At 48.8% G+C, this 144,179-nt stretch overlaps 1 protein-coding gene across 1 annotated transcript; it reads left to right on the top strand.

Moving 5' to 3' along the window:
• Positions 1-68,531: 68,531 nt before the first annotated feature.
• Positions 68,532-138,646, top strand: ATP1B3 (ATPase Na+/K+ transporting subunit beta 3). The gene is made up of 7 exons (XM_075340968.1): positions 68,532-68,785; positions 112,191-112,319; positions 119,876-119,980; positions 123,513-123,703; positions 126,150-126,200; positions 134,635-134,718; positions 137,759-138,646. Exons 1-7 carry the CDS (start codon positions 68,677-68,679, stop codon positions 137,927-137,929), a joined length of 840 nt encoding a protein of 279 aa, XP_075197083.1. The 5' UTR covers positions 68,532-68,676; the 3' UTR covers positions 137,930-138,646.
• The last annotated feature ends 5,533 nt before the right edge of the window (positions 138,647-144,179 follow it).

Genomic DNA, 144,179 nt, shown 5'->3' with positions numbered 1-144,179 from the left:
TGCCTGAAATACTTCTTAATACTTTAGGGGAACCAAACAGAATTCTGGTGGTTTGAGGGGTTGAATAATAAATGACCCTCTGAATAAACTTTTCACAATTTAAAAAAAAAAAAAGAAATAACATTCTTTTTTGCTGCAGTGCATTTCACACTTCCAGGCTGATCTACAGTCCAAATGTCACAATGCCAAGTTAATTCCGAATGTGTAAACCTGCTAAATCTGCAGGGGGTTGAATACTACTTGTAGGCACTGTATATATAACAAAAATCATACATTAACTACACAATATGTAAATTCTAGAATACCCGATGCGTTAGAATCGGGCCACCTTCTAGTACTCTATATAAGAGCCCAGGCCGAGCTGTATAACGTAAAAAACACGTTTATAATACTCACCTAGGCGGTGGTCTGGTCCGATGGGTGTCACTGCTCTCGGTCCAGTGCCTCCTCCATCTTGTGCCATAGCCTTCCTCCTGCCCAGCCACGTGTGCATGATGTGTCCTGCGTCATTCACATAAAGGCCGTCATTGCACTCCTGCGCATCCTCACTTTGATGAGAGGAGATAGAGATGCCCCCATTGCTTGCCATGCTGTAACATCCCAGAGAATGTTGGGGTTAATCTCTTGCTGATTGAGGGAGCAGGTATTAACAATCTACTTTAGGCCTCCTTCAAACGTCCGTGAAAATGATGCACGTTTTTCACGGACGTGTCAAAGGTGTGTATTGCCTTCCATGTGCCGTGTTTATGGCACACGTGTGTTCCCCGTGTGTTATCCGTGATAAGACACGGAGAACGGGAACTTTCTACTCACCTGTCCCTGGAGTTGCTCTCCGTGGTGCTTATCTACGGTCTCAGGTCCTGCCGACTCCCCGCTGCTGCAGCTTCCGGCCCACATTGGAGTGAATATGCGATGAGCATAATGAGCGGAGGTTGGAAGCAAGTGACAGCAACAGCAGAGACAGGAGCGCTGGAGAAAGTGAGTATAGAAATTCTTTTTGCTTCACAGGCACGTGTGTCTTCTCTGGTGTGTGTCACACTGATCACATCCGTGCGGTCCGTGTGACACCCGTGATGTCGGAGAAAAACGGACATGTCTACGTGTGGAGCACATGGGCACCCATTGATTTTAATGGGTCTACGTGTGCCCGTGTCTCCGGCACGTGAGAAAATGGACCAAACACGTACCGGACACATGAACGTGTGAAGGAGGCCTTTAACAGTGCATAGGGGAAGGCTCCTGCTAATGTGATGCCCTGGCAAAACCAGGTAGTCACACATTAGGCCCCCGTATAACACCATCCCTCACCTAGGTTACATACAGCCGACCTGAAACCCTAGTCACTCCCCTCAGGGCAAGACAGGCACACCAGTGGGCGGGACCAGGTGGTTAGGTAATGCCCACCTAGGGGTCTAGACAGCCTGAGGCGGGCAACAAACGGTTGAAGTTGAAGTGGAAGTAAAAGCTCGAGTAGACCGTGGAGTTGAGAGGAATGGAGGCAGGGGCTAGGTGTAGCTCCATCGGAGGAGAAGCTCAAGTTGAACTGTGCCAGGGTTGGAGCCCTGGTACCTTGGCTAGGTGGCAGACGGTGGTCCCCGTCGGCAGGCGACGGGAAGACCGCAGCCGGAGATCCGAGGTGGACCGGGACAGGGTTGGAGCCCGCTGGTACCGACACCAGAGACCCGACCTGGAAAACGTGCACAGAAGGGGTACTCGGACCCTGAATCCAGGACTGGAACCAATGGCCTAGCTAATCAACCGATTGAGGGCAGAATTTTAGGTCCTGTCCAAATCAAAGTACCAAAAGCAGACAACCACCCACAGAGAAGGATAGGGCAACCGCCAGGGCCCATAGATCCCACGGGTTAGCGTCAGCGGGCACGGCTCCTCAGGTACACAAAAAAGCCGGGAGCAGACTCCCGTGTTCCATACCGGGAAGTCTAGACAAACAACAGAACTAGTGCAGAGGAAAAGACGGCGACCACCAGCCCGGGTGGGGGACCAGAGTACAACCGGGTGCGGCAGCCGGCCACCAGCACCTTGGTTTACCAAAAGACTCGTGTGATTCATTTAATTGTGAGTAACCAAACACTCTCTGGTACGCCTGGGCGCGCAAGCCCCTGCCATCGCCATACCCTGCACAGAGACACTGGGCCCCGGGGCAACCATCCCTACCAACAGAGGGGTTAACATCCAGCTGCCACTACATCTCCCCCTGGTGTCCCACAACAGCAGCGGTGGTGTCCCACTTCACCACACACCATGGGTGGCGTCACGAACTGAATACGGCCAAGCCCGTACAACTACGTCCCCCTTTTCATTTGGCGTGTCCGCGTGACCCCCGGGTCCGGAGGATCCCTCGAGCCACACAGCGGGTCCGGATCCGAGCAGCCCGGCTGCTACAGGAGTGGGGGCAGCACACTGCAGTAACACAAAATCATGAGGAGGAGGATGTAGATGATATCATGAGACAAAGGAAATTGCTGTTACATTAAAAAAAAATGTGTACAGTATATTCATTTTCTGTGTTTAGTGTCTCATTAAGTGTCAGAGAAAGCTTTGTGCAAGCGTATGAACCTGGGCCCTGATGCAACTGGTACCCCCTACCCCAGTCTCAGTCAACTATACAGGTATCTACGGTACTATTTAAGCACAGCAAGTCCTGTATTTTATTTATCTTCAGGAATATTTTCTCTCTCTCTCTCTCTCTCTCTTATATATTTTCTTTTCTATATATATATATATATATATATATATATATATGCCAGTATACACTCATACATCACCTTTATAAATGCAATATGTCACGCTCCCCGGGTCCCCTGCGCTGCCCCCCGGCTCACCTGTCACGCTTCCCGGCTCCCCTGCCTCGCTTCCCGGTTCCTCGGTCCGGTCACCGCCGCTCCCCGCTCTCCAGCATCCATTGCCGGCGCGTCCCCGGCGTCCTGGTCCCCGCTCCCGGCGCCCGTCGGCTTCTCAGCCCCAGCCCGGCCCTGCTGCTTCCTCCTCTCAGCTTCCTGCCCTGGCTTCTGGCACTCGGGCCGCGCGCATGCGCATTAGGGCGCGCGCGCGGTCATTGACCCTTTCTTAAAGGGCCAGCGTCCATTAACAGGAAATGATGCAAACAGGTACAGGGTATAAAGGGGTTTAATGTCCAAGTGGGCGGGGCCTGATCTTCGTGTTTCTCAAGCTAGGAGTCAGGTCTCCTTGTGTTCCTGAGATACTCACCTCTCTCTCTTCCTAGAGCCGAGCCTGCCTCGCCATCCGGTCCTGCCGAATCCCGAACCCCGAACTCTGCCTATCTGCCATCCTGACAGTCCGTACCATCTCGGATCCCTGCGGTGACCCGTCATCTCGCTCCAAAGGTTCCGGACCCCGCCTGACATCTTCTCGGCTTCCGAACCTGAGCTCCGTCACCCGGACCACCATCAGTGACTCCGTGGTCCCAGGGACTTCTCCGTTATACTCTTGTGCACGGACTGTTCTGCTGCCTATAGTGCTCCAGCTACCGGACCCCTTACCATCATCAAGGAGTTCGGCCCAGTGGATCCACCTCCTGGGTCTGCCCGTCCACCTGGCCCTAACAGTAAGATCAGGCCATGGATCCCGCTGCAGCACTAGCAGCCGTACAGGAGGAACTCCAACGCCAGCGTGAGACTCAGACCCGCATGCTGCAATTCATGTCTTCTGTGGACGCCCGCCTGAACACGCTACAAGCGGCAGTTACGTCTTCAGCATCCCGGGCTTCCACTAGTCAATCCACGGCTCCAGCTCCCGTGGCGACTTCTTCGGATGCTTCCAGACTTCGTTTAGCCTCACCACCCCGGTACGCCGGAGACCCCAAGACCTGCAGGGGATTCATAAACCAATGCTCCCTCCACTTCACGCAGCTGCCGAATTTGTTTGCCTCCGACCAAGCCAAGGTCGCCTTCATCATGTCCCACCTAGAGGGTGAGGCACTGGCGTGGATGAACCCCTTGTGGGAGAAGAGGGATCCTGTGACCACGAACATCCAGGAGTTCCTGCAGGCATTCCGTGGCACCTTTGACGAGCCCGGACGCGCCTCCGCGTCTGCTTCATCCCTCCTCCGGTTACGTCAGGGGTCTCTGACGGTGGGTCAATACGCAATCCGGTTTCGCACCTTGGCTTCGGAACTCGGGTGGAACAACGAGGCCCTAACCGCCGCCTTCTGGGAAGGACTCTCGGGGCGAATTAAAGATGAGCTGGCGAGTCGCGACGTACCGTCCACCCTGGATGCCCTGATTACCCTAGCGACTCGAGTGGACATTCGCTTTCAGGAGCGATCCAAGGAAGTGTCCCGTGAGAGACGTCCGGTACGGCATTCCCCTCCTCCGCAGAAGCCCTCCGTACTGCAGTCAACCGCATCTGGGGCCCCCGTCCACGAGCCCATGCAGATCGACCGAGTGCGGCAGTCTGAACAACGTCGAGCCGAGCGGCTCGCCAAGGGCCTCTGCTTTTACTGCGGAGAAGGCACACACCTGCTACGCTCCTGTCCAGAGAGGCCGGGAAACTCCAAAGCCTAGGGTTGGTAGGAGAGGCCACCCTAGGTGCTGGGACTCTCTCAGACCCGGTTACGTGGACTGTACAAGTGACAACGGGAGAGACGCGGTTCACGGCTGAGGCGTACCTCGATTCTGGGGCCGCAGGCAATTTCATCCAGCAGGCCACGGTGGACAAGTTCCAGGTGCAGGTTACTCCACTCGACAAGCCCCTCGTGATTGCCTCTGTGGATGGGAGACCCCTCTCTGACACCATCTCCTGGATTACCAGGCCGGTCGAACTGCGTATCGGTGCCCTGCACACCGAGAACATCGCTTTCTACGTCCTTCCACACATGTCCCATCAAATATTGCTGGGACTTCCCTGGTTACGGACACACGAACCAGCAGTCAGCTGGGGCACTGGTGAAATCACCCGATGGGGCTCTTCGTGCCATGATAAATGTCTGAAGACCATACAACCCATCCGACGACCGCCGGTTCCAGAGAACCTACCGGGACTGCCCTCGGCCTATTGGTCCTTCGCGGACGTCTTTGATAAGAAGGAATCTGAGGTTCTTCCGCCACATCGTCCTTATGATTGTGCCATCGACCTGCTCCCGGGAACAACACCACCTCGAGAACGGATATATCCATTGTCTCCAGCCGAAACAAGGGCCATGTCTACTTACATCACAGAGAGCCTGGCAAGGGGATTCATTCGGAGATCCTCCTCTCCTGCTGGAGCAGGCTTCTTCTTCGTGAAGAAGAAAGAAGGCGACTTACGCCCATGTATAGACTACCGGGGATTGAACCAAATCACTGTGAAAAACAAGTACCCTCTGCCGCTCATCCCCGAATTGTTTGACCGGCTTAGAGGAGCTCGTGTGTTCACCAAGCTGGATCTTCGGGGTGCCTACAATCTAGTCCGCATCCGCTCTGGGGACGAGTGGAAGACCGCGTTCAATACTCGCGATGGGCACTATGAATACTGCGTGATGCCCTTCGGTCTGTGTAACGCACCAGCAGTCTTTCAAGAATTGGTGAACGACGTTTTCCGGGACCTTCTCTACGTCTGTGTGGTGGTGTATCTGGATGATATCCTTGTCTTCTCTCCGGACCTCCAGACCCACAGAGAGAACGTGCAGCTGGTTCTGCAAAGACTGAGAGAGAATCGTCTGTACGCCAAGTACGAGAAGTGTGTCTTTGAGCAGTCTTCTCTCCCCTTTCTGGGTTACATCATCTCCGATACCGGACTGCAGATGGATCCAAAGAAGGTCTCATCCATTCTCAACTGGCCTCCCCCTTCGGGACTGAAGGCAATCCAACGCTTCCTGGGGTTCGCCAACTACTACCGCCAGTTCATCCCTCACTTCTCTGCTCTGACTGCTCCTCTCTCCGCCTTGACCAAGAAGGAGGCTAATCCAAAGGACTGGTCACCTGCGGCCGACGCCGCGTTTGGCTCTCTGAAGCGGGCATTTGCCTCCTCTCCTGTGCTCCACCGTCCGGAGTTAAACCGCCAGTTCACCTTGGAGGTGGATGCCTCCTCTTCGGGAGCCGGAGCAGTGCTCATGCAGAAGTCCTCCTCCGGGAAGATGGTGACTTGCGGTTTCTTCTCCAAGAGCTTCTCAGCGCCTGAACGCAACTACACCATCGGTGACCGAGAGTTATTGCCAGTCAAACTGGCTCTGGAGGAATGGCGCTACCTTCTGGAAGGAGCAGTGTACCCCGTGATTATTTCACGGACCACAAGAATCTGGAATACCTGCGGTCCGCTCAGCGACTGAACCCACGGCAAGCCAGGTGGTCCTTATTCTTTGCCAGGTTTGACTTCCAGCTCCATTTCCGACCCGCGGACAAGAATGTACGCGCAGATGCCTTGTCCAGGTCATTCATGCCCATGGAGCAGGAGGAGGAGACTACCCAACCCATCATCTGTCCTAGCAAAATCATTCCGGTGGCCCCTGTCGCCCTGGCCCAGATACCGCCCGGGAAGACCTATGTCTCTGAGACTGACAGGCAAAAAGTGTTACACTGGGGACATGCCTCGAAAACAGCCGGTCATGCTGGTCAGAAGAGAACATGGGGTGCGATTGTACGTCATTACTGGTGGCCATCCCTTCGCACGGACGTCGCTGCTTTTGTCTCTGCCTGCTCCTCTTGTGCCAGGAACAAGACGCCCAAACACCTGCCATATGGCCGTCTTCTGCCTCTGCCGATACCCTCAGTTCCGTGGCAACACATAGCGATGGACTTTATTACGGACTTGCCATTGTCCTCCGGACACACAGTCATATGGGTCGTGGTGGATCGGTTCTCTAAAATGGCCCATTTCGTCCCTATGGCTGGATTGCCCTCTGCCCAGGAACTCGCGGGCGCTTATATACATCACATCTTCCGCTTGCATGGCTTTCCATCACACATCGTATCCGACAGAGGAACTCAGTTCACCTCCCGCTTCTGGAGGGCTCTATGCAAACATCTGGGAGTGACTCTGGACTTTTCTTCTGCCTACCATCCTCAGTCTAATGGCCAAGTGGAAAGGGTCAATCAAATCTTGACCTCCTTCTTACGTCACTACGTCAACGCCCATCACGACGACTGGTCCACGCTTCTTCCTTGGGCTGAATTCTCCCATAACCACCACATCAGTGAGTCGTCCTCCAGCTCTCCCTTCCATGTCGTTTACGGACTTCAGCCCTCCGTCCCATTGCCTGTATCCCCTTCTTCGGACGTCCCTGCTGCTGATACTGTAGCCCGTAACTTTGCAACCATTTGGGACTCTGTCAAGGCGTCCCTTGGGCGTGCTTCCCTGCGGATGAAGAGACACGCAGACAAGAGACGTCTGGACCCTCCGTGTTTCTCTCCTGGAGATCTAGTCTGGCTTGCTTCCAAGTACGTCCGATTGAAGATACCATCCTACAAGCTGGGTCCTCGCTACATCGGACCATTTAAAGTCCTCAACAAGATCAATGAGGTCTCCTACAAGCTACAGCTCCCGGCCACGATGAGGATACCCAACTCATTCCACGTCTCCCTGCTCAAGCCGGTTGTCCTTGGTCCCTTCTCCGCTGCTGCCAGTTCGGCTCCTCCTCCTATTGCCGATGACGACATCTATGCGGTAAGAGATATCGTGGCCATGAAAACCGTATGGGGTCGACAGTTCTTCCTAGTGGACTGGGAAGGGTATAGTCCTGAGGATAGGTCCTGGGAGCCCCGGGAGAATGTGGGTACTCCGCTGATCCGTGCCTTCCTGTCCCGGTTGCAGGGAGGGGGGCGTGGGGGGGGGGGTACTGTCACGCTCCCCGGGTCCCCTGCGCTGCCCCCCGGCTCACCTGTCACGCTTCCCGGCTCCCCTGCCTCGCTTCCCGGTTCCTCGGTCCGGTCACCGCCGCTCCCCGCTCTCCAGCATCCATTGCCGGCGCGTCCCCGGCGTCCTGGTCCCCGCTCCCGGCGCCCATCGGCTTCTCAGCCCCAGCCCGGCCCTGCTGCTTCCTCCTCTCAGCTTCCTGCCCTGGCTTCTGGCACTCGGGCCGCGCGCATGCGCATTAGGGCGCGCGTTCGGTCATTGACCCTTTCTTAAAGGGCCAGCGTCCATTAACAGGAAATGATGCAAACAGGTACAGGGTATAAAGGGGTTTAATGTCCAAGTGGGCGGGGCCTGATCTTCGTGTTTCTCAAGCTAGGAGTCAGGTCTCCTTGTGCTCCTGAGATACTCACCTCTCTCTCTTCCTAGAGCCGAGCCTGCCTCGCCATCCGGTCCTGCCGAATCCCGAACCCCGAACTCTGCCTATCTGCCATCCTGACAGTCCGTACCATCTCGGATCCCTGCGGTGACCCGTCATCTCGCTCCAAAGGTTCCGGACCCCGCCTGACATCTTCTCGGCTTCCGAACCTGAGCTCCGTCACCCGGACCACCATCAGTGACTCCGTGGTCCCAGGGACTTCTCCGTTATACTCTTGTGCACGGACTGTTCTGCTGCCTATAGTGCTCCAGCTACCGGACCCCTTACCATCATCAAGGAGTTCGGCCCAGTGGATCCACCTCCTGGGTCTGCCCGTCCACCTGGCCCTAACATAATATTTGTGACATTTGTCCATGCTGTTGTCGGAGCTTGTAAAGAGTTGTCAGCCAAGAGGTACACTATAATGCCATGGACCCAGCTTAATAGCTTGGAAAAAAAAACCATCCATATGTTAGAAAGAATGCTGGAAGATTTTTTCATCTACATAACAATAAAAATTCTGCATTTAGATGCCAAAATATGACCAGTGCCCAGACGGGTTAATTGGATGGGTCAGCTTCATAATTGGAATTAGTAAATAGGACACCAGGATCCTGGAATTAAAATATTACTATTCCGAAGCATGTTGGAACATATTACACATTGTAAATTTACAACCTTTGAAGGCCAGGGAATGTTTGTGTGGGGCACGAAGACTCAATAGTTGCCACTTTAGCCGTGAAGCATTGAGGTCCTGAGATGTTAGATTGTTAACCCCACTGACGACAGTGACTGAAGAGATTAATCCCAAGCAACATCAAACATACAACGCCAATGTAGCCCTGTGCATGGTATCCAGGGTGCCAAAGACATACAGTCCCTGACAGAAGTTCTGTCACTTATCCATGTTATGTAAATAAAAGCTTATAGCCTGACTTTAAATTCATCCATTGGTTTCATAAATTACTCTTTTGAAAGCTGAAACCCTCCCAAATTTGGTTTAGGTTATGAAAATAAAGTTGTTGAAAAGCTGAAATATTGATCAATTAATGAACACAGAAAGGTCAGATTTTGGCAAGACAAAAGTTTTGTCGCCCACAGAAAGTAATGTGAAATTCAAACAAATAATTAACTTCTAATACAAAGATATGTTGCATAACATTGGTGAATGAAGATGTGGTGCTATTAGAGCCATATTTAATATTTTGTGTGACTTCCATGAGCTTTAAAGACTGCATCCATGTGGTTCAACAATGATTCATACAATTTATTGATGAAGTCATCAGGAATAGCAAAAAAAGCAGTCTTACATGCCTCCCAGAATTCATCTAGATTCTTTAGTTTTGTCTTCCAAGCTTCCTCTTTCATCCTACCCCAAACATGCTCAATGATGTTCATGTCTGGTGACTGGGCTGGCCAGTCCTTGAGCACCTTGATCTTCTTTGCCAGGAGGAACTTTGTTGTAGAGATGGATGTATGAGATGGAGCACCATCCTGCTGCAGAATTTGACCCCTTTTATGATGGAGAATGTAAGAGGTAGCTAATACTTCTTGATATTTTACGCTATTGATATTGCCTGCCACCTTGCAAATGCTTCGCATACCCCCATACTGAATGTAACCCCAGATCATGATCTTTCCACCACCAAACTTAACTGTTTTCTGGATCCATACAGGTTCCAGTAGGTCTCCTGCAGTATTTGTGGTGGCTGTGGTGTAATTCAACTGAAGATTCATCAGAGAAATCCACCTTCTGCCACTTTTCCAGCATCCATCTGTTTAGCAGGCTGTAGGACTTGGCAAAAGCCACACGTTTTTTTAATTGCCTTTTGTTTAGTGCTGGCTTCTGGACACTGATTCGACCATAAAGGCCATTTCAAGACAGAATCCTACAAACTGTTCTAGTTGACACAGGGACTTGAGGTGACCAGGCCTGTTGGAGCTCTGCTGCAGTGGAAGAGGGGCTGGCTTTGGATTTTCTAACCAACAAACGTTCCTTCTGAGCAGTTGTCTTGCGGGGTCTGCCGGACCTGGGCTTGTCAAAAACATCTCCAGTCTCTTCAAATCTTTTTCTTAATTCTTTGTACTTGACGCTGTGACACATTAAAGGTGCCAGCCACCTCTGCAGTGGATCTGGTCTTCAGCCTCTTGATAACCAAGGCTTTGGTCGCAGGGTGGATTTTTGGCATGTTGTCAGAGGTCAAGTTGCAGTTCAACTGAAGGTCTGGGGTGCTGGGTTTCTTTTTATACACCCTCTAATTAACTGATCATTTAGTGAGCACAGCTGAGGATGTAAACTAGGATTGGGTGCATTATATGACTAGGCGACAAAACTTTTGTCTTGCCAAAATCTGACCTTTCTGTGTTCATTAAATGATCAATATTTTAGCTTTGCAGCAACTTTATTTTCATAACCTAAACCAAATTTGGGAGGGTTTCAGCTTTCAAAAGAGTAATTTATGAAACCAATGGATGAATTTAAAGTCAGGTTATAAGCTTTTATTTACATAACATGGATAAGCGACAGAACTTCTGTTAGGGACTGTATTGCAATCAGTGTGGGTCACAGTTACTACTACTATTACTACTACTAATTACTATTTAAAAGGTAACTATACTATAAAGTAATTTTTCAGAATAAGCACTCATGTTTTTGTTCAAGAGGAATAACTATTCTGGCCATTATATGTCTTGTATGCTGTAATTGTGACGCCCTGGGCAAGCCAGGGGTCACAGGTCATAACACCACCACACCCTACACCCCAGTTAGGAACACCAAGGCTAACCTAAAATCCTTGTTGCCTTCCTCCAGGGGCTGATGTCCACACCAGGGGGTGGGCCAGGCGGTAGGCTCCGCCCACCGAGGAGTTCACAGCCCTGGAGGCGGGAGAACCAGGCAGATGAGTTTAGGAGGAGGAAGTAGAAGGAGGTGAAGTGGAGAGTTAGAGTGACAGAAAAGTGACAGTTTGTAAAGGCTTAAGCTGGTCCGGGTGTGTGCCCCGGACTGAGAGACAGCAAGGTCAGCAGACTGCGGTGACTGTCTGCAGGGGTGACCGCTTGGAGGTTGCTGGAAGGACCGCGGACGGGTGGTGGCCCGGCGGTACCGGAGCGGTATACGAAGAGCAGTCAGGACCATTGGCAGGGGCCTTTCGGATCCCGGCAAGGCTAGGAGTCGCCGTGAATTTGCCAAATCCGTTAGTGAAGGGGACCTCTGGGTCTCCCAACAAGCAAGTCCCGATTGAAGGCAACAGTCCAACCATTACAGAGAAACACCGCCACCGCCAGGGCACCAGTTTCTCAGGGCCAGCGCCTGCGGGCAAAGTAGGGCTCCTCCGGCCCATATCCAAGCCGGGGAGCGGGTTACCGGTGGGAACCCATCGCAACCATCATCATCTTAGGTGCAGGAAAAAGGGACCGTCACCGTCAACTACTGGGGAAAGCAAGTGCAGCCGTCCGTGGAAACCGTCTTTCCAGTCGTGTGTTTTACCGAGAACTGTGTCATCGTCTCAGGCTGAGTGAGTACCACGGTGCCGCAAGGCACAGCGCTGCCCCCCGCGTCCCTGCACCCCACCAAGCCCTGCCTCACCCACCTCATCACTGGGCCCCGGGACAACTACCCCCTACCCACGGAGGGGAGGACTAACATCTAGCTGCTCCATACCATCACTCCAGGGATTCCCATACAGAGCAGCGGTGGTGTCAACAAATCACCACAACCGTGGGTGGCGTCACGGACAATAAACTATCCCAAATCCCAATCCCCTTTCACTCACGGGCGAGGAGCGCCGCTCGAGTCCCCGGGATCCGGCCCATCGCTCGAGCCACCGAGCAGCAGCAGCAGCAGGCCGCAGCAGCCGCAGCGGCAGCCGGACCCGAGCAGTGGGAGAGCGCGGCGTCCCCTCCTCCGCGGGATCCGGCCCATCGCTCGAGCCACCGAGCAGCAGCAGCAGCCGCAGCGGCAGCCGGACACGAGCAGTGGGAAAGCGCGGCGTCCCCTCCTCCGCCCGCGACATAATTGTAACCAGTTTTTCCTTCTGCAGGTCCTATCTCTTCTTTACAATTAACTTTGAGCTGATGGGAGAAGATTAGCTACTATGATGTCTCCCATACACAGCACATACAGAAGGAACCATTCCTGTTCTTTATTCCTCAGATACCACATAAACAGAAGTAGCAGCAGTATGGAGGACATTGTATAACAGTACTTAGTTATGTAAATAGGAATCCCGCTTTGGGTGAGCTAAAATACTTGTTAGAAAGCTCAGAAGGATTGTTTTCGCTCTCTGCTCCTCATGCCTTCTTCCCTCCACTTTTAATAGAGTGTAGTAGGAGGTGTAACCTAACACATCACTGTGCTGACCATTAGTTGAGCTGTTTTGGTGGGGGTGGTTAGGAGTGTATGTGATCACAACCCATTTTCAGCTACTATTCAGGACAATGGATCAGATAATGGAATACGGGTTAAAAAAAAAATGCAATTACAATTTTTTTTTTGCATACATTGCCCAAATTGAGTGAGCTACATCTCTAAATTTCAGTTGTCTCTGAGTTAGTGGACAAAGAGTACAGTCTATGATGCCTCCCATACACAGAACACACACAGATAGAGATATTGGTACACTTGTTTTTTGGTACAACACACAGACTGAAGAAGCAATACCATGTTTATTCCAAAAATAAAACCTCTCAATACACTGTAATAGGAGCTGTATCCTGATACCGTACTTCATTCAGTATGCTTGGTTTGACAAAGAGATTTTTGCAGCTTTCTAGAGCGAATTATGAGTTCTGGAAAAGAGGCTCTTAGGTGGAGAGAAAAGGAGAGTTCTCTGATAACATGTATTACAACATTTCTGAAATTGGACTGTACTACTGATTTATGCAAAGCTTGCTGAAAATGATTGAACCGTATGGGTCACGATATTCCAATGCAATGGTGGCTGCATGTTTTGGCAAAGTCAAGATATACAAACCACTGAACCACAGACGAGCTCTAGGGAAAATGCACTCACATATTGCCAGCCATGTTAAAAACAAGACCTGTAGATTTTTATACAAGAACATTGAGACTATTTTACATCACTTTAATCTAAATGCCGGGAAATAAATGTAGTGCGGAGAGATGCCGCTGTAAAGTCCCATTCTCAGTTCATAACATAACGCACTAGTAAGCAGGCTTCTGAGAGCTTGGACCTGCATTATAAATGAAATAAAAGCTTTCTCGGAAAGTAAATCACATGCAGACAAGGGATTTATCTTGTGAAGGTTCAGTGGAGGCTGTTTGCAGTGAAGCAGATGGCCTTAAATTGCTACAAACTGCGGCTGCAGGATATCACATTTGGCAGGGAGGATTGCTGGTGATTGTGATATGTGTCTCTGCTTAATTATGACACCAAAAACCTGAACCAAGAAAAGGTAAATGCTCAAGTATTTACTTCAGATTTTACACTCGACTTGGCATGTGGAAAATCCGCAGCATAATACAGTACCAGTACCAGCTAAGCATTAATGTGACTAGAGGCCGATGGGCCCAGATACAAAATGTGGACATTTGGATCTGGGTGCCCATGTACCGCCCCTAGCAGCGGTCGAACCGCTCGGATCCGGGTGTCGCTACTCGTGGCTCGAGAGTCTCCGGACCCGTGGGCTCGGGGTCACTCTTAATTGTAGAAGGGGGGTTATTTACAGGGGATTAGATAGTTCGTGACGCCACCCGTGGTGTGCAGTGATAGGGAGTACCGCCGCTGCCGATGGGAGTACCGGGGCTGATGGAACGGGGGCAGCTAGATGGTGTTTTCCCTCCACGGGTAGGGAAGACCCCGGGACTCTGGATGATGGGATGGATTGCAGGGGGAGCGCAGGCTTGCTGGTTGCAGGGGCTGATCAGGTACTCACTCAGAAGGAAAGCAGATGCTGACAACATTTTAAACCAAGTCTCTGGGTGCCGCTGCCCTTTTCGGGGAGCTCGTCCGGGTCCCGTTCCCCTGCAACACTGCAGCTGTCCGGGCCCCGCTCCCTGCTATGGGTAGCAGAGGAGCTTGCTCTCAGGGGCTCACGCTTGGGATTTCAGTGGGCTGCTTTGCTTGGAAAGTCCTATCCCCCTCGTTGCGCTAGTGCCCCCGATCTCTGAGCTTCGTGGGGACAGTCCATAAAGGCCCTAGCCTCCTCAGGTTAATTGCCAGGTTGCTTGAAGCCTCTCCCCGACCTAGGGTGCAGTACCCCGACGTGCATTCGGCCCCAGCCCAGTTATTGTACTGCAGCTGCTGACCGTCCTCCTAGACTCAGCCAGGCACCCAGTCCTAATATCCTGCAACCGGGTCTCCGACTCCTCCGGGTACAGACCACCGTCTGCAACCAAATCTACTTCTCCCCTGGGAGCTCCAACTCCCAGCTTCCTCGAGCTCCTCACTGTTCAAGGGTTACCACTCAACTGACTTGTCACCCCCCCACCTCCCTGTCTGACCCCTAGGTGGGTGGCCCTATTCCAGCTTAGCAGCCCACTGGTGTGCCTGACAGGGTGTGGTGTGAGGTGTGATTAGGCTTTGTCCATGCTGATAGAGGCAGTACTGCAAGGTGGGACCCAGAACCATGGGGGGTTGGGTCCTGCACTGGGAGATAAAGAGCGTGCAGTACCCTGTGACGATCTGACTAGTCCAGGGGTGTCACACCCACCTGCATGTTTATAAGATGTATGATGCATAGTAGCAGTCCAGATACTATGAAGACATACGTGTTCATCCCACAATGTAATAATGCCCACCATCCTGTAATAATAACCAGATCCAGGCCCTTTCCTGTAATACTGTCCACCATCCTGGCCCCTTCCAGTAATAATGTCCCCCATACTGGCCCCTTCCAGTAATAATGTCCCCATCGTGAGCCCCTTTTAGTACTAATTTTCCCCATCCTGGACCCCTTCCTAGTATAATGTATCCCTTTTCTGGTGTAATGTCTCCCATCCTGCAATAATTCTCTCAAATCCTGGACTCCAAAAATACATTTCAGCTGAATGTGTGACGCATATCCAGCTGAAATACCTGTTGGTTTTAGCAGGCCCCCCTTCAGCACGGGCCTGTTAACGGTTGCAACCCCTGCGACTGCAATTGTTTCTACAACTGTTTTTGCTTTTATTTCTGATAGTTTTTAAACTCATGTAAAGTTGCTTCCAAAAGTTGATTTCCAAAAATATCACTTGCACGGTTTGGAAGTTTCCTGTGCACACATTGACTTGTGGTGTGGATTTTAAAGGTGTTGTCCACTACTAGAGTAACCTTTTCTCATTCTACACGTTTGCTCTCTTTAAAATAAACTCGCATATACTCAACTCTCATGCTGCTCAGTACACGTCATGAGCAAACTCTTGATTGAAGTAGTATTTAGGGGTGCCTTAAGGTAACAGTGGTTACAATTTGAGCCTGGAAATATACAGTCATATGAAAAAGTTTGGGCACCCTTATTAATGTTACCCTTTTTTCTTTATAACAATTTGGGTTTTTGCAACAGCTATTTCAGTTTCATATATCTAATAACTGATGGTCTGAGTAATATTTCTGGATTGAAATGAGGTTTATTGTAATAACAGAAAATGTGCAATCCGCATTTAAACAAAATTTGACCGGTGCAAAAGTATGGGCACCTCAACATAAAAGTGACATTAATATTTTGTAGATCCTCCTTTTGCAAAAATATCAGCCTCTAGTCGCTTCCTGTAGCTTTTAATGAGTTCCTGGATCCTGGATGAAGGTATATTTGACCATTCCTGTTTACAAAACAATTCCAGTTCAGCTAAGTTTGATGGTCGCCGAGCATGGACAGCACGCTTCAAATCATCCCACAGATGTTCAATGATATTCAGGTCTGGGGACTGGGATGGCCATTCCAGAACATTGTAATTGTTCCTCTGCATGAATGCCTGAGTAGATTTGGAGCGGTGTTTTGGATCATTGTCTTGCTGAAATATCCATCCCCTGCGTAACTTCAACTTCGTCACTGATTCTTGCACATTATTGTCAAGAATCTGCTGATACTGAGGTGAATCCATGTGACCCTCAACTTTAACAAGATTCCCGGTGCCGGCATTGGCCACACAGCCCCAAAGCATGATGGAACCTCCACCAAATTTTACTGTGGGTAGCAAGTGCTTTTCTTGGAATGTCATGTTTTTTTGCCTCCATGCATAACGCCTTTTTGTATGACCAAACAACTCAATCTTTGTTTCATCAGTCCACAGGACCTTCTTCCAAAATGTAACTGGCTTGTCCAAATGTGCTTTTGCATACCTCAGGCGACTCTGTTTGTGGCGTGCTTGCAGAAACGGTTTCTTTCGCATCACTCTCCCATACAGCTTCTCCTTGTGCAAAGTGCGCTGCATTGTTGATCAATGCATATTGACACCATCTGCAGCAAGATGATGCTGCAGGTCTTTGGAGGTGGTCTGTGGATTGTCCTTGACTGTTCTCACCATTCTTCTTCACTGCCTTTCTGATATTTTTCTTGGCCTGCCACTTCTGGGCTTACCAAGAACTGTACCTGTGTTCTTCCATTTCCTTACTATGTTCCTCATAGTGGAAACTGACAGTTTAAATCTCTGAGGCAACTTTTTGTATCCTTCCCCTGAACAACTATGTTGAATAATCTTTGTTTTCAGATCATTTGAGAGTTGTTTTGAGGAGCCCATGATGCCACTCTTCATAGGAGATTCAAATAGGAGAACAACTTGCAAGTGGCCACCTTAAATACCTTTTCTCATGATTGGATACACCTGCCTATGAAGTTCAAAGCTCTATGAGGTTACAAAACCAATTTAGTGCTTTAGTAAGTCAGTAAAGGTACCGTCACACTAAGCAACATCGCTAGCAACATCGCTGCTGAGGCACAACTTGCTAGCGGTTTTGCTGTGTGTGACATCCAGCAACAACCTGGCCCCTGCTGTGAGGTCGTTGGTTGTTGCTGAATGTCTTGGACCGTTTTTTAGTTGTTGCTCTCCCGCTGTGAAGCACAGATCGCTGTGTGTGACAGCGACAGAGCAACAACTAAATGTGCAGGCAGCAGGAGCCGGCTTCTGCGGACGCTGGTAACCACGGTAAACATCGGGTAACCAAGAAGCCCTTACCTTGGTTACCCGATATTTACCTTCGTTACCAGCGTCCGCCGCTCTCACTCTGCCAGTCCCGGCTCCCTGCTCTCTGCACACGTAGCTGGAGTACACATCGGGTAATTAACCCAATGTGTACTGTGGCTAGGAGTACAGGGAACAGGGAGCTGGCACTGGCAGTGTGAGAGCGGCGGACGCTGGTAACGAAGGTAAATATCGGGTAACCAAGGGAAGGGCTTCTTGGTTACCCGATGTTTACCGTGGTTACCAGCGTCCGCAGATGCCGGCTCTCTGCTGCCTGCACACGTAGCAGAGTACACATCGGGTAATTAACCCGATGTGTACTGTGGCTAGGTGTGCACGGAGCCAGCGCTAAGCGGTGTGCGCTGGTAACCAAGGTAAATGTCGGGTTGGTTACCCGATATTTACCTTAGTTACCAAGCGCAGCATGCTTCCACGTGTAGCGACGCTCCAGCGATCCCTGCCAGGTCAGGTTGCTGGTGGGATCGCTGGAGCGTCGCTAAGTGTGACATCTCACCAGCGACCTCCTAGCAACTTACCAGCGATCCCTATCAGGTTGTATCATTGTTGGGATCGCTGGTAAGTTGTTTAGTGTGACTGGGCCTTAAAAGTAGTTAGGAATATTCAAATCAAGAAATTGATAAGGGGTGCCCATACTTTTGCACCGGTCAAATTTTGTTTAAATACAGATTGCACATTTTCTGTTAGTACCATAAACCTCATTTCAATCCAGAAATATTACTCAGTCCATCAGTTATTAGATATATGAAACTGAAATAGCTGTTGCAAAAACCCAAATAGTTATAAAGAAAAAAGGTTAACATTAATGGGGGTGCCCAAACTTTTTCATATGACTGTAAATGTAAAATGAAAAATAAAAATTAAAAAGGTACTTTTGAATAATAAAATGAGTATTGCAATAGCACTAAAAAGGAGGAATGTGGAAAAACCATGAATTTTACCATATAGTGGACTGGAAAATTGCAAAAAAATTCCAAGTGCGGAAAAATTGAAAAAAAGTGTGATTGCATGTTTGTTTTTGGGGTATTTTATTCAGCATGTTCACTATATGGTAAAACTGATGTGTTGGTGTGATGCCTCAGGTCGGAGCGAGTTCATAGACAGCAAACATTAATATGTTTACTGTTATCTAGGGGGTTAATACATTTCAGAAGTTTGTCCAAAAAAAGTGGCACACTTTTTGCGCCATTTCAAAAACCTGTAGCGTTCTCATTTTTTGGGATCTGGGGCTGGGTAATGGATTATTTTTTGCATCTCAAGTTGGCGTTTTTAATGGTACCATTTTTTCCACAGATGCTACGGTTTCATCGCCTGTTATTGCTTTTTACACAAAATTTGTGGCGACTAAAAAACTTAATTTTGGTTTTTGGAATTTTTTTGCCGCTACACTGTTTACCAATTAAGTTAATTGATTTTATATTTTGATAGATCGAGCATTTCTGAACGCAGTGATACCAAATATGTGTATATTTTTTATTTTTTTTTACCCTTTAACTTTCAATGAGGCGAATGGGCAGTGATTTGAACTTTTTTATTTTTTTTTATTTTTTTTAAGTTTTTAAAACTTTTTTTTAACTCTTTTTTTTATTTTACTAGTCCCCCTAGAAGACTATAAGGATCAGCTGCCTAATCACTTGTTCCTTTCTGGAGATCAAAGCTGCACAGCTCAGATCTGCAGAAAAGCTGCTTTAGGGCTCATGCGCACGTAACTGCTGAATATTCTGCAGCGATTTGACAGCACATGTGTGCTTCAAATCGCTGCAGAAACACTGCATAATGGATGCAGTTTTTTTTTTGTATAAAAAAGCCGTTTTCATGCGCTATGGCTGCTGCTCCCACCAAAGACAGAGTGGGAGCTGCATCCAAAGCGCACAAATTAATTGACATGCTCATTTTATGAACGCACGGATTTGGGACAAAATTTTAGCACCCAAATCGCTGCGTTCATAAAAGCAACATGCGCACGTCTCATGCACAATCTTCATAGATTGTGCTGGGGACGCAGGACGCATGCATTTATGCTGCAGTGCAATACGCAGCGTAAATGCATGCAATTACGCAACATGCGCATGAGCCCTTACTCTCACACACGGCGGTCTGCCGGGTGTAAGAGGAAGTGACTCATGATAGCTACAGGAGTCATCACATGACCCTGTGCTACCATGGCAACCATCGGCTCCACGTGATCTCGTCACGTGACTTCCGAAGGTACCAGGTAAGTGAATTCTTACCGCAGCTGACATGTACACAGCGCTGTGACATTTTGACAGCGCAGTGTAAGGGGTTAACAGGCACGAGTGGAACGAAGATCCACTCATGCCTGATAGCCGCACATGTCAGCTGTTCAAATCAGCTGACGTGTGTGACTGACAACCGGTTGCCCACAGCAGTCGGCAGTGAGTATACCGACATAAGGCAGGACATACCCAGTACGTCCAATGTCAGTAAGAGGTTAAGTTTGCACAAATGTATAAAGTAATTTGAAAGCATTGAATAAATTTGTACACAATGAGTTACAATAACCTGATCTACATCAACGTTTTCATAGTAAATAGTTTATGAAAATGTCATGAAATAACAAAATTACAAAAAATTCCGTAATCATGTTTTATAATCTTACTTGAGTGAGGCCCACAGTACTGTCAGAAGTGCTTCGGGCATCTGCTTTAGCATTTGTGAGCGGTCATTTTATTCCGTTGCAAAAACTAGCAGTAGTCTCCCGTTAGCCCAGTATAACACACAGTGCAACACATATAAGGTGCCCAGCTTTTATCTTGATCTCCAATTTGACAGTTAAAGTAAGGCTGCTTTCACATTTGCATTGTTTTGCATCAGTCACAATCTGTCGCCTTGAGGAATAACGGTATCCTGCAAAATATTTTGCAGGATTCCGTTTTTTCCCCATAGACTTGTATTAAGGACGTATTGTGACTGATGACCTTGCGTTGCATCCGCCACGTGGTGGATCAGTCATGAAATGTAACTTTTTTTGAGCGGCAAAAAAACGCACTGCGCAGGATTCCGTTGCAATTTGTCATGAGCTATAATGGTTGTCTATGGTGCTGGATTCTGATGTAATCCATCACAAGACACAATCCAGTGCTGGATTCCATCATGCTCTACTGAGCATGCCCAGCATGTTTGGCACACCCATTGGGCTGTCCCAAACACAAACGGATCACGACGGATCCGTCAAAAAACGGAAGCACAGCAGATGTAACGGAAGCGACGGATCAGTTTTTTCACAGGATTCCTGTGAACGGAACCCTATGAAATAACACATCCGTCGCGTCAGTTGACATCTAAAAAACGATCGATCCATTGTTGCGTCGCAACGACTGACCTGCCGGATTTAAAACAATGGAAGTGTGAATGTAGCCTAATACTTGTAAGCAAGACACACTCGCTTTTTGAGACTCTTGCACAGATCATGAGTAGTGTATTTGCCACATATGTAGCAGAAATTGTTCGGATTGTTATCCATCTTTAGATTATAAACTGTTATAACTATAACAGATACGATCTCTTTTACAAACTCTGTCCAGCTTGCCTTATATACTTACTGCTGACATCAGCTGATAGACCTGTTTGAGCGAGTCCGGACAGGTGCAGCCACGTCCGCAAGAATATTTACAATATAATTTAATGCATTAATATTATAATGAGTGAATATAGGCTTATGCATCACTTAAAATCTAGATGTGCCAGGCAAATTCGGAGTTCATAGTTGGAATCAGCGCATTAAACTTAAAGTAAATCACAATTTTTTCTCTCAGTAGCAAAATCATTGTTGCGCAGTGTTATTTGCCGCGAGTAATTGAAGGCTAAAAACATACATGAAAATGAGATTTGTAAATCAAAACAGCCCCATTAGCATTACCACACCTTAGAAAAAAGCTGCTTGCACTGAACAAGCATGCAAGTTTATTTCAGATGATTATAGACAGGGCAAAGGCAAAGGGAATCTGTAAGGGCTGCTTCTCACTTGCGAGTTTCTCACAGTAGAGCAATGCGAGAAAATCTCGCATTGGAATCGGACACATGTTAGTGAATGATTCAGCTCTCATCTGCGATTTTTTTCTCAGTCCAAATCGGACCGAGAAAAAAATCGCAGCATGCTGCTTTTTTGCGAGTTTCTACTGCGAGTTTCTCCAATGCAAGTCTATGGGAGCGTGTAAAAAATCGGATGTCACGGGACGGCATTCACACCATCTTAGTGACATCCGATTTTCTAAATACATTTCTCGCATGTTTCCTAAAACACTGGAAACGAGCGATGTCTCCCAATGTCTGTCAATCACTATTCCCTGTCAGTCGGTCTCTCCCTCTCGGTCTCTATTCTCTCTCTGTCGGTCCGTCACTATCTCTGTCCCTCTCTGACAGTCTGTCGGTCAGTTTCCCCCCCTCTCTCATACTCACCGTTCCCCGATCCCCGGCGCTGCACGGCTTTCTCACTGCTCCGGCGGCTTTTACTATTTTGAAAAAGCCGGCCGCTTATTAAACAATCTCGTATTCCCTGCTTTCCCTGCCCACAGGCGCCTATGATTGGTTGCAGTGAGACACGCCCCCACGCTGAGTGACAGGTGTCACACTGCACCCAATCACAGCAGCCGGTGGGCGTGTCTATACTGTGCATTGAAATAAATAAATAAATAATTAAAAAAAATGGCGTGCGGTCCCCCCCAATTTTAATACCAGCCAGATAAAGCCATACGGCTGAAGGCTGGTATTCTCAGGATGGGGAGCTCCACGTTATGGGGAGCCCCCCACCCTAACAATATCAGCCAACAGCCGCCCAGAATTGCCGCATACATTATATGCGACAGTTCTGGGACTGTACCCGGCTCTTCCCGATTTACCCTGGTGCGTTGGCAAATCGGGGTAATAAGGAGTTATTGGCAGCCCATAGCTGCCAATAAGTCCTAGATTAATCATGTCAGGCGTCTATGAGACACCCTCCATGATTAATCTGTAAGTTACAGTAAATAAACACACACACATGAAAAAATCCTTTATTAGAAATAAAAAACACAAACACATTCCCTCATTACCAATTTAATAAGCCCGAAAAAGCCCTCCATATCCGGCGTACTCCATGGACCTCCAGCGTCGCTTCCAGCATGAAGGTGACAGGAGCTGCAGAAGACACCGCCGCTCCGGTCACCTCCAAGCAGCAACTGAGGTGAGTAGCGCGATCAGCTGAGGTGTCACTGAGGTTACCCGCTGTGACAGTGCTAGTAAAATCTCAGAAATAGCATCGCACTTGCGTTGCACTCGCACCTAACGTGAACTAAAATCAGCCGAGTTTTTTTCAGCCCAGTCGGACCGATTTTACTCGCATAGATGTGTTTCCACCCTAAGCAAGTTTTTTGCTACCTCATCTAAGAGCAGCACAATATAGGCAAAGTGATTCTGAATCCAAAGATGTATCACTTAGATTAGTGGCTGCAGCCGTTCTGACACAATTAAATACTTTTGTCTTTATATGTAGCAGAGCTCTAGAGTTGCCCCTGCCCACACCAGGCTTTCAGTGTACATTTCCATAGGCAGGAGCTTCTATTCACACAGGGGGGTGAAGTCAGACTACAGCTCAGACCCACTAATGATAAAGCTAAGAGGCTTAAACTTAAGCTGGTGTCACACACAGCGACAACGACAACGACGTCGCTGCTACGTCACCATTTTCTGTGACGTTGCAGCGACGTCCCGTCGCTGTCGCTGTGTGTGACATCCAGCAACGACCTGGCCCCTGCTGTGAGGTCGCCGGTCGTTGCTGAATGTCCAGCTTCATTTTTTCGTCGTCACTCTCCCGCTGTGACACACACATCGCTGTGTGTGACAGCGAGAGAGCGACGAAATGAAGCGAGCAGGAGCCGGCACTGGCAGCTGCGGTAAGCTGTAACCAGCGTAAACATCGGGTAACCAAGGGAAGTCCTTTCCCTGGTTACCCGATGTTTACGCTGGTTACCAGCCTCCGCTCTTGCTGCCAGTGCCGGCTCCTGCACTGTGACATGTAGCTGCAGTACGCATCGGGTAATTAACCCGATGTATACTGTAGCAAGGAGAGCAAGGAGCCAGCGCTAAGCAGTGCGCGCGGCTCCCTGCTCTCTGCACTGTGACATGTAGCTGCAGCACACATCGGGTTAATTAACTGTACCTAGGAGAGCAAGGAGCCAGCGCTAAGCGCGGCTCCCTGCTCTCTGAACATGTAACACAGCGACGTTATGATCGCTGCTTTTGCTGTGTTTGACAGCTAAGCAGCGATCATAACAGCGACTTACAAGGTCGCTGTTACGTCACCAAAAATGGTGACGTAACAGCGACGTCGTTGTCGCTGTCGTTTAGTGTGAACCCAGCTTAACGTGCCAGGCAAACAAAAACACACTTAGAGATAAGTGATGCAGGGCTGTAAACTGCATGTTAACTCTTACAGCATGCTTATTTCAGATTACATAGCAAAAACCTCCTGACAGAGTCCCTTTGAGACAGAAAAAAAACTATTTATATTCATTGGCTGATAAACATATAGCAGCGATCAGTTGACAAAAAAAGCAAAACCTCTATTTATCAGCACTGGTGGACGCAGACAGAAGAACAATGTACAACAATGAACAATGTGTAAGAACAATATATGGGCCCTTTGCAGCCTAATAGTTCATCATAATGCACAATATTTAATCATTGCTTTAGAGGTGGAAATAGGCCCCCTTACTTCTTGGGCCCCTGTACAGTTGTACCAATGGTATGTCCGCCCCTATGTAAACCTTCGTCAGATTGGTAGGGATCCGACATCTGGCACCCCCTTCCAATTATTATTATTATTATTATTATAGCGCCATTTATAACATGGCACTTTTCAAGTGAAAGAGGGTATACGTACAACAATCAATAACAGTACATAACAGACTGGTATAGGAGGAGAGAGGACCCTGCCCGCGAGGGCTCAAAGTCTACAGGGAATGGGTGATGGTACAATAGGAGAGGACAGAGCTGGTTGCGCAGTGGTGTACTGGACTGAGGGCTATTGTAGGTTGTAGGCTTGTTGGAAGAGATGGGTCTTGAGGTTCCTCTTGAAGCTTTCCACGGTAGGGGAGAGTCTGATATGCTGAGGTAGAGCGTTCCAGAGTATGGGGGAGGCACGGGAGAAATCTTGTATGCGATTGTGGGAAGAGGAGATAAGAGAGGAGTAGAGAAGGAGATCTTGTGAGGATCTGAGGTTGCGTGCAGGTAGGTACCGGGAGACTAGGTCACAGATGTAAGGAGGAGACAGGTTGTGGATGGCTTTGTATGTCACAGTTAATGTTTTGAACTGGAGTCGTTGGGCAATGGGAAGCAAGTGAAGGGATTGGCAGAGTGGCGAGGCTGGGGAATAGCGAGGGGAGAGGTGGATTAAGCAGGCCGCAGAGATTAAGATAGATTGGAGGGGTGCAAGAGTGTTTGGAAGGGAGGCCAGAAAGCAGGAGGTTGCAGTAGTCGAGGCGGGAGATGATGAGGGAATGCACTAATATTTTTGCTGATTCTTGGTTAAGGAAAATACGGATCCAGGAGACATTTTTAAGTTGTAGTCTGCATAAGGTGAAGAGGGCTTGGATGTGTAGCTTGAAGGATAGAGCAGAGTCGAGGGTTACTCCAAGGGAAAGGGCTTGTGAGACTGGGGAGAGTGAGCAGCCATCAAGTTTGATGGAAAGGCTTGTTGGAGGAGATGAGTGAGGTTGAGAAAGACAATGAATTCTGTTTTGTCTATGTTAAGTTATAAGAATCGAGCAGAGAAGAAGGATGAGAAAGCAGACAGACAATGTGGAATTTTGGTTAGTAGAGAGGTAATGTCAGGTCCAGAGAGGTAGATCTGTGTGTCATCAGCATAGAGATGATACTGAAAGCCGTGGGACTCTATGAGCTGTCCCAGGCCGACAGTGTAGATGGAGAACAGCAGGGGTCCATGAACTGAACCTTGGGGGACACCGACAGATAGGGGGCGAGATGAGGAAGTGGTGTGAGAATGGGAGATACTGAAAGTTTGGTCGGTGAGGTATGAAGAGATCCAAGATAGGGCCAAGTCTGTGATGCCCAGAGATGAGAGAATCTGTAGTAGGAGGGAGTGGTCTACTTCCAATTAGCTGTTATTAGCACTAGTGGTGGTGGGATGTAATCAATGTATAAAGCTGATGCAACACAGCTCCGTACACAGTGAAATGACCATTCCCAAGTCCTACAGTTCAGCATCCGACCCCCACTAATCTGATATTAATGATCTTTCCTAAGGATAGATAATTAATATCACGCTCCTGGAAAACTCCTTTAAGATTGGTATCTTATATCTATGATGAATTGTAGTCGTTAAGGCGTGGTATTGTAGGGGAAGATAAAAATAGTCAGGGCCAACTTAGTGACAGGTTCTCTGTAACCTCTCCTCTCATGGATGTGCTCTGTTATCTTGTTTAATTGATTATTTGAAAGATCAATCTTGTCTTTAATCTGCAAACCAGTGCATTTACCCATAACGGAGTTACCAAAAGCAGATTTGTGCTGCACCATTGCACTTGGCCTTTGCAATTCGTAAACTGCTCCGTACAGATAATTCATCTATTGATTCGGATGTCCCCACTAGTGCCAGACTGACTGCTAAACCAGAACATTATCCAAAGAGGTCACATAAGGTCATATATATGGGGCGATCATAGACCCTATGTGAATCATTTCAAGTGTCTGTAATGATAATGTTAATAGGTAAATGAAGATAAATTATTATTATTTCTTTAATCTTCTGGTTACCAGTAATAATATATCAGTATAATTAACAGTTCCCCTTGTGTTATTCTTTCTCATTTTATATATATATATATATATATATATATATATATATCTATATATACACATACTGTACACACACACACATATATAGATATATATATATACATATACAGTATATCTATCTATCTATCTATCTATCTAATTGCCTTATTCTGTCTCTGTCTGTCTGTCTGTCTGTCTTGCTCCAAAATGACGTAATTATAGTGACAACCGTCACCACAGCGAGTGCGCTAAAGAGCCTGCGACCAACAGCTCAGCTAAAGGCCCCGTCACATGCTACGATTTATCTGACAATCTCAGTAGCGATGTGACACACCCAGATTGTAGTTACGATTTGCCGAGATCGCACATAGGTCGTTTAGTAGCGGTCACATGTACATATCTCCCAAACGACGCAACATCGTTTAGCGATATATTGTTTGACCAAGGCGGTCGTGTGGATGTTGTTCGTCGTTGGCAGGGTGTCAAACGTACCAAAATGTCTGCTGCGTTCCAAACGACGAACAATATTTTGAAACTGAATGACGTGTCAACGATTTTCAACCTATTTGCGATCGTTCTGCGTCGCACGTAGGTGTCACACGCAACAACATCACTAACGATGACGGAAGTGAGTCACGGAAACCGTGACCCCGACAACATATCGTCAGATAAATCGGAGCGTGTAACAGGGCCTTAAGGCTCCCTTCACACGTAACTAGGGTACACATCGGGTTACTAAGCAAAGCGCTTTGCTTAGTTACCCGATATTTACCCTGGCTACGTGTGCAAGGAGCCAGCGCTAAGTGGTGTACGCTGGTAACCAAGGTAAATATCAGGTAACCAAGCAAAGCGCTTTGCTTAGTTAACCGATATTTACCCTGGCTATGTGTGCAGGGAGCCTAACTAAACAGGCCGAACTACGGGCGCCGACAGGACAACGGCCGACACTTCCCCGCTCAGCTCGGCCCCCCCCCCGCACTCCGCGTGTATACACTGAAAACACACATACACACACGCACATGGATAGTCACCTGTCCCCAGCCATGCAGCCCCCGGCACTGACGTCCTCAGCGCTATGCACCCACTCGGCTCCACCCACCCCGCACTCCGCCCCCCACACACATTAGGCTGCTTTCACACTTCCGCTGGGAGGCATCCGTCACAGTGCTTTATGTGACACATATGACGGATGCGTTGCAAATAGTGTGCTAATAAAGTAACGGATTCCTGTAAAAGAACGTTTTGCAGGGTTTTTTGCATTTTTTTTTAGTTTTTTTTTTAATGTTTCGCCGGGAAAAGGAGATTTGCGGTCGGGAGGAGAGAGAGCGAGGTAACCGCAAATCCCCTGAGTGACCACAGTGAGCCGCGACAGCGGATGCAACGCACAGACTCTTGCGTTACAGTGCGTCGTCAATACAAGTCTATGGAGAATAGCGCAGTGCGTGTGTGGTGATGATGGGGGTTGTAGTGCCTGCGTGTGTACGAGGATGATGAGTGCCGGAGTGCCTACGTGTGCGGTGATGATGGGAGTTGTAGTGCCTGCGTGTGTGTGAGGATGAGTGCCGTAGTGCCTGCGTGTGCGGTGATGATGGGGGTTGTAGTGCCTGCGTGTGCGGTGATGATGGGGGTTGTAGTGCCTGCGTGTGTGTGAGGATGATAAGTGCCGTAGTGCCTGCGTGTGCGGTGATGATGGGGGTTGTAGTGCCTGCGTGTGTGCGAGGATGAGTGCCGTAGTGCCTGCATGTGCGGTGATGATGGGGGTTGTAGTGCCTGCGTGTGTGCGAGGATGAGTGCCGTAGTGCCTGCGTGTGCGGTGATGATGGGGGTTGTAGTGCCTGCGTGTGCGGTGATGATGGGGGTTGTAGTGCCTGCGTGTGAGCGGTGATGAGTGCGATACTGCCGGTGTTTGCCCGCCCATCCATTCATCCGCCCATCCATCTACCCATCCATCCGCCCATCCATCCGCCCATCTATCCATCCGCCCATCCATCCATCCGTCCATCCGCCCATCCATCCATCCATCCATCCGCCCATCCATCCATCTGCCCATCCATCCATCCATCCATCCGCCCATCCATCCATCCGCCCATCCATCCATCCATCCACTCATCCATCCATCCATCCGCCCATTCATCCAACCATCCGCCCATCCATCCATCCATCCGCCCATCCATCCTTCCATCCATCCATCCATCCATCCATCCATCCATCCGCCCATCCATCCATCCTTGCAGCTGAACAATCTGCTTCTAGATTCTCTACTGCAGTATAGAGGTCAAGATTACCAAATCTTCCATTGCTTTTCATGAGAGGCAGTGGCTCCCGCCTAAGGAGAGTTAGTTCATGACGAGTTCAAGTCCCGTTCGTCCCGGTAAAAAAGTTGAATTTATTTTTAATTTTAAATTATAATTATTATTTATTTATAATTGTAATTTAATTTAATTATGCACTGAGGGGAGGAGCCGGACATCAGCTGTGAGCTACGGGACACACCTCTAAAATCAGAGCAGTTCATGGAATGAGACTGCATTGCTCTCTTCTCTCTCTCTTCTCCCTCTTCTCTCTCTCTCTTTCTCTCTCTTTTTCTCTCCTTCTCTCACCCTCTCTCTCCCTCTCTCTCTCTCTTCTCTCTTTCTCTTCTCTCTGTCTCTCTCCCTCTCTCTTCTCTTTCCTCTCTCTCTCCTCTCTCTCTTCCCTCTCTCTCCTCTCTCTTTTCTCTCTCTCTCTCTTTCTCCCTCTTCTCTCTCACCTGGCGATGATCAGCTGATGCGGTCACCTGACAGGATCAGCTGACACTATAAGTCGAGCGGTGAGGCCGGCTTTTTACCTCCCGGTCGGCTAAACTATCAGCTGATGCTGTCGGATAGGAGTCTGCACAGAAGTGTGTAGTTTGTTGGGGGTTTTTTTGCACTGATGCATCAGATTGTATAAAAGCCGTTTATACAATCAGCTGCTGTGTCATGTGATTCAGGCCCTTGAACCGGACACATCATCTGATTGCTTTGCCTTCCAGCAAAGCGATCAGATGGTATTGGATCCGGATTGGACGGCGCGGGACCCTTGACCCAGGATTATTGCGGAGGGGGGTTCTTTATTTCAATAAAGATGGAGTCACTAATTGTGTTGTGTTTCATTTCTAATAAAAATATTTTTCTGTGTTGTTTTTTTTTATCTGTACTAGAAATTCATGGTGGCCATGTCTAATATTTGCGTGACACCATGAATTTCTGGCTTAGGGCCAGTTGATAATATACAGCTAGCCCTAACCCCATTATTACCCAGCGAGCCACCCATCACCAGGGCAGCTGGAAGAGTTGGATACAGCACCAGAAGATGGTGCTTCTATGAAAGCGCCATTTTCTGGGGCGGCTGGGAACTGCAATTCGCAGCAGGGGTTTGGGCACCCTGCGCTGCGGATTCCAATCCCCAGGTGCCTAGTTGTACCTGGCTGGACACAAAAATTGGGCGAAGCCCACGTCATTTTTTTTTTCTAATTATTTCATGAAATTCATGAAATAATTAAAAAAAAAAAGGGCTTCCCTATATTTTTGGTTCCCAGCCGGGTACAAATAGGCAGTTGGGGGTTGGGGGCAGCCCGTAGCTGCCTGCTGTACCTGGCTAGCATACAAAAACATGGCGAAGCCCATGTAATTTTTTTGGGGGGGCAAAAAACTCCTGCTTACAGTCCTGGATGGAGTATGCTCAGCCTTGTAATTCTGCAGCTGCTGTCTGTCTGTATGAAGGAGAGCAGACAGCAGCTGCAGAACTACAAGGTCAAATCGAAAGTGACGCACATCCGGCGTCGGTAACAACGTCGAAACGTGTAAAGCCTAGGAGAGAAGATGAACGAGTATGAAACAGCCAAAAATCGCTGATTTGTGTCACGTCGTTCATTTTCATAATGTTGGTGCGTCCGCAGGTACGATGTTGTTTGTCGTTCATGCAGCTCCACACATCACTGTGTGTGAAGCCGCAGGACCGACAAACATCTCCTTACCTGTGCCCGCCGTCCACCGGCAATGCGGAAGGGAGAAGGTGGGCGGGATGTTTACATCCCGCTCATCTCCGCCCCTCCGCTTCTATTGGCCGCCTACCGTGTGACGTCACTGTGACGCCGCGTGATGCCGCATGACCCGCCCCCTTAGGAAGGAGGCGGGTTGCCGGCCAGAGCGACGTCGCAGGGCAGGTAAGTGCGCGTGAAGCTGCCGTAGCGATAATGTTCACTACGGCAGCTATCACAAGATATCGCATGTGCGACGGGGACGGGGACTGTCTCGCTCGGCATCGCTAGCATCGGCTAGTGATGTCGCAGCGTGCAAAGTACCCCTTAATGTGACTGATAGATGAGATGTAATCACTACCACCAGAATATCAGCTCTGGAGCAGTGTGGGATTCAAGCAAGGGGTAAGTAAATGTTATTACTGATTTTATGGTATTCCAGTTTAGGGAAGTTTTTGTAGACTCCCAGAAAAGCACTTAGGCTATGTGCACACGCTGCGTTTTTTTGACGCTGCGTTTTTGTGCGTTTTTGGCCGCTAAAAACGCACAAAAACGCACCTGCGTCGAAAAAACGCGGCAAAAAAACGCACGCGTTTTGCCGCGATTTGGTGCGTTTTTTTGCTGCGTTTTGCTGCGTTTTTGCTCACTGCGTCCTTATGCGTTTTTTATCAGTGAACAAAAAAAAAAAAAAGGTCTGATGTCATTTCCTTCTTCAATGTGTTCTTCATTCTCCACTAGTGTATGCAGAAGAGCAGACAGCTGCAGAACTACAAGGCTCAGCATCCTCGATCCAATAGTGTATGCAGGACAGCAGACAGCAGCTGTCGAACTACAAGGCTCAGCATGCTCCATCCAATAGTGTATGCAGGAGAGCAGACAGCAGCTGTCGAACTACAAGGCTCAGCATCCTCCTTCCAGGACTGTATGCAGGATTTCTTTGCCCCCCCAAAAAAAAAAAAATGACGTGGGCTTCGCCATATTTTTGTATGCTAGCCGGGTACAGCAGGCAGGTACGGGCTGCCCCCAACCCCCAGCTGCCTATTTGTACCCGGCTGGGAACCAAAAATATAGGGAAGCCCTTTTTTTTTTAATTATTTCATGAATTTCATGAAATAATTTTAAAAAAAAAATGACGTGAGCTTCGCCCCATTTTTGAGTCCAGCCGGGTACAACTAGGCAGCTGGGGATTGGAATCCACAGTGCAGGGTGCCCATGCTTTCTGGGCACCCCCGCTGTGAATTGCAGTCCCGCAGCCACCCCAGAAAATGGCGCTTTCATAGAAGCGCCATCTTCTGGCGCTGTATCCAACTCTTCCGGCTGCCCTGATGCCGGGTGGCTAGCCAGGTAATAATGGAGTTAGGGCTAGCTGTATATTATCAGCTAGCCCTAAGCCCGAAATTCATGGTGTCACGCCAATATTAGACATGGCCACCATGAATTTCTAGTAAAGATAAAAAAAAAACACAACACAGAAAAATATTTTTATTAGAAATAAAACACAACACAATTAGTGACTCCATCTTTATTGAAATAAAGAACCCCCCTCCGCAGTAATCCTGGGTCAGGGTCCCGCGCCGTCCAATCCGGATCCAATATTATCTGATCGGTTTGCTGGAAGGCAAAGCGATCAGATGATGTGTCAGGTTAAAGGATGTGAATCCCATCACACATCTGCTGATTGTATAAAAGCCGATTATACAATCAGCTGATGCATCAGTAGAAAAAAAAAAAAAATAATACTCACTTATGTGCTGAATTACCGGCAGCTCCTGCAGCGATGGGGCGGGAGTCTGATCCCCTCCGATCGCTGCAGGAGCTGCCGGTAATCAGGGATGAAGTCTCCTGACGCATCCGCTGATACCGGCCGGGCGCCCGCGTCAGCCCGAGACTCGATCAGCTGATGCGTCAGGTGACTGCATCAGGTGATCCATCGCCAGGTCCTGCAAGCAAGGTCCTGCCCCGGGGAGACTGCACACTGCCGGAGCGGGAGCGGCGATACCGTGACAGGAGCTGGGAGCGGGCATGGCACCGCGAGGCTGCAGACAGGTGAGTATAACTTTTTTTTTTTTTTATTCTACTGTTAACTTTTGTTTTCGCAGCCGCTTCCACCTCCTGCCTGTACATGGCGCCGCACGGCAGCATACATGCACAGGACGGGAGATGGACGCGGCGGTGACGGTACCGGGAGGATTCATGCTTCTGTCTATACTGACAGAAGGAATCCTCTTCCTGTACACGTCACTTTACTACCCACCTCCTGCGCTTATAGCTGCGTTTTTGGTCTTAGAAACGCACCAAAACGCAGCTATTTGCGTTTCTCATTGCGTCTTTCAACATCCCATTGAACTCAATGGATGAAAAGCGCAGTGAAAAACGCGGGAATAATTGACATGCTGCGTTTTTGTGGTCACCACAAAAACGCAGCTGAAAAAAAACGCTGTGTGGGGACAGCAAAAATGAAAACTCATAGACTTTGCTGGGGAAGCAAAGTCATGCAGTTTTGAGGCCAAAAACGCACCCGAAAAACGCGCAAAAACGCCGAGAAAAACGCACCGTGTGCACATAGCCTTAAGGTGCTTGGGCAGTAATAAAGAGACATGATGTAACCTTATCATGGATTCAGAGCTTTGTTGATGTTTGCTAATGCAAAGGGAGAAGTAAAGTCAATTTTTGGCAGGAAAGACATGTCATTGTGTAGGATTAAAAGTTACAAAGGGAGGTTTGGTGAGTAAACAGAAGCATGTATTTAGCAGGTGAGATAAGCTGATCCTGAGAAGGTGTTAGTACATATTCCTGGGGCTCCGCTGATCATAACAGATATATAAAAGACAGTTGTTTGTTGATTTTTCTTTTGTAAGAGACCAAATGGCAAATAATGCAGCTATTCCCATAGTCTCCTCAGTATGTTAAGGATAATGTCTATCTTGTCCTTCTTTGTACTTTTACTGTGTTGCCATTATGTCCATGTGTCTGCAAACAGAGCACTACAAGATAAATGATATACTCAATAGATAAACCTTTTTTAACTTCTATCCTTATGACTCGCATGTACTAATGCAATTTTGGGACAGTAATGCCAGATATATGGGGAGCTTTAGATTTTGATCCACGATGCTACCATTGGGGTAATGGCCACACTCGGGGGATACACAGTGAAATTTCAAGGTGAAAAATTTCCTGAGTGATACAATATTAGCAATGTAAACGAGATTTTAAGATATCTCATCCACACACAAGCAGAAATCCACAATGGATATTGACTGGCGCAGTGGATATGAAGACCGCAGCATGTCAATTTACGGTGAGAATTTTCACCATGGACTTCACCATTTGTGTACATCTCCAGCATTTCTGCAATAGAATCAACATGATTATGTAATGTGCTGACAGCAAGGTTGGCAGACGGTGGTGGCCGTCTGCAGGAGTTGGTGGAACTCCGCAGAGCCGTAAGGACCGGGTTCGGGCGTCGGCCCGCCGGTACCGGACCGGGGAATGGAGTGAAGCTAAGCACACAGGCAGGGCCATCGGACCCCGACCAGGCTTGGAGCCGCTAGAAAGAACCAAGGGGGGGCGGGTGAAGGCCTGCCTAATGTAGCCGAGGGCATGAAACGTGGGGACGCCAGGACTCTGCAACATACCCGGTTCCTGGAAGCAGCTTGCAACATGTCCGCACCACCTGAGAGGCCTGAGTCTTCGGAGCCTGCCCCCGGGACGGCGGCGTGGCTGAAAACCCAAGTGATGCTGCTGTGCTGTCGTAACCAGGTCCAGGTACGGGACCTGCTGGATCGTTGGACCGCTGAGATGGAAGAGCTGGCTGCGGTCATACGGGCGCATGAAATAGAGGCCATGCTGGAAGAGCTGGTGAGTGACCCACGCCCTTGTGTCCCAGAGGGACCGGCCGCTGCGGCTGAAGGGTTCGGTCTACCCTTGGCCCCTGCAGGGCCCACTCCATTGTCCGTGCTAGCCGCCCGTGCGGCCCTGCTCAGGCCGCCGTCCCCGATGGAGGTGACGGAGTCCGCGCTGATGCCCCGCCAGGGCCCGGAGGCCCGAGAGGATGCCAGCCAACCAATAGCTGGAGCGGTTGACTCAGAGGAACCGCAAGTCTGGGCTCAGTTGGAAACCGTCTCAGTCCTGCCAGGTCCCGTCATTAGCCCCCTAGAGTCAGATGACAATGGCTCGGGGGTTGACACAGAGCCTGTCTCAGAGGAGGAGGGAATCTTCGGCTTGTATGACATGGAGGCCACTTACATCCCTCGGAACGGAAATAATGGATGCCAGGCGGCCCTCCCCCGTCGCGCCTGTCGTGAGCTGGAAGGGATGGAGCCTGTGTTTCTTCATCTGGAGCCGGGTGAGGAGTCCGGAAGTGAGCAGTAGTGGCAGCGGTCCTCCGTTGCAACCAAGTTGTCCCCGTTAGGACCCTCAGCACTTTGAATGAACACAAATCAAACCGAGTTTTTCACCTGATTGTCTACCGTAATTATCCCGGCCGTCGCCGGCAAGTTGTCCCCGGAGGGACCCTATGTGTTTTACCGCCCACATGAGAAACTGCTCATGAACATGGCCGAGAACTGGCAGGCCACCCACGAACTTGTGGGTTTGTAAATAGTTTGGTGGGCTGGTTTCCGTCCGTGCCGCCTCCGGAGAGGCAGATTGGAGGAAGGGCCCGCAGCAGAGGAGGCTGGGGCCCGGCCACCACCAGGACCGGTGGCCATCCTCTGGGGGTCAGGGGTCCCCCTGGACGTGGGGTCCCCTGAAGTGACAGCCGGGTGCGAGACACCGTACCCGTTCCCGCTCGGGTAACCTGGACCTGAACTGGGGTAAAGGGGTGCTGCCCGTTTCTTAGGGGTAGCATCAAGGATCAGGTTATTTGGGTGGGAGAGCGGATGACCGTGAACCCATCCGTTTAATAAAAATGTTTGAAACGTTAAAAGTAATGCACCTCCCGTAAGGGAAGACTTGAAAATATGCATATGTTGAAGTTTTAATATGTTATTTATGTTTTGCAGTTTGAAAAAAAAATAAAACCGGTGATGGACGGGCAGCCCGCGGACGGTCTGCATTTTACCAAGGGGGAGTGTGACGCCCTGGACTAGCCAGGTAGTCACATACATAGAAACAAACACACCCCCACCCTAGGCAGTTACAACAGTTAATCAAAAACCCTTGTTGCCTCCCTCCAGAGTCTGATGTCCACACCAGGTGGGATGGAGCCAGGCGGTTGGCCCGACCCACCGAGGAGTTCACAGGCCTGGAGGCGGGAAAAGTGTCAGTTTAGTCTTGGAGGTGGAAATGAGAGGAGTAAACACTTGAGGTGTCTGGGTTGGAGCCCAGACACTGACAGCAAGGTTGGCAGACGGTGGTGACCGTCTGCAGGAGTTGGTGGAACTCCGCAGAGCCGTAAGGACCGGGGTCGGGCGTCGGCCTGCCAGTACCGGACCGGGGAACGGAGTGAAGCTAAGCACACAGGCAGGGTCATCGGACCCCGACCAGGCTTGGAGCCGCCGTCAATAGTCAAATCCGAATGTGACAGGAACCCCAGGGGTTTCCCAACTACTAAGTCCCGATTAAAGGCAACCGTCCACCCAGAGAGGATATACAGCCACCACCACAGGCTAGAGATCCAAGGGCCAGCGCCTTGCGGCAAAACGGGCTCCTACGTCACCTACAGTTAGGTCCAGAAATATTTGGACAGTGACACAAGTTTTGTTATTTTAGCTGTTTACAAAAACATGTTCAGAAATACAATTATATATATAATATGGGCTGAAAGTGCACACTCCCAGCTGCAATATGAGAGTTTTCACATCCAAATCGGAGAAAGGGCTTAGGAATCATAGCTCTGTAATGCATAGCCTCCTCTTTTTCAAGGGACCAAAAGTAATTGGACAAGGGACTCTAAGGGCTGCAATTAACTCTGAAGGCGTCTCCCTCGTTAACCTGTAATCAATGAAGTAGTTAAAAGGTCTGGGGTTGATTACAGGTGTGTGGTTTTGCATTTGGAAGCTGTTGCTGTGACCAGACAACATGCGGTCTAAGGAACTCTCAATTGAGGTGAAGCAGAACATCCTGAGGCTGAAAAAAAAGAAAAAATCCATCAGAGAGATAGCAGACATGCTTGGAGTAGCAAAATCAACAGTCGGGTACATTCTGAGAAAAAAGGAATTGACTGGTGAGCTTGGGAACTCAAAAAGGCCTGGGCGTCCACGGATGACAACAGTGGTGGATGATCGCCGCATACTTTCTTTGGTGAAGAAGAACCCGTTCACAACATCAACTGAAGTCCAGAACACTCTCAGTGAAGTAGGTGTATCTGTCTCTAAGTCAACAGTAAAGAGAAGACTCCATGAAAGTAAATACAAAGGGTTCACATCTAGATGCAAACCATTCATCAATTCCAAAAATAGACAGGCCAGAGTTAAATTTGCTGAAAAACACCTCATGAAGCCAGCTCAGTTCTGGAAAAGTATTCTATGGACAGATGAGACCAAGATCAACCTGTACCAGAATGATGGGAAGAAAAAAGTTTGGAGAAGAAAGGGAACGGCACATGATCCAAGGCACATCACATCCTCTGTAAAACATGGTGGAGGCAACGTGATGGCATGGGCATGCATGGCTTTCAATGGCACTGGGTCACTTGTGTTTATTGATGACATAACAGCAGACAAGAGTAGCTGGATGAATTCTGAAGTGTACCGGGATATACTTTCAGCCCAGATTCAGCCAAATGCCGCAAAGTTGATCGGACGGCGCTTCATAGTACAGATGGACAATGACCCCAAGCATACAGCCAAAGCTACCCAGGAGTTCATGAGTGCAAAAAAGTGGAACATTCTGCAATGGCCAAGTCAATCACCAGATCTTAACCCAATTGAGCATGCATTTCACTTGCTCAAATCCAGACTTAAGACGGAAAGACCCACAAACAAGCAAGACCTGAAGGCTGCGGCTGTAAAGGCCTGGCAAAGCATTAAGAAGGAGGAAGCCCAGCGTTTGGTGATGTCCATGGGTTCCAGACTTAAGGCAGTGATTGCCCCCAAAGGATTCGCAACAAAATATTGAAAATAAAAATTTTTTTTTTGGGTTTGGTTTATTTGTCCAATTACTTTTGACCTCCTAAAATGTGGAGTGTTTGTAAAGAAATGTGTACAATTCCTACAATTTCTATCAGATATTTTTGTTCAAACCTTCAAATTAAACGTTACAATCTGCACTTGAATTCTGTTGTAGAGGTTTCATTTCAAATCCAATGTGGTGGCATGCAGAGCCCAACTTGCGAAAATTGTGTCACTGTCCAAATATTTCTGGACCTAACTGTATATGCCGGGGAGCGGACTACCGGTGGGCAACCACAGGAGTCAAGAACATTCTCAAAGGTGCAGGGAAAGACAGCCACCATCAGCCGTCTGGGGAGAGCACAACAACAACACTACAGCCAGCTGCGGGACCCGTCCATCCGGCCGTTTTGGTTTACCTACGACTCTATCAGTGATTGTCTGAGTGAGTACACCAGTGCCGTCCAGCACCGTGCCGCGCAGTCCCTGCACCCCAGCCATCTGGCCTCCCCGTTACACCATCGGGCCCCGGGATCACCAACCCCCTACCCACGTTGGGGACAACATCCTAGCTGCACCCTACTATCTCTCCCGGGATCCCCGTTACCAGCAGCGGTGGTGCCATCATCACCACGTCCCGTGGGTGGCGTCACGAACAATCTCCCTAACTAAACCATCCCTTTTCACTCACGGGCGAGGAGCGCTGCTTGAGTCCCCGGGTCCGGTCCACCGCTCGAGCCACCGAGCAGCAGCAGAAGCCCCGGACCCGAGCGTGGCGAGCGCGTCCCCTCCGCCCGCGACAGTTGCTGGTGAGATCTGCCTGTGTGACAGCTCACCAGCAACCCGTGTAGCGACGCTCCAGCGATCCCTGCCAGGTCAGGTTGCTGGTGGGATCGCTGGAGCGTCGCTTAGTGTGACGGTACCTTTAGTCTAATGTCTGCTGAACTTGCCGATATTGATGGGTTCAGTGGACAGTCTAATGTTTGGGGGCATCGGCCAACTGATGCTCAGTAGAGATGTTGAACACAGATGTTCGATTCCGAACTGCCGATCACATTGTTCTTCCTGAGATAGTCACCGGCTGACACGTCTGTTGGCAGGTTTTCTCCTAGAGAACACAGGAGAGCTTGGCCAAGCAAATACTCCTGTCTATGGCCTCTTTTACACGTCCGTGAAAATCACACACTTTTTTCACGGACGTGTCAAAGGTGCATATTGCCCTCGGTGTGCCATGTGTATGGCACACGTGTGTTCTCCGTGTGTTATCCGTGATAACACACGGAGAACGGAAAATTTCTACTCACCTGTCCCTGGCGTCGCTGTCCGTGGTGTTGATCTTCGGTCTCCAGTCCTGCCGACTCCCCGCTGCTGCTGCTTCCGGCCACAGTGAAGTGAATATTCAATTAGCATAATGAGCGGCGGTCGGCAGCAAGTGACAGCAGCGGCAGAGACAGGAGGGCTGGAGAAGGTGAGTAAATGTCTTCTCTCCGGTGCGTGTCACACGGAACACATCCATGTGGTCCGTTTGCATTACGTATGACACATTTGCATTCCGTGTGACACCCGTGATGCCAGAGAGAAAATGGACATGTTGGCGTGAGAAACACACGGACACACGTAAGTACGGAACGGACACACGTTCCATGCACAAATACTTACGTGTGTCCAAAACCATAGGAATACCTAGGTCTACATTAGTAGGTGTCTCCGGTACGTGAGAAAACTGCCAAACACGTACCGGAGTCACAGACGTGTGAAAGAGGCATATGGGAGAGTTGGCTGGGATGGCTGTAGGCTGAATAATCAACCAAGGCATCATTCGACCTCCAGCTATCTAATGTATAATGCCAGATTAATTGTGGGCAGATACAAGAGAGATAAGATGGTTTATGGTTGAACAACGTTTGAACCAACAATTGTCTGGTGATGGTTCAGATTAATATACCTACATCCTTTGAGGCAGTGCCGCACTCTGCAGGTCTCTTTAGGGGTTCTAGCCACTGCAGGCCCAATATATTATAGTCTACCCAGTATACTTCATTACTATTTACCCCACTCTGCAAGTTCACGCTCCGGATGAAGCCTCATTATTGGGGCAGAAACACATTGTGAACAATTTGGGGGTGCTATCAAGAACAGATTTCATTTGTGTATTGTGTGATGCCCTGGACTGGTCAGGTCATCACAGGGTTCTGCACAACCTTTCTCTCCCCGTGCAGGGCTCAACCCGCCAAGGTTCTGCATCCCTATCTTGCGGTACTGCCTCCACCAGCATTCACAAATCCTAGCTACACCTCACACCACACCTGTCAGGCACACTAGTGGGCTGCTTAAGCTGGAATAGGGCCGCCCACCTAGGGGTCAGGCAGGGATGTGGGAGGTGACAAGTCAGTTGGCTCCAGGGGAGCAAAGTGTGTGGAAGCTGGGAGTTGGAGCTCCCAGGGGAAAAGGAGACTAGGTCGCAGACAGTGGCCTGGACCCGAAGGAGTCAGAGACCCGGTCGCGGGAGATTGGGACTGGGTGCTTGGCTAGTCTTGGAGGATAGCCAGCAACCACAGTTCAATAGCCGGGCTGGGACCGAAGGCACGACGGGGTACACAGACCCTAGGTCGGGGAGAAGCTTCAAGCAACCCGGCAATTAACCTGCGGAGGACAGGGCCTATATGGACTGTTCCCACAAAGCTCAGAGATCGGGGGCACTAGCGCAATGAGGGGGGTAGGGCTTTCCAAGCAAAGCAGTCCACTGAAATCCCAAGCGTGAGCTCCTGAGAGCAAGCTCCCCTTGCTACTCATAGCATGGAGCGGGGCCCGGAAAGCTCCAAGCTGACGGGCCACAAAGGACACTCTAAAATACGGTGCCAGGAGGCAGGCCACAGACCACCAGGCAGTACTACAGGGGACGTGACCTGGACGAGCTCCCTAAAAGGGCAGCGGCACCCAGAGACTTGGTTTACTGTTGTCAGCGTCAGCTTTCTTGCTGAGTGAGTACCTGATTAACCCTTGCAACCAGCGAGCCTGCGCTCCTCCTGCACCCTCATCTCATCATCCGGGGTACCAGGGTCTTCCCTACCCGTGGAGGGTAACGTCATCTAGCTGCCCCACTCCATCACCCCGGGTACTCCCAACAGCAGCGGCGGTGCTCCCTATTAACACACACCACGGGTAGTGTCACAAACTATCTATATCTCCCGTATACCCTATACCCCCCTTCTTCATTTGAGTGTGGCCCCTAGCCCCCGGGTCCGGAGACCCTCGAGCCATGAGTAATCACCCCTGGATCCGAGCGGTTCAACCGCTGCAGGGGCGGCACATACTGCCCTTGTCAAGGCAGACGTTAACACAAGGGACATGACAGGGTTTATCAGTAATAAACATTGGCATAATCCTGTGCTCCTAGCTCCAGGATCGAACTGTTCTACCTTAGAGGAATGGATGTGGTCTAACTCTTATTTTATTGACTCAATTTTTGTTTGGGCACTTTTTTTTAGCATGGTTTTTACTAGTTTATTTTAGAGGTCTGTTTATGGATTGCTATTGTGGGCATGGTTCATTTTATTATATGACAATAATAAAAGTTAGGTTTTAATATTGGTAGTCTCTTTGCTAATAGTTATTACTACTAGTGATGTCTAAGCTCTTCCATGCTTAGGTGCTCGTTACGAGCAGTTGGATGCGCAGATTGCCACGACTTGAGCACCTGAGTATAATGGAAGTCAAAGGGGGACTCAAGCAAATTTCTGCAAGAATGCTGTAGTCCTCCATTGACTTCCAATATACTCAAGTGCGCAAGTCGCGCCCATTTGAGAATTAACTCCTCTAAACGAGTATGGTAGTGCTTGCTCATCACTAATTACGACAGAAAGAATTGGGCCCACCAGCACAGGGGGTTGCTTAAAGGAGTTGTCCGACATTAGCTTACCAAACATTTTTGAGTTTATCTGTGCTGTATTGTCATATAAATCACCCCTACATTGTTATTTTTTGTTTTCTAACTTTTGTTCCTCTTGAATTATCCCTTTATTCTCTGCAGCTCCTTGTTTACATTCAGCTCCAGCAAACTGACCACTTCCTGGCACCGCGCGGCCTCAGTATCCAGGCTCGCCCCCTGCCCGCCCTCAGTATCCAGGCTCGCCCCCTGCTCGCCCTCACTGTCCAGCCTCGCCCCCTGCCCGACCTCAGTGTCCAGCCTCGCCCCCTGCACACACATTGCCTGTCAGTATTCTGCCCCAGCACCTGACCTGTTATCACTACAGCATTGGAAATAACAGCCCCACATCAGGCTCTGCGCCTGACACACACATCAGGCTCTGCAACCCCCCCCCCACACACACACACAAATGGCGCTCTGTACAGACCACCCCTCCACCATCGTTCTGTACCGACCCCTACCCCCATAGGGAACACATGTAGGCTACATTCACATGACCGTTCCGTTTTTGCGGTCCGCAAAAAAAGGTCCGTTTTTTTCACGGATGCATCCGTGTCATCCGTGTATCTTCTGTTTTTTTGCGGACCGCAAAAAATGGAAGCAGCAGGAAAGATAAATAGATGAGTAGATATAGAGATGGATAGATAGATATAGAGACAGAGAGATAGAGGGATGGATGAATGAATGAACAGAGAGATAGATAGATATAGAGACAGAGAGATAGATGGATGAATGAATGGGATAGATAGATAGATAGATAGATAGATGAGAAAGACCTATATAATGTCCTACCCCCCTGCATATTCTAAGCTGGCACCCTTTAGTGACTTTCATGTGGCACTAAAGGGTGCTTAGCCTTGTATTTAGCCAAAAAATAAATAATTAAAAAAAAACTACGTTGGGTCCCCCCCATCTTTTGTAGCCAGCTAGGGTAAAGCAGACGGCTGCAGCCTACAAACCACAGCTGGCAGCTTCACCTTGGCTGGTAATCCAAAACAGAGGGCACCTCACGCTATTTTAAATTATATAAATAATTTAAAACAAAAATGTGGGGTCCCCCCCAAATTGGATCACCAGCCAAAGTAAAGCGGACAGCTGTGGTCTGGTATTCTCAGACTAGGGAGGTCCACTGTTATTGGACACTCCCCAGCCTAAAAATAGCAGGCTACAGCCACCCCAGAAGTCACTCATCCATTAGATGTGCCAATCCTGGCGCTTCGCCCCAACTCATCCCATTGCCCTGGTGCGGTGGCAAATGGGGTAATATACGAAGTTGATGCCAGATGTGTAATGTCATCTGGAATCAAGTCCAGAGGTTATTGATGTCACGCGTCTATCAGATACCCGACATCACCAACCCAGTCAGTAATATAAAAAAAGTAACAACAATAACAAAAAAAGTTTTATTTGAAAAAACACTCCCCAAAACATTTCCTCTTTCACCAATTTATTAAAAGAACAATCAAATCAGGGTCCGGCGTAATCCAATAAGGGGGTCCCACGACGATCCCTACCATAGTCACTGTCCCAGTCAATGAAGAACAGAATGTTCCCCATTGTCTGGGAGACCAGTGCAGTGACCTGAGCTAAAATCAATAGGTCAGCCCAGGTCACTGCAGGGGATGACGAGCGCTGACTTCAGGAGGTTAGATGAGATCATTACCTGCAGTGACGATCTCCTGCTCTGCTGACGTCAGCGCTGTCACTGCCTTCTATGCCCGCCGCGTTCTCAACAGTATCGCGAGAGCCCGTGACGTCACCGCTAGTGACAGTCTCGCGCCGCCCGCGAGACGTGACATGAGAACGCGGCGGGTATAGAAGGCAGTGACAGCGCTGATGTCGGCAGAGGAGGAGATTGTCACAGCAGGTAATGATCTCATCTAACCTCCTGACGGCAGCGCTCGTCATCACCGCTGCTGCACGGACTGTGAGAAGCTGCTGATACACTGCAGTGCGAGCAGCCGCGGGGCTGGCAGGGAGCGGGACACAGACTGCATGGGCACTCCTACTATCCTAAGCACTGTAAGCAGGGGGCCCGGTGCTAGCGGTGACACCGTGGGCGGGGAGAGTACGGGTGCGGGGGAATATGTGGGAGGGTGCAGGGAAGGGGGGCGGGGACTCACGCACTGTACCCACCCGGTAGGGCGGCAACAAGCTGTTCCCAGACTTGCATGTCAACATGGTCCTGCCCATGTTGACATGAAATGACCAAAAGCAGCAAAATCGCGGCAGGAGTGGTCACGTGACTGCTCTGAGCCGGGGGAGAGGGGCTGACAGCAGGGCAGGTAAGTGCTCACTATCTACTTACCTACCCCAATGTAGCCCAATAGGGTAATAATAAAAAAAGGCAAAATAAGCCGGATAACACCTTTAAAGCTTCATTCAGTTTCAACAACCTTTGAACCAACATGATGGTTCAGATGACACAGCCGGACACATTTTAGTCCATTGTAGCTGTTGAATCTAGTCATAAATGTTCAATGAGATGGGGAGAAGGACAAAACATCTTCCTCGGAACATTTTTGAAACATACTTGTAGAAAGATTGTTTGTGGTCTTGCAACTATCAGACAAAAATGTTGGACACTGCAGACTTTTCCGGATAATGCTGGAGGGTCATGGGTCGACTAAAGTAATCAATTTCAGACTAGTGACTATATCTACTTTGAAAGGGTAACTGTCCTTTTCATTTTTATCTCAGAAATCAGTAGCACAAGTAAAAATGAGCAACTTTGTAATATTTCTTATCAGAGAAATCTGCTTCTTTATTCAATCAAGACAGAACGTTACATTACTGAGATAGGAAATGACAGTTACTACTGGTAAGATAGGGGAGGAGGGGCCAGTAGAGTCAGAGCTCCTCCCCCTCTAGCTACTTAGAAGTTGATTGTTGCTACTGATAAGATTGGAGTAATTTAAAAATCTCTTCAGACATACTTATAGATTGTGAGTCCCAATGGAGACAGTGATTATAATGTCTGTAAAGCGCTGCGGAATATGATACAGGGCCTTGCAAAAGTATTTGGCCCCCTTGAATTTTTCAGTTTTTTCCCACATTTCAGGCTTCAAACATAAAGATAAAAAATTTAAATTTTATGATGAAGAATCAACAACAAGTGGGACACAATTGTGAAGTTGAATGAAATTTAAACTTTTATAAAAAAATAATAAACTGAAAATTGGGGCGTGCAGTATTATTCGGCCCCTTTAAGTTAATACTTTGTAGTGCCACCTTTTGCTGCGATTACAGCTGCAAGTCGCTTGGGGTATGTGTCTATCAGATTTGCACATCGAGAGACTGAAATTCTTGCCCATTCTTCGTTTGCAAAAAGCTCGAGCTGAGTGAGGTTGGATGGAGAGCGTTTGTGAACAGCAGTTTTCAGCTCTTTCCACAGATTCTGAATTGGATTCAGGTCTAGACTTTGACTTGGCCATTCTAACACCTGGATATGTTTGTTTGTGAACCATTCCATTGTAGATTTTGCTTTATGTTTTGGATCATCGTCTTGTTGAAAGATAAATCTGCGTCCAAGTCTCCAAGTCTCAGGTCTTTTGCAGACTCCAACAGGGTTTCTTCAAGAATGGTCCTGTATTTGGTTCCATCCATCTTCCCATCAATTTTAACCATCTTCCCTGTCCCTGCTGAAGAAAAGGAGGCCAAAACCATGATGCTGCCACCACCATGTTTGACAGTGGGGATGGTGTGTTCAGGGTGATGAGCTGTGTTGCTTTTATGCCAAACATATCGTTTGGCATTGTGCCCAAAAAGTTCGATTTTGGTTTCATCTGACCAGAGCACCTTCTTCCACATGTTTGGTGTGTCTCCCAGGTGGATTGTGGCAAACTTTAAACAACACTTTTTATGGATATCTTTGAGAAATGGCTTTCTCCTTGCCACTGTTCCATAAAGGCTAGATTTGTGCAGTGTACGACTGATTGTTGTCTTATGGACAGACTCTCCCACCTCAGTTGTAGATCACTGCAGTTCATCCAGAGTGATCATGGGCCTCTTGGCTGCATCTCTGATCAGTCTTCTCCTTGTTTAAGATGACATTTTTGAGGGATGGCCTGGCCTTGGTATATTTGCAGTGGTATGATACTCCTTCCATTTCAATATGATCGCTTGCACAGTGCTTCTTGGGATGTTTAAAGTTGTGGAATTCTTTTTGTAATCAAATCCAGCTTTAGACTTCACTACAACAGTATCACGGACATGCCTGTTGTGTTCCTTGGTCTTCATGATGCTCTTTGTGCTTTAAATAGAAACCTGAGACTATCACAGAAGAGGTGCATTTATACAGAGACTTGATTACACACAAGTGGCTTATTGTAATGCCTGTCTGGATCCACAAACTCAGACGGGCTGTAATGGACAGGATCGAGGGAAGCCACTCACCAAGCAGGACCCCCAGAACCCTGAAACCCTTTAACCCCTATACAGGGATTTGGAATTACACAGGGCCCTGGAGTTCACTACCTATGGAAGGCAGCAGTCCAAGAGAGTAGTCGACAGGCAGGGTTAAATCAGGAATTGCAGAACAGGGACAGAATCGCTAGGCAAGGACGTAATCCGAAACAAGCAGAGGTCAAAACTGGATAGGGCAGCGAGGTTCAAAAACAGCAGGCAGGAGGGTAGTCAGAACACAAGCAAAAGTCAGAACATCAGAATCACAAAACAGAACAGGAGCCAGAATATCAGAACTATCTCTGGCAGAGGTCAGCAGACAGGAGGGGAATTAAGAAGGGTGTGGTGTTTTCCCATTGGCTGTAGCTGAATGATGGCAACTTCAGCTGGAAGACACACGCCACCTATAGTCAGCCAGTGGTACTGCAGATCCCAAGATAACCCAGCCCAGTGGATGATCGGAGCCTGCGCCCACCGGTGCCGCTGGCATCGACTCCTCTCCCATCACCAGCACCATCCACGGCAGGAACATGGCGTCGCCTGGCGATCGGAGTAGAAGTCGCTGGAGCAGACTCCGGTGGTGACGCAACACTTATATTTATCATCATCAGTCATTTAGGACAACATTAAATTATTCAGAAATCTTCAATGAACTTCTGGAGTGTTTTTGCTGCACTGAAAGTAAAGGGGATGAACAATATTGTACGCCCCAATTTTCAGTTTATTCTTTTTTACAAAAGTTTAAAACAAGCAATAAATTTCGTTCAAGTTCACACTTATGTCTCACTTGTTGATTCTTCACCATAACATTAAAATTTTTATCTTTTATGTTTGAAGCCTAAAATGTGGAAAAAGGTTGAAAAAATTCAAGGGGGCCGAATACTTTCACAAGGCACTGTATAAGTAAAATACATAATAATCGGTGTTCATTTAAAACAGATTTTACCTGTGAACGTAGAATTTTTAAAATGACTGATCAGTGCTGGAGGAGAAAGAAGAAGATTCCTCTGATAAGACCTAGACAAAGTTGCTTATTTTTATTGATTCATGCAAAGAAAATTTAAAATGACGTTTACTCTTTAATCTGCCGCAATAAGTTAGGGCCCCTTTACATGGGCCTATAATAGGCCCCAAACAAGGGTTAATAGGAACACTTGTGGATGATGTCAGGAACCGAGCCTGGGATGTGGGGTGTCACGCAGACGTCCATCCACTCTGTTGTGGACCTGTCAATCCGTGACGAAACCGCACCTTGCAGAGAAGACACACTCAAAATGTCCGCTTTCATTTTTATGAACCTGCGTACCTCTTATGTATCACCCTCTATGTGACCTCAGACTGGACTGAACATGGTCAGTGCCTTCAGTTTCCAGAAAGTTATGAATTGTCAATTCTCCCCACATCTCCACCTCTGAGTGTCCCATGCAGAAGATATGACTATCATATTTCTAGTTACGATTTGATCTATCCATGGATAGGAAACACGAGGTGTCTGTTTGCTTCCCTTGGCGAGTTATTCATTATGGACTGATACGCATGTCCGACAATTAAAGGAAAATATCTGTGATGTGCGTCTTGCCGTCAGGAAGTCAGAAATATGCCTGCCCTATTTATGGGAGCAAAGCACTCCGCAATATTGTAACTGTTGCCCCGAAGCCATACTAACTACAGAATGCTTTTGTAGCTTGTTCTGAATCTTGTAGTTGCTCATCCCATCCCTAGCTGAATTACCTTGTCAGCAAGGGGGTTTGCTCTGTTAATTGGAGTCTGTCACATGCGATTTGTGACCAGATCTGGGTGATTTCTCCTTGCTGCAGGATAGGGGAGGTGTATATAAAAAGTGTCCGTTGACTAATATATATGAACGTCATACTCCTTACAATATTCCTCACAACTGATCATTATACAATTTAAACATTCTACCAATAAGCTGCAGACAAGAAAAAAGAATTGGTTTGTCAACTGATTGGATGGATGCCCTAAAATAATTGTTTTTGTCCTTGTTAACGGAGGTCGAATCATGACATTGTGTGATAACAACACTGTCAAGATTCCATGGCATATTCCATGAAATTGGATCGTCACGTGATCAAATGTGTGAGATTTGCATACTTGTGGACTAGACTCCTGAACATTATGTTGGTGGAGAGAAGGCGCCAGCTGCTAAAATTTCCTCGGCCGATCTTTTGGAGGGAGAGAACTCTCAGAGAACAAAGGAGCGCACAGTGGAGCCGATCGTTCTGATGTATGGGCAAACTGAGAGAGACAGCTGTTAGCCAAACGCCAAGCTATCTAATGCCATCTGGGGCCATTAGACAAAATGATGATTGCTTATTGTGTCCAGACTTTAATAAATAGCAGAATGTGCTTCTGGTCCATGGTCTAATTCTTGACCAGTGAAGTCCTGTGGTTGGCATTAAACCTGGCGATATTTCATTTGATAAAATTCTGAATTTATACTGCCTGGAACACAAATAGAATATTGTGAAGAACAGCACAAGAGGCCCGGAGCATTCCTCCTGTAGTTGAGCGGCGCTGGCAGGATTCAATCTGCCTGAAATTACATCCATCTGAAGATCGAGGTGTTAATGCAAGAAATTAATGAAGTGGTGTCCTGTTCTCATGCAGGAAGCCAAAGAATGGAGCCAGCTGAAACACATTGGGGGAATTTACTATGGGAGGAATTTTTGATGTCACTTCTTCTTTGCGGCTGCTTTTGCCCTATTTGCGCCAAACTTATTATAGTGTGTTTAATACATTTGGTGCATCTTTTGCTGTAAAGGGTGCTTTACACGCTGCGACATCGCTAGCGATCTCGTTAGCGATGTGACATGCCAGATCGCAGATGCGATCTGGCGTGTCACATCGCTAACGAGATCGCTAGCGATGTCGCAGCTTGTAAAACACCCTAAAGACTGTTCTCTACGACCGATTTTTCACTTTTTATACCTTCTCTACTGGAGTGAGTTTGTGTATATTTTTTTAAAAAGTCTTATGTCATCATGACATAAATATGTCAAAAACTATGAAAATGCCTGTTTTAAATAGCTCAAAATAATAGATTTAAAATAGGGAAAAAAAAAGCTAAAACTAACACAAAATGCACCAAAATTCTGGCGTAAAACATAATCCCTCTCGCTTCCGTACTCTACCTTCTTTTTTGGGGGGCTTCCATTTCCATAAAGTTATTTTTCTCCTATTGTCTGGCATGTGGTGGCAAGTTTTATGAGTTGATATGTTCAGTTACAGACCCAAACATCCAATGAAATGGGATCACAATCGCATGGTTATGTATTTCTGGCTCCTACAAATATTTGTTGGAAAAATAAAAAAACTGTTCAGAATAAATGAAAAAACATGTGCATTGTCAATTTTAAAAAATGTATTTAGATAAATTTATATAAAGAGTTCTGGTCTTCTTCTGAAAGTTTACAGTCACTCTATGTGACTGCAGACTTCTGAGTGATTATATCGTGCACACCACACACTGTCAGGATTTTCCAATGAGAGTGGGAGTTCACTTGACCTCAAGTGTGTTATTTGCATTCTTCTGGCCACATTCCAACTAGACATTCTCGGCCTCACTCAATTCACTTGTATTGAGCAAGTCTAGTCAGCACTTGACTGCATGTATGCAAATCACATACTTACAATCATGTGACTCAAGGGAGAATCCTGACAGTATGTGGTATGTGTGCTGTAAGGACTCAGAAGTCTGCAGTCACAAAGAGTGACTGCAGACTATTTTCAGAAGACCAGTCAACCCCTTTAAAGGGGTTTCCCAATGTCGCAAATGGTATATCTCTGGGTAGCCCATCACTTTATGACCATTCGGAGGTCCAAACTCCGAGATCTCCAGTGTTTGTGAGTGTGCAGTGCTGTTGGACCACTTATATCCCATTCTAATTGGTCCCTGGACAGCTTCCCACAGCTAAGTGATCAGAGCTATGGTGCAGCTCATTGCACAGATGAGTGGTCAGGCTCTACTGCACAGGGAAAAAACAGCGATTGGGACACAGTGTGATACCACCGCTGCATACCTTTCATTCTCAGGATTGCTGGAGCATCCAGGGGTCAGAAACCCATCAATCATAATGTGATGGCATACCCCAGCAATATACCATTAAAAAAAAAACAGAGTAGGTCTCTGGACACCTTGGAAAATTGGCAAATCTCCAGTTTGCACTCGAAAGCCTCAGCCATAAAAAATAAAACTTAAAAATACCACCATTAGAATTCACTTTGGTGCTGGAATGTCACATAGTGATGTAATGTCATAGCTTGTGCAGGAAAACATCTCCCTAGGAAGAACCTGTCAGTGACGCCTCGTGTAGACACAGAACTGATCCGGACCGCTGGTGTAGGATAGAAGGTGAAATGTAATGTCAAGTGTCATAGAATAACAGAAACTATAATGAATTATCAAAATTTTATTATGAGATTTTCTTCCATTTATCTCTGACAACCCTCTGTAGGGTTTGGTTTGGACACCTACCTTTAAAATTATGGACCCTCCAGAATGAAGCCACTGCTGGTACTACGGTACATGGCACCTACTGGTTTAATTGGTACCCGTGGTTTTCCAGAGAAGAAATTTGGGCCTGACCAGACATGATACGCCCTTTCTTTAGTCACTCATTTACAAGACTTTCTGTTTCCAGTGTCTTACTGTGCACAACACTTGTTTTTGTTTTCGACCCCCTCCCATCACCTCTTAATTGAGCATAATTAAATGAATAAAAGATCAGTGTATAAATTCATTTTTTGAAGATCACTAAGATCAGAAGTGATTGGATTAGGGGCCCTATGTGTGATGCCAGGCGAGAGAACGCCTGGCATGCAGCTCAACACACAGGGGAAAACCAGGAAATATGTAGAGGGAGACACTGGCGATAGGGAGAGGGGTCACCACCTCACCTGTGACTGATCCCTGAGCTCCCAAACATTCCTAGATGTGTCCTTTCCCCCCCCCCCATACACTGTCACATGCCTAAGCAGACTGGCTCCTTCAAAGTGGTCAGTATAGAGATTCTACCACCGGCACGGAGTAAAGCCAGGAGTGGGTAAATATAGCAGAAGGGTGTGATGACAAAACGCCACAGCTGTGATTAAAGGCCGCTTTACACGCTGCGACATCGCTCAAGCGATCTCGTTGGAGTCACGGAATTTGTGACGCACATCCGGTCGCTTTAGCGATGTCTTTGCGTGTGACACCTATGAGCGATTTTGAATTGTCGCAAAAACGGTCAAAATCACTCATTGGTGACATGCCCCCCTATTCTCGAATATCGCTGCTGCTTGGTGTACGAAGTAGTTCGTCGCTCCTGCGGCAGCACACATCGCTATGTGTGACACCGCAGGAATGAGGAACCTCACCTTACCTGTGGCCAGCCGCAATGAGGAAGGAAGGAGGTGGGCAGGATGTTACGTCCCGCTCATCTCTGCCCCTCCGCTTCTATTGGGCGGCGGTTCGGTGATGCTGCTGTGACGTCGCTGTGACACTAAACGAACCGCCCCCTTAGAAAGGAGGCGGTTCGCCGGTCACAGCAACATCGCTAGGCAGGTAAGTAGTGTGACAGGTCCGCGCGATATTGTGCGCCATGGACAGCAACTTGCCCGTGTCGCACAACCGATGGGGCGGGTACGCACGCTAGCGATATCGGTCACGATATCACAGCGTGTAAACCTGCCTTAAGACTAGGAGTAATCTCATAAAGAAAGGAAAGAGTCCTGAACCCTTTCAGCATCAAATGAAAGTAAATCTGCTCCAACACAAGATGTAACCTGTACACGCGACACACTCGTGACATCGGGTGACCTCAGATTGTGAATGAACATGCACCGGTGAGGGAAGACAGGGAAATATCGGTGAATGCCACATACTAAATAAGATTTTATACAAAAGAAGTTACCTATCATTTATCAGAATGATCAGAGACCCAAGGCAGTTTTAAGCTCTACTCAGTGGGGCAGTTTGGCAGTAATACAGTGCCATGCTGTGGTACACATAGTGCCTAATGCTGGACAAACACATCAGATCTCTTTAACATCTCCCCAACTAGTGGCAGCCACTATCACCCCCAACTAGTGAGAGTCAAAATGCCATTAAACTAGTGATAACCATAGTGCCCAAAATTTGTCAGCCAGAATGCCCCAAATTATTTAGTAATAGCTACAGCACCACTAACATAGTCACAGACACAATTCCCTCAAACTAGTGACAGACACTTTACCATCAACCTAATGACAAGCACTGTGCCCCCCAATTACGGAAGTGACAGCTACAATACCGCAAAATTAGTAACAGCTAAAGTGCCATCGACCTAGTAACAGCCACAGTGTCACCTAAAATATCACAGCCACAGTGCCATCAACCCATAGATAGCCATATTGATCCTAAATTAGTTACAGCAATAGTGCCCCATACTAGTCACAGTGCCAACTGTCTCAGCTATTTTGCCCCTAAACTATTGGCAAACACAATGCTACAAAACTTACAAAAGCCACAGTGATTCCAAACTAGTCACAGCTACAATGTCACCAAACTAAAGACGCCCACAGTTCCTCCAAACTAGTGACAATTACAGTGCTCCAGACTGGTGACAACTACTGAGCCCTCAACCTAATAACAGCTACAGTGCCTCAAACTAGTGACAATCACAGTGCTTCAGAACTACTGAGCCCTGCTACAGTGCCCCAAACTAGTGAGACACAATGCCATTAACTTAGTGTCAGCCACAAAGCCCCAACATACCCACTGCCACAGTGCCCATAAACTAGTGACAGCCACAGTCTCTTCAAACTAGTAACAGCCACAGTGCCCCGACAGTAATGTTAGCCAAAGTGCCTCCAAACTAGTGACAACCACATTTCCATCAAACTAACAACAGCCAAAATGCCCCGAAACTAGTGACCGCAACAGTATCCACAATCTAGTGATGGCTACAATGCCGTCAACCTATTTTGGGAACATTGTGGTTGTCACAAGGTATGATTGCCAACCTAAATGTTTCTTTTTTCGGTGGCTGCCACTAGTTTGGGGGTACTGGTGCTGTCACTAGTTTAGGGGCACTGTGACTACCACTATTGTGAGGAAACTATGGCTGTCACTAGTTTGGGGGCACTGTAGCTGTCACTAGTTTGGGGGCACTGCAGCTGTGACAAGATTGGAGACACTGTGACTCACTAGTTGGGGGCACTGCAGCTCTCACTAGATATGAGGTATTGTGACTTTCACTATTTTGAGAGAACTGTGGCTGCTACTAGTTTGAGGGTAGTGATGTTGTCACTAGTTTGAGTTCTTTTTGGATGTCACTAGATTGGAAATACTGCGGCTGTCACAAGTTTGAGGCACTGCAGTTATCACTATTTTGAGGGAACTGGAGCTGTCACTAGTTTGGAGGCACTGCGGCTGTCACTAGTTGGGGCACTGCTGCTTTCACTAGTGTTACGCTCACCGAGGAGCGGCGAACGTCCGGAGGTGGACCCACTGGACCGTGCACCGGACTCCCCTGAGAAGACGGCCAGCGGCGAACCCCTATACAGGGACTGTGCGGCGCCTCCCCAGAAGGCCTAAATGCACGGCAGCCAGGGACCGGAGGTAGGAGTCTCTGTACGGCCAGGCGTGGCTCGGGTACGATGTCCGCGGCAGGCGGAACACGGAAGTGGCACCGGAGATGTTTCACAGCAGGTGACGTCCACGGTAGGAATAGGTGGTGATGTCCACAGCCGGTACGGTACAGATAGTGTCCACGGCAGGTATGGCATGGTGACGTCCACGGTAGGAATAGGTGGTGACGTCCACAGCCGGTACGGTACAGATAGTGTCCACGGCAGGTATGGCACGGTGACGTCCACGGTAGGAATAGGTGGTAACGTCCACAGCCGGAATGGTATAGACGGCACTACGGTGAGACACAGGATTAGAATCAGGAAACAAATGTACGGATCATAAACAATAGCATAAACAGGTTAGGACACTGGCAATGCACTAATAGAGGCGTTGCTCGGGCGCCTGCTGCCGGGGGAAGTGAACTTAAATACCTATTAGGCAGCAGGTGACCTCTGAGATCACTTCCAGGATTTGGGGCATGCCACTTTAAGAAAGGGGGCGTGGCCTCGCACGCAGCCTAGAATCACCTACAGCAATTCTGTGTGAGGAGGAAACTGCAGCAGGCCTAGGAGTGGGAGCAGCGTCTGCAGAGCCATGGGGCCGGTAAGTGGAAGGCCTTCTCTGCCTGGGAGTGGGGGCAGGAATGCATGTGGGAGCCATGCTGGGACCGGGCAGATGTGAGGGAGAGCTCCCCCCCCGGGGTCTGGTGGGACCAGGCGTTACAGTACCCCCCCCCTGAAGCCCCCTCCTCCTCAGGAAGCTCCTGAGGAGACGAGGAGCATCCACGTCCTCCGCAGGTACCCACGTCCTCTCCTCAGGACCGAACCCCTTCCAGTCCACCAGATAATAGGTTTTACCTCGGACCTCCTTAGCCGCAAGGATGGCTTTTACCTCATAGACGTCATCATCACCAACAGGAGGAGGCGAGACCCCAGGATCACCATGGAAACGACTCAGGACCACCGGCTTGAGGAGGGACACATGGAAGGAGTTCGGGATGCGAAGAGTCGACGGCAGCTTCAACTTGTAGGACACCTCATTGATCCGTCGGAGCACTTCAAAGGGACCAAGGAAGCGGGGACCCAGCTTGTAAGACGGCTGTTTCAGGCGGACATACTTGGACGAGAGCCAGACTTTATCTCCGGGTCGGAAGAAAGGAACATCCAGACGTTTCTTGTCAGCGTGTTTCTTCATGCGGACAGAGGACCGTTCCAGAGCCGACTTGGTCTCAGCCCAGACGGCGGAGAAGGACCTCACGAGGTCATCAGCTGCAGGGTTGCCTGAGGAACTTGTCACAGGACACGGCACTTTGGGTCGCTGTCCATACACCACCTGGAACGGAGATTTAGCAGAGGACTCACTGTCATGGTTGTTATAGGAGAACTCGGCCCACGGAAGCAGTTTGACCCAGTCGCTGTGGTGTTCGTCCACGAAGTGGCGGAGATAGTTAGTCAGGATTTGGTTAATGCGCTCCACTTGCCCATTGGACTGAGGGTGGTAGGCAGAAGAAAAGTCCAATTCCACATCCATCATCTTGCAGACTGCTCTCCAGAACCGAGCGGTGAACTGGACCCCTCTGTCGGACACGATATGGAGAGGCAAGCCATGAAGCCGGAAGATGTGTTGGATGAAGAAGTCAGCAAGAACCGGAGCGGACGGTAGCCCGGAGAGTGGTGTGAAGTGGGCCATCTTGGAGAACCGGTCCACTACCACCCAGATGACTGTGCAGCCAGACGATTTTGGCAGGTCCGTGATGAAATCCATGCCGATATGTTGCCATGGAGCGGATGGTACAGGTAAAGGAAGCAAAGGGCCCGCCGGAAGGGTCTTCGGGACCTTGTTCCGGGCACAGGAGGGACAGGATGAACAAAAGTCCTGGACGTCTTGACGTAACCCTGGCCACCAGTAATATCGGGATATCAATTGCAGAGATTTCTTTTGACCCACGTGACCTGCTATTCTGGAAGAGTGTCCCCACCGGAGTACAAGTTCCCTATTGACCTCAGCAACAAACGTCTTACCGGGAGGAAGGTGATGCATGCCGACTGGAGCCGCCATTAGTTTGGAAGGTTCTATGATGTGCCGAGGTTCATCCTCCTGGTCCTCTGACAGGAATGATCGAGACAGCGCATCGGCTTTCAGGTTCTTCTCGGCTGGACGGAAATGCAGAACGAAATCAAAGCGGGCAAAGAATAATGACCATCGGGCCTGTCGGGGGTTTAGCCTGCGGGCTGTCTGAAGATATGCCAGATTCTTGTGGTCAGTATAGATGGTAACTGGATGCAATGACCCTTCCAGCAGGTATCGCCATTCCTCCAGAGCCAGCTTGACTGCCAGCAACTCACGGTCTCCGATTGAGTAGTTTCGTTCTGCTGGGGAGAAAGCCTTAGAAAAGAAGCCGCAGGTTACGGTCTTACCCTCTGACGTTTTCTGTGTAAGGACCGCACCGGCTCCGGATGAGGAGGCATCTACCTCAAGGATAAACGGCTGGTTGATGTCGGGTCTGTGTAAGGCTGGAGCAGAAGCAAAGGCACGTTTAAGGGACAGGAACGATTCTTCAGCTTCCGGTGTCCATTTCTTCGGGTTCTCCCCTTTGCGAGTGAGAGAGGATATGGGGCGCACCAGAGATGAGAAATGTGGAATGAATTGCCGGTAATAGTTGGCGAATCCCAGGAATCGCTGGATAGCCTTCAACCCTTCCGGACGGGGCCATTTCAGTACGGCTGAAACCTTGTCAGGATCCATCTTCAGGCCGGTATCCGAGACTATGTGGCCAAGGAAGGGTAATGAGGTCTGCTCAAACAGGCATTTCTCGAGTTTGGCGTAAAGGCGATTCTCTCTCAATCTCCGCAGGACCAGACGGACATGTCTTCGATGGGTATGCAAGTCCGGAGAGAAGATAAGGATGTCATCTAAATACACAACTACGCAGGTGTAGAGAAGATCACGGAAGACGTCGTTCACAAACTCCTGGAAGACCGCCGGTGCATTACTGAGCCCGAAGGGCATCACTCGGTATTCATAGTGCCCATCACGAGTGTTGAACGCGGTCTTCCATTCGTCTCCCGACCGAATGCGAACCAGATTGTATGCACCCCGGAGATCTAGTTTGGAAAAGATCTTGGCACCTCGGAAACGGTCAAACAGTTCTGGTATAAGGGGTAGCGGATACCTATTTTTCACCGTGATCTTATTCAATCCGCGGTAGTCAATGCAGGGCCGTAGACCCCCATCCTTTTTTCCCACAAAGAAGAATCCCGCTCCGGCGGGAGAGGAGTATTTTCGGATGAAGCCTCGTGCTAAATTCTCCTTTATGTAGTCAGACATGGCTTGGGTCTCTTCTCGCGACAGTGGGTAGATGCGCCCACGAGGAGGGGTTGTACCTGGGAGCAGGTCGATGGGACAATCGTAGGTTCTGTGTGGCGGCAACGTCTCAGCTTCCTTTTTGTCAAAGACATCGGAAAAGGACCAGTAGGCGGGAGGTAACCCGGGAAGGTTGACCGGTTTGACTGGTGGGTGCGGAGGATGCACTGGTGTCAGGCAGTGATTGTGGCAAGAAGCACCCCATTGCAGGATGTCTCCGGAATCCCAGTCGAGCACAGGCTTGTGTGACCGAAGCCAGGGTATTCCCAGAAGAAGAGCATGAGCCATGCCAGGGAGCACATGGAAGGCGATTGTCTCAGAGTGTAGCAACCCCACTTGCATTGTACAGTTCTCTGTGATGAACCGGATGGGTTCGGAAAGCGGCTTTCCATCCACGGAAGACAGACTGATGGGGGTAGCAAGACATCGGACGGGAATCTGGTGTAGATCCACCACGGACTGCTGAATAAAGTTCCCGGCGGAGCCAGAATCCAGGAACGCATGTACTGACAACCGGATGGAGCCGCAGGACAGGGATACGGGCACCTGGAGAAAAGGAGAGGACTTGGCGTGACCTAGGGTGGCCTCTCCGATGGACCCTAGGCTCTGTAGTTTCCCGGCTTTACTGGACAGTCTTGAATCAGATGTTTGGCACTTCCGCAGTAAAAGCACTCTCCTGCCATTCTCCGATTCCTCTGTCGCAGTCTGGACTTAGTGACGCGGTCGACCTCCATGGGCTCGTGCGGAGCAGTAGGCCTGGTGGAGGAAGGTAACATCGGCCTTTGGAAGGTGGGCGCAAGGCGCGGGGTTCTTCTTGCCCGGGTGACCTCTCTGGCACGCTCTTGGAAGCGGAGATCAATACGGGTAGCCAGAGAGATCAGCTCTTCCAGGGTGGTAGGTACATCCCGGCCGGCCAGTTCATCCTTGATTTTTCCGGATAACCCTTCCCAAAAGGCAGCTACCAAGGCGTCATTGTTCCACTTGAGCTCGGAGGACAGAGTGCGGAACTCGATTGCATACTGTCCCACGGTGAGATTCCCCTGGTGGATTCTCATGAGTGAAGAGGCAGTAGATGAGAGACGGCCTGGTTCATCGAACACCTTACGGAAGGTGGTCAGAAAGACGGACAGGACTTGGACGGTCGGGTCATTCTTTTCCCAGAGCGGATTCATCCAAGCCAGAGCCTGACCAGTCAGATGAGACATGATAAATGCGATTTTCGAGCGATCGGTCGCTTGCTGCAGCGGCGACAGCTCAAAGTGCAGGGAGCACTGGTTTAAGAAACCGCGACACAAACGGGGATCCCCTCCATACATGGGTGGGGAGGCCAGGCGAGAAGGAGACATGTATGTCGATAATCCTGCAGAGTCGGGAGTTGTAGAGGAGGCCGGATTCTGCAGGGCATTTAGACGGGAATCCACGGCCGCCATGTCTTCAGCCATGCGTCTCTGGGCCTCATGCTGGCGGGACAGTTCCTGCAGTAGTTCACTCAACTGGGAGCTGTCGGAGGATACGGAGGTTTGCATGGATGCCAGACGGGATTCCACAGACTTTATGTAAGCCACGAACCTTGCTTGGGTCTCACGTTGGCGGGAGAGCTCCTGTTGCAGGTCATTCAGCGGGTTAACCGTGATCCCGGCGGAGTCCATGGCCCGAGCAAACTGTTACGCTCACCGAGGAGCGGCGAACGTCCGGAGGTGGACCCACTGGACCGTGCACCGGACTCCCCTGAGAAGACGGCCAGCAGCGAACCCCTATACAGGGACTGTGCGGCGCCTCCCCAGAAGGCCTAAGTGCACGGCAGCCAGGGACCGGAGGTAGGAGTCTCTGTACGGCCAGGCGTGGCTCGGGTACGATGTCCGCGGCAGGCGGAACACGGAAGTGGCACCGGAGATGTTTCACAGCAGGTGACGTCCACGGTAGGAATAGGTGGTGATGTCCACAGCCGGTACGGTACAGATAGTGTCCACGGCAGGTATGGCACGGTGACGTCCACGGTAGGAATAGGTGGTGACGTCCACAGCCGGTACGGTACAGATAGTGTCCACGGCAGGTATGGCACGGTGACGTCCACGGTAGGAATAGGTGGTAACGTCCACAGCCGGAATGGTATAGACGGCACTACGGTGAGACACAGGATTAGAATCAGGAAACAAATGTACGGATCATAAACAATAGCATAAACAGGTTAGGACACTGGCAATGCACTAATAGAGGCGTTGCTCGGGCGCCTGCTGCCGGGGGAAGTGAACTTAAATACCTATTAGGCAGCAGGTGACCTCTGAGATCACTTCCAGGATTTGGGGCATGCCACTTTAAGAAAGGGGGCGTGGCCTCGCACGCAGCCTAGAATCACCTACAGCAATTCTGTGTGAGGAGGAAACTGCAGCAGGCCTAGGAGTGGGAGCAGCGTCTGCAGAGCCATGGGGCCGGTAAGTGGAAGGCCTTCTCTGCCTGGGAGTGGGGGCAGGAATGCATGTGGGAGCCATGCTGGGACCGGGCAGATGTGAGGGAGAGCTCCCCCCCGGGGTCTGGTGGGACCAGGCGTTACAACTAGATTGGAGGCACTGTGGCGGCTGTCAATAGTTGGGGGCACTGCATTTGTCACTAGTTGGGGGCACTGCGGCTCTCACTTGTTGGGGGCACTGTGGCTGTCACTAGTTGGGGGCACTGAGGCTGTCACTAGTTGGGGCACTGCTGCTTTCACTAGATTGGAGGCACTGTGGCGGCTGTCAATAGTTGGGGGCACTGCATTTGTCACTAGTTGGGGGCACTGTGGCTGTCACTAGTTGGGGGCACTGCGGCTCTCACTTGTTGGGGGCACTGTGGCTGTCACTAGTTGGGGGCACTGTGGCTGTCTCTTGTTGGGGGCACTGTGCCTGTCACTTGTTGGGGACACTGCGGCTGTCACTTGTTGGGGGCACTGTGGCTGTCACTTGTTGGAGGCACTGTGGCTGTCACTTGTTGGGGGCACTGTGGCTGTCACTTATTGGGGGCACTGTGCCTGTCACTTGTTGGGGGCACTGCGGCTCTCACTTTTTGGGGGCACTGCGGCTGTCACTTGTTGGGGGCACTGCGCCTGTCATTTGTTGGGGGCACTGCGGCTGTCACTTGTTGGAGGCACTGTGGCTGTCACTTGTTGGAGGCACTGTGGCTGTCACTTATTGGGGCACTGTGGCTGTCACTTGTTGGGGGCACTGCGGCTGTCACTTGTTTGGGGCACTGCGGCTGTCACTTGTTGGGGGGCACTGCGGCGGTCACTTGTTGAGGGCACTGTGGCTGTCACTTGTTGGGGGCACTATGGCTGTCACTTGTTGGGGGGCACTGTGGCTGTCAGTTGGGGGCACTGCGGCTGTCACTTGGGGGCACTGTGGCTGTCACTTGTTGGGGGCACTGCGGCTGTCACTTGTTTGGGGCACTATGGCTGTGTTAGGACCAGGAGGACGGGTAGGCCCAGGAGGTGGATCCACTGGGCTGAACACCTCACCGAGGGCAAGGTGCCCGGTAGCCGGAGCACTACGGGTAGCAGGACAGTCCGTACAGAGGAGTGGAGTGAAGAAGTCCCTGGGACCACGGAGTCTCTGAGGGTAGTCCGGGTGACGGAGCTCAGGTTCGGAGGCCGAGATGATGTCAGGCAGAATCCGGAACTAACGGAGCGAGGAGGTGGGTCACCACACGGATCCAGGGATCGGAGATGGTAGGGACTGACGAGATGGTGGACAGTCACCGTTCGGGGTTCTGGAATCGTCAGGACCGGTAGGCGGGACAGGAGCGGCTTTACAAGAGAGATAGGTGAGTACGAGACAATGGCACAGGGAGACCTGACTCCTAGCTTAGCAAACACGAAGAACAGGCCCCGCCCACTTGGAAAGGAACCCCCTATATACCCTGTACCTGCATCTTCAATATCCTGTTGGAGGACGCTGGCCCTTTAAGAAAAGGTCAATGACCGCGCGCGCGCCCTAATGTGCATGCGCGAGGCCCGGGTGCCAGAAGCCAGAGCAGGATGCGGTGTACAGGAGGCAGGAGTGCCGGGCCGGCTCAGGACAGCAGACGGGCGCCGGGACCGGGGACCGGGTTGCCTGGAAGACGCAGGTGAGGGAGCATGGAGGCTGAGGAGCGGGGGACCGGGGAGCGTGGCACGGGAGCGGGGAAGCGAGGTCCGGGAGCGGGGGAGCGTGGCAGAGGAGCCGGGGAGCATGGCAGGGGAGCCGGGGAGCGTGGCAGGAGAACCGGGGAGCGTGGCACGGGCACCGGGGAGCGTGACAGTACCCCCTCCCCCACGCCCCCCTCCCCGCAACCGGGACAGGAAGGCACGTATCAGAGGAGTACCCACATTCTCCCGGGGTTCCCAGGACCTATCCTCAGGACCATACCAAGCCCAGTCCACCAGGAAGAACTGTCGGCCCCGTACGGTCTTCATGGCCACGATATCCCTTACCGCATAGATGTCATCATTAGCAATAGGAGGAGGAGCAGAGCTGGCAGCAGCGGAGCAGGGACCAAGGACAACCGGCTTGAGCAGGGAGACGTGGAAGGAGTTGGGTATTCTCATCGTGGCTGGGAGCTGCAGCTTGTAGGAGACCTCATTTATTTTGCCGATGACTTTAAACGGCCCGATGTAGCGAGGACCCAGCTTGTATGATGGTAGCTTCAAAGGGACATATTTGGAAGCAAGCCAGACCAGATCTCCTGGAGAGAAACACGGAGGATCCAGACGCCTTTTGTCCGCGTGTCTCTTCATCCGCAGGGAAGCACGTCCAAGGGACGTCTTGACAGAGTCCCAAATTGTAGAAAAGTCACGGACTACGGTATCAGCAGCAGGGACATCCGAGGAAGAAGATACAGGTAATGGGACAGAAGGCTGAAGTCCGTAAACGACATGGAAGGGAGAGCTGGAGGAGGACTCACTGATGTGATGGTTATGGGAGAATTCAGCCCAAGGAAGGAGCGTGGACCAGTCGTCGTGATGGGTGTTAACGTAGTGACGTAAGAAGGAGGTCAGGATCTGATTGACTCATTCCACTTGGCCATTTGACTGAGGATGGTAGGCTGAAGAAAAGTCCAGAGCCACTCCCAGATGTTTGCAGAGGGCCCTCCAGAAGCGGGAGGTAAACTGAGTTCCTCTGTCGGACACAATGTGTGAGGGAAAGCCATGCAAACGGAAGATGTGCTGTATGTAGGCGTCAGCGAGTTCCTGGGCAGAGGGAAGTCCAGCCATAGGGATGAAATGAGCCATTTTGGAGAACCGATCCACCACGACCCATATGACTGTGTGTCCGGCGGACAAGGGCAAGTCTGTAATACAGTCCATTGCAATGTGTTGCCATGGAACGGAGGGAATTGGCAGAGGCAGAAGGCGACCATATGGCAGGTGTTTGGGCGTCTTGTTCCGGGCACAAGAGGAGCAGGCTGAGACAAAAGACGTGACGTCCGTGCGAAGGGATGGCCACCAGTAGTGACGTACAATTGTACTCCATGTTCTCTTCTGACCAGCATGGCCGGCTATTTTCGAGGCATGGCCCCAATGCAACACTTTTTGTCTGTCAGTTTCAGAGACATAGGTCTTCCCGGGTGGTATCTGGGCCAGAGTGACAGGAGCCACCGGAATGATTTTACTTGGGCAGATGATGGGCTGGGATGTCTCCTCCTCCTGTTCCATGGGCACGAATGACCTGGACAAGGCATCTGCTCGCACATTCTTATCCGCGGGCCGAAAATGGAGCTGAAAATCGAACCTGGCAAAGAACAAGGACCACCTGGCTTGTCGTGGGTTCAGTCGCTGAGAAGACCGCAGGTATTCCAGGTTCTTGTGGTCCGTGTAAATGATCACGGGGTACACTGCTCCCTCCAGAAGGTAGCGCCATTCTTCCAGAGCTAGTTTGACTGCTAATAGCTCTTGGTCACCGATGGTGTAGTTGCGTTCAGGCGCTGAGAAACTCTTGGAGAAGAAACCGCAAGTAACAATCTTCCCGGTGGAGGACTTCTGCATGAGCACTGCTCCGGCTCCAGAGGAGGAGGCATCCACCTCCAAGGTAAACTGTCGGTTTAACTCAGGACGGTGGAGCACAGGAGAGGAAGCAAATGCCCGTTTCAGGGAGCCAAACGCGGCGGCGGCCGCAGGTGACCAGTCCTTTGGATTAGCCCCCTTCTTGGTCAAGGCAGAGAGAGGCACAGTCAGGGCAGAGAAGTGAGGGATGAACTGACGGTAATAGTTCGCAAATCCAAGAAACCGTTGAATTGCCTTCAGTCCGGAAGGAGGGGGCCAGTTGAGAATGGAAGAGACCTTCTCTGGGTCTATCTGCAGGCCGGTGTCGGAGATTACGTAACCCAGGAAGGGAAGAGAAGACTGCTCGAAGACACACTTCTCGTACTTGGAGTACAGACGATTCTCTCTCAGTCTTTGTAGTACCAGCTGCACGTTCTCTCTGTGGGTCTGGAGGTCCGGAGAGAAGACCAGGATGTCATCCAGATATACCACCACACAGACGTAGAGAAGGTCCCGGAACACGTCGTTCACTAATTCTTGAAAGACTGCCGGTGCGTTACACAGGCCGAAGGGCATCACACAATACTCGTAGTGCCCATCGCGAGTGTTAAATGCGGTCTTCCATTCGTCCCCAGAGCGGATGCGGACCAGGTTGTAGGCACCACGAAGATCCAACTTGGTAAACACACGAGCTCCTCTAAGCCGATCAAACAATTCGGGGATGAGCGGCAGGGGGTATTTATTCTTTACGGTGATTTCGTTCAATCCCCGGTAGTCAATGCATGGGCGCAGGTCGCCCTCTTTCTTCTTAACGAAGAAGAAGCCTGCTCCAGCAGGAGAGGAGGATCTCCGGATGAATCCCCTTGCCAGGTTCTCAGTGATGTAGGCAGACATGGCTCTTGTTTCAGCAGGGGACAAAGGATATATCCGTCCTCGAGGTGGTGTAGTTACCGGGAGTAGGTCGATGGCACAGTCGTAAGGACGATGTGGCGGCAGTACCTCTGACTCCTTTTTATCAAAGACGTCCGCGAAGGACCAGTAGGCCGAAGGCAGTCCTGGTAGGGACTCCGGAACCGGATGTCGTCGGATGGGCTGTATGGACTTCAGTCAGTTCTCGTGGCAAGAGGAGCTCCATCGGGTAATTTCACCAGTACGCCAGCTGACCGACGGTTCGTGTGTCCGTAACCAGGGGAGTCCCAGCAGGATTTGATGAGACATGTGTGGGAGGACGAAGAGAGTGATGTTCTCGATGTGCAGGGCACCGATACGTAGTTCTACTGGCTTGGTGATCCACGAGATGGTGTCAGAGAGGGGTCTCCCATCTACAGAGGCAATCACGAGGGGTTTGTCGAGTGGAGTAACTGGCACCTGGTACTTGTCCACCGTGGCCTGCTGGATGAAATTGCCTGCTGCCCCGGAATCGAGGTACGCCTCTGCCGTGAACCGCGTCTCTCTCGTTGTCACTTGAACAGTCCACGTAACCGGGTCTGAGAGCGTCCCAGCACCTAGGGTGGCCTCTCCTACCAACCCTAGGCTTTGGAGTTTCCCGGCCTCTCTGGACAGGAACGTAGCAGGTGTGTGCCCTCTCCGCAGTAGAAGCAGAGACCCTTGGCGAGCCGTTCTGCTCGGCGTTGTTCGGACTGCTGCACACGATCAATCTGCATGGGTTCGTGGACAGAGACGCCAGACGATGCCGACTGAGGTACGACGGGCTTCTGCGGAGGAGAGGAATGCCGTATCGGACGTCTCTCGCGGGACACCTCTTTGGATCGTTCCTGAAAACGGAGGTCAACGCGGGTGGCTAGTGCAATCAGGGCATACAGAGTGGAAGGAACATCGCGGCCTGCCAGCTCGTCCTTAATACGACTGGAGAGTCCTTCCCAGAAGGCGGCGGTGAGGGCCTCATTGTGCCACCCCAATTCTGAGGCCAAGGTGCGAAAGCGGATGGCATATTGGCCCACCGTCAAGGTCCCCTGACATAGCCTGAGGAGTGATGAGGCGGACGCGGCGGCACGTCCGGGTTCGTCAAAGGTGGTTCTAAACGCCTGCAGGAATTCCTGGATGTTGGTAGTTACAGGGTCCTCCCTCTCCCACAAGGGGTTCATCCAGGCCAGTGCCTCACCCTCTAGATAGGACATCACAAACGCCACCTTGGCTTGGTCGGAGGCAAACAGGTGCGGAAGCAGCTTAAAGGGAACCTGTCAGCAGAAATGTCCCCTAAAACCTAACAGATTCCCCCTCTGCAGCTCCTGGGCTGCATTCTATAAAGGTCAGTGTTATGATTGTGCCCACTTTCTGACCAAAAAAAAGTGTTTATAAAGTTGTACCTTTTTGGCTTCTGATTCTGTAAATCCGTCACGGGGGCGGGCTGCCTGATGGCCGTTATTCTGCCCCCTGGTCCTGTACGCCGCCCCCATCGCTGATTTCAATACTTCTGGACGCCGCCCACTGCTCCAGCCATCCCCGCGCATGCCCAGTGCCCATCTCTCGGGGATGAGCACTGTGCCCAGCGTCACGTGCACGCAGGGTTAAGATTATGGGCGGTGCTGTGATGTTTATTCCTAAGCAACCGCCCATAATCGCGGGACCGCGCTTTCGGTGTAGTCACTGCTCCGCGCTCTTCCCATCTATTTCCTGCCTCGGGGCAAGATGGGAAGGAGGCGAAGTGAGGTCAGCAGCAGCGCGCTTGCGCAGAAAGAAGCAGGCCGAGGGGGAAAGCGCGGTCCCGCGATTATGGGCGGTTGCTTAGGAATAAACATCACAGCACCGCCCATAATCTTAACCCTGCGTGCACGTCACCAGCGGTGACGCTGGGCACAGTGCTCATCCCCGAGAGATGGGCACTGGGCATGCGCGGGGATGGCTGGAGCAGTGGGCGGCGTCCAGAAGTATTGAAATCAGCGATGGGGGCGGCGTACAGGACCAGGGGGCAGAATAACGGCCATCAGGCAGCCCGCCCCCGTGACGGATTTACAGAATCAGAAGCCAAAAAGGTACAACTTTATAAACACTTTTTTTCGGTCAGAAAGTGGGCACAATCATAACAGGGACCTTTCTAGAATGCAGCCCAGGAGCTGCAGAGGGGGAATCTGTTAGGTTTTAGGGGACATTTCTGCTGACAGGTTCCCTTTAAAGTGGAGGGAGCACTGATTCAAGAATCCTCTGCAGGTCTTAGGATCTCCGGCATATCGGGGTGGAGAGGCCAAGCGGAGTTTAGAGGCTTCCGAGGAAGCCGCCACTGGAACTGCGGCCGTGGACTGTGCTGTTGAAGCCTGAGATGCCAGGGACGTGGCAGTTGCTTGCAGCGTGTTTAGGCGGGTATCCACCGAGCACATGAAGGCCAGCATGCAGGACTGAGTCTCGCGCTGTCGTCCGAGTTCCTGCTGCAAGTTGCCCAGCTGGGCCGCTAGTGCTTCGGCGGGATCCATGGCCTGTTCTTACTGTTAGGACCAGGAGGACGGGTAGGCCCAGGAGGTGGATCCACTGGGCTGAACACCTCACCGAGGGCAAGGTGCCCGGTAGCCGGAGCACTACGGGTAGCAGGACAGTCCGTACAGAGGAGTGGAGTGAAGAAGTCCCTGGGACCACGGAGTCTCTGAGGGTAGTCCGGGTGACGGAGCTCAGGTTTGGAGGCCGAGATGATGTCAGGCAGAATCCGGAACTAACGGAGCGAGGAGGTGGGTCACCACACGGATCCAGGGATCGGAGATGGTAGGGACTGACGAGATGGCGGACAGTCACCGTTCGGGGTTCTGGAATCGTCAGGACCGGTAGGCGGGACAGGAGCGGCTCTACAAGAGAGATAGGTGAGTACGAGACAATGGCACAGGGAGACCTGACTCCTAGCTTAGCAAACACGAAGAACAGGCCCTGCCCACTTGGAAAGGAACCCCCTATATACCCTGTACCTGCATCTTCAATATCCTGTTGGAGGATGCTGGCCCTTTAAGAAAAGGTCAATGACCGCGCGCGCGCCCTAATGCGCATGCGCGAGGCCCGGGTGCCAGAAGCCAGAGCAGGATGCGGTGTACAGGAGGCAGGAGTGCCGGGCCGGCTCAGGACAGCAGACGGGCGCCGGGACCGGGGACCGGGTTGCCTGGAGGACGCAGGTGAGGGAGCATGGAGGCTGAGGAGCGGGGGACCGGGGAGCGTGGCACAGGAGCGGGGAAGCGAGGTCCGGGAGCGGGGCAGAGGAGCCGGGGAGCGTGGCAGGGGAGAAAGGGAGCGTGGCAGGAGAACCAGGGAGCGTGGCATAGGCACCGGGGAGCATGACACGGGCACCGGGGAGCGTGACAGGCTGTCACTTGTTGGGGGGCACTGTGGCTGTCACTTATTGGGGGCACTGTGGCTGTCACTTGTTGGGGGCACTGTGGCTGTCACTTGTTGGGGGCACTGTGGCTATCACTTGTTGGGGGCGCTGCGGCTGTCACTTGTTGGGGGCTGTCACTTGTTGGGGGCGCTGCGGCTGTCACTTGTTGGGGGCGCTGCGGCTGTCACTTGTTGGGGGCACTGTGGCTGTCACTTGTTGGGGGCACTAGTGGCGCTGCGGCTGACACTAGTAGGGGGCGCTGCGGCTGACACTAGTAGGGGGGCGCTGCGGCTGACACTAATAGGGGGCGCTGCGGCTGACACTAGTAGGGGGCGCTGCGGCTGACACTAGTAGGGGGCGCTGCGGCTGACACTAGTTGGGGGCGCTGCGGCTGACACTAGTAGGGGACGCTGCGGCTGACACTAGTAGGGACGCTGCGGCTGACACTAGTAGGGGGCGCTGCGGCTGACACTAGTAGGGGGCGCTGCGGCTGACACTAGTAGGGGACGCTGCGGCTGACACTAGTAGGGACGCTGCGGCTGACACTAGTAGGGGGCGCTGCGGCTGACACTAGTAGGGGGCGCTGCGGCTGACACTAGTAGGGGGCGCTGCGGCTGACACTAGTAGGGGACGCTGCGGCTGACACTAGTAGGGACGCTGCGGCTGACACTAGTAGGGGGCGCTGCGGCTGACACTAGTAGGGGGCGCTGCGGCTGACACTAGTAGGGGGCGCTGCGGCTGACACTAGTAGGGGGCGCTGCGGCTGACACTAGTAGGGGTCGCTGCGGCTGACACTAGTAGGGGGCGCTGCGGCTGACACTAGTAGGGGGCGCTGCGGCTGTCACTAGTAGGGGGCGCTGCGGCTGACACTAGTAGGGGGCGCTGCGGCTGACACTAGTAGGGGGCGCTGCGGCTGTCACTAGTAGGGGGCGCTGCGGCTGACACTAGTAGGGGGCGCTGCGGCTGACACTAGTAGGGGGCGCTGCGGCTGACACTAGTAGGGGGCGCTGCGGCTGACACTAGTAGGGGGCGCTGCGGCTGACACTAGTAGGGGGCGCTGCGGCTGACACTAGTAGGGGGCGCTGCGGCTGACACTAGTAGGGGGCGCTGCGGCCGACACTAGTAGGGGGCGCTGCGGCTGACACTAGTAGGGGGCGCTGTGGCTATCACTTGTTGGGGGCAGTGTTCTGCTCATGGGCATTAGTTTGTGGTGTGAGTTATATTTAAAGGGGTGTGGAATATTTAGAAAATATCCCATTACGCAGGACTATAGAATAGGCGGGTGCCCTGAATAACCAGTGCCCCGTTGTGCACACAGAGCAGAGCGCATCCCCAGCATATAGCTATCGGCGGTGCCGGGATGAGCGCACACATGTGACCAGGCTGCAGATGCTGGAGGCAGCAGCGATTCCCGCTTCACGATGACGCGCTGAGGCGGGGGCGCGCACTGCTTCATTCTACCAGGCTCGTCCTCGCATCCAGCAACACAAGCCGCCCGCTAGCTGGCTAGGCGCGAGCTCCGTTATGCAGCAATAACTCTGATTGGACAGTCGCCCCTTGACCCCGCCCTCCTGCGCAGGGCTTCCCTCCACTAGTCTTTAGAGTCACGCCCATAGATGACTACAATTGGGTTCCCAAAAAATGTGACTCCGCCTCAATTTTTCCTCTCTGGCTTCTGATTGGCTGAGTACCGATACGCCCCGAATCTGCTGTGCCGGGGAATTGAGCGCTGGTGCCGCAGCGGCCTCAGATTGGAGAGCGGCCGGCGGGGACGTAGTGGTCCAGGCTCCAGGTCCACGGTATCGAGCGCATCGCAGCTCCGGGAGTCGCAGCTTCACCCACCCCGCCATCTCCAGCATCATCATGGCCAAGGAGGAGAACAAGAATGGGGAGCAGCCACCCTCGGAATGGAAGCAATTTATCTACAACCCGAGAAGCGGGGAGATCCTGGGCCGCACAGCCAGCAGCTGGGGTGAGCGCTGCGGCCGTCACTGATCGGGGGAGGGGGGTGTGAGGAGATGCTCCGCGCCACTGATTGATGAGAGGGGACGGCTGCAGTGACTTTCCCTCCCTGTAATGCAGCTGTGCACCGTGACTGCAGGCAGAGTCCTGCGGAGGTGACTGTCACTGAGCTGCCCATAGCTGACATCCAGTGTGTGACATCTGCAGCCATGATGCACCATATCCAGAGATGGCGGTGCTGGGGGGAGATGTCAGATGCCCCCATACTCAGTGCGGGGCTGGGGCTGCTCCTAGAGGACGGTCTGTCATTGAGCAGAGCTGCAGCTTGTATTGGGGGGGGGTGATTGATGATCTCCTTGATACACATCTGGGGGGGGGGGTTGTTGTCAATGACTCGTGTGTGTGTGTGTGTGTATGTATGTATGTATATATATATATAATATACACACACAGATTTTATATATATATATAATGTGTGTGTGCACAGCTGTCTGGAGTGGCCGCTGCTCTGCAGTGTCCCCGCTGTATGGGTGCAGCAGAGCTGGGGTGGTGGGTGCAGATACGGCTCCATAGTGGTGACCTCTGGTGGATACGGGTGAGAATGAGTCCATCCCTAATGGAGTCTTATCTGGTGTATGGGGCACTGGGCGCGTTGGCCGCCTTACAGTCTCGATAGTGGGTGATAGCTGTCCCCGTTGGTGGGGCTCGGGCGCCTGATGATGGGTGATGCTGGGATTGGCATCCTCATCCCATCCTATGTTTTTATGACTTTGCAGCTTTTGGGGTCTTCTGTCGTCGCTGGGTGATGCGCAGCCATCTTCCTCCTGTAGGGCGCTCTATGGTTGGTGCTGGCAGAATGACGTCGCTCTGCCCATAGGCATTGCAGAGCCTTCATCTCATCATCATCTGTATGACCCTGACCATGCAGAACACCTGGCATTAACCGTTTGTTGGCTGAGGTTAAATAGTGGCAGTAATGGGGGTGTCTCTGTATCGGTGGTGTGACCCATTTCATGGTGGATGGGAGGAGGTGGGGGGCGCTCTGAAGTCAGCCGCATTGGATGCTAAAAATAGCACTCAGTGACTGTGGATGGGAGACGGCAAGGGGGGCTGCCATCTTATTCTGCACTGGCAGAATCCTTCCACCCCCTCATCCCTTGTCCTCGCTCTGTCCACATTTTATAAGGAGAGGCGGGATGTCTCCGCAGCCTCGGCTCCTTGATGTCGTCTTCGCTGTTGACCATCTTGGTGGTTTTCTCTCCCCATCGTCTCCTTTGAATGGAGCTCTCAGCCTCTGGAGGAGATGGAAGGCATGGGGGATGGTCTGTCATAGTCACAACTGCAGATCTGCTGGAAGACCACAATCTGTTAACTCCTTGTCCTCCTGATGGGATAACTAGGAATCCTGTGGCTGAGCATTGCCGCGTCCTCGGGCAGCGCTGCACTCACTGTTCTCCTGACACTTCATATGTTCCCTCTTATTTCACTGGCATCATACACCAACATTTGTGATGGCGTCCTCAGACACACACTTCACCAACATCGCACAACCTCTCCGGAAAATGAATGCTACTCTCTGCGGCAAGAATGACCCCCCCCCCCCTCCATCCCGCCACGCTCAGGACAACCCTACTAATCACTGATAATCGATTGGTGTCCTCCCCCAGGAGTAATTCTGAATGAGGGGCGGATGTATCATTGGTGCGAACTACAACTACATTATCGTCACAGATTATATGAAATAATCCTTTTTGATCAGGACGTGCAGATATTATGCGGGGTTTGCCCCATAAAGGACCCAGGTCCTAATGCTGACCGCACACGAGCTGAAAGGACCGATCTTCATCATAGCTTGAAACCAGGGCTGTGGAGTCGGTAAGCCAAACCTTCGACTCCGACTCCGACTCCTCAAATTCTCTTGCACCGACTCCGACTCCGGCTCCGACTCCGACTCCGGCTCCGACTCCGACTCCTACATATATTGCTTATAGTTAGGTGAAAAATTTATTGTAGTACATGAATATGTGTATGTGAACATCAGACATTTAATAATTTTTATGATACAATAATCAAGATATTTGGATAGAACATAAAATATATTTATTGGATACAACTTTAGAACACAAAAAACTGTAATAAATTGTAAATATGTAATACACTATGTAATATACAGTAGATTACATATATATCTTGTGTGTGTGTATATACACTGTATATATATATATATATTATATATATTACATATTTACAATTTATTAGTTTTTTGTGTTCTAAAGTTGTATTCCAATAAATATTTTATGTTCTATCCAAATATCTTGATTATTGTATCATAAAAACAATTAAATGTCTGATGTTCACATTGTACTACAATAAATTTTTCACTTAAATATAAGCATTATACTAAATGTTGTTATTTAGTAAAATATTCAGCACATTCTGCATTGCACTCCTGTCCCCAATTTATTATATATTTTAGGAGTCGGAGTCGGTGCATTTTATACCGACTCCGACTCCGACTCCGACTCCACCAAAATGAGCTCCGACTCCACGACTCCGACTTTGACTCCACAGCCCTGCTTGAAACTGCTGACGACAGTGATCTGTCATGGTGGATTATTTGTGGCCATTGTCGGCTGCAGTGAGATGTGTATGACTTGATTGGTCGAGCACTTACCACTTTGCACAGGCCCAATGCCCCCCCCCCTTATTCTCTTCTTGTCCTGGATCTGTCAGTTGGTCCGATCGCTTATGCAGGATACCAGATGTACGATTCACCAGTCCAAGTCTGATCTGGACCTTTTGGGGGTTTTCTTGAATTTTTCATACGTCATCAATAACAGCTCAGTGCAACCGGACTCATTGCACCTCCACCAATAGGTGACCTGTAGTGATGAGCGAGCACTACCATCCATGCTCGGGTGCCGAGTACTCGTAATGAGCAGTTGGACGCTTGGATGGGCTCGACTTATGTAGCAAGTATAATGGAAGTCGAAGGATCGGAATATTGCTTGAGTTCCCCATTGATTTCCGTTATGTTCTGTATACGAGTAAAGTCCGTCCAAGTGTGTGACTTGTTATGAGCACCCGAGCATGGTAGTGCCCGCTCATCACTAGTTACGAGTACAGAGCACCCGAGCATGTCAGTGCCCGCTCATCACTAGTTACGAGTACAGAGCACCCGAGCATGGTAGTGCGCATTCATCACTAGTTACGAGTACTGAGCACCCGAGCATGGTAGTGCGCATTCATCACTAGTTACGAATACAAAGCACCCAAGCATGGTAGTGCCTGCTCATCACTAGTTACGAGTTTCCCGGGCACCTGAGCATGGTAGTGCTCGCTCATCACTAGTTACGAGTACAGAGCACCCGAGCATGGTAGTGCTCACTCATCACTAGTTACGAATACAAAGCACCCAAGCATGTCAGTGCCCACTCATCACTAGTTACGAGTACAGAGCACCCGAGCATGGTAGTGCTCGCTCATCACTAGTTACGAGTACAGAGCACCTGAGCATGGTAGTGCGCATTCATCACTAGTTACGAATACAAAGCACCCAAGCATGTCAGTGCCCACTCATCACTGGTTACGAGTACAGAGCACCCGAGCATGGCAGTGCCCGCTCATCACTAGTTACGAGTTTCCCGGGCACCTGAGCATGGTAGTGCTCACTCATCACTAGTTACGAGTTTCCCGGGCACCTGAGCATGGTAGTGCTCACTCATCACTTGTTGCGAGTTTTCCGGGCACCCGAGCATGGTAGTGCCCGCTCATCACTAGTTACGAGTACAGAGCACCCGAGCATGGTAGTGTCCGCTCATCACTAGTTACGAGTGCAGAGCATCCGAGCATGTTAGTGCCCTCTCATCACTAGTTACGAGTACAGAGCATCCGAGCATGGTAGTGTCCGCTCATCACTAGTTACGAGTACAGAGCATCCGAGCATGGTAGTGTCCGCTCATCACTAGTTACGAGTACAGAGCATCCGAGCATGGTAGTGTCCGCTCATCACTAGTTACGACTACTGAGCACCCGAGCATGGTAGTGCCCGCTCATCACTAGTTACCAGTACAGAGCACCCGAGCATGGTAGTGCCCGCTCATCACTAGTTACGACTACTGAGCACCCGAGCATGGTAGTGTCCGCTCATCACTAGTTACGAGTACCGAGCACCTGAGCATGGTAGTGCCCGCTCATCACTAGTTACCAGTACAGAGCACCCGAGCATGGTAGTGCCCGCTCATCACTAGTTACGACTACTGAGCACCCGAGCATGGTAGTGCGCATTCATCACTAGTTACGAATACAAAGCACCCAAGCATGTCAGTGCCCACTCATCACTGGTTACGAGTACAGAGCACCCGAGCATGGCAGTGCCCGCTCATCACTAGTTACGAGTTTCCCGGGCACCTGAGCATGGTAGTGCTCACTCATCACTTGTTGCGAGTTTTCCGGGCACCCGAGCATGGTAGTGCCCGCTCATCACTAGTTACCAGTACAGAGCACCCGAGCATGGTAGTGCCCGCTCATCACTAGTTACGACTACTGAGCACCCGAGCATGGTAGTGCCCGCTCATCACTAGTTACCAGTACAGAGCACCCGAGCATGGTAGTGCCCGCTCATCACTAGTTACGAGTACAGAGCACCCGAGCATGGCAGTGCCCGCTCATCACTAGTTACGAGTACAGAGCACCCGAGCATGGTAGTGCTCGCTCATCACTAGTTACGAATACAAAGCACCCAAGCATGTCAGTGCCCACTCATCACTGGTTACGAGTACAGAGCACCCGAGCATGGTAGTGCCCGCTCATCACTAGTTACGAGTTTCCCGGGCACCTGAGCATGGTAGTGCTCACTCATCACTTGTTGCGAGTTTTCCGGGCACCCGAGCATGGTAGTGCCCGCTCATCACTAGTTACGAGTACAGAGCACCCGAGCATGGTAGTGTCCGCTCATCACTAGTTACTAGTGCAGAGCATCCGAGCATGGTAGTGTCCGCTCATCACTAGTTACGACTACTGAGCACCCGAGCATGGTAGTGCCCGCTCATCACTAGTTACCAGTACAGAGCACCCGAGCATGGTAGTGCCCGCTCATCACTAGTTACGACTACTGAGCACCCGAGCATGGTAGTGTCCGCTCATCACTAGTTACGAGTACAGAGCACCTGAGCATGGTAGTGCTCACTCATGACTAGTTACGAGTACCGAGCACCTGAGCATGGTAGTGCCCGCTCATCACTAGTTACCAGTACAGAGCACCCGAGCATGGTAGTGCCCGCTCATCACTAGTTACGACTACTGAGCACCCGAGCATGGTAGTGTCCGCTCATCACTAGTTACGAGTACAGAGCATGGTAGTGTCCGCTCATCACTAGTTACGAGTACCGAGCACCTGAGCATGGTAGTGCTCACTCATGACTAGTTACGAGTACCAGGTACCCGAACATGGTAGTGCCCGCTCATCACTAGTTACAAGTTATGGGCGAGCATAAAATGCTCGTTACTCTTCTGGTTAGACACAAGTAACGAGCATTTTGGAAAGTCAATGATTGGGCCGTTCACATCTCCGCCCATGTACAGCCAGCTATAAACAGTATTTCCGGATGAAGGGTGGTGTTGTGTTTTTTTTTTGTTTTTTTTTCTTTTTCGGCACTACGTTCAAGAACGTTGTTTTATCCCCCGGGAGAACCGTTCAGAGACTGTGACCGGCGCTCCCTGAGGTGCCTGCGCTCATCATGCAGAGAATCGAGCCTGTGCATTATAGTTGTATCATCGACAAAATATTGGAGCACCTGTGATACTCGGCCGAGCTGCACGAGTACCCACGCTTGCCCATCACTGCTGGTTACCTGAAGATCCCAAGTCATCAGGACAGAGATTGCAGTACCATTCGTGACCACATTGCAGCATCTTTAATGGGATCCTGTCACTAGGTTTTTCCCTTATAAATTGCGGCCACCACCAGTGAGCCCTTATGTATAGCACTCTAGAGCAGAGGTTCCCAACTCCAGTCCTCAAGGCACACCAACAGTGCAGGTATTCAGGATTTCTTTAGCATTGCATGGGTGTTGGATTCAGCACCTTTGCAGGTGATTAAATTATCACCTGTGCAATACTAAGGAAATCCTGAAAACATGCACTGTTGGTGTGCCTTGAGGACTGGAGTTGGGAACCTCTGCTCTAGAGTACTGTATATAAGAACCCAGGCCTATTTGTATAACATGAAAAGCACCTTTTATTAAACATGGGGGGCAGGCAGTCTGGTCCAATGGGCATCTCTGGTCCACTGTCTCCTCTCTTCCGTATATCGCCGTCCTCCTTCCCAGCCCCATGTGGATGACGTGTGCTACGTCCGTCACACAGATTCTCCTTGATGGCGCTTTTGCGCGTGCGCAGTTTGATCTTCCATGCCGAGGGCAGGCAAAGTACTGTAATGCGCTTGTGCAAGGAAAGGTCATAGACCGCCTGGCCATTTGTCATCGGGATGCAGATTGATATAAGGATTGGTTTATGGTCCTATTTTAAAGCTGGCCATGTGCAGGTACAGATTTGGTGGACGATCAATCCTCCTCACTGTCTTTTTATCAGTATAAGTCATGCGTTAAATCCCCCACCCATATATAGACTCTAGGCCGTGGAGACATTTCGGTGTCTCACTGCTACTAATGATGAATGTGGTCATTTTGCGACCTGCAAGTTTTCTCTGCCGTGGCACGACAGAAATCCCAATTTGCTGGATTTCAGCATCTCCACTCTCATTAGTTGCAGTTTGGGCAGCGTTCTGCTGGATGGAGTATGTGACCATTACTGGCGGCTGCTCTCCTGTTCTTCTAACTCTAAGTAGAATTCCTTTATTCTGCTATCTGTAGATTCAGAATCTCTGTATAATGTAGAAGTTCAGTAGACTGTATATACTGGAAGAGCTGTATTTTTCATCCTGATTTGTGTGGAAAGCCTGCGGTCTCACAGTAGCAGCGAAGTTCAGATATTCACTAGTAATGGGGGGGCGGGGGGGGGGCATAATCTCTAAAATGCGGTGCGGATTTTGATACCTCATCCTATCAGTTCTACGGATTTTCAGCGCTGATTTTTATGCTTTGCAATACATAGAGTTCATGAGCCTACAGGTCCTGTCACACACATAGATCTGTGGTAGATCTGTGGTACTTAAGCAAGCATTGTTGACCCTAGGGAGATCAACATATCCACTGCGGAGACACCATCACGTGTTTCTCAACGCAGCGATTCTAGAGCAAAGCCCCCTGGGAAGTATGCAAATGAGAAAGCCGCGGAGACACCATCACATGTTTCTCAACGCTGGCAGGAAACTAGCCAGGTCTTTCACCGGGAAGGAACAACCACGGGAAGGGCAGTCTCCAGTCAAGGAGACCACCTATACCAAACATGGTATCCATCCACAGACAGCCGTTTCGGGGTATTTGCCCCTCATCAGTGCGGAGTAGGAATCTAGTGGGGGCAATGCCCCCACTAGCCAGGTATAGGTGGTCTCCTTGACTGGAGACTGCCCTTCCCGTGGTTGTTCCTTCCCGGTGAAAGACCTGGCTAGTTTCCTGCCAGCGTTGAGAAACATGTGATGGTGTCTCCGCGGCTCTCTCATTTGCGTAGATCTGTGGTAGATCTGTGGTAGATCTGTGGTAGATCTGTGGTTGCAGTGAAATTGTGGACAATCAGTGCCAGGTTTGTGGCTGTGTACAAATGGAACAATATGTCCATGATTTCACTGCAACCACAGATCTGCCAAAGATTTATCTGTGTGTGACGGGGCCTTACCACTTAGGTTAGATGCACTTGGAGATTTTTAGTTTTTTTTTTTAAGCAAAAACATTCAGGAATCGCTCCTATTTCTGGAGGGCTTTTTCTATTTCTGAAGGGTTGTGAGGTTTTTTTTTTTCTGCCCGTCGTGTGAACAGCAAAGTGGATTTTCCCATAGAAATCTACAGGAGGAGCTTTCAATGAATTCTTGGAGCAGATCTGCTCCAAACCGCCACGGTTAAAACAATTTAACACGGTCTTTGCAGTATCTTTATGTATCTGTCATTGACATCATGCAGGAGAGTCAATTAGTCTGGAATTAATGGGATATTTCAAGACCTGGAGAATAGAAACCATCAGCTGAAGGTGATGATCAATGTATAATATCAGTAGACAGATGTAGAATTGCTAAAGGCCCCGTCACACACAGAGATAAATCTTTGGCAGATCTGTGGTTGTAGTGAAATCTTGGACATATTGTTCCATTTGTACACAGCCACAAACCTGGCACTGATTGTCCACAATTTCACTGCAACCACAGATCTGCTGCAGATTTATCTCTGTGTGTGACAGGGCCTTAAGGCCCCAGTACACAATACGGAAGACTTACCCTGTATATACGCCTTAGCAGGATATTTGTTTGGTTTTTTTGGGGTCTTTTTTGAGTTTGCTTACTTGAAAAAAATAAGCCCTACTTGCATACCATACTATAATAGTATCCTAAAACAGGGCTTGGGCAGCCGTGTCAGGATATGTAACTTTTATTAGTCATCATGGCCCGTTGTGTTTCTGTAAGTCCCGGAGCTTTATAGTCACGTGCCTTCTAGTTAATGGAAATGAACATTCACCCCTTCCCCTGCCCACCTCTCTGCGTCCGTAGTTGGAACGTGTGTTAAACCATTTCAACGAAAAGATTCATCAAGTAAAATGTTAAAACGATTGTCTGTTCTTATCAGAGCAGCCACAGAGTGCCATGTTTGTTTTTCCTCAGGCCAAGAGATGTTTTGATCCTCAAAAAAATAGTTTATAAAAAATGTTCCCAGAAAGATCTTGTTCATTGCCCAATGAACTTGTTCGGCCTGGTCACCTCTGCTCTCCAACCCAGCAGCATTCATTCCTGTATGCCCAAATTCCCTCCTAACCAGCTCTGTATAACGCTATTCACTAATATGAATTCTTAAAAAAAAAAAAACAACTTATAATCCTCACTGTTATTATACTAATTACGGGCTTGACTAGTCCTAGGGGTGTTGGTTCCCCTGACTAGTTGGCCCTTTTTCCATGTTATCACGCAGGCGTCAGCTCCTGGAAATTTGGAGCTATGTGTGCGGCTCATTTCGGCTTCGTCAGTTTGCCTCAGAAGCCTGGTGTACGCCTCCTGGCTCCATTAGATGCCTTGCACATGACCGGACGTTCAGAACACATATACGTAAGCCGTCTTCTTGGCTTCCGATCATTCGTACTGCGCCTAATGAAGCCGGGGAGCGTTCCGCCCTGCTTATGATGCTATTGAAATGAACCGAGAGCTTGCACGAGATTTCCATTAGGTGGCGGTGATGCCAGCATGTGGAAATCATGTTATCACCCACAGGAGTGCGATAACACAGAAAGAGGACCTACTAGTCTGGAGAAACCATGCCCCTGTGACTAGTCACAGCCCTAATTAGCATAAAGACAGCAAGGTTTATAAGTCGTGTGTTTTTTTTTTTTTTTGTTTTTTTTTTTTAACATTCGTATTCGTGAATAATGTTATACAGGGCTGGGTAGGAGGGAATTTGGGGAAACGGCTATAAATGCTGCTGGATTTGAGGGCAGAGGGGATCTGACAGGTTCCCTTTAAGACCATAAATATAATTTAATCTTCAAAACAAGTTTCTAATATTAACAGATCAAGTCCAGCCTGCATTGGAAGGGCGACTATGCCCAACCGAACAAACATGGCGACAATAGTACAGGGAGGAGTGATGGACTGCTGCTTTCTCTGTTCTTCCAAACTGCGTCAAAAAGCCTGAAGAAAGGTTTTATAGCAGGAAGATAAAATGCCCATCAAATTGAAGTGTCTTTTCCCGCTCAATTAGAAGACGGATGACCAGATAACGAATATTCTTCCCAGTAAAGGCCACGTCTCACTAAGTGACATCGCTAGTGACATCGGTTTTGGTGACGCAACAGCGATCTTGCTAGCGATGTCATTGTGTGTGACATCCAGCAACGACCTGGCCCCTGCTGTGAGGTCGCCGATCGTTGCTGAATGTCCTGGAACATTTTTTTTCAAAGGTGATGTCCTGCTGGGCAGGACACATCGCTGCGTTTGACACTGTGTGACAGGGTCCCAATGACAGCAGAGATCGTTATACAGGTCGCTACTGCGACCTCTGTCGTTACTGAGTCGTTAGTAAGGTCTGACTGTGTGACATCTCACCAGCGATCTTTATCAGGTCGCATCGTTTTCGAGATCGCTGGTAAGTCGCTAAATATGACGGGGCTTTAAGTACCAACTATAGCAGGGACCGTCAAAGGACTGAAATTTTTTTTTAAAGGGAACCTGTCGCCAGATTTGGGGCCTGTAAGCTGCGGCCACTACCGCCAGTGGGCTCTTATATACAACATTCTAACATGCTGTATATAAGAGCCCACGCCGCTGTGTAGAACATAAAAAACACTTTTTAATACTCACCTAGGGGGTCGCTCTTGTGCAGACTGGTCAAATGAGTGACGCTGTTCTCCGGGACCAGCACCTCCTCTTTCGGCCATCTTGGTCTTCCTTCTTCTGAAGCCGGCGTGCATGATGCGTCCTACGTCATCCACACAGGCCGGTATTTAGGTCCTGCTCAGAATGGAATCTGTTTGCTATGGTCGCCTGCAGTTGTCCTACGCGTCATGTGCGATAAAGGACTACCTTTACTCAAAATAGGCCAGTTTTAAGTTCCGCCATGTTCAGGCTTGATCTCATATGTGCCTGTAGGGTATTTGAGCCTCCCACAAAGGGGCCACGGGCAGTCCGTGACCGATCGCCTCTGGGCATGGGGGGTTGGATGGGATCTATTAGACTGTTGGACATCTGCGGTGGTATGGGGGGCTTTTGCGTTGCCTGATTGCATAAGGACCAATTGCTTTGGAAATACGGTACTTCATAAAATATGGCTGTGGTAACTTATCTATTGAGACCAGGTTTTGCATGTGGCTTTGTCAACCGTTTTGTGGCCTACACAACTAAAATGATGTAAAACGTGCGTTCTTCTGTTTACTAGACACCAATCCCATAGGTTACAGCCGGACGTGGCAGTGATTTACATGTCTGTGGTACTGTACTAGTATTACACCGCTCGGTAATATATGGGCTGTATACCGCACTGATTTTACAAGATGGATGAGGTGAAAAGTCATCACTGTTGGTGCACGATACAAAATGGCTTCCGTTCTAGGCCCCGCACAGGTGCGCCGTGGATACTACTGCTCGTTTTTGGTCAGCGAATGGTTAAGAAAACGTTCCTTCTTGCGCAGCTGTGACCTCAGGATGTCTCCTCCAGGTGAGTTGTGCCGCCATCTTCTCACATATAACCTGACACTGGAAGATACTTGATGATTTATTTTAGGGCCTCTTTGCAAGCGGATACAAATGTGTGATGCCCTGTGCGAATGTCACCGCTGCCAACAATGCTGCAGCTATGTGCCGTTTCCCAAGTGTCCCTATGTGACAAACTGAGATGCCCATCTTAAAAATAAAAAAGGGCCCCCCACCTCTGCCATTTGGGGGGCACCCAATCCCTGGAGTACATTGCTGCTTTAAGAGCTTGGGAAGGGGGGGCAGCTGTCTTCCTTTTATAACTGTTCCCGGCGCTCTTGTGATGTGCCGCCTCCCCACAATTGAAATGGAAATAAGACCCTGATAATGCCGCTGACTGAGAGGAAGGGAAATTTCCACTCCCGCTGCTGCTGCCTTGTGATTTCAGAACCCAATCAGCACTTTTTTTTTTTTCTTGCCTTTTCTCTTCCTCCCTCTTTTTATTCATTCCGTGCGTAGGTCGAATGAATAGGTGAGTGTCACAGTAACCGTTACAGAACCCGCATGAATTCGCCGACTCTTTTCTTAGCTGTTCTGAACTTCTTCGGGGTTAACCCTGTGTTTGCCAAGTGGTGTGTGCCGCTGCCGAGTCCTGTGCTGGCGCTGTGGTCTTTATTACGGCTCGCATTTAATCTTGCGCTAGTTTTATAATGACTGTTGATTATATAGTGCCGCCATATTGTGCAGCACTGTAGAAATCCCATCAACCTCACCAAAATCTGAGTGGATTCTGCCCATAAAAGCTTACAATCTAAGTGTTTTTTAATATTTTTAGTCTTCGCTATATTTTTGTTAAAGGGTAGTCCGACTGCGCTCACTGAGCAGGGCCAGAGACCTCTGTGCAGATATCGTGCATGGTCGCTACATGAGTGGCCGGTTTTGGGGACCTGTAGCCATAACCGCGCTGGCCCTCCTGATGTGGAAGTCAGCAGAGCTAGATTGCCTGTATTGTCCAGTGTTCGGCTTCATATTCCCATTAATTACACGCATTAAGATGTAAGTAACGGTAAATTGCAGCTGTTAAACTGAATCTGAGATCAAAGTGGCAAAACTGCTTCTGGGTTACAGCTGTAACTGCAGAGAATCCAGCAGACGGGACGCCCTCGCTCACATGTATGTACAGCAAATCAGTGCTGTAAACCCCACACTGTGCTGCGGCAGGAACGCAGGCAATTGCGTACACATTAGTTGGACCACAGTGATGGCTGCAACGCGTAAGTATATTGTCTCGTGCGGTTTTCCCAATTGACTGATATTCTGCACACCAGGCCTTTATGTATCCTGCACGGTGTTCTGGTCATTGGGCAATAACACATAAAGCACCTGCAGTATAATCTTATGATGATCAGGATCCCCCCTTTATTACAGTGCCGCAGTTCAGCCTGCGTTGCAGTATTACGGTGCAGATCTCGGCGCCTCCACGACCTCTTATTAATGCACTGCAGTCATTGCTGGAGTGCAGGTATAGATCCATGTGCTGCACTGCGCTGTTCTCTGGATGCTTCTTGGCTCTGGTACCTCTCCTGACTTGCATCCTCTTTCCTCCCTCCCCTCGCAGAAAATGGCCTCCATTCATGCAGTATTAATTAGGTGAAGTGGAATCGGAAGATTTTGCTGGTTCTCAGGGGGCTGCGACATTACTCCGCAGAGCAATTCTCATTTCAGGCAAAGAGTTAATTGCTGCCAGCATAACTCACAATTTTTTTTTTCCAGCAGTTTTATTGTAATATTTTTTTTTTTTTTTTAAATCTATATTTAAGTTCCGTTTGGATACATTTTTTTGTTTGCCGGCCGTCGGGTTGCATCACACGCCAGCCGTCGGGTTGCATCACACGCCAGCCGTCGGGTTGCATCACACGCCAGCCGTCGGGTTGCATCACACGCCAGCCGTCGGGTTGCATCACACGCCAGCCGTCGGGTTGCATCGCTCTCCATATACAATTTCCTCTACACCACTTATCTAGTATGTTTTATTACTACCCAGGATCAGTTGCATTAGAAAAAAAAAAGGCTATTTTTCACTTTTTAGAATGACAAAGAAATCTGCAATGTAAAATCTGTTCCATATTGGTGATTAGTTCATCTGCAGCTGGTGCATGGTTTCTGCAATCCTCATTCAGAGTAATGGGCCAGAAATGTCGGCAACCATCCTGTCACATGCATGTGAGCATTGTATTGGTCATGTCGTCGTCCTCCGGCGATGTGAGGTATCTGCATCATCCACCTCTTTCTGTGGAGACACTAAAATGATTTCCTCAAACGCCACCCCTCCTCCTTCCATTTGTGTGCGCCATTCGGCAATATGGACATTATACATTAGACCCTCACTCCAAGAGCTCGCCCACCCTAGCGTCTAATTTGGACAAGTGCAATGTGAGGGGGTGGGGGAGAAAGAGTGACATTGGACCGAGCGCATGTAATGAGGCAGCGTAGCGCTGCAATCGTTTTTTTTTTTTTTTTGTGTTTTTTTTTTTTTTTTTTTGGGTATTCTGGGTTTACACTATTGATTACCTTTAGTCCTGGACAGGTCATCACTATCGGATTGATGGGGTCTGACTCCCCAACAGCCAACCAATTTAGCTCTTTGCAAGGGTGACGAGCAGCTGCCCCTTTCGTGATTTGGGTAGTGACAATGCCTGCTTCGGAGATGTAGTAACATTCCCAGTCACTGTAAAGCGAGGGGCGCCGTACCGAGTAAGCAATGAGTATGCTTCTGCTTACCGGAGCACCACAGACCGTTTAAGTCAACTGATCAGAGGTGGTGCTATGGGTCAGAAATTGATCCGACACCCCCAAACATGGACAGCTGTGTTCCTCCCCTTCCGCTCCGCCTGTTCCTGCGGTTCTGTGGCCACTACTCGTCTACCTTGCCCCACCGAGCTGTGTGTGAGAATTGGCAAACAATTTTTGTTTCTGTCCGATGTTGGCAAATTCCTCCAGAGTTGTCTGTCTTTCCTGTGCCGTACATAAATGGGCACTTTGCATACCGCAGTTTTAGACTCGGGCCTCCATATTGCGGCACAGCTGACTAAGCGTCCCACAGACAACTGTTTGTGGAGCTATTCTTCATGCCGGACGTGCTGTGTTTACCTTATTTAGTGCAGGCACCACGGCGGCCAGATTAGTTTATTCACCGTGCGGTCCCAGTGATTTGTCCTGACAGCTATTGTTCTGGGGATTACATTTCTCTCTCATATTAGGCCGCATTAAAATCCAACAAGTCAAAGGTAGAGAAAATGGCCGTTTTCAGTGAATGAAATTTTAGCACTTGTCTCAAGAATGTGTTGTGTGGTCGCCTCTCTTAACAGACTAGTGCATGTGGGAGAGAAAATGCCAGAAATAAAATGCCGTACCCTGGATTCTGGGGGGGAAAAAAAGGCAAAAAAAAGTGGATAATATTTATTAAAGGGTTTTTTTTTATTTTCAGAAAACCCGTATCCTAGATGTATAAACTGTGCTGTACTCTCCCTCCCCAGGTCCAGCACTGACTCTCTACTGCTGCTCCTAGTGGCCTTGTCTGCACTGATGATGTCATGTCAACTTTTTTTTGGTCTACTGAGTAGTCTGGTACTTAGGACAACTGCTCTGGACGCTTACTAACACTGGACATGAGCGCCGCAGTGCGGCAGCTAAGCCGGCACATCAGCCCCTGCGCACACTTGTGGAGGCTGCATCTTGTCCTGTTGTGGACATTTGGCTTCTGGAGGGGCTGAGTACTTGGATCCTGGACAGTCTGGCCTCCTACACGGGAGGAAACTTGGACAGCAGTCCGGGCTTCACATACTTCCACAGCGCAGGCGGATTGGTTTACTAAAGCAGTTTTGAGGTGTAGACATTACCAGGATGCAGCCCCCTCATTTATAAGTTTTTAAAAAGTAATAAAAACTTTTTTTTTTTTTTTTTTAAACTTTGCTCCCGATTCCTCTGGTAGTCAGTGCTGGAATACCTGCGGCATAAATGTAGCTGGTAAACCTGGTACCCATCTGTACTACAGTCCATTAGGAAGCAGCTACTTGCCTGCATTTGGGCCTACATTGCTTAAAGGGGTTTTCCCATCTCCCAACATCCTACCCCAATATGTAGTAGGTGTAATGATATTAGCAAATACCTCCAGTTAGAAATGTAGTATAGTTCTCCTGATTAGCTATTTCACTTACCTCATGTGCAGGGCATTACAGTAACTAAGGTATCCATGGTTACAACCTTGAGCAACTAAAAAACTATCACTATATGAGTGGTCATAACCATGGATCTCTAAACAACTCTAGTACCCTGCACATGGGGTAAGCAACATGGCTAATCAGGAGAACTATACTACATTTCTAACTGGAGGTATTTGCTAATATCATTACACCTACTACATATTGGGGTAGTATGTTGGAGATGGGAATATACCTTTGTTATTGGTGTTTGCTATACTATCGTGTCCAGAGCACGTGTTAGTGCGGCCACCTTCAGACGTTTAGTATTTTGAGGGTATTTTTTAACTCGAACCAGGAAGGGAACAATCAGAGGAAAATTATAATAGAGACACGTCACCACTTCTGGATTTATCACCCACTCCTGGGTTTGGTTTACAGATACTGAGGTAAAGAAATCACCAAATAGCCTCCATCTTAGGCCATGTGCGCACAAGTAATTGGTGAGGTTTTTTTACCTCAGTATTTGTAGCCAAACCCAGGAGTGGGTGATAAATCCAGAAGTGGTGACGTGTCTCTAATATACTTTTCCCTGATTTGTTCCCCTCCTGTTTTTGGCTACAAATACTGAGGTAAAAAACTCACCAAATACTGAACGTGTGAACGTGGCCTAAATTGGACAATCTGTTTTTAAGGCTAGGTGTACGCATTTACTTCTCTTTTCAAAAGTGTTTTGACACTTCCTTTCTCCACCAGCCCCAAGTCATTTGCATTTCAATAGCAGTTGTAGTGCGTTTTCCACAATTAAACCATTTATTTATTTTATTATATTGCATTAAGGTCTCATTCATATGTCCTCCCTCCCCTTACAAACATGAACCTTCTAGCCATTAACCATATTCGGACATTACGGACACAAGATGGCGTCACTGGATCAGAGCGACGCTGAAATAGTGAAGAAGTTGTAAGGTAAGTATAAGACGGGGGGCAGGGGACTTGGTTATAAAGCACCACTAAAGTGATGAGAATAAACCAAAACACTGGAGTGGTTCTTTCAGTAACAATCTTTTTTTGGAATATTCTTTCAATTAATTGTTTCATCCACAATGGTCTTTCTTTGGAAAAAAAAAAAAATATTTCAACTATTTTCATAGAAAAATCATTCATGGCTGACTTGAAGAGAACCTAGGTGCAATATGCACCCAGAACCATGAGCAGTTCTGGGTGTATATTCCTAATCCCTGCCTAACCGTCCCTGTATACACTAGCATAGATAAAGAGATCATTAGAAAAACTATTTCGAAAGATCTTTTACGCTAATGAGCGAGGGGACTAGTCTCATAGGCGTTGCTTCCCTTGGCTAGTCAGCCCCATTAGCATGTTAGTACACCCCTGTGGGTGTGCTAACATGCTAATAAATACGCAGCGTCAAAGGATGATCTTAGGCTAGGTTCACATTTCCGTTGTTTTGCATCAGCCACATGCGTTGCTTGACGCTTGTGACTGATGCGTTGTACAACGGATGACAAGAATTAGAATTCATTGTCGGACTCCGTTGTAAAAGAGAGAGCGATCAGCTGATCATTCACAATAGCCGTCCGGCTTGAGCGAACAGATGATCTCTCGGCGGCCGGCTAATGAGAGCGATCAGCTGATCGCTCACAGCAGCCAGCCGCCGGGTGATCAGCTGATCGCTCACAGCAGCCGGCCGCCGGATGATCAGCTGATCGTTCGGCCGCCGAGAATGTGTGGGGGAGGCGGAGTGCGGGGTGGGTGGAGCAGAGTGGGGAAGTGTCGGACCCCCTGCACACGTAGCCAGGGTAAATATCGGATAACTAAGCAAAGCACATTGCTTAGTAACCCGATGTGTACCCTGGTTACGTGTGCAGGGAGCCAGAGAGAGCATGCGCAGCGAAATCCTACGGATTGCGCTGCTCAAAAAAAACGTTACAAGCTGCATTCCTGCCGCCCGGTGGTCAGTTGTTCCACGACTGATCAGTCGGGCGGAGGATGCAAAGCAGTGTCATCACTTACAATCCGCTGCTCATACAAGTCTATGGGAACAACGGAATCCGACAAACTGATTCCATTGTTTACCAGAGCCGCGGATTGTGACTGATACAAATTGACAGAAATGTGAACCTAACCTAACTCGCCTCTCCGCTGCCATCTGGGGATTTCGGCTCAATGCGCATGACCCCGGAGTTTGGGTCTTGCGCACTACTTCAGTTTGAAGCCAGGACGCGTACACCCAGCTTTATAGTGCACATGACCGAAACTCCAGGGTCATGTGCACTGAGCCGAAACCCAGTGTCTGACGCAATGTCGGTGGAGAGGTGAGTGAGATCCTGACACTGCACATTTATTAGCATTATAGCACACCCACAGGGACTTACTAATATGCTAAGGGAGCCAACTAGCCAGGGGAGCTAACGCCCAGGGGACTAGTCCCTGGCCTCATTAGCATACTGTAAGATCTTTAGAAATACTTTCTCTAAAGATCTCTTTATCTATGCTAGTGTATACAGGGACGGTTAGGCAGGGATTAGCAATATGCACCCAGGACCGCTCGTGGTTCTGGGTGCATATTGGACCGGACAGGTTCCCAATAAGAACGAATGCTAAATCTTCTGTAGTGAAGTTGTTGGGATATTTGGTATAGATCGCCCTATGCCGCAATGTCGGCCTATTGCGGGTGGCTGGGATCGCATTATGATCTGTAGGGATTCAAGCCCATGAAAATATCCAACTCATTCTGATGACTTGCTTATTGCAATGCGATCTCATTCAGCTGCATCATGCTGCGGTGTAACGGCTGCACAGTGATCTTTGGTTACATAACATATCATGTCGCGGCCATACAGTAGTCATCATCTAGCCTCCAACAATGACTGGTACAGAGGGGAGAGGACCCTACCCTCACATGCTTAGAATCTACAGGGTAATGGGGGATGAGATGGTGGGTCGGGGGGTTGGAGCAGCCTCAAAGTTACAAATGTTGGAGACAATCTGATGTGTTGAGGCACTGAATCCTAGAGGATCATTTCTTACCTGCTTGGTAATATTGGTGCATAGCATTGCTTTTCTTTTCTTTCCCTTCTCACACCTTGCAAATATTTGTTGCTGAATTTCAACTGTGAATTTAAAGCTACATTAATACCTTTTGCCACTTTGTTTCCCATATTTAAAGGGAATCTGTCAGCAGGCTTTTGCTATGCAATTTGAAGACAGCTGTAGGGGTTAACACAGAGATTTCTGCCATGCCTCTTTTACACTCTGTGCAGTTATTTACCTGAAATGTTTGTTTTAGCTTCAGAAGATTATGCATACTAGGTAAGCTTGTCCAGACTGCCCCCTGTGATTAAAAGCTCACTGTGTATGGACATTGTATAGATAGATCGTGGTGTTGACTGGGGCAGCTTTCTAATTTCTGTTAAATCTTAAGACAGATTTTTTTTTTTTTTTTTTATATATATTTTTTTTTACCGGCTGCAATGAGTAATCTAAGTGATACATCGTTAGATTCAGGGTTTCTTTGTCTACATCATGCTGCTCTCAGATGAGGAAGCAGAACCCTAGAAGTTTCCCTTTTAAGGCTGGAGTCACACTTGCGTGTGACTCGGAGTATCGGATCGCATTGCCCGGACCGGCTGGCTTCTCTTCTGCCAGGAGCGGCTCCGCTGTATGTATTTCTATGAGCTGACCCATTCCTGTCAGGAGAGCCGTGGCTGGTCCGGGCAGTGCGATCTGATACTCGCACGAGTCACATGAAAGTGTGACTCCAGCCTTAAGGGTGTATCTGGGACTTAGAGAGGTGGAGGAGTGCCTAACCACTAACTGGCAGGTGGTTGCTAACTACCTGCCTGTTGTGCCTGGCACTACTCACTGCTGGCAACGAACAGTCCCAGACAGCGATGGTGGATTTGTCAAGAGCAGCAGCTTCTCATATGCTCTGCTCTGTAGAGAGGGGTAGAACTGCTGACATCATGCTTATTGACAGCTGGCTTCCACTCTGCCTAACTGGGGGAGCCGGCTGTCAATCAGCATAACGTCGGGTGCGCCGCCCCGTCTACATTGTGGATGGCAAGCTGCCACTCTGTTGTCGAGACATCAGTGGAAGCTGCAGAATCGCCGGCAGTAGCGGTCTGTGACCATTCCGCGATTGCAAAGAATGGCGCCGGGCACAACAAGCAGGTAGGTAGCAACTATCTGCCTGTTTAGTTCTTAGGCACATATTTATTTATTTTTTAATCCTGGATTTACCCTTTTCAGGCTAAAATCTGGACATTGATCTCCTTGTCTGGGGAGATCTGTGTACATGCACAGAAAATGCTGGCTAGTTCCCAAGAGACTGGCTTAGTCCTCATTCAGTCCTCAGTATTTTGCATCATTGTTTGTATGCCAAACCCAGGAGTGGGACTTAGGCCCTTTTCATACGTCAGTGATTCTGGTACGTTTGTGCTTTTTTTTTTTTTTTTTTTTTACGTACCAGAATCACTGAAATACGCAGACACATTATAATCAATGGGTCTGCACACACATCAGTGATTTTTCACTGAACGTGTCTGCGTGCAGTGTACACGCGTGTCCGTGAGTCTGCACGGAGACAAGTCCATTTTTTTCTGGCATCACTGATGACCCACGGACCATACTATGGTGTGATCCGTGAAACATGTACCAGAAAAACACTGACATATTAAATAATAAACATTTTCAACTCCCCTTTCCAGCGATTTTGTTTTTTTTTTTTTTTTTGTGCAGCCTCCACTCTCTGCAGCTCCTGCCCGGCTCATGAATATTCATGAAAGCAGGAATAGCCGACCCGGAAGTAGCTGCAGAGAGCGGTGGGAGGACGCTGCAGAGCCGAGGAGTTCAGCACCATGGTCAGCAGGAGCGAAGGCAGGTGAGTAATGTCCATTTTCAATCACTGATTGCACATGGACAACTGGACAACCCATGTGTGCCGTGAATCACGGAACACGGAGGGACATGTGCGGGTTTAACACGTCAGTGTTTTTCAATGACGTGTGAATGGGGGCCTTACAGAGAGGAACTATAATTAAAAGACTGACACCTGTTCTGTGTTTGAGACATTCCTAATTTTGGAGTACAAATACGAATGTGTGAATGAGGCCTTAGGGCATTTTACTATGCCAGAAAAGTGAACGTGTTTTCACTGAGGAAAAGGAGAAGGCTGCTGCCACACATCTTAGGCAGTGGCTTTTTGTCTTCCCTTAGGCCTCATTCACGTGTTGGTATTTTCATATCAGTATTTTTATATCAAAACCAAGATCTCCAAAACAGAGAACAGGCGTCAATCTTTCAATAGTTTTCATCTGCGCGTTCCACTCCTTGTTTGACATTTGACGTGGGTGAGAGCTTAACATACAAGGTTCAGGTGTTTTTAAATGAATGGTGTCAGATCCTTCTGTCCATCCCAAATCATTGGTTAATAGAAAAATTCTGCACATTAGGTGGTTGGTGGCATCGACCGACTTTAACGTATACGGCGGGTGCATGGCTAAACCTGAATAAGCCTACCAAGATATCCGCAGACCATGTCTGTGCCTCCTCGCACTGTGGGATCTGTGTATCTCCAGATGCATTCTATTATGAGACGATCCCGACATTCGTCCCTGTTAGGCTACGCTCCCACAATCGCTCTTTGAGCTCTTGATGCTGCAGAATTTCTACACTTTTTATTTTACTTGCGTTTTTTCAATGTGTCTTTTTGACGCTGCGTTTTTGTTTTTTTTTTTTTTTTGTGCAGCCTCCACTCTCTGCAGCTCCTGCCCGGCTCATGAATATTCATGAAAGCAGGAATAGCCGACCCGGAAGTAGCTGCAGAGAGCGGTGGGAGGACGCTGCAGAGCCGAGGAGTTCAGCACCATGGTCAGCAGGAGCGAAGGCAGGTGAGTAATGTCCATTTTCAATCACTGATTGCACATGGACAACTGGACAACCCATGTGTGCCGTGAATCACGGAACACGGAGGGACATGTGCGGGTTTAACACGTCAGTGTTTTTCAATGACGTGTGAATGGGGGCCTTACAGAGAGGAACTATAATTAAAAGACTGACACCTGTTCTGTGTTTGAGACATTCCTAATTTTGGAGTACAAATACGAATGTGTGAATGAGGCCTTAGGGCATTTTACTATGCCAGAAAAGTGAACGTGTTTTCACTGAGGAAAAGGAGAAGGCTGCTGCCACACATCTTAGGCAGTGGCTTTTTGTCTTCCCTTAGGCCTCATTCACGTGTTGGTATTTTCATATCAGTATTTTTATATCAAAACCAAGATCTCCAAAACAGAGAACAGGCGTCAATCTTTCAATAGTTTTCATCTGCGCGTTCCACTCCTTGTTTGACATTTGACGTGGGTGAGAGCTTAACATACAAGGTTCAGGTGTTTTTAAATGAATGGTGTCAGATCCTTCTGTCCATCCCAAATCATTGGTTAATAGAAAAATTCTGCACATTAGGTGGTTGGTGGCATCGAGCGACTTTAACGTATACGGCGGGTGCATGGCTAAACCTGAATAAGCCTACCAAGATATCCGCAGACCATGTCTGTGCCTCCTCGCACTGTGGGATCTGTGTATCTCCAGATGCATTCTATTATGAGACGATCCCGACATTCGTCCCTGTTAGGCTACGCTCCCACAATCGCTCTTTGAGCTCTTGATGCTGCAGAATTTCTACACTTTTTATTTTACTTGCGTTTTTTCAATGTGTCTTTTTGACGCTGCGTTTTTGTTTTTTTTTTTTTTGTGTTTTCTAATTTTAAAATAAAGCTGTTTTCGAAATTTCCTGGTATTGCATTCTTCGATACGGATTACATGTTATACGGATTATATTACACATCAAAAATACATGTAGGTAAAGGAAACTGTATTCTTCACCTTGTACCGTACACGTGCGGGTATAGGCAGAGACCTGTCAATCCAGGGTCGGAGAAACATCCGGGGGCCCAAATACTCTACAGCGCAGCTCGCTACCTGATGTTTTCTCTGAAATGTCGGCCATACCTGGCTGTGATCATGGAGCCAGTGCCTGATACATGCGGTCCTATCCATAGATCTCATGTGTCAGCTGTCAGATTTCCTTCCAAGAGTAAAGGCCGCTTTACGTGCTGCGACATCGCTCCAGCGATCTCGTTGGGATCACGGAATTTGTGATGCACATTCAATCGCTTTAGTGATGTCTTTGCGTGTGACACCTATGAGTGATTTTGAATTGTCGCAAAAACGGTCAAAATCGCTCATTGGTGACATGCCCCCCCTATTCTCGAATATCGCTGCTGCTCGGTGTAAGAAGTAGATCGTCACTCCTGCAGCAGCATACATCGCTATTTGTGACACCGCAGGAACGAGGAACCTCTCCTTACCTGCGTACGCCAGCAATGAGGAAGGAAGGAGGTGGGCGGGATGTTACGTCCCCGCTCATCTCCGCCCCTCCGCTTCTATTAGGCGGCGGTTCGGTGACTCTGCTGTGACCCTGAACGAACCGCCCCCTTAGAAAGGAGGCTGTTCGCCGGTCACAGCGACGTCGCAGGGCAGGTATGTGCGTGTGACACTGCCGTAGCGATAATGTTCGCTACGGCAGCGATCGCCATATATCGGCCGTACAATGGGGGCGGGTGCTATCACGCTCGACATCGCTAGCATCGGCTAGCGATGTCGCAGCGTGTAAAGCGGCCTTAAAGGGAACCTGTCGTCAGAAATTTTGCACTAAACCTAAAAGATGCCCCCTCTGCAGCTCCTGGGCTGCATTCTAGCAAGGCTCCTGTTCTTGTGCCCCCTTTCAGACCAAAATAAATACTTTATAAAGTGGTATCTTTTTTGTATTCAAATCTTGATAGTGGTACACGGAGGCGAGCTCTCTGGTGTCCGTTAGTCTGCCTCCTGCCGCTTTAGGCCGTCCCCCATCACGCAATTTCATACCTCTGGAGGCCGGCCAGTGCGTCCGAGGTCTCGCGCATGCGCCGTGCCACTCTAGCGGGATTTGATTTTACATGTTGTGTGTGTTTTGTTTTTTTTTTTTTTTTTTTTACTATGTACGTCGGTAGCTCCTCTCCGCGTCTCCTCCTGATCGCTGGTGTCCTGCTCCGCTCCTCCCATCTATTTCCTGATCCAGGGCAAGATGGGAAAGAGGTGACGTGAGGTAAGCTGGCCAGCGCTTGCGCAGAACATTGGAGGCGGCGGTGAAAGCGCGAGCACAAGATTATGGAGGGTACTTGCTGATGAAAATCACAGCGCCGCCCATAATCTCTTGCCTGCGCAACACGTCGCCAGTGGTCACACTGTGCACATTGCACAGTCCCGCTAGAGTGGCACGGCGCATGCGCGAGACCTCGGACGCACTGGGCGGCCTCCTAAGGTATGAAATTGCGTGATGGGGGACGGCCTAAATCGGCAGGAGGCAGACTAACTGACACCAGAGAGCCCGCCCCCGTGTACCATTATCAAGATTTGAATACAAAAAGGTACCACTTTATAAAGTAATTATTTTGGTCTGAAAGGGGGCACAAGAACAATAGGAGCCTTGCTAGAATACAGCCCAGGAGCTGCAGAGGGGGCATCTTTTAGGTTTAGTGCAACATTTCTGATGACAGGTTCCCTTTTTAAGGCTTTTATTCTGTGGTCTTTAGGTGGCCACATTTACTGAGTCCGTCAGTCAATGCACTATGACTGTCTGGGAGCTTGTGACTTTTATCTCTCTGAGCTCCTCTAGGCTGATTTATGACCACATCGAAGTGGAATGTGCAGTGAAACAAAGCCTGTAAAAGAGAAACTGCCAAATTTTAATGACACCCTATTGTGTACATTTATTTTCGCCCTTAATACTTTTAACATGAGAAAAAAAATTAGATTTCAAACCGTGACCAACCTCTTTAACCCCTTTCACATACATGTTCCTAAAAAGTCGTCTCCCTGCCTTTGATGTGTGCTTGCATGCCGAGCCAGCATCTTTCCCTACACATGATCTTGTTTAACCCCTTCACGACCGTACAAGTACATCATAGGTGGTCTGTCCCTTAATGTAGGCTCACGTGTTTCCCCGCACGTCTGCTATTCTGATCGGCCGACATGTGAAGCGAACAGGCGCTGGTGAATTGAAGATCCACCCGTGCCTGTTAACTGATTAAGTCCCACTGTCATTTTCTGACAGCAATGGTGTTTAGTGTGCGTCAACCCCGCCCCTGAGACTCAGTTACGGAGTGCTTGTGGGTTATCATGTCAGTCAGGGGTCAGCTGATGAACCCTAGCACTGGCATTCACATGAGATCAGCATTTCTGCTGTACAGAGCAATCTCAACGCACTTGGAATTTTTTTTATTCCCTTCCAGTATACTATATGGTTAAAAAAAAAAAAAAAAAGCATTCAGAAGTACAACTTGTCCCACAAAAACAAGCCCTCATACAGCTATATGGCCAAAAAAACCAAAAAGTTATGGCTCTTGGAAGAAGGGAAGAAAAAAAAGCGGAAAATCACCTGTGGGTAAAGGCGTTACATTGGGTAATGTTGGGCTGCATTCACATGTAGCGGTGATGCTGTGGCTTGTACCTGCAGTAGCTCTGTGCCGCTGCAGTCATCGTGCACATGAATCAAGCCGCTGACCAAATCTTCCACTCCCATATGTTTTTAGCTCTATAATCCCACGCATTCACAGCCTGGTGAGGTTGATGGGATTGTGTAATGCTGTGTTTCTCCTGTGGTGGCGCTGTATAGGGATAGAACACTTGATGCTGATATCTGACGATCTGAGGGGTAAGAAGCTCCATGACGAGAAAACTGTTACTGGAAAGGGGAGTCGGGGAATTTACCACAGGTATTCTCCTCGCTGGGATCATTCACAGCGCACCGCTTCCTAGAATCCCGACTCCTCCACCTGTGCCCCACTATTCGCCTTGGTCTTTGGCTGTCATCTCCTTGCAGTAAATGATGGGTCACGAGCTATTGCCATAAATTGTTGAAATTGCTCCAGGGAGGCAGCGTTTGTCCCGAAGATGACTAAAGTCCGGCTGACGGAAACTCTGGAGCCAGGCTATACTGTGTGATGACAGACGCACTAAGCTATGTAGTGATTACATTCCCATACCCGGGCTCATAAGTACATGGCCTACAGCAGCCCTGCACCACCAAATGTGATCCGCAGCACCGATTATTTATAGTGATATACAGTGCTGGCCAAAAGTATTGGCACCCCTGCAATTTGGTCAGATAATACTCAGTTTGTTCTTGAAAATGATTGCAATCACAAATTCTTTGGTATTATTATCTTCATTTAATTTGCTTGCAATGAAAAAACACAAAAGAGAATGAAACAAAAATCAAATCATTGATCATTTCACACAACTTCAAAAATGGGCCAGACAAAATTATTGGCACCCTTAGGCTATGTGCGCACGTTGCGTAAAAACATGCAGTTACGCTGCGCTTTGTAGCGCAGCGTAACTGCATGCGTCCTGCGTCCCCTGCACAGTCTATGGAGACTGTGCAGGGGCCGTGCGCACGTGGCGTTTAAGAGCGCAGCGCTTCGGCTACTGCCGAAGCGCTGCGCAAAAAGAAGTGACATGTCACTTCTTTCCTGCGCTTTGCCGGCAGCTCCTGCTCTGTCTATGGCAGGAGCTGCAGGCAGAGCGCATAGAATCGGCGCTCACTACGGACATTTCTGCAGCGATCTAAAGCGCACATGTGCTCTTCAGATCGCTGCAGAAATTTCTGCAGGGCTTGTACGCAACGTGCGTACATAGCCTTAGCCTAATACTTGGTTGCACAACCTTTAGCCAAAATAACTGCGCACAACCGCTTCCGGTAATCATCAATGAGTTTCTTACAATGCTCTGCTGGAACTTTAGACCATTCTTCTTTGGCAAACTGCTCCAGGTCCCTGAGATTTGAAGGGGCCTTCTCCAAACTGCCATTCTGAGATCTCTCCACAGGTGTTCTATGGGATTCAGGTCTGCACTCATTGCTGGCCACTTTAGTAGTCTCCAGTGCTTTCTATCAAACCATTTTCTAGTGCTTTTTGAAGTGTGTTTTGGGTCATTGTCCTGCTGGAAGACCCATGACCTCTGAGGAAGACCCAGCTTTCTCACACTGGGCCCTTCATTATGCTGCAAAATTTGTTGGTAGTCTTCAGACTTCATAATGCCGTGCACACGGTCAAGCAGTCCAGTGCCAGAGGCAGCAAAGCAACCCCAAAACATCAGGGAACCTCCGCCATGTTTGACTGTAGGGATCGTGTTCTTTTCTTTGAATGCCTTTTTTTTTCCCTGTAAACTCTATATTGATGGCTTTTCCCAAAAAAAGCTCTACTTTCTTCAGCGCTCTATTGGGAGACCCAGACGATTGGGGTATAGCTACTGCCCTCCGGAGGCCACACAAAGCACTACACTAAAAAGTGCAAGGCCCCTCCCCTTCTGGCTATACCCCCCCCGTGGTATCACGGGTTCTCCAGTTTTCAAGCTTTGTGCGAAGGAGGTCAGACATCCACGCATAGCTCCACAGATTTTAGTCAGCAGTAGCTGCTGACTATTTCGGATGGAAGAAAAGAGGGCCCATATAGGGCCCCCAGCATGCTCCCTTCTCACCCGTGGATGGTGTTGTAAGGTTGAGGTACCTATTGCTGGTACAGGGGCTGGAGCCCCACATGCTGTTTTCCTTCCACATCCCCTTGTAGGGCTCTGTGGAAGTGGGATCCTGCCGGCCTCTAAGCTCTGACGCCGGGCTCCATCCACAGACCCAGTTGAACCTGATGGATATGGAGCAGGAGTACAATCAGGGACATGGCCCTGCATCATACAGGTACTCTGTGTCCCCGGCAGGCACAGACACACTCCGGGCTGGCTGGGTGTTGTAGTGCGCCGGGGACCGTAACGTTGGAGTTAGTGTTCCTACAGTTTACTGGGGGACTTTGTGTTGTGGGAACGCAGCGCCGACCCCCACTGGATCGGGCGGCGCTGCTGTGACTTGTGGTGCGCCGGGGACACGCCGACCGCGCTTTTACGGCGGCGGCGTTTATAAATCCAGTCCCCGGCTTTTGCGGCCTAGCTCCGCTTCGTTCCCGCCCCCACCCTGTCAATCAGGGTAGGGGAGAGACGCTGTTTCGCAGCAGCGACGAGGGCTGGAGCCTGATTTACATGCTCCAGCCCTCTCACTAGGCACAGAGGGAAGCAGGCTTCCCGCTCTTAGTCAGGAACGCCCAGGGCCCGCCCCCCCTCCTCTCCCAGGACGCCGGCAGCCATTACATGCAGTCTGGCTGGAGGAAGGACGCAAGGCTCTGGGAGACCTGGACTAGGGGGCTTTTGGAGAACACACACCCGCTCTTAAGCGGGCGGTAAGCGGCATTTCAGCTGGCCCCTCTAGTGCCTCAGTGTGTATTAGTGTACTGTGTCACCAGATATATATATTTAGTTATTTCTTGCACTGTGAGGTCGCTTCCTGGCTAGACCCCAGATCGCTCTGAGGAGGCAGCAACATGTCATCCACAAAACGCAAGGCTGCCAAGGCTAGGGCTGTGTACACTGCGTGTGCTGCATGTGGGGCTGCTCTACCAGCAGGTTCCAAAGACCCCCATTGTGTGCAATGCTCAGATCCGGTGCTGCTTCGCCAGCCGGAGTCCGGAGGGGTAGTGACCCAGGCTGAGACGCTTGTAAGTCCTGCCCCGGTGTCAGGGACAGACTTTGCAGTTTTTGCTGATGGAATGTCTGTGACTATGGCAAAGATCCTTGAAACTTTGCAATCCATGTCTGGGGCTCAGTCTATGGACACGGCGAGGTCTCTGTCCTCTAATCCCCCTCAGTTGGAATTAGTCCAGACTGCAAGGGGGTCCCCGGCTTCCCAGGCTGAGTATTATGACTCAGATGATAGCCCCAGCCACCCTAAGCGAGCTCGCTGGGAAAGACCCTCAACGTCATCACACTGCTCAGGGTCTCAGCGCAATCAGTCGCCCTGTGATGCGTCTGAAGAGAGTGATCAGGAGTCTTATCCTGGAACCCCTCTCAATCTGGATACCCCGGATGGGGACGCCATGGTAAACGATCTTATCTCAGCCATCAATAGACTGTTGGATATTTCTCCCCCAGCTCCTTCTGCAGAGGAGGCAGCTGCAGAGCAGGAGAAGTTTCGTTTCCTCTATCCCAAGCGTAAATTGAGTGCTTTCTTGGATCACTCTGACTTCAGAGAATCAATCCAGAAACACGACGCTCATCCAGAAAGGCGTTTCTCTAAACGTTCTAAGGATACACGTTTTCCTTTCCCCCCTGATGTGGTCAAGCGCTGGACCCAGTGTCCAAAAGTAGACCCCCCGATTTCCAAACTTGCAGCTAGATCCATAGTTGCAGTGGAGGATGGCGCTTCACTTAAGGATGCCAATGACAGACAGATGGACCTTTGGTTAAAATCTGTCTATGAAGCTATCGGCGCGTCGTTTGCTCCAGCATTCGCAGCCGTATGGGCACTCCAAGCTATTTCAGCTGGTTTAGCAAAAGTGGATGCTATCATACATCCAGCGGCGCCGCAAGTGGCGTCCCTTACCTCGCAGATGTCTGCGTTTGCGTCTTACGCTATCAATGCGGTCCTAGAATCTACCAGCCGCACCTCAATGGCGTCCGCCAATTCGGTAGTTTTGCGCAGAGCCTTGTGGTTAAAGGACTGGAAAGCAGATGCTGGTTCCAAAAAATGTTTAACCAGCTTGCCTTTATCTAGAGATAGACTGTTTGGCGAGCCATTGGCTGACATCATTAAACAGTCCAAGGGTAAAGACTCTTCCTTACCCCAGCCCAGATCAAGCAAACCTCAGCAGAAAAAATGGCAGCAGAGGTTTCAGTCCTTTCGAGGTTCGGGCAAGACACAATTCTCCTCGTCCAAAGGGACTCAGAGGACGCAAAGAGTCTCAGATTCCTGGCGGGCTCACGCACGCCCCAAGAAAGCAAATGGAGGAACCGCTTCCAAAGCGGCTACCTCATGACTTCCAGCCCCCCCCCCTCCGCATCTCCGGTTGGGGGCAGGCTCTCCCGCTTTTCCGACATTTGGACGTCACAGGTCAAAGACCGGTGGGTGACAAACATTTTGTCTCGCGGGTACAGAATCGAGTTCAGTTCTCGTCCTCCAGCTCGGTTCTTCAGAACCTCCCCACATCCAGACCGAGCAGATGCCCTGCTGCAGGCGGTGGACTCCCTAAGAGCGGAAGGAGTAGTGGTTCCTGTACCGCCTCAGGAACAAGGGCGAGGGTTTTACTCCAATCTCTTTGTGGTTCCAAAAAAGGACGGCTCGTTCCGTCCTGTTCTGGATCTAAAGCTGCTCAACAAACATGTGCACGCCAGACGGTTCCGGATGGAAACCCTCCGCTCTGTCGTTGCCTCAATGTCTCAAGGAGACTTCCTTGCCTCAATAGACATCAAAGATGCTTATCTCCACGTGCCAATTGCTACAGAACATCAACGTTTTCTACGTTTTGTGATAGGAAACGACCATCTTCAGTTCGTAGCTCTGCCATTCGGTCTGGCGACAGCCCCCCGGGTCTTCACCAAGGTCATGGCGGCGGTGGTAGCAGTCTTGCACTCTCAGGGACACTCGGTGATCCCTTACCTAGACGATCTACTTGTCAAGGCACCCTCTCAAGAGGCATGCCAACTCAGTCTACATGCTACGCTGGAGACTCTACAGACGTTCGGATGGATCATCAACTTTCCAAAGTCGAATCTGTCACCGTCACAGTCGCTAACGTATCTTGGCATGGAGTTTCATACTCGAGCAGCGAGAGTGAAGCTTCCGCTGAACAAGCAGCGGTCCCTACAGACAGGGGTGCAATCCCTCCTTCAAGGCCAGTCGCACCCCTTACGGCGCCTCATGCACTTCCTCGGGAAGATGGTGGCAGCCATGGAAGCAGTTCCCTTTGCGCAGTTTCATCTGCGCCCACTTCAATGGGACATTCTCCGCCAATGGGACGGGAAGTCAACGTCCCTGGACAGGAAAGTCTCTCTTTCCCAGACGGCCAAGGACTCTCTACAATGGTGGCTCCTTCCCACCTCATTGTCTCAGGGAAGATCCTTCCTGCCCCCATCCTGGGCAGTGGTCACGACAGATGCGAGTCTGTCAGGGTGGGGAGCAGTGTTTCTCCACCACAGGGCCCAGGGGACGTGGACTCCGCAGGAGTCCACCCTTCAGATCAATGTTCTGGAAATCAGGGCAGTGTATCTTGCCCTACTGGCCTTCCAACAGTGGCTGGAAGGAAAGCAGATCCGAATCCAGTCGGACAACTCCACAGCGGTGGCATACATCAATCACCAAGGAGGGACGCGCAGTCGGCAAGCATTCCAAGAAGTCCGGCGCATTCTAATGTGGGTGGAGGACACAGCCTCCACCATATCCGCGGTTCACATCCCAGGCGTAGAAAATTGGGAAGCAGACTTCCTCAGTCGCCAGGGCATGGACGCAGGGGAGTGGTCCCTTCACCCGGACGTGTTTCAGGAAATCTGTCGCCGATGGGGAGTGCCGGACGTCGACCTAATGGCGTCCCGGCACAACAACAAGGTTCCGGCATTCATGGCGAGGTCGCGCGATCAAAGAGCTCTGGCGGCAGACGCATTAGTTCAAGATTGGTCGCAGTTTCGGCTCCCATACGTCTTCCCACCTCTGGCACTCTTGCCCAGAGTGTTACGCAAGATCAGATCCGATTGCAGCCGCGTCATACTCGTCGCCCCAGACTGGCCGAGGAGATCGTGGTATCCGGATCTGTGGCATCTCACGGTCGGTCGACCGTGGTCACTGCCAGACCGACCAGACTTACTGTCCCAAGGGCCGTTTTTCCATCAGAATTCTGCGGCCCTGAACCTGACTGTGTGGCCATTGAGTCCTGGATCCTAGCGTCCGCAGGATTATCTCAAGGAGTCGTAGCCACAATGAGACAAGCTAGGAAGTCAACGTCTGCTAAGATCTACCACAGAACGTGGAAGATTTTCTTATCCTGGTGCTCTGCACAGAGAGTATCCCCTTGGCCATTTGCATTGCCTACCTTTCTTTCCTTCCTGCAATCGGGGTTGGAAAAGGGCTTGTCGCTCAGCTCCCTTAAAGGGCAAGTCTCGGCACTATCCGTGTTTTTTCAGAAGCGTCTAGCACGTCTTCCTAAGGTGCGCACGTTCCTGCAGGGGGTCTGTCATATTGTGCCCCCGTACAGGCGGCCGTTAGATCCATGGGATCTGAACAGGGTACTAGTTGCTCTCCAGAAGCCGCCTTTCGAGCCTCTGAAGGAAGTTTCCTTTTCTCGCCTGTCACAGAAAGTGGCGTTTCTTGTTGCGATCACATCGCTTCGGCGAGTGTCGGAGCTGGCAGCTCTGTCATCCAAGGCTCCCTTCCTGGTGTTCCACCAGGACAAGGTAGTGCTGCGCCCCATTCCGGAGTTTCTCCCTAAGGTCGTATCCTCGTTTCATCTTAATCAGGATATATCCTTGCCTTCCTTTTGTCCTCATCCGGTTCACCGGTATGAAAAGGACTTACGTTTGCTAGATCTGGTGAGAGCACTCAGAATCTACATTTCCCGCACGGCGCCCATGCGCCGTTCCGATGCACTTTTTGTCCTTGTCGCTGGTCCGTGCAAGGGGTTGCAGGCTTCTAAAGCCACCCTGGCTCGATGGATCAAAGAACCAATTCTAGAGGCTTACCGTTCTGCGGGGCTTCCGGTTCCTTCAGGGCTAAAAGCCCACTCAACCAGAGCCGTGGGTGCGTCCTGGGCATTACGACACCAGGCTTCGGCTCAACAAGTGTGCCAGGCAGCTACCTGGTCGAGTCTGCACACTTTCACCAAGCATTATCAGGTGCATACCTATGCTTCGGCGGATGCCAGCTTAGGTAGAAGAGTCCTGCAGGTGGCAGTGACACCCCCGTAGGGGAGGGCTGTTTTGCAGCTCTAACATGAGGTATCTCTTTACCCACCCAGGGACAGCTTTTGGACGTCCCAATCGTCTGGGTCTCCCAATAGAGCGCTGAAGAAGAAGGGAATTTTGTTACTTACCGTAAATTCCTTTTCTTCTAGCTCTTATTGGGAGACCCAGCACCCGCCCTGTTGTCCTTCGGGATTTTTTTGTTGTTTGCGGGTACACATGTTGTTCATGTTGAACGGTTTTTCAGTTCTCCGACGTTATTCGGAGTTAATTTGTTTAAACCAGTTATTGGCTTCCTCCTTCTTGCTTTGGCACTAAAACTGGAGAACCCGTGATACCACGGGGGGGGTATAGCCAGAAGGGGAGGGGCCTTGCACTTTTTAGTGTAGTGCTTTGTGTGGCCTCCGGAGGGCAGTAGCTATACCCCAATCGTCTGGGTCTCCCAATAAGAGCTAGAAGAAAAGGAATTTACGGTAAGTAACAAAATTCCCTTCTTTGTCTCATCTAACCAGAGAACATTCTTCCAAAACGTTTTAGGCTTTCTCACTTAAGTTTTGGCAAACTCCAGCCGGGCTTTTTTATGTCTCGGGGTAAGAAGTGGCGTCTTCCTGGGTATTCCACCATACAGTCCCTTTTCATACAGACGCCGACGGATAGTACGGGTTGACACTGTTGTACCCTCGGACTGCAGGGCAGCTGGAATTTGTTTGGATGTTAGTCGAGGTTCTTTATCCACCATCCGCACAATCTTGCGTTGAAATCTCTCGCCAATTTTTTTTTTTTTCCTTCCACATCTAGGGAGGTTAGACACAGTACCATGGGCTTTAAACTCCTTGATGACACTGCACACCGTAGACACAGGAACTTTCAGGTCTTTGGAGATTGACTTGTGGCCTTGAGATTGCTCATGCTTCCTCACAATTTGGATTCTCAAGCCCTCAGACAGTTCTTTGGTCTTCTTTCTTTTCTCCATGCTCAATGTGGTACACACAAGGACACAGGACAGAGGTTGAGTCGACTTTAATCCATGCCAACTGGCTGCAAGTGTGATTTAGTTATTGCCAACACCTGTTAGGTGCCACAGGTAAGTTACAGGTGCTGTTAATTACACAAATTAGAGAAGCATCACATGATTTTTCAAACAGTGCCAATACTTTTGTCCACCCCCTTTTTATGTTTGGTGTGGAATTATATCCAATTTGGCTTTATGACAAATTTTTCTTTTATTATCTCATTGAAGACAAATTAAATGAAGATAATAATACCAAAGAATTTGTGATTGCAATCATTTTCAAGAACAAACTGAGTATTATCTGACAGAATTGCAGGGGTGCCAATACTTTTGGCCAGCACTGTAGATATATATAGATCTATCTGCGGAAATAAGTGGAAGAAACAATGGGAACGGACCATCTTCAATATTGCAATTGTGGGTTTTTGTGTTTTTTGTTTTCTTTTTCCCCATTTGCAAGTAATTAATTATTTTTATTTTTGATTTGTGTTTTTTTTTGTTTTTTTTTTTTCCATAAATGTTTTGGACACTCATGTAATTTTGGAGTCTTACAAAACATGCAATTTGTGTATGTGCGCATGGGCACTGTCACTACTGGGGCGCTAGGTCCTTGCAGACCACATGCTGCCGATGGTTTCGGCGGCCAGGACTACTTGTTACAATGCTCACTGATACAGGTAAAACATATCTTTGTACCGTGTTACATTGCTCACTGAGGGAGACCACCATTAAAATCCTAGTTTTACTGAATTAAAGTTTGACAACTATATACACACGATAGCGCATTCATATCTTCTCTAGGCATCTCCAAACATTTCCTCTGCATGTTCAAGGTCTTAGTCCTCCCACTTCACATAGTCCTGTATATTTCACCACCACCCGGCTCAGCTTTACTACACAATCCATGAAAGTCATCCTGTCCTCATTGCAGTGCGACATCTTCTCCCTCTTAATGCAAATCTGGCTGGACTAGGCTCGTAGCCTACTGACACTTTAGAGACCCCGCCCAGGACACACTCTTTGTCTCACGTACTGCTCTGTCCAGGCCCACTACTCTAAGAGCTATAAGTTCCTAGAGTTCTATTCGCTGACCTTCCTTTTTCCAGACGTCTCTCACTCAGCTGATACCCCTTTCTCCAACATGACCCTGGCAGAACTGTTTGTCTCTTCTCTCTTGATCTCGCTACTGTGGTTCTCAGTCTTTGGTCTCTTCCTAAGAACCCCACTGCGTGTGATGTGCTCCTGAGACCATGGGTCCCCAATTCCAGTCCTCAAGGGCTGCCAACAGTGCATGTTTTCAGGATTTCCTTAGTATTGCACATGTGATAATTTAATCACCTGCCCAGTTGATGATTCCAACACCCATGCAATGCTAAGGAAATCCTGAAAACATGCACTGTTGGCGGCCCTCGAGGACTGGAGTTGGGGAACCCTGCCTTAGACGGGCCTCACACCTGCTATTGCTGCAGGCTCGTCTCAATTTAAACGCTAACAGGAAAGCAGTCCTCTTTGCCTGTTCTCCAACTCCTCCCCTTGGGCAAGTCCCAGCATTAACTGTCTGACCCTGCATCCTGTTGCTGGGCAGACTTAACCTTTCACCCAGCTCTATGCAGACATTTTAATACCTTTCCAACATTGCTAGACTTCACACCTTAGCCTAATACACACTTATGAAACACAATACATTTCACATGACCATGCATAGCATTATGCAGCCAAGCATTAACTCTGTCCTGCAAACCCATATAAACATTACACATCACAATTCACATTGCATCAATACAATTGGTGTCTTTGGGGAAATGCGACAGCCCGTCCACCTTACATCCAGACCAAAAAGACAAACGCAAATGATGACTCAGAGGCCAATGTCTAAAAATACGACCGGTCAAATGCTTCCTAATTGTACCCTATTATAGCCGGCTGGCACTTATAATGGTGCAGGAGCCGAGGAACACATCTACAAATATAAAGATTTGCAGATTACTGCCCTGCAACCTCACCGTTACTCATTTATGTGAAATCTTCCTAATTTTTCATGATGGGGGTTCTTGACTGTAATGTCTCTTGTACTAGTTTCCTAAAATGTCCCTCTGTGATGGACGGAGGGCGAGGCGGGCGACAGCCACTTCACCGCTCCTGCAGACCTCTTCAGCCGACAAGTGACTGATGTGCTGTAACAAGAGGCCGGGTCTCAGCCAAGAGATTACTAGAGAGCGCTGTCCAGAGACCGAAGAGGTGGATGCGATTTCCTTCTCTAGTATATTCACATTATATTTTTAGATTTCCATTATTTTTGGTGGTGGTACTTCTGTCTTCCGCGCTGCATAGAGTGACACAAACATATTTGGCCCATGTGCACTTCTGGCTTCTAATGTGGCCACAAATTCCCACGTTGTATAGCGATTTTTGCAGCGGATCTGCTCAGGATTCACCCTATTTTATATTACTCCTGATTGAGTTGGGTGCTGTTTTAGGGGGAAATCATGGCAGACCCACTTTTTATTTCATAAACCTCTTGTCAGGCGGCGTTGGACATTGTCTGAAATGAGGATGAAGATGCTGTGCCATGTGATTGTCGCTTGGCTGAAATAAAGAGCCATGTGTCCACATGGAAGGGGAAATAAATAAATAATAAAAAAAAAAAGTACCCTCTTCCTTGGAGCAATGACACTTCATTTAGTCACTAGTCATAAATATGTTATTGTCAAAGAAGGGAATTTTGTTACTTACCGTAAATTCCTTTTCTTCTAGCTCCTATTGGGAGACCCAGACGATTGGGGTGTATAGCACTGCCTCCGGAGGCCACACAAAGCATTACACTAAAAAGTGTAAGGCCCCTCCCCTTCTGGCTATACACCCCCAGTGGGATCACTGGCTCACCAGTTTTAGTGCAAAAGCAAGAAGGAGGAAAGCCAATAACTGGTTTAAACAAATTCACTCCGAAGTAACGTCGGAGAACTGAAAACCGTTCAACATGAACAACATGTGTACCCGAAAAACAACCAAAAATCCCGAAGGACAACAGGGCGGGTGCTGGGTCTCCCAATAGGAGCTAGAAGAAAAGGAATTTACGGTAAGTAACAAAATTCCCTTCTTCTTCGGCGCTCCATTGGGAGACCCAGACGATTGGGACGTCCAAAAGCTGTCCCTGGGTGGGTAAAGAAATACCTCATGTTAGAGCTGCGAAGACAGCCCTCCCCTACGGGGAGGCAACTGCCGCCTGCAGGACTCTTCTACCTAGGCTGGCGTCCGCCGAAGCATAGGTATGCACCTGATAATGTTTGGTGAAAGTGTGCAGACTCGACCAGGTAGCTGCCTGGCACACCTGTTGAGCCGTAGCCTGGTGTCGTAATGCCCAGGACGCACCCACGGCTCTGGTAGAATGGGCCTTCAGCCTTGATGGAACCGGAAGCCCAGCAGAACGGTAGGCTTCAAGAATTGGTTCTTTGATCCATCGAGCCAGGGTGGCCTTAGAAGCCTGCGACCCTTTGCGCTTACCAGCGACAAGGACAAAGAGTGCATCCGAACGGCGCAGGGGCGCCGTGCGGGAAATGTAGATTCTGAGTGCTCTCACCAGATCCAACAAATGTAGATCCTTTTCATACCGATGAACTGCATACGGATAAAAGGAAGGCAAGGAGATATCCTGATTAAGGTGAAAAGAGGATACCACCTTAGGGAGAAACTCCTGAATGGGGCGCAGCACTACCTTGTCCTGGTGGAACACCAGGAAAGGAGCTTTGCATGACAGCGCTGCTAGTTCAGACACTCTCCGAAGAGACGTGACCGCTACCAGAAATGCCACTTTCTGTGAGAGTCGAGAAAGTGACACATCCCTCAGGGGCTCGAAAGGCGGCTTCTGGAGAGCAACAAGGACCTTGTTTAGATCCCACGGATCTAACGGCCGCCTGTACGGAGGTACGATATGACACACCCCCTGCAGGAACGTGCGCACCTTAGAAAGTCGCGCTAGACGCTTCTGAAAAAACACGGATAGTGCCGAGACTTGCCCTTTAAGGGAGCCGAGCGACAAGCCATTTTTCCAACCCAGATTGCAGGAAGGAAAGGAAGACAGGTAACGCGAATGGCCAGGGGGATACTCCTTGTGCAGAGCACCAGGATAAGAAAATCTTCCACGTCCTGTGGTAGATCTTAGCAGAAGTGGACTTCCTAGCCTGTCTCATGGTGGCCACGACCCCTTGGGGTAAGCCTGAAGACGCTAGGATCCAGGACTCAATGGCCACACAGTCAGGTTCAGGGCCGCAGAATTCCGATGGAAAAACGGCCCTTGGGACAGTAAGTCTGGACGGTCTGGTAGTGCCCACGGTTGGCCGACCGTGAGATGCCACAGATCCGGGTACCACGACCTCCTCGGCCAGTCTGGGGCGACGAGTATGACGCGGCCGCAATCAGATCTGATCTTGCGTAACACTCTGGGCAGGAGTGCCAGAGGTGGAAACACATAAGGGAGCCGGAACTGCGACCAATCTTGCACTAAGGCGTCTGCCGCTAGAGCTTTTTGATCGCGAGACCGCGCTATGAAGGTCGGGACCCTGTTGTTGTGCCGAGACGCCATTAGGTCGACGTCCGGCACCCCCCAGCGGCGGCAGCTTTCCTGAAACACGTCCGGGTGAAGGGACCATTCCCCTGCGTCCATGCCCTGGCGACTGAGGAAGTCTGCTTCCCAGTTTTCTACGCCCGGGATGTGAACTGCTGATATGGTGGATGCTCTTTCCTCCACCCACATCAGAATCCGCCTGACTTCCTGGAAGGCTTGCGGACTGCGTGTCCCTCCTTGGTGGTTGATGTATGCCACCGCTGTGGAGTTGTCCGACTGAATTCGGATCTGCTTTCCTTCCAGCCACTGCTGGAAGGCTAATAGGGCAAGATACACTGCCCTGATTTCCAGAACATTGATCTGAAGTGTGGACTCCTGCTGAGTCCACGTCCCTTGAGCCCTGTGGTGGAGAAAAACTGCTCCCCACCCTGACAGACTCGCGTCTGTCGTGACCACTGCCCAGGATGGGGGCAGGAATGATCTTCCCTGTGATAATGAGGTGGGAAGAAGTGCAGAGAGTCCTTGGCCGTCTGAGAAAGGGAGACTTTCCTGACCAGGGAAGTTGTCTTCCCGTCCCATTGGCGGAGAATGTCCCATTGAAGTGGGCGCAGATGAAACTGCGCGAACGGGACTGCCTCCATTGCTGCCACCATCTTCCCAAGGAAGTGCATGAGGCGCCTTAAGGGGTACGACTGACCCTGCAGGAGAGACTGCACCCCTGTCTGTAGTGACCGCTGCTTGTCCAGCGGAAGCTTCACTATCGCTGAGAGAGTATGAAACTCCATGCCAAGATACGTTAGTGATTGAGTCGGTGCCAGGTTGGACTTTGAAAAGTTGATGATCCACCCGAAAGTCTGGAGAGTCTCCAGCGCAACATTCAGGCTGTGTTGGCATGCCTCTTGAGAGGGTGCTTTGACAAGTAGATCGTCTAAGTAAGGGATCACCGAATGTCCCTGAGAATGCAAGACTGCTACCACTGCCGCCATGACCTTGGTGAAAACCCGTGGGGCTGTCGCCAGACCGAATGGCAGAGCTACGAACTGGAGATGGTCGTCTCCTATCACGAAACGTAGAAAACGTTGGTGCTCTGTAGCAATCGGCACGTGGAGATAAGCATCCTTCATGTCTATTGATGCAAGAAAATCTCCTTGAGACATTGAGGCAATGACGGAGCGGAGGGATTCCATCCGGAACCGCCTGGCGTTCACATGCTTGTTGAGGAGCTTTAGGTCCAGAACAGGACGAAACGAGCCGTCCTTTTTTGGAACCACGAAGAGATTGGAGTAAAAACCTTGCCCTTGTTCCTGCAGAGGAACAGGGATCACCACTCCTTCTGCTTTTAGTGAGCACACCGCTTGCAGAAGGGCATCTGCTCGGTCGGGATGTGGGGAGGTTCTGAAGAACCGAGGCGGAGGACGAGAGCTGAATTCTATCCTGTACCCGTGAGACAAAATGTCTGTTACCCACCGGTCTTTGACCTGTGGCAGCCAAATGTCGCAAAAGCGGGAGAGCCTGCCACCGACCGAGGATGCGGAGGGATGAGGCCGAAAGTCATGAGGCAGCCGCCTTGGAAGCGGTTCCTCCGGTTGCTTTCTTGGGGCGTGAATGAGCCCGCCAGGAATCTGAGCTCCTTTGCTCCTTCTGAGTCCCTTTGGACGAGGAGAATTGTGTCTTGCTGGAGCCTCGAAAGGACCGAAACCTCGACTGCCACTTCCTCTGTTGAGGTTTGCTTGATCTGGGCTGGGGTAAGGAGGAGTCCTTACCCTTGGATTGCTTAATGATTTCAGCCAATTGTTCACCAAACAGTCTATCTACAGATAGTGGCAAGCTGGTTAAACATTTTTTGGAAGCAGAATCCGCTTTCCATTCCTTTAACCACAAGGCTCTGCGCAAGACAACAGAGTTGGCAGACGCAATTGAGGTACGGCTTGTAGAGTCTAGGACAGCGTTGATAGCGTAAGTCGCAAACGCAGACATTTGCGAGGTTAGGGACGCTACTCGCGGCACTGCTGGACATATGATAGAGTCCACCTGTGCCAGGCCAGCTGAAATAGCTTGGAGTGCCCACACGGCCGCGAATGCTGGAGCAAACGACGCGCCGATAGCTTCATAGACAGACTTTAACCAAAGGTCCATCTGTCTGTCATTGGCATCTTTAAGTGAAGCCCCATCTTCCACTGCAACTATGGATCTAGCTGCAAGCCTGGAGATTGGGGGGTCCACCTTTGGACACTGGGTCCAGCGTTTGACCACGTCAGGGGGAAAGGGATAACGTGTATCCTTAAGACGTTTGGAGAAACGCTTATCTGGGTAAGCATGGTGTTTCTGGACTGAATCTCTGAAGTCAGCGTGGTCCAGAAAAGTACTCAGTTTAGGCTTGGGATACCTGAAATGGAACTTCTCCTGCTGTGCCGCTGCCTCCTCTGCAGAAGGGGCAGGGGGAGAAATTTCCAATAGACTATTGATGGCCCCTATAAGGTCATTTACCATGGCGTCACCATCAGGAGTATCCAGATTGAGAGCGGTTTCAGGATTAGACTCCTGATCCCCCTCCTCTGTCTCATCATGTAGAGACTCTTCTCGCTGAGACCCTGATCCGCGTGATGACGTGGAGGGTCTCTCCCAGCGAGCACGCTTAGGCTGCCTGGGACTGTCATCTGAATCAGAGCCGTCAGGCTGAGATGCCTGGGACCCCCTTGAAGCCCGGATTAACTCCAACTGAGGGGGACCGGGGAACATTGCCGCAGCAGTGTCCATGGACTGAGTAACTGGCCTGGCCTGCAAGGTCTCTAGGATTTTTGTCATAGTGACAGACATCCTGTCAGCAAAAACTGCAAACTCTGTCCCCGTCACCGGGACAGGGTTCACCGGCGACTCTGCCTGGGGCACTACCACCATAGACTCCGGCTGACGAAGTGGCACAGGGACCGAACATTGCACACAATGGGGGTCATTGTAACCTGTCGGTAGATCAGCCCCACAGGCGGCACAAGCAGCGCTCACAGCCTGTGTCTTGGCACCCTTGCGTTTTGCAGATGACATGTTGTCTTCTCCTCAGAGCAATTGGGGTATACAGCCAAGAAGCGACCTTACAGTGCAATATATCTATATATATATGGTACAGAGAAAAAGTACACAAATATAACACTGTGGCACTAGTGGGGCCAGCACTTAAGTGCTGCTTACCGCCCGCTTAACGCGGGTGTCCAGAAATCCCTTGTCTGGGTCTCCCAGAGCCTGTGTCCGTTCTCCAGCCAGACCGCATGTAGGAATGGCTGCCGGCGTCCTATGGAGAGGGGCGGGCCCTGGGCGTGTGCAGACAAAGAGCGGGAAGCCTGCGTCCCACTGTGCTCAGTGAGAGGGCTGGAGCATGTAAATAAGACTCCAGCCCTCGGCGCTGATGAATCGTACAGCGTCTCTCCCTTGCCCTGATTGACAGGGTGGGGGCGGGAACGAAGCGGAGCAAGGCCGCAGAAGCCGGGGACTAAATTTATAAGCGACGCCGTCGTAAAAGCACGGTCGTCGCTAAGTCCCCGGCGCACTACAAGTCGCAGCCGCGCCGCCGCTCTAGGGGCGGCCGGCGCGGCAGTCCCCCAACACATAAAGTCACTCAGAAAACTGTAGTGACTATAACCCCAGCGCTACTGTCCCCGGCGCACTAGCACACCCAGCAAGCCTGGGGTGTGCGTGGCCTGTACATACGGGGACACAGAGTACCTTAATGTCGCAGGGCCTTGTCCCTGAACGGTACCCAGCTCCGCATCCAGCAGGTTCCATGGGTCTGTGGATGGAGCCCGGCCTCAGGGCTTGGGGGCCGGTAAGATCCCACTTCCTCAGAGCCCCTCAGGGGGATGGGGAAGGAAAGCAGCATGTGGGCTCCAGCCTCCGTACCCGCAATGGGTACCTCAACCTTAACAAACACCGCCGACATAAAGTGGGGTGAGAAGGGAGCATGCTGGGGGCCCTAGTATGGGCCCTCTTTTCTTCCATCCGACATAGTCAGCAGCTGCTGCTGACTAAACAGTGGAGCTATGCGTGGATGTCTGACCTCCTTCGCACAAAGCAGAAAACTGGTGAGCCAGTGATCCCACTGGGGGTGTATAGCCAGAAGGGGAGGGGCCTTACACTTTTTAGTGTAATGCTTTGTGTGGCCTCCGGAGGCAGTGCTATACACCCCAATCGTCTGGGTCTCCCAATGGAGCGCCGAAGAAATCTGATTTTTATTTATTTATTTTCTTTGGGTTTCTTTTTAACTTTAGTATTCAAGACAAAACCATGAGTGGAACAATCAGAGAAGTACAAGGTCAAGTTCCCGCGATCATGATAGGTTGAGATTTTTGTGAACCTTAGCTTACTTGCGTTTTATACATTGCATTTTTGCACTTGTTTTTTACGCGTTTTGGTTTTTTTGTTTTTTGTTCGTTTTATGTGTCACACTTGACAAGAATAAAAAGCTTTATTTAACTTGCATGTGTCTTTTACAGCTAGATTTTCCACATCTAAAGGGGGCTTTACACGCTACGACATCGCTAATGCGATCTCGTTGGGGTCACAGAATTTAGCAATGCCGTTGCGTGTGACACCTATGAGCGATTTTTGCATCGTTGCAAAAACGTGCAAAATCGCTCATCGGTGACATGGGGGTCCATTCTCGAGTATCGTTACTGCAGCAGTAACGAAGTTGCTCCTCGTTGCTGAGGCAGCACACATCACTCCGTGTGACACCGCAGGAACGAGGAAGCTCTCCTTACCTGCCTCCCGCCCGCAATGGGAAGGAAGGAGGTGGGCAGGATGTTACGTCCCGCTCAGCTCCGCCCCTTCGCTGCTATTGGGTGGTGTTTCAGTGACACAGCTGTGACGCCGCACGGACCGCCCCCTTAGAAAGGAGGCAGTTCGCCGGTCACAGCGACGTCGCTAGGCAGGTAAGTAGTGTGACGGGTCTGGGCGATGTTGTGTGCCACGGGCAGCGATTTGCCTGTGTCGCACAACAGATGGGGGCGGGTACCCACACTAGCGATATCGGTACCAATATTGCAGTGTGTAAAGTGGCCTTTACTCTTCTCTCCCCATTCAGAATATGTGCTCTTGGCTGAGCGCGTGTGTGGGGGTCAGGAGGGGCACATGTCCGCTGTGGGGCCCATGGTTCTGTATTGTAAGCTGGCCGTACACATGAAATGGCGGAGCTGCACTTCCAGTGGATGTGCTCGGGAGCCATTACTGTGGTAAAGGTGGAAAGCAGCGAGCTCAGCATTATTGTTGTAGGTTTATATAATGGCAGTGAGAGGAAATACCTGAATAAACTTTACACGGCTCTGAGAAGTGCATGTTCGCTCCACGATACCACGTCTCTCACTTCCACGCCTGGCGTTGGGAATGTTTGGGTTACGTGTCCTTTCTATAAACTGTGTAAATCACGTTTACTAGCTGCTTGTCTGTGATCATGGAGAAGTAACTGTGCTCTGTTCCCCTCCACAGCTCTGATCCTGCTCTTCTACCTGGTCTTCTATGGCTTCCTGGCGGGACTCTTTACCCTGACTATGTGGGTAATGCTGCAAACACTGGACGACTCTGTGCCCAAGTATCGGGATAGGGTTCCCACCCCAGGTAATGCTCGTAACACAGAAAAACATACTGTCATAACATGTAATCAAAGGGTGCAGTGCTAACTTCCTAATTTCATTCTCCTACTGATATATATATATATATATATATATATATATATATATATATATATATATATATATATATATATATATATATATATATAATATATATATATATATAATACACACACTTTTTTTTTGTTTTTTTTTTTTTTTTTGAGTGCCCCTGCCAAAATTTGTAGTTTCCCCCCCACTCAAAGGCAGGTGTTCAGGTATTTAGATTGTTAGCACATGGTATATGCAGGCAATGCACATCTTCATATGGGTATCAGGCATCACGTGGCATTGATGTGCATGTCGTCCAGGGTATGTCGCGCTGCCTTCCTACTTTCATACAGAGAGGCACTGTGCTCCACACAAACTACCGCATTAAAGAATAGTATTGGCTCCCATCCTTCTCTCACACCTAGTGTCAGCTGGAAAGCAATCTACAAAACTGCTGCTCTAAGCTTGGAACAACCCCCCTTTAAAATATTGCTGCCTCCTTAAAATTTATAAATATAAAAAAAAAAATAGTTTTCTTTGAGGTAAAACATTTTTTTTTTTTTTTAAACTGGTTGAGAAATGTTTTACCTCACGAAAATACTCATCTTTGATCCTATGCTATCTGTGCACACTATTATTCCAAGATTTCTTTATTTTAAAATGAACTTTATTCATGGGACACCCCTCTAAATGTTTTTGTCAGGTTAATCTATGCATGCCCCAACATTGTTAGAGTTGAGGGCTGCTCGTAAGTGGAGTATGTTGTCTTATTTCATAGAGGAGGTTCCCAAGCTCTGTCAACAACAAAATAAATCTTGGCACCGTATTTTTCGCTTTATAAGACGCACTTTTGTTCCCCCAAATTTTGGGGGAAAGCAGGGGGTGCATCTTATAATCCGAATATACGGGGGGGGGGGGGTGTTGAGAGAAAATATTTATATATATATACATATATGTGTATATATATGTATGTATAATATATATATATATATATATATATATATAATATATTATAAAATATAATATTATAGAGTCCAGGGGAGGTGGGGGCAGCTCTGGAGCGGTGCTGAGGGCTGGTGAAAGCTGCAGGAGGGAGCGTTAGATCTCCTGCTCCCGCTCCTATAATATGCACTGCCGCTGTCCATCACCGTGGTGCTGAAACCGCAGCGCGGTGATGGGCTGGGGCAGCAGCACATGTTATATCTGCCTTTGCCCCCCTTTCATGGCACATGTCCCCCCTGTGTTAGATATGGCCCCCATGCTGCTGCCCATAGTAAAATAAAAAACCTTCTTATTTACTACCTCCAGCGCTGATCTCCCAGTCTCTCTGCTGCCGCTATGATCAGGCACGCAGAGATGATATCACTCTGCTGTGCCGATCACCTGACCGGCACCGAGAACCAGGAAGTGCAGGAGCTCAGCAGCACGAAGGGAGACACGAGGGAGGACAGCACTGGAGAAGGTAAGGAAAGTGATTTATATTACTATGGGCAGCAGCATGGGGTCATATCTAACACAGGGGGAGGTGTGCCATCCATAGGGGGCCATATCTAACACAGGGGGAGGTGTGCCATCCATAGGGGGCCATATCTAACACAGGGGGAGGTGTGCCATCCATAGGGGGCCATATCTAACACAGGGGGAGGTGTGCCATCCATAGGGGGCCATATCTAACACAGGGGGAGGTGTGCCATCCATAGGGGGCCATATCTAACACCGGGGGATGTGTGATTCTTTTTTTTTTGTTTTTATGGTAATGAATGTTACATCACATGAATGCCTTATGTATCTAATATGTTTTTAAAGTTTTCTGTTTGATGCTTATGGCAACAGTGTTCTACGCACGCGGGAAAACAAAATGGTGGATTCTCATGCGATATTCACAGCAACTGAGAGCAGAGGAGTGATAAAATTCTTGTTTCTGCAAGGAAAGTCTGCCAAGGATATTCATGATGATATGTCGCAGACATTGGGGGATCAATGCCCTTCATATTCCACAGTTAAGAACTGGGTTGCCAAATTTTAAAACTGGTCACTTCAGCACCAATGATGAGGAACGTCCTGGACGACCGAGAGTGGTGGTTGTTCCGGAGATCGTCGATGCTGTGCACAACCTCATACTGGAGAATCGACGAATTCCAGCTAAAGCAATAGCAGACATCATGGGGATTTCCCGTGAATGTGTTTGTGTCATTATCCAGGAACATTTTGACATGAGGAAGCCATCTGCAAAGTGGGTCCCCAAATGTCTGACAACAGGTCAGAGAAGCATGCGATTGAAAACTTCCATTTGTCAGCGTTTTCAGACTGATAACTTTCCTGGATTGACTGGTCACTATGGATGAGATCTGGATTTATTTGTATGACCTTGAAGACAAAGAGCAGTCAAGAGTACAGGCACAGTGGTTCTACTCGTCCAAAGAAGTTCAGGGTGCAAAAATTAGCCACTAAAGTGATGGCGTCTGTGTTCTGGGATAAGGAGGGGAATGCTGCTAGTGGACTACCTTCAAAAGGATTCCACCATCAATGCAAGGTATTACATTGAACTTTTGGACCAATTGAAGGCAGCTCTGAAGGCCAAAAGGAACGTCAAGCTGTCTAAAGGAATCTTGTTCCTGCAAGACAATGCCTCCGCCCACACTTCTCAAGCAACCATGGCAAAACTGGCAGAGCTGGGCTTCCAGCTGGTTGACCACTCACCTTATTCACCAGATCTAGCTCCCTCCAACTATCATCTGTTTTCCAAACCCAAAGAAACACCTCAAGGGTACCAAATTTCACACCATTTCTGATGTCATGGCTGCTACAGATACCTGGTTTGAGGCACAACCGAAATCCTTCTTTTTGCTAAGCTTACAGAACTTTGAATACCGATGTAAGAAGTGTGATGACCTCAGTGGAGAGTATGTGGAATAAATGTAACGTTTCATCATCCTAACTCATTTCTGGGTAAAGCCAAAGATCTATCAGCAGCCCCTCGTAGGTGAATAACTTTAAATTTGGTGAAATCCGCGTTGGTTTTTCAGCAACTGAATGAGCTGTTGAAAATCTACCACATATTTTTCCAAGCAGATGAAATTTGTAACGTCTTATACCTGCAGATTCATCACGTGTGAATTCATATTTGAGCCTCCATGGTAAACGGAGGACCAAAAATTTGTTTTTAATTTTTCTTAGAGGGGGTAATTTATACAATTGGCTGAGAGCTTCCATACTAGTTGGCACTGTAATTCTTCATATAGCAATTATGGAACTAGCACAGTCTGTGATGTCCTGACCCCAACTCAACAACCTCTGGTAAGCATGAGACTTGCGGCCGGCCCTGTAGACTTGCGGCCGGCCCGGGAGACCTGCCCATATTCTGACCATGAAAGTTGGACGTCTAAAACCAGCCTTAGAGGAGCAAATGCCATTTTGCAGATGGATGAAGTGCTGTGGGTAAGTGCAGAATTCTCCACCGCTTCTGCAGTAATGATGGTGGCCATTCTGGGCTGAGGAATAGGGAGATCTAATGTAGTCTCCTCTATAACAAGGTGCATTGCTTGGTGGCGGTCCACATTGGCTTCACTGGAGCCGGTGAGTTCAGTGGTCAACTCCCTAATTAATGACAACATTTCACACATGGTAGAACAGTCATGAAGTGGATAACGGATCCCTCCTGAAGCCGCTCCTGCGGATGTATCGGTGCTGTTCTCTAGACTTGACTATTATTTGACCTCCTTTTTGAAATGTTAATCTGTGAAGGAAGAGCAGATTGCTGTGGCTTGTAGGATTATTATCCCCACACACTTTAGCAGGAAGCTTCTCCCCCGGTGTGGTGTTTGGATCAGCACAAACTGTCCACATCGGATTAGCATTTTTTCAGAATACACTGATGTTTAGTATGGATTTTGATCCCATATTCTACTTATGACCTATAAGAACATGGCATACTAATAACCAAAGCACTACTTTTTTTTTTTTTTTCTGCAACATTATAAAATAATGGGGTCCAATTCTGTAGTCACATTTTAACACTAGAAGTCCCAGGAATTTCGAGCTCCATAGGGTTTCAATGGTAGAAATGTCAAATGACCCCTCTCTGGGACTTCTAGTGTTAAAGGGGTTATTCATTTCTAATATTGATGGCCTAACTTTAGGATCAAATATCATTTTCTAAAAGTGTTGAGGGTCAGAATGTTGGTACTTTCCAAATCAATGGTTTGGTGTGGCAGTAGCGCTTCCGCGAGCACCATGCCCCCTTCATTAACACTGCTCTTTACTAGTCAATGCCGTACATTTAGTAGCCACAGTGCTTGGTACTGCATCCCATTCCTTTACATAGGACAAAGCTGTAATACCCAGGAAAGCCGAAACAAAGTACTGAATTGTGCCTGGTAAACAATAAAGGGGGCGTGATGTTCACAGGAGCGCCATGGCCAATTTAAACACCTGTTTAGCGGGGTGCTGGGAATCTTAATCCAAATAAAATTGTTGTTCTCTCTCTTGGATATTAAGATATGGATAATCCCTTTTATAACCTGACCAGCCTTTTATATCTGTACTTTTTTGAGCCTTGCTAGTATGCCATAGAATGGGAAGACTCCTCCACCAATATCTGTTATACATAGGGCAGCACAAGTGGCCACTTCTTGCTTGGGGACAGGTCCTCTTTCTAAAGACTTCATTACAGTGACAACCGTCACCACAGCACGTGCGCTAAGGAGCCTGCGACCCAACAGCTCAGCTAAAGGCCCCGTCACACGCTACGATTTATCTGACTATCTCAGTAGTGATGTGAAATGCCCAGATCATTGTTACGATTTGCCGAGATCGCACATAGGTCGTTTAGTAGCGGTCACACGTAAACATCTCACAAACGACGCAACGTCGTTCAGCGATATATTGTTTGACCAAGGCGGTCGTGTGGATGTTGTTCGTTGTTGGCAGGGTGTCAAACGTAGCAATATGTCTGCTGCGTTCCAAACGACGAACAATATTTTGAAACTGAACGACGTGTCAACGATTTTCAACCAGTTTGCGATCGTTCGGAGTCGCACGTAGATGTCACACGCAACGACGTCACTAACTATGACAGACGTGAGTCACGGAAACCGGGACCCCCGACGACATATCATCAGATAAATCTTAGCGTGTAACGGGGCCTTTAGTCTGAATTTTGCAGTCATTATTTGGAACATCTCAGTGCTCTGATAATTTAGGGGATCCCCTTTGCAGCGGTCCTGATCGTAGCATTGTCCTTATAATGGACCTTTATAATGTGCTTCTCCTGTTCCATAATCTGTTCTCTCTCCGCAGGGCTCAGTCCTCGGATCTGATACCCCGTACACTTGTCGCCATGTGGCTTGTATGTGTTGTCCGTCTGTATCGTTCTCACTATTAATGATCTGCTGATCTGACGGGTCTGGTTTTGATTTTAGGATATTGATCAATAATGGTGAAATCTGTCCTTTCCTGATCACACCCCGTGAGAAGTTGGGGTCCCTCCATATGTGCGTCTAAAGTGTTTTGTTGAATTCCTGATAATCACATATGATCACCTCATCCTAATCTACCTATTCCGTTTTGTAATCTATTTTCCATACTTGCTGATTCTCTGAATTTTTCACAATCCTACATTTATTGGGTCCCATTAATAATTTTTCCTGTCACAATTGCTCCTTCTGCCATTCTGTGACACCTTCTGGCAGGACACGAGGCGCTCTTGTGAATGAGCCAGACTGACAAGTCTCCGTTTTCCTAATGGCCTGTGTCCGGGCTGCTTCTGTGGTGTCTGACCTGAGCGGATCTGACATTTAGGCTATGTGCTTACGTGACTCTTTTTGCACTTTTGATGCGTTTTGTGTGTGTTTTTTTGCTATTTTTAATCAATAAATGCAAGGAAAAAGCATCCAAGCAAAGTCTATAAGAATCCTGACTTGCTGTGCACATGCGGCTTCTTTTTTCTTACAGATTTTGTTGAGATAAGAAGCAGCATGTCAATTGTTTCTGCATTTTTTTTTCTTGCGTTTCTATAATCCCCCTGCAATGCTTTACCACTACAGTCGATTATATCGCAGCACTTTGCCTCACACACTGCATACAGCATGGTGTGTGAGGCTCTCTGTAGCTCAGTAACCCGGGGTCTCCATCGTGATGACCCAGGTTTACCATGGCAGTGATCGGATCCCTTGGTCCATGTGATTCCAATATAGGGACCCGATAGCCAGGAAGAAGTAAGCGATCCCCCTGCCTGCCTCCTAAATGCTGTGAACACACTGATCAAAGTATTTAGAGGGTTAAACTGCCAGGAGCGGCGCGAGCACCTCTCCGGACAGTGAGACAGATCCCAGCTGTAACATCAGACGGAGACCCGGCGACTGTTGTAGAGGTACAGCACCTGAACCCTCACGATCGCCATGACTAATAAAAAGCACAAAAAAAGCAGGAAAAAACGTATATGAAAAACTCACAAATGCAATCAAAAAGAGTGCGGGTTTTTTTTTTTTTTTTTTTTGCTTCTTTTCTGCGAAACCATACTTTATGTGCAAAAAAGAAGCGCATGAAAAAGCAACGTGGGCACAGAGCCTTTAGCTGCATAATATGATATATATTGTTCTTCTAATATCACTGCCTGCAGTAATGGATATATTGGGTTTCATATCTTCAGATGTACCCTGGTCCACGGTGCATACCGACAGGCCACACAGTCACTGGGTGACAACTATACACTACATAGTCTTTTGCGATCTGCTGTTGTCAGGGAGAGATGTCCTTGCTGTAGACTGAATCTGTCTCCCATGATTGATCAAAAATGGTCCTTACCACAAATGTACTGGAGACAAGTGTGCACATAGTTGTATGTAACGCTCACACAACCATTGGCAACACAATATATTTTTGCATTATTAATGTAGGAGTCCCCCACTCCAGCATCAAGCGGATGGTTTGTTAATTCGGAGTCATGTGGTTTAGTATATATACGCCCCCCAGGTACTGTATATGTTGATTCTGTCCTTTTTTTAAGGCCTTTGACGACAACAACAAATTCCGTGTGCAGCTTGATCAGTGGCCGGCACCTTCCCCCCCTTACAGCAGCACAAAAGCTTTTCACACCAAAATTCCACATGACATCGTCAATGCCCCGGCAGGACACACACGGCTTTGTGAGACCTGACCCGCCTGTCTCCTGGGCATCGCTCACTCTGAGCACCCTATTTATAAACGCTCTGCTCCACCTTTCACCAGATCCATACGTGATTACAAAGATCTCATGGAAAACTTGCTTTCAAATGCAATTTTTTCCCATGCTGGATCCTGTTACCTCACGTTGCCTTGTCAAGTCCTAAAATTCTGATATTAATTTTATGTTCTTTTGCTCCTTTTTTTTTATATTTGATTAAATGTGATGATGAGAAATGTCACTACAATAAAATGTTATCGAAATGATCACTTTAAATTATAAAAATTATTAAATTGTTTGGTGTTCTCTTAACTTATATTAACGTTTTCCCATTATTTTGTTTTTGGTAGGTCTTATGATTTCTCCCAAATCTGCTGGCTTGGAGCTTATATTCAGCAAGAGTGATAAGTCTACATATGAGCCCTACACTAAGGTTCTTCACTCATTTCTAGGGCGTAAGTATATATGTATAATACACCAGTGACCTGGCTTAATTTCAATTAACACGTGTTTTGTATAAGGGGACTGTACTGTGTAGAAACCAATTCTGTCCCCATGGCAGGGCGCTTCCTTGTACAAGCAGGAGTGATGTAGGGGAATAAAGGAGAGCTGCTGCAGGTGACGTGATTTCCCTGCACCTTCTCTCCACTGTCTTCTAAAATTCCTCCCACTCCAAAGGCCACACACACACTACACTCACTCTCGCACTCTCTCACACACTCTCGTACACACTCTCGCACTCTTTCTCTCACACGCTCTCGCACTCTTTCTCTCACACGCTCTCGCACTCTTTCTCTCACATGCTCTCGCACTCTTTCTCTCACATGCTCTCGCACTCTTTCTCTCACATGCTCTCGCACTCTTTCTCTCACATGCTCTCGCACTCTTTTGCTCTCGCACTCTTTTGCTCTCGCACTCTTTTGCTCTCGCACTCTTTTGCTCTCGCACTCTTTTGCTCTCGCACTCTTTTGCTCTCGCACTCTTTTGCTCTCGCACTCTTTTGCTCTCGCACTCTTTTGCTCTCGCACTCTTTTGCTCTCGCACTCTTTTGCTCTCGCACTCTTTTGCTCTCGCACTCTTTTGCTCTCGCACTCTTTTGCTCTCGCACTCTTTTGCTCTCGCACTCTTTTGCTCTCGCACTCTTTTGCTCTCGCACTCTTTTGCTCTCGCACTCTTTTGCTCTCGCACTCTTTTGCTCTCGCACTCTTTTGCTCTCGCACTCTTTTGCTCTCGCACTCTTTTGCTCTCGCACTCTTTTGCTCTCGCACGCTCTCGCACTCTTTTGCTCTCGCACTCTTTTGCTCTCGCACGCTCTCGCACTCTTTTGCTCTCGCACGCTCTCGCACTCTTTTGCTCTCGCACGCTCTCGCACTCTTTTGCTCTCGCACGCTCTCGCACTCTTTTGCTCTCGCACGCTCTCGCACTCTTTTGCTCTCGCACGCTCTCGCACTCTTTTGCTCTCGCACTCTTTCTCTCACACACTCTAGATTAATGTCGTCTGAACATGGTGATATCAATGCCTTCAGCTGACACGGTGTATAGCGGCGCCAGCCATATGATCAGCGGAGGAGTTTGATTGGGCATGTCAAATTTTGGACTGCCAATTGTTTGGTGTACCAGAGCTAAGCCGCCGGTAGAGATGTCGGTCTGCCGATTTCTTTCTTGGTGCAAACACTGGAGCACTCCAGCGTATGAGAGAGATGGCCGCTGGCCGAACAATCAGGTGAAGCATTGCTTGGCCAACAGCTATGTAATATGTAGGGCTGGCCTAAAAGGGTTGTCCACTACTCAGGCAACCCCTTCTAAATTCCATAATTACACTTATACTCTCCTCCAGTGGTGGCATTGGCTCTCCCAGGGATTGCGTGACATTGTCCTGTGATCCCTCTGGCCAATCTACGATGGCTTCTCTCCCCTATTTCAGACAAATCAAGATATCCGGAGAAATTGAGAGCAATGGCTGCCCTCTCGCTCATCTTCTGGATGTCATTTGCAACCAAAAAGGATAGTGAAGCCAGCTCTGACTGCAGGAGAGGCAGTGTTCGGGGAGAAGAGGGGAAAGGGAGTGGGAAAGTTGTCGGAGTAGTGGATAACTCCTTCAAGGATATGGTCTCCCCTATCAGGCATAATGCGGCCAAAAATTGGCAATGACAGTGCTGTTGTTTTAAAACTATTTACCTACAAAGCTGTGCAGCCCATAAGGGGGTCTCTAATAAGCTGTGTGATTTTTGTAGGTGAACAGCGTTCTGCTAGGGGAGGAAAAGTTTTTGACAGTCAAGTTAAAAAGCTGCATCTTGTCTGTCTGACGAGTGCTATGTGAGACGTCTTCTAAATAATGTTACAAAGGTGGTATAAGGGAATTGGTGGTAATTGCCCCTTATTTATTTTTTTTTTTATTTTTTTTTTTTAGTCCTTTTTCTAATTTACAACTGTTATATCTCAACGCGGAATGAGACCTTTTAAAGATATTTTACCTGTACCTTTTTAAAGCACTTGTATCGAAATTTTGATTCTCTTAATATATTGCAGTCATCATATTATATAGCACTATGTACTTATAATTGCTCATTTTGATTTTCTACCCAGTTAATTCTTCTTTTCTATTAGGTCTATGACATGTGATTTAAAAAAAATAGATGAATCCTTCTAAGCTCTATGTAGAAACAGGAAGTCTCTTTCCTTCATCAACTCCTGACCGAGATGTTCTACTCATCCTTTCTGCCACTGGCTTTTACAGTGATGACTCATTTAGGGAAGAGAGACTTCTTGTTTCTACATAGAGCTTAGAGGGGTTCAGCTAGTCAAATTTTTAATCTCCTGATGTCATAGACCTAAAGAAAAGAGAAGGATTAACTGGGTAGAAGGGCAAAATAAGCAATTGTTAAGTACACAGTGCTATATAATATGACTGCAATATATTATCCTTTTTAAAAGGGAATATGTCACCAGGTTTTTGCCACCTAATCTAAGAGCAGCATAACGTAAGGGCAGCGATCCTGATTCCAGCGATGTTTCACTTTACTGGGCTGCTTAGTGTAATTTTGATAAAATAGTCCATGAGCTCTGTATAACTGCTAGATCTGCAGCAGAGAAAACAATGATTTTATCACAATATCAGAAAACCGCTCAGTAAGTGACACATCGCTGGAATCAGGGTCTCTGTTTCTACATTATTCTGCTCTCAAATGGGGGAGCAAAAACCCGGAGACAGATTCCATTTAAATTTAAATAGACGGACAAAGATTTATTGTAACAGAGTGGTAGAGCGGATTAAATTCTGCCTTTGGTTATCCCAGTGCTCGTCCTTTTTGCACTGGTGTAGCTGCTCTCTGTCCTATAGAGAATCAGTGTATTAAGAATTGCATGATCGACCACTGCCGCCAATCTGGGGACAGAACCGTAAGATCAGCTCCCCCTGACTGATCTAGAAGAATGTGATGGGTGATCATTTCTTACCACAATACCCCTTTTAAGATGTCTTTTAATACAAAACACCTTAATGCTTAGCACTGATTAATCCATAGCTCCTGCTGGTCGGTCGTATGAATGACAATTGGGACCTATAAGAAAGGAATTCTGGATATTTATCCAAGATTCCGCTTTATTTTGCCAGAAAGCCGGTTCGTCCTAGTCCCTTGAGGTTAGAGCAGTTTCTGTGCTCGGCCATTCAGCAGTGAAATGGTTACATGTGACTTTTTTGGACCTGCTGTGATGAGGAGGTCAGTTGTTCAGCTCTCAGCAGGGCCATAGTGACCTTCTGTCCCGCTAGAAGTGAGGCAGAAAAATATCTGCAAAGACTGCGATTTCCAACATTTCAACTCTCGGACGCGTAACAAGATATTTCTTCATTGTTGGCCGGGGTCAGATTAAAGCTCCGCTCTCTGGTGTTTACACATGTGATGGATTTAGGAAGCATGTTCCATGTTAATTGTACTAGTGTGACCCGGCGCAGTTATTTGTGACGATGTTGTACTTTGTGTCTTCCAGCATACAACGACTCCATACAAGCGTCAAATATGGCGTGTGCACAAGGCCACTACTATGACCAGGATGGATTCGAGGAAAGGAAGTCTTGCCAATTCAACAGGTCCTCGCTGGGACCCTGTGCCGGACTTGAGGGGAATGAGTACTTTGGGTACAATGAAGGGAGTCCATGTGTAATAGTGAAAATGAACAGGGTAGGTATTCTGTGAGCTGTTAAGAGAGAATAGAAAGTGGTATACAGTGGAGCCTTGGTTTACGAGAACAATCCATTCTGGGAGTGTGTAAACCAAGTTACTCGTCTAGCAAAGCAAAATTTCCCATAGGAAGTAATAGAAGCTCAGACAATTCGTTCCACAACTTGTTCAATGTCCCATCCTGGTCCCCTATTGTGCCATTACACACGCACACGCACACAGGCAGATTTTGTTCACCTTACCTTCTGTTCCATCGCCAGCCTCATGGTTCTTGTAGTTCGCTGGTACAGAATGTGTATCGGGTAACCATTGTGACTGATGCCAGAGCTTCTGCTGCCAGAGCGCTGACGTCAAAGGCAGGAGCCACTTGCCTCTGATTGGAAGCGCGCTGCCTTTGAGTAGCGTCTGACAGCGGAAGTTACTCCATCGTCGCGATGGTTACCCGATACACATCCTATACCTGCGGACTACAAGAACCAGGAGGCCGGAGATGGAACGGAAGGTAAGGTGTGTGTGTGTGTGTGTGTGTGTGTGTGTGTGTGTGTACTGCAAGAGCAGGTCAGAGCGAGGTGGATGTACGGAACCGGAAGTGTGTGCAGTGAATATTTGCTCGTACAGCGAAGCTTGCTTGTAAACGGAGTTACAAATTTGCAGCAAGCTTTGCTCGTAAAGCGAAATGCTCGCACACCGGGATACTCGTAAACAGAGTTTCCACTGTATAATTCTGTATGGCATGGGGGGGGGGAGGGTACAGAGAATTTGGCTGTGCATAACTTAACTATATGCTGAAAGCTATTACAGGCTGTGAAGTTTAAGGATGGAGAGACTGCAGATTTAATGACCATTATGTAACAACGTCCCCTGTAGCTGGTGTACAACTATATACTATGTAGATGGTAGTTTTCTTATCTTGGAAAAATGTATCCCAATTTTAAAAACCTGCTGATCTGAAAATCTTCTCAGTAACCTTAATAATGTGAATAATGTGTGCATCTGGTGAAAGATCCGCTTACGTAGCTCTCCTACACCCAATGAAGCTAGTGTACTTACTATGAAAATCCATGTTGGAATGGCTGAACATTTTTCTTAAAAGGATTCAACAGTCTCCACCCCACAACCCCCCCCCCCCCCCCCACCCCCCGTCTGACAGCTCCTCAGTGTTCCTGATCCCTGCTGAGATCTCACACTGCTCAGTGCAAGCTGTAGCTGTCGGGATCGGTGGACGGACATTGAATACACTGGTACTCATGAGCTCTCACTCTAACTGGAGTATATAACCACACTGAAATGAATATTCAAAGTAAATGCACCAGCTTCATTTGGTCAAAGGGATCAATTTCATAATTGTGAAATTTTGAGCGCTAATATTGACTACTTAGGAAGTCTCCTGATCAGGCCCTTTTATCTGTTAGCACTATTAGCACACAAGTGAAACTACCATAATCTGTCAGTGCATGCTAATAGTTTATGCCAGACCAGGACCTGTGGAACTATAATGAAGAGGGCATTGAACCATTTTTTGTACCGCACTAAGGCATGCCACCACGCTGCCTGTCCAGCATTGGGAGGGCATGCCACCACGCTGCCTGTGGAGCACTGGGAGGGCAATGTCACCGTGCCGCCTGTCCAGCACTAGGAGGGCAATGTCACCGCACCACCTGTTCAGCACTGGGAGGGCAATGTCACCGCTCTGCCCTCCCAGTGCTAGACAGGCGGAGCGGTGACATTGCCCTCCCAGTGCTAGACAGGCAATGTCACCGCGCCGCCTGTCTAGCACTAGGAGGCCAATGTCACCGCCCGCCTGTCCAGCACTGGGAGGGCAATGTCACCGCTCCGCCTGTCCAGCACTGGGAGGGCAATGTCACCGCTCCGCCTGTCTAGCACTGGGAGGGCAATGTCACCACTCCGCCTGTCTAGCACTGGGAGGGCAATGTCACCGCTCCGCCTGTCCAGCACTGGGAGGGCAATGTCACCGTGCTGCTTGTCCAGCACTGGGAGGGCAATGTCACCACTCCGCCTGTCCAGCACTGGGAGGGCATTGTCACCGCTCCGCCTGTCCAGCACTGGGAGGGCATTGTCACCGCTCCGCCTGTCTAGCACTGGGAGGGCAATGTCACCGCTCCGCCTGTCTAGCACTGGGAGGGCAATGTCACCGCTCCGCCTGTCTAGCACTGGGAGGGCAATGTCACCGCTCCGCCTGTCTAGCACTGGGAGGGCAATGTCACCGCTCCGCCTGTCCAGCACTGGGAGGGCATTGTCACCGCTCCGCCTGTCTAGCACTGGGAGGCCAATGTCACCGTGCCGCCTGCATCTCCACTAGTGGTTTAGCTTGGGGGCAGTAGACTTACTGTAGGTGTTATTTTGATTGCAAATATGGCAGCCCGTCTGTGCTTTCCACATTTTATAGTAGCACAGATCTAAACTAATTCATCTTTGACTATTTTAGATTATCGGATTGAAACCCCTTGGAAATCCGAAAATAAACTGTACTTCTAAGGTAAGTGTTGCATAAACAGCCAATAATTCAGGGGAAAGGAATGTTTCCTATAATAAGGACTTGTGAGAGACCACCCTGCCGTGCTTTTATTGTGATCACATGGGATTGTGGCACCATTTTCCTTTCTTCTGCTTACTGGAGTATGTGGGACATTTCCCACAATTCCATGGGGCACTGCTGGGGTATGCAGGACACAGCGGGGCCTGTTCCTGTGTAAGCGGCTGTACGCCAGCACCCTTTACCCCCTGTCATACAGTCACACCCATACTCATTCCCTCACGGGTTTTGTTTTTCTTCAGGCAGCTGTAACTCTGCTCCGTCCACTCAGTTTGTGAGAGCAGCTGAATACACAAAGTCACCGTGGTCATCAAAAGCCGGGGAACAAATGTTCATAAATCCTTGTAGTATCTGTGCTTTGGTCATCCGCTCCTGACACAAACTGAGTTCCTGCTGCCTCGGGTGCTCTGTATGGGGAATTTATGTCATAAAGACCTAAATGTTGGCCCCAGGTACAGGGCACTTCAGGGGAAGTGATCACATATACAGTACAGAGAGATGGATGGATGGATAGTCACTGTTTTCAGGGGATTAGCATTTGTTTCAATGCTTTAAGGAGTCCATCGCCTAAGAACGCTACATACTGACAAGTGACTCCTAAAATCCAAGGGAGTCTGTTCCTCGCGTAGTAGATTCCACAAGTGGAAATGTACAAAGGTGAGGAACAGGGTTTGGACACCAGTCATATTATAAGGCTGCACACAATGAAAGCAAGGATGTGGTAAAAGTCCTGACATGGCAATTCCCTCGCCTTACCAGGCGGTTCTATATATTACCAAGGACCACGGAGTAGACGGCAGCCATAGGTAGATGCTCCAGGGATACCGTGTGCCCAGTAGAAGAGCTGCTCTGGGCCATGAGATGTATAATGGTGAAGGTCTGTCTATACAGTGCACCCCTGTTTGTATAGTTCGACAGCATGGATGGTAAGACTGCAAATGCTCGTATGATACCAGGATGCAAATATAAAAAATGCAAATACAAACTTTTCTATTAAGGATTTCTTTTTCGCTCCTAATTGGGAGACCCAGACAGTGGTGTATAGCTACTGCCTCTGGAGGCCGCACAAAGAACTACACTTAAAAGTGTAAGGCCCCTCCCCTTCTGGCTATACACCCTCCCGTAGGAGTACGGATTCCTCAGTTTTAGCTTTGTGCGCAGGAGGTCAGACACGCACGCATAGCTCCATTGTTTTTAGTCAGCAGCAGCTGCTGACTATGTCGGATGGAAGAAAAGAGGGCCCATACAGGGCTCCCAGCATGCTCCCTTCTCACCCCACTGTATGTCGGAGGTGTTTGTAAGGTTGAGGTACCCATTGCGGGTACGGCGGCAGGAGCCCACATGCTGATTCCTTCCCCATCCCTTTTTACAGGGCTCTGGGTGAAGTGGGATTTACTGGTCTCCAGGCACTGAGACCGTGCTCCATCTACAGCCCCTGGAGAAGATGCTGGATGGAGCGGAGTACATCAGGGACATGGCCCTGCTTCCTCAAGGTACTCTGTGTCCCCGTGCATTTGGCGCTCACACCGCAGCATGCTGGGTGTTGTAGTGCGCCGGGGACATCAGCGCTGCGGCGCTTGTGCCATGGCCTCATTCAGCTTCGCTGAAGCAGGCACACTTCTGGGAATCGGTCGCGCCGGCCGCTGGGACTGCGGCGCGGCTGGCACTTGTGGTGCGCCGGGGACTTCAGCGCGGGCCGCGCTTTTACGGCGGCCGCGCTGATAACTCGAGTCCCCGGCTTTTGCGGCCTGCTTCCGTTCGTTCCCGCCCCCAGACCTGCCAGTCAGGAGAGGGGCGGGACGCTGGTCAGTGCATCAGCGCCGAGGGCTGGAGTCGTTTTTACATACTCCAGCCCTCACAATCGGCACAGAGGGGACACTGTTTCCCGCACTTTTGTTTAGGAACTCCCACGGACCGCCCCTCTCCACAGACGCCGGCAGCCATTCCTGCTGACACGCTGAGCTGCAGAGGGGAGCCGGGGAGACCCAGACAAGGAATTCTGCGCCTCTTACCCGCTATTAAGCGGGCGGTAAGCAGCCCTCAGGGCTCACCCCCTCTTGTGCCAGTAGTATTCTTAGTATTTTGTTTCTACAAATACTTTGTATTGCATAGCGCTGGTCGCCCTTTGGCTATAGACTCTCTCACATTGCAGAGAGCCAGCAGCATGTCGTCCGTAAAACGCAAGGGTGCCAAGGCACAGACATTATATGCTTCCTGCACCGCATGTGGGACTTTTCTACCGGCAGGCTCCACGGACCCCCATTGTGTGCAGTGCTCGGCCCCTGCGGCGCTTGCACAGTCGGGACCTCTGCTGGACGTGACCCAGGGTGTACCACCTGTGAATGCTGTCCAGGTGACAGGAACTGAGTTTGCAGCTTTTGCTGACAGAATGTCTCTCACTATGTCACAAATTCTTGACACATTGCGAGCTAGGCCTGTACTTCAGGCCACGGACACTGTGCAATCATTGCCCCCTGGTCCCCCTCAGCTGAATTACCTCCAAGCTCCGGGACGGGCACATACACCTCAGGGTGAAGACTCTGACGATGGCCCCGGGCAGCCTAAGCGGGCTCGCTATGACGGGCCTTCACATTCATCTCAATGGTCAGGATCCCAGCGAGATGAATCTATGGGTGATGAGGCGGACGTAACTGATCAGGATTCTGATCCTGGGACCGCTCTCAATCTAGATACACCAGATGGTGACGCCATAGTTAATGATCTTATATTTAACATCAATAAGATGTTAAATATTTCCCCACCAGCTCCTCTTGTAGAGGAGTCAGCTTCGCAGCACGAGAGAATCCATTTCAGATACCCTAAGCGTACATTAAGCACTTTTCTGGACCACGCTGACTTTAGAGACGCAATCCAGAAACCCCACGCTTATCCTGAAAGGCGTTTTTCTAAACGGCTTAAAGATACACGCTATCCTTTTCCCCCTGAGGTGGTCAAGGGTTGGACCCAGTGTCCAAAAGTGGATCCTCCAATTTCCAGGCTTGCAGCTAGATCCTTGGTTGCAGTTGAAGATGGAGCGGCACTTAAAGATGCCACTGACAGGCAGATGGAGCTCTGGCTGAAATCCATCTATGAAGCGATTGGAGCGTCGTTAGCGCCATCTTTTGCGGCCGTATGGGCACTCCAAGCTATCTCAGCCGGGCTTGCGCAAGTCGACTCAGTCACACGTGCATTTGCCCCGCAGGTAGCACCATTGACCTCGCAAATGGCGGCATTCGCGTCGTACGCGATTAATGCTGTTCTTGACGCTACAAGCCGCACGGCAGTGGCGTCAGCCAACTCCGTTGTTTTGCGTAGGGCCCTGTGGTTGAGACATTGGAAAGCAGATTCTCATTCCAAGAAGTGCTTAACCAATTTGCCTTTTTCTCGTGACCGATTGTTTGGAGAGCGTTTGGATGAAATCATCAAACACTCCAAGGGTAAGGACTCATCCTTACCGCAACACAGACAAAACAAACCCCAGCAGAGGAAGGGTCAGTCTGGTTATCGGTCCTTTCGAGGACCGGGCAGGTCCCAATTCGCCTCGTCAAAAAAGACTCAAAAAGACCAGAGACGCTCAGATTCTTGGAGGTCTCAGTCACGCCCAAAAAGGACAGCCGGAGGAACCGTTGCCAAGACGGCGTCCTCCTGACTTGCAGTCTCCGATTCCCACACCCGCGGTCGGTGGGAGGCTTTCCCACTTTGGCGACATTTGGCTGTCACGCGTCAAAGACCGTTGGGTGAGGGATATTCTGTCTCACGGGTACAGGATAGAGTTCAGTTCTCGTCCGCCAACTCGTTTCTTCAGAACTTCTCCACCACCAGACCGAGCCGATGCTCTGTTGCAGGCGGTGGCCGCTCTAAAGGCGGAAGGAGTGGTGACCTCCGTCCCTCTTCATGAACAAGGTCACGGTTTTTACTCCAATCTGTTTGTGGTCCCAAAAAAGGACGGATCGTATCGACCCGTCCTGGATCTAAAGTTGCTCAACAGACACGTAAAAGTCAGGAGGTTCCGGATGGAATCCCTACGCTCCGTCATAGCCTCAATGTCTCAAGGAGATTTTCTAGCATCAATAGATATCAAAGATGCGTATCTCCACGTGCCGATTGCACCAGAGCATCAGCGTTTCCTACGCTTCGTCATACACGACGAACACCTGCAGTTCGTAGCGTTACCTTTCGGTCTGGCAACAGCCCCCCGGGTCTTCACCAAAGTCATGGCAGCAGTAGTAGCTGTTCTGCACTCGCAGGGTCACTCGGTCATCCCGTATCTAGACGACCTGCTTATAAAGGCACCCTCTCAAGAGGCATGCCAGCACAGTCTGAAGGTGGCACTAGACACTCTCCAGAGTTTCGGGTGGATTATCAATTTTCCAAAGTCTCATCTAACCCCGACCCAATCTCTGACTTATCTTGGCATGGAGTTTCATACTCTCTCAGCGATAGTGAAGCTTCCACTGGACAAGCAGTGCTCGCTACGGACTGGAGTGCAATCTCTCCTTCAGAGCCAGTCGCACTCACTGAGGCGCCTCATGCATTTCCTAGGAAAGATGGTAGCAGCAATGGAGGCAGTCCCGTTCGCGCAGTTTCATCTGCGCCCTCTACAATGGGACATTCTACGCCAATGGGATGGGAAATCGACGTCCCTCGACAGGACTGTCTCCCTCTCTCAGACTGCCAAGGACTCTCTGCGTTGGTGGCTTCTCCCCACCTCATTGTCACAGGGAAAGTCGTTCCTTCCCCCGTCCTGGGCAGTGGTCACGACGGATGCGAGCCTATCAGGGTGGGGAGCGGTGTTTCTCCACCACAGGGCTCAGGGGACGTGGACTCAGGAAGAGTCCACCCTGCAGATCAATGTTCTGGAAATCAGAGCAATCTATCTTGCCCTGCGAGCCTTCCAACAATGGCTGGAAGGCAAGCAGATTCGGATTCAGTCGGACAATTCCACGGCGGTGGCGTACATCAACCACCAAGGGGGAACACGCAGTCACCAAGCTTTTCAAGAAGTCCAGCGGATTTTGACGTGGGTGGAAAGCAGAGCGTCCACCATATCCGCAGTTCACATCCCAGGCGTGGAAAACTGGGAAGCAGACTTTCTCAGTCGCCAGGGCATGGACGCAGGAGAATGGTCCCTTCACCCGGACGTGTTTCAGCAGATCTGTTGCCGCTGGGGGACGCCGGACGTCGATCTGATGGCGTCACGGCACAACAACAAGGTCCCAGTTTTCATGGCACGGTCTCACGATCACCGAGCACTGGCGGCAGACGCCTTGGTTCAGGATTGGTCGCAATTCCGACTCCCCTATGTGTTCCCACCTCTAGCATTGTTACCCAGAGTTCTCCGGAAAATCAGGTCCGACTGCCATCGAGCCATACTCGTCGCTCCAGATTGGCCAAGAAGGTCGTGGTACCCGGATCTGTGGCATCTCACGGTAGGCCAACCGTGGACACTACCAGACCGTCCAGATTTGCTGTCTCAAGGGCCGTTTTTCCATCTGAATTCTGCGGCCCTGAACCTGACTGTGTGGCCATTGAGTCCTGGATCCTAGCGGCCTCAGGTTTATCTCATGAAGTTGTTGCCACAATGAGACAGGCTAGAAAACCATCCTCAGCTAAGATCTATCACAGGACGTGGAAGATATTCTTAGCGTGGTGCTTGGCTCAAGGGTTTTCTCCCTGGCCATTTGCATTGCCAATTTTTCTTTCCTTCCTGCAGTCTGGGTTGGAAAAAGGTTTGTCGCTTAGCTCTCTTAAGGGTCAAGTCTCCGCGCTATCCGTATTCTTTCAGAAGCGCTTGGCACGGCTTTCTAAAGTACGCACGTTTCTCCAAGGAGTTTCTCATATCGTTCCTCCTTACAGACGGCCATTGGAACCCTGGGATCTGAACAAGGTTCTCATTGCTCTCCAGAAGCCGCCTTTCGAGCCTTTGAAAGAGGTTTCCCTTTCTCGGCTTTCACAAAAGGTAGTTTTTCTTGTGGCGGTCACGTCTCTTCGAAGAGTGTCCGAGCTAGCGGCGTTATCTTGCAAATCTCCCTTCCTGGTGTTTCACCAAGACAAGGTAGTACTGCGTCCAATTCCAGAGTTTTCTCCCAAGGTGGTTTCTTCCTTTCATCTCAATCAGGATATCACTTTGCCATCTTTGTGTCCGCATCCAGTTCACCAATTTGAAAAGGGTTTACATCTGTTGGACCTGGTGAGAGCACTCAGGATTTACATTTCTCGCACGGCGTCTCTACGCCGTTCTGATGCGCTCTTTGTCCTAGTCGCTGGTCAGCATAAGGGATCGCAAGCTTCCAAATCCACCCTGGCGCGGTGGATCAAGGAACCAATTCTTCACACATACCGTTCTGCTGGGCTTCCGATTCCATCTGGACTGAAGGCCCATTCTACCAGAGCCGTGGGTGCGTCCTGGGCATTGCGGCATCAGGCTACGGCTCAGCAAGTGTGCCAGGCGGCTACCTGGTCGAGTCTGCACACGTTTACCAAACACTATCAAGTGCATACCTACGCTTCGGCAGATGCCAGCCTAGGTAGACAGGTCCTTCAGGCGGCGGTGGCCCACCTGTAGGAAGAGGCTGTCTGACAGCCCGTTCATGTGGTATCTTTTTACCCACCCAGGGACTGCTTTTGGACGTCCCACTGTCTGGGTCTCCCAATTAGGAGCGAAAAAGAAGAAGGGAATTTTGTTTACTTACCGTAAATTCCTTTTCTTCTAGCTCCAATTGGGAGACCCAGCACCCGCCCTATTTGTTCTTAGGGTTTCGTTTTTCGGGTGCACATGTTGTTCATGTTGTTTCTTAAGTTCTCCGATCTTGTTATCGGATTGAATTTGTTTTTGAAACTGTTATTGGCTTTCCTCCTTCTTGCTTTGGTACTAAAACTGAGGAATCCGTACTCCTACGGGAGGGTGTATAGCCAGAAGGGGAGGGGCCTTACACTTTTAAGTGTAGTTCTTTGTGCGGCCTCCAGAGGCAGTAGCTATACACCACTGTCTGGGTCTCCCAATTGGAGCTAGAAGAAAAGGAATTTACGGTAAGTAAACAAAATTCCCTTCATTGCCACCCCCCACAGCACACTAAGGGTGCATTCAGACGGCCATATAAACTGGTCCAAGACTGTCCGGGGGTCTCCCAACCTGAATGTGGACAGCTCTGTGTATTTCCATAAAGCTGTTACGCTCAGATTGGGAGACCCTCGGCCAGTCCATGCATTGCAGTCCAATCTCTGACCAATTTATATAGATAGCCGTCTGATTCCTTACGTGTAACTTTATTTTAGTGGGGAGAGGAGGATAAGCCACTCAATTGTTTGGGCCATTTAAAGAGCCAAGGCGCTCTCTGCACCCTTGGCATGGTCATTCAGTTAAGTTCCACTTCCTAGCTGCTTACTTTCCAACGATCTCCTCCCATCTCTTCCTCAATTGACCGCTTCGGCTTTACAGGAACCAGAGGTGACCAAAGATGGATGGAAAACAAGTAGGTGGAAGGTGCAGTAAGCTGTGGCCACAACAAGGCAATGCAGGGTTCACGTGCTTTATTTGTACAGTCAATTTGTGTTGACAGTGTCCCTTTTATATATCAGCATCTTTAAAGGGAACCTGTCAGGTGCAATATGCACTCAGAACCATGAGCAGTTCTGGGTACATATATCCAATCCCTGCATGTAGTAGCATACATACATTTTTAGAAAAAGTATTTCTAAAGATCCTTTATGATATGCTAATGAGGCCAGCAGCTAGTCAGAAGGGTGTTAGTTCCTGCGCTCAATCCACCCTCGTAACGTTAGCACACCCACAAGGGCGTGATTACATGCTATTCAATGCAGCATCATCAGCAGTGATGCGCGTACCTGTGTTTACTGTCACCGCTGATCAGAATGCCGGGCACTTCCAGTCATGCGCATTATGAAGCCAGGTGTATGTGTCCTGGCTTTAGAGAGGTCTAGTGTGCATGACCGGAAATGCCAGAACTTCTGACCAGCGGTGACAACAGACACGGGTACACGCGTCACTGCTGATGATGCTGCATTGAATAGCATGTACGCACTCCCCTGTGGGCGTGTTAACATGTTAAGAGGGCGGAATGAGTGCAGAAACTAACACCCTTGTGACTAGTCCCTGTGCTCATTAGCATATCATAAAGGATATTTAGAAATACTTTTTCTAAAGATCTCTTTATGTATTCTAGTATAGTCCTGGACAATTGGGCAGACATTGGCAATATACATCCAGAAGTGCTCATGGTTCTGAGTGCATACTGCACCTGACAGGTTCCCTTTAATCCGAGCTTGTTTCGGGAGTTCCCATGTATAAGAATGTTGGCCACTCCTGCCTTTGTACCCATTACTGGACCTGGACTAATAGTGCATTTCTTTTTTGCAGGCAGAGAACATAAGCCTTCAGTATTACCCGGAGTACGGGAAGATTGACTTGATGTATTTTCCATACTACGGCAAGAAAACTCACGTAAGCTTTGTATGAATACTCGTTTTGTTTGATTCGTGACCCGTTACATTAACCCAAAATGTTCTGACAGCATTTGCTTTGGCGTTTTGATTCCACGGCTTTGGTTGTATTCACCTCAATCGTAATGATCAGTGGGATCTGACAGCTCCTTATGGAGATGATATCCGCACAGATAAGACCATGTGTAACCTCAGTACTTGGATATAGATCACGGCTGCTAAATTGGTGGCCTCAGGGGCCAGATGTGACTTGGGATTTCTTAATGATCACTTCCACAGCCTGTAAGATGTGTCTATGATGGCAGCCGTGTACAGATTGCTGTGACTGTCAGTAACTCGGCTGCTCCATAGATGGTTTACAGAAGCAGAAACACAATGAAACTTTGATAATCAAAGATCATTTGAGACTGTCATTAACGATATGTGGGGCAGCACGAGAATGCAACTCCTAGTAAGAAGTAGTAACTTTCTTAAATTTTAATGTCAGGCAAAAAAAGTTGCAAGACTTCATAGAATTTGCAGCTGTTGTTTATATAACAGAATATATGGACCGCTCTGGATGCTATAGGGATTTTCCCCATTCAGAAAACCTGTCCCCAGGCTTTACTTGCCCTGCCCTGGTCCAGTACGGAGTCCCCACCTCGGCTTCTGATGTTGAGCAAACCAAGTCATCTACAGTGGCTGAGCTCAGTGCTTTCTACAGGATATCAGCAAATGGGCACCAGTAGAGACTCGGAGCTAGACCCTGGGTGGGGGAGTAAGACATGGAGGGACATGAAGTGCAGTCTCGTGTTGCTCCTAAACTATTTTTGGGAGCCTTTTCCCATCTATACACCCAGCTCCATAATTTTGTAAATTCTCGCTCTTCCTGTGCCTGCTGGCTTGTGCCCTATAGAGCATGACTCATTGGCGACTGCCTACAGCTCTGGAGTATGGACCCATAGACACATCACGTACCTCCATTCTGAGTCTGTGCAGACAGCGGTGCTATGTGCATGAGAGATCTATCTTTTACCAATACAATAAGCCTTTGTCATGTGTATTATTTTGAGTATAAAATTGCACAAAACCCCCTTCATTTATATCTTCCACAGACCTTAGTTTCCCTGGCTCATGGAGATAATTGTGGCGGTTTTAGCAGTCCCTGTGAAGTAATGAGTCTCCCCTTGGCAGTGACGTTGCTGCACTGTGCAGCTGCCACTGCTCTTGTACTTCCATACCAGCTCTGTATTAGCCCCTAAACGACCCATGACTTACTATCTCAATCATGGGTTGTCACCCTGCCTTTGATGCAGGCTCACACGCTGAACCCGCATCTTTCCCTGCACGTCGGCTGATTTAATCGGCCATTAAGTGCCTTAACAGACTAGGGTGGATCGCAAATCTGCCCGCGGCTGTTAATCGGTTAAATCCCGCTGTCAATCTCTGACAGCTGGATTTAACGCTTGCCGGCGGGGAGTGCGTCATTTCCCACTCCCAGCGGCACACCCATGACATGATTGCAGGGTCCCAATGGGTCATCAGCTGATGACCCCTGTCTCTTTCATTTCGATCTTCCTATGAATGCCGGCTGTGAGCCGCATTCATAGGAGATTGTGAATTTGTGCTATACATAGCGGTGCTGATGCAATTCTCTACAGCACAAGCAATAGGGGACTTGAAGCTGTGATTATCCAAAGGGGGGCAGTAAAAACAGTAGTAAAACAAAAAAAAATTAAAATAAACACCAGTTCAAACATACATATTTGGTATCGCTACATTCAGAAATGTCCCATCTATCAAGACAGAAAATAAACTAATTTGATTTATAAACTGTGTAACAAGAAAAGTAAAAGCTTATTGCTGCAATAAAAGAAAAAAAATGTAACCGGTGATGAAAACCTTGTATATACCCCTAAATAATATCAATAAAAACATCGGCTGTAGGCGCAAAAAAAAACCCAACCCTCACACAGCCCAAGATAACATTCATTGAAAACGTTCCGGCTCTCGGAATGTTGTGACCCAAGCAAATTTTATTTTATTTTTTTCACCACTTAAAGAAAACAAATTATATTATGGTAAAAAGATTGCTGTAAGTTAAAAAAAATAATTGCAGAATTTCACTTTTTCTTAATTTATTCTGCTACACTTTTTTTTTTGTAAGCAGGAATAAAATTCCATAATAAAATGAATGATGGCCTTCAAAAGTACAACTCACACAGCTATATCAATGGAAAAATAAAAATGTTATGTCTCTTGTTTAATGGAGGAAAAAAATGAAAGCTAAAAATATCCCTGTACTTAAAGGGAACCGATCACCAGGATTTTCGTATATAACCTAAAGCCAGGGCTATACTGGCACTATCAGGCTGAGTCTATACACACCTGTAGTGGTCAGCTCGGATGTTTAGGTTTTGAAATCCAAGAAAGTGACGTTTATAAAATCGGCAGCTTCTTGAGTGACAGCAGCTGAGGATCAGATAATATCTGGGGGGTATTCATAGTTATCCACTTCCCCTGTTAGAATTAGCATAAGTATTATACAGTTGATGTAACTTTTCTCTTCCAGGACCTGTGAGGTCATACCCATGTGACTAGAAGGGGCGGTGCCTTAGCTAATAGGAAAATATTGGTTCCTGATATCAGCTCTGTTGGATGAAGCCTCGCCCCTTCTGGTCACATGGGATTGACCTTACCACAGGTCCTAGAATTAGCATGTAACTTCACTTCTAACAGGGGGAGGGGATAACTATGAATACCCCCCAGATATTATGTGATCCTCAGCTGCTGTCACTCAAGAAGCTGCCGATTTTATAAACTTTACTTTCTTGGATTTCAAAACCTAAACATCCGAGCTGACCACTGCAGGTATGTATAGAATCAGCCTGATGGCGCCAGTATAACAATGGTTTTAGGTTATATGCGAAAATCCGGTGATTAGTTCCCTTTAAGGGGTGAATCTTAGGGTCTTACTGGCCACGCTGGCTCCTTTCTAGGGCATATCCTTGTTTTTCGTACATCCATTTTGTGGGATCTAATCCTGTCTGTTCTCTCTACAGTTGAATTATGTGCAGCCCCTGGTTGCTGTGAAAATCACACCTTCCAATTCCACCGGCATATCGGAAATCGTGCTCGAGTGCAAGCTTCATGGATCCCCCAACTTGAAGAATGAAGATGATCGAGACAAGTTCCTTGGTCGAGTGAATTTCAGAGTCCAAATTAGAGATTAAAATAGGCAGCTGAACAGTGTCCAGTTGAAGACATTAGTTTATTTTTTTTTTCTATTTTTTTTGTTTTTAATATTATTATTATAATTTTTTTTAATCAGCCATACCTGCTTTTGTAGGACCTGAAACCATCTGGGAAGTGATGTAAATGGCACATGATTCAGGGTAGCATAACAATGTGCTTCCAACATGATGCTTTAACCTCTTCTGTGCTCAGAGAGGCAACTTAGAATTCGATAGGCCTTTCCAGCGGTGAAGAGGTTAAACTCGTCCGTGCACGCATTTCTCTGCCCCAGTGCGGAGGGGCCAGTTTACAAACCACAAAGGAATAAGTAAATTATCATTTCATATTAGGGGACCTGTAAATAGCTGATTCCGAACATAATACTGGTGGTGTTCGTCCTATTTTTGATGTGATTTTATTCCCTCCCCGAAGCCCCTCTGTGAGTGTTACAAGCTTAATGTGTTGTGCTATGTAAATATTTAATTGAGTTAACACTGGTTTAACGGTCATATCTCAAACGCCTACACAGTTTTAGGGAACAAACAAAATGACAAATAAGTGAATGGTACCTGACCAACATGTACAAACAAATAAAAACAAAAAAAAAATGGAAAAAAAAAATGGAAAGATTTTATAACCTCTGCAAGAATTGTGTGTCTTGTGCAGATGCCTTAAGTCCTGTATGAAAAGCAAAATAAAGTGGATTTTAAAAGTGAGGCTGTGGTCTGGAGTGGATTTGTACCAACATTACAGCACCTACAAGAGACGATTGCCTTCTGCTCTCCTCTGATCTTGCTTTCTGCTTTTTTTTTTGGGTGGGGTTCCATGCAACTATGTCCACACAAAGCTCAAAAAAAAAAAAAGCCTCGTATGTTTCCCTGATGAAGCCTGTATAGGTGAAACATGTTGGGGAGGCTTAACCTGTAGGATTTTAATAAGCTAGCGTTAGGACAGCGTTTACTAACAATGTGTGCTGATAGAGTATGCGTCCATTAAAGGGAACCTGTCAGGTGCAATATGCACCCAGAAACACGAGCAGTTCTGGGTGTATATTGCTCATCCTTCCCTAACCGTCCCTGTATACACTAGCATAGATAAAGAGATCTTTAGAAAAAGTATTTCTAAACATCTTTTAGTGTATGCTAATGAGCGTGAGGACTAGTCCCCTGGGCGTTACTTCCCCTTGCCAGTTGGCTCCATTAGAATGCCCCTGTGGGTGTCCTATCATGCTAATGAATGTGCAGCATCACATGATGATCTCGCTCACACCTCTGCTGCCATCACGTCCAACGGGGGATTTTGGCTCAGTGCATATGACCCCGGAGTTCCGGTCATGCACATTATGAAGCCGGCTGTACATGTTACTGCTTCAAACTGAAGTAGTGCGCGTGACAGAAACTCTGGGATGATGCGCACTGAGCCGAAATCCAGCGATGGCAGCGGAGCGGTGAGTGAGAGCATCCTGTGACGCTGCATATTCATTAGCATGGTAGCACACTCACAGGGGTGTACTAACATGCTGATGGGGGCGACTAGCCAAGGGAAGCAACGCCCATGAGACTAGTCCCCTCGCTCATTAGCATACAGTAATAGATCTTTATAAATATTTTTCCTAAAGATCTTTATCTATGCTAGTGTATACAGGGACGGTTACGCAGGGATTAGTAATATACACAGAACTGCTCGTGGCTCTGGGTGCATATTGCACCTGACAGGTTCCCTTTAAGCAATCACGGTAGGAGAGAGATAAGATTGTGTATCTATACACAGTTTTTGAATTTGAGAACAGCAGTGTTGTGATTTTTTTTTTTTTTTTTTTTTTTTTTTTTTTTTTAAACCAGGGAGAAAACAAAATGTGAGTCATTAAGCGGCCTATTTATAAGTAAACAGCACCCTTCCGCCACCAACAAACCCGCAGGTGACAACTGTACATAACAGCTGGCTGACACTAATGGGCATCGGTCCCAACCAGTTCTGGAATCACTCTGGGCCAATTAATCCCTAAATTACTGCTTTCAATTGTGACCGTGGTATCTTAAGGCTGTGTGCGCTCGTTGCGCTTTCATGTGTTTACGCAGTGTTTTAAACTGCAGCATAAATGCATGCGTTCTGCGTTCCCAGCAAAGTCTGAGAATTTAGCAAATTCCATGTGCATGTCGTGCTTTAAAACGCAACATTTTGGATGCCAAATTTTTCACAAAATCGATGCGTTCTAAAAAGCAACATGTCACTACTTTTGTGCGTTTTGGATGCTTTTCCCACTCTGTCTATGGCAGAGCACGCATCCAGAACGCAGCTTTTCGGCGTTTTTGAAACGCACATGCAGTGACAAAACGCTGCGGAATATTTGTCACGGCAGAACGCAGACGTGCACACATACCCTATGTGGTTAAAACACCCCCATTGGCAAGATCTGCTTTCTTGCAATTGTAACTATGGGTGCCTATCGTTAACATGGTACCATCTGATGACCCCAGGTTATGGAGCCTGTTAGACCCTGCTCATAGGAGGACCTGTCAGTGAGAAAATGGCTTGTCTCGTGCTGCAGTCCCGGAGTACTGCAATACATGAAACCAGCGATCGAAGTAACAAATATTCATATCCCACAGTGGGGCTAGGTGAAAACAATATGTAAAAAAACAACATGGCACAAACCCTTTTTGCCACTAAAAACACTGCCTTTGTGGTTATATAAAAAAAGAAAACAAAATGTAAGCATAATTGGTATTGCCTCATACAGAGCGACCCAAGCTATAAAACATGTTTATTCCATACTACCAACAAAGTAAAATTAATAAAAAAAAAAACTCAGTATGATGAAAATATCAACATTTGACACACAAAATATAGAGTAAAAAGCAATCAAAGCCATATGTGGGGGAAAAAGCAATAATTCTGGTATCACTGTAACCATTCTGACCACAAAAATAAATCGGTCATCACGTTTACCGCACAATGAATCTTACAACAAATAATTAAAGCCAATTATTGGTTTTTATTCATATAAAAAAAATGTTGTTGTATATCCCAAAACGGTACCAAAAAAAATCAACTCATCGTGAAAAAAAGTGCAATGTTTTAGATTTTTTTTTTTTTCCTCCCATTTCAATTTGCATTAATTCCTGTATAGCAGCTAAAGGGTTAAAAAAAAAATCTCAAATTAGAATATCCTCAATATATTTTTCAGTAATTCAATTCAAAAAGTGAAACTCATATTGTATCATTACACACTGATCTATTTCAAGTGTTTTATTTCTGTTAATGTTGTTGATTATGGCTTACAGTCAATGAAAACTCAAAAGTCTATCTCAGAAAATTAGAATAATTACAAGAAAACACCTGCAAAAGGCTTCCTAAGCATTTAAAATGGTCCCATAGTCTGGTTCAGTAGGCTACACAATCATGGGGAAGACTTGACTGATGTCCAGAAGGCAGTCACTGACACACTCCACAAGGAGGGTGAGCCGCAAAGGGTTATTGCTAAAGACGTTGGCTATTCAGAGTGCTGTATCAAAGTATATTAATGGAAATTTGAGTGGAAGGAAAAAGTGGTAGAAAAAGGTGCACAAGCAACCAGGATAACCGCAGCCTTGATAGGATTGTTAAGAAAAGGCCATTCAAAAATTTGGGGGATATTCACAAGGAGTGGACTGCAGCTGGAGTCAGTGCTTCAAGAGCCAACATAAATAAAATTATAGAAATAATAAGGAAATAGAAGATATATAGGAAATCATAGGTTCCACAATTGGATGTTTTAAAATTAAAAAAAGTTCCTGTGCTGAGATAATGTTATATATGTGTCCCTGCTATGTACTGTGTAATGGCCGCGTCTGACTGTACAGGGACATGATCCGATCATACCACAGCTCCTGGGTCGGGGAGGAAGTAAATAGGGTACAGAGACATTACAGCACAGGAATAATGCTTGAGGATCCAGTTCACCGCTACCTGACCTGACCGCTGCCCAGACCCGGATGTCGGCCTTGCCCCAACCGCAATGCAAACAATGAGGAAGATAATCCAGCTGGGTGCAAACTGTTCTCTTTATTCGTGCATGAGGAAAGTGTTTTTTTTTGTTTTTTTTTTGTGTACTATCCTCTCATGCATGAATAAAGAAAACCGTTTGCACCCAGCTGGATTATCTTCCTCATTGATTACAGCACAGGATCGCAACTGATTCTTTCTGTGAGGTAAAACATTTCCCTGTTTTTGAACATGTTTCACCTCACAGAAACCAGTAGCTGTGATCCCATGGTGTCCTGTCTGTTTACTCTTTTAAATCCTCCATTGCCTGGGAGCTGTGGTATGATCAGACCATGTTCCTGTACGGTCAGACACAGCCATTACACAGTACATAGCAGGGACACATATAAGATTATCTCAGCACAGGAACATTTTTTTCTTCTTTTATACATCCAATCGTGAAACTTATTTGTTCTATTAATCAAAATGTATTTTGTTCATGAGACAATCCCTTTAAGGATAAGCATTTAAGTTTTAAAATTGCTAATTTGTCCTCAGTTTATCAAATTTCAGATATTTTCAACAAAATAATTTTGGAATCACTGATATATTGAAGCGTTACAGTTATTACCATATAAAATAACTCGTCATATTTGAAAAAAAATCCTGCTTGGTCATTAGTTTTGCAGCTACTTTTGAGGTTAAAGAGAATCTGTCACTAAGTTTTTGCTATGTAGTCTGAGAGCAGCATAATGTAGAATCAGAGACCCTGATTCCAGCTGTGCCCACACCACTGCTAGCAGCTTTCTTTTGGATCGGGGTTACACAGAGCAGTTGACGAGGAGGCACATTACACCTAGTCCTATCCTGATAATTTCCTGTTGAGAAAACACTGATTTTATTGAAAAGCAATATGCAGTCTAAGTGACACATTGCTGGAATCAGGCTCACAGCCTTTACATCACGCTGCTCTCTTTACATAACTTCTCTTCAGAAGATTACCAATTTTATATTAATACAACAACAAAACCTGATTTAAAGTAGGTCATGTTTTTATTTTCATATTACAATCTGGATTTAAAAAAAAAATAAAAAATAAAACAAAAATCCCTTGCAATTTTCAAGACACTTCCTGTTTTTTTCAGGAAAGTTAAATACATTATCAAGAATAGACTGACTCTGTTCCTATTGAATTGCAGTGATGAATGTAATGAGCAGGGTCAGCTGTGACCTTGTCTATTGTGATTGGATCCTCTATTATCAGCTGTATTTAGAGTTGTTACCAATCATTACAATCCTGTCTGTGAGGATAATGAGACTTCCGAAAAGTCCTAAGGCTGTGCTCCTGTTGTGCCTGGGGTCGGCGCGGAGGAGCAGTCATAGACCACTCCTGCCGATGATTCAGCTGCTCCATGTAAACAGAGGAGCACTTCTTATTATATTAGGCTTTCCGGTGAAGTTTATATAAAAGGAATAATGAAAGTAGGGCATTTATATAGAAGCATGCAGTGGTGATTTCCTCTTCTCAAACAATTTATTGAAACAAAAGCCAACATTGCTGGGTACACCCCCAAAAATGTCACTGTCTCAATAACTTGTCATTTGGCCTTGAGCATCAGCTACAGCTGATAATGTCTCATGCTATTCACAAGTTGTCTGCGGAGGCATGGCATCCCATTCATCTTGAATGTCGGCAATCATGTCATCGAGTTTCTGGGGTGTAGCGTTACGAGCCTCTACACGGTGACTCAGCTGATCTCATAGGTTTTCTAGGGTATTCAGGTCTGGAGAAAGTGCGGCCACTCCATTTGAGATCCCCCAGTCTCCAGCAGTCATTCCCTAATGATGTAACTTTGATCAGCTGGAGCATTCTTGTCCATGCAGATGAAATTAAGCCTGTGTTGTTCATGCAGAAACACTGACTGGATTACTGATGTTATTCAAGTAGTAGCGGCTGTCACGGTACCATTCATAAAGTGTAGGATAGTTCTGTATTGACTACGCACACTGTAACACCACCACCGTCAAAGGCTCATCTGGTGACAATAGTGATTGATGCATTGCACTCTCCTTGACGTCTCAAACATCATTGGTGGCCATCATTTCTGCTCAGGGTATATAGACTTTCATAAGTGAACAGCACTGAGGCCATGTCCAGAGGGCTGATGATGCCTGTGCCTGGTGGTGTGGTCAGGTATCCTCTTGAATGGTCTGATGTGACCCTTAGGTGCTTTTCACCTCCCTTAAATGTGCCTGTAGTTGTGTGGCATTCATCATCCAGTTCCA

The sequence above is a fragment of the Anomaloglossus baeobatrachus genome, chromosome 3, assembly GCF_048569485.1.
Source record: "Anomaloglossus baeobatrachus isolate aAnoBae1 chromosome 3, aAnoBae1.hap1, whole genome shotgun sequence".
Taxonomy (NCBI): domain Eukaryota; kingdom Metazoa; phylum Chordata; class Amphibia; order Anura; family Aromobatidae; genus Anomaloglossus; species Anomaloglossus baeobatrachus.
Note: the sequence above shows the minus strand (reverse complement) of the source record. Positions and strands in the feature narration are given on the sequence as shown.

What these genes read in the sequence shown, in the direction of transcription:
- ATP1B3 (XM_075340968.1), top strand. Translation starts at nt 68,677, where the DNA reads ATGGCCAAGGAGGAGAACAAGAATGGGGAGCAGCCACCCTCGGAATGG. An exon ending in GGATAGGGTTCCCACCCCAG is followed by an intron (nt 112,320 to 119,875) that starts GTAATGCTCGTA and finishes TGTTTTTGGTAG; the next exon opens with GTCTTATGATTTCTCCCAAA. An exon ending in TCTTCACTCATTTCTAGGGC is followed by an intron (nt 119,981 to 123,512) that starts GTAAGTATATAT and finishes TGTGTCTTCCAG; the next exon opens with CATACAACGACTCCATACAA.